Below are 144,179 nucleotides of genomic sequence, written 5' to 3' on the forward strand. Positions count from 1 at the left end.
GGATGCCCAATATCAAATTACGATTAGAAAAGCGGAAACCTCGCCCTCCGCCTCTTAATCGGTCGGTTACTTGGCTGGTTTAAAATTATTTCAGTGAAACCAGCATATTTTTGTGTATGTTTTATTTGTAGACAAATTATACTAAACCTGCAACGTGTGATTTTTTTATAACTGACGCAGACTTAGTATAAAGACGTGGTTCTTGTCCAAGAAAATATTTTCCACGATATTTCTGCTACTAGGAGAGATACGTTTTTCGCTTCTTTCGGCAGCGGCCGTTAATACAGACCTAGAAGAAACATAAAAGTCGTCGTGTTATTTCGACCCGATTGCCACATTCAGCTATAACGTTTTAAATATATACCAATATAATGTTTTTTTGTTTCACATCAGCACAGACGTTACAAAACAAACAATATTTGTCGGCACCTATACGAACCAATAAACGCACCATTCCGATTCTCCTCTTAGTATACCATTGTAGAGTGTATGTTTTATGGGTATAGTTTAATACTATTTACTAGACACCAACGTGGCACGTTATCAAAATGTGCTCCCAAAGGGTGCGATAATTGAATAAAATAAATATTTATTAACTTTTTTTTTTATAGTTCACTCGTATGTTTTTTAGTTTTCCAGCCCTCCCCGACCCCAAAAATACTTTCTTTTATTAGTGCAGTGTAGTAAATGTAAATTTATTAACGAAATATAAGTTTCCAAGATCTCGGTACTGCTGGTTCTAAAAAAAAGTACGGTTTTAAGTATGAACCATCCACCGCAACAAAGGTGGCTGGGCCCTTTCTTTTATGGCAATACGATTTCCCGTTCAGTTTATAGAGGGTGCAAGGATATAATGGTTGGCAGCTTCTGAAATTTTGAGATTCGTGAGTTACTCCGGAAAGCAAATTTGACGAGTTCTGTCATTCGGTTAAAAAAATATTAAGTTTCAATATTTTAATTTGTAGTTCTAACGTCCCAACAAAGCCTTTCAACTGCATCTTTGCGCGTTGCAGAACACACGCGTCAGCGCCATGGGCCTTCAGGCCTGATGTCTTAGGTTTCTATTGTCTTACGCCTGCCAATTTTCAGGTTTAGAAGAGTCCATTACGTACTGCGTTTAAAAAACTACGAAGGTTGTTTCACATATTTGCGTTTGGGCTTGACTGACTGCGATTCAGCCGCACGTAGCCCCGTATGACGAGAGAACACACTCTGGCGACATCTATTGAGTAGCTTTGAAACACATAGTACATCCGTAGATACTTCGCATCATTCTACCGCCGTGCCTGAAACACGTTTATCGATAGTATGACACCGTTTCTCATTGAGAGTGAATACAATTGACCTCACAAAGCCAGAAAAACAATACGTCTATAGGTACACGCAGATCAGATGTGTTCCAGGTCCACGTGATAGATGGCGCCATTGTGCCAGTGTGTCCTTTCGTCGTAAACGGCTACAAGCGACTGCAACACAGTGAATCTCACGTGAAAATGAAAATGTATGGAGCAGCCTTGATGCTGCAAGAGAGTCACATTTGAACCCACGTATCTCTTTCTGTTGCATATTGTGCCATCCATCAGTGCAAGCCCTACGTGTGTGTTATACCCGGCTACTCGTTTTGGCACAAAACACTGCATTTCGCAATGTACGATCTTCTCATTCTGAAAAAAGAAGAAACGAGAAAGTTTAACAGAAGCCTGGCTAACTTTGTACGGTTTCAATAAAAAGAAAACAAAATATACCTGCATCCAGTAGGTCTCAGGCATATCAGGAAACGCCAACTTGCATTGAGTTGTCTTTTTAATACCCTTTCCGGGCAAGTTATTTTCCCTTCTTTTTAGTTTAAATTTGGCATTCTTTTTGTGGAGGCATGCCCCTAGGGGCGACCTAAAACCGACGGATGGATTTTATTTGAAATGAATCGGAGAGTGAACTGTAAGAAGATTACATGAAAGACAAAAGTCGAACACGGAAAGCTGACTGCAACAAAATTGCCGATGTTAATACTCTTTCTTTTGTGTTCGCTTATTCCTTGCACCTTTTTTTAAACGACGAAATTCATTGAAAATATACTTGCGGAGAATTAAGGTATGTTTTATTTAGTTTGATTACTTTAACGCGCTAAATCCTAATATAAAAAGCATAATTTTGGCTGTTATATTGCACAGATTTGATGACTTAACCAACCTTTGGTGCATGTTTTCCATGGCCATTGGCGTAAGTTCGTATTATGGTGATATACATCGATGGGGGAAGGTGGAGAGGAATGAGACAGTTTTCACACTAGAATATTTGTGTGTTCAATGGGCGCAAAGAAACATGTTTAGGGGTCCTAAATGTAGCGTTGAAGACCTTGAAATATTTCTCTTTCTCCGCTAAATTTTAGCGGAAAAATTTAGGTCACGTGACGTATGGACCAATCCTGTTTCCCTGCTAAATTTAGTCGGAACAGTAAAGTCACGTCTTCTAATGCAACACGACTAATACAATAATCCATTTACTCCCCCAGATTTAGCGAGAAAAAAATTTAGTGTGTATGGTTTGTGCGGGCCATATTTTGTGACCCCCGAGTCGTTGTCAGTATGATAAAGCTTGCGTAAGTTTATAACAATTTGACAAAATCTACAAACTGATATTTTAAAATGAAGTCAGTAAGAGCTTCAGAAACGCAGCTTGTAAATATATTCTACTTTCTTGCCTTATGATTAGTTATTTAGCGTTCTTACATGCTAATACCGCATTCTTCTTTGCAGCGGGGTGATGTTAAGAATTGAAGATTAGAAACGCGACAAATTTCTTAACGGAATGATGAATCGAAAATTAACTTATGCCTGAACCCACGTTCAGACATAAGTTAAACGTGATCAGCTTTGTATGCTAATGACATTGGCACGCTTGTATTCCAAAAAGATCGATATATTTTTCGTTCTAAAGGACCGATTCCAATGAGCGCTCGAAGATCAGCCATAAGAGAGCGGGATGCATCACGAGAGACGTGACGTCACTTGGCCCAGCACGGGCAAAGCTGCTTGGTGACAGGCGTGGTTACGAGCTCCGCTACTGGGTGTCGTCAACGCGTTACAAACGGACCGTTTATTTAATATTTTTGTTGCTGTTCTTTCGCTTTCAGCAAGAATTAAATAGGCCGGGAGAGAAGGCAAATCCGGTTCGACAGGGCTCGCGCGCACGCTGCTTGCCGCCGTACTTCGGCGGATCAGCGCTGCTTTTAACTCCAGAGTGACGTAACGGCATTCGGTTCATTCGTTTTAAGTGATGTTTTCGTGTCTTTTCGAGCCAAATATTGGTGTCTTCATGGTGCGGCCAGAACGTGGTTGAAATTCAGAAAATAAAATCAGACCTAGAATTTTTTTGCAGCATCTCACTAAGCTCTTAATCACTATCGATAAACTCGCCGAATCTTGGCATGCATGCCAAGATTCGGCGAGTTTATGCATGCCACCGGATCAGGTGTGTGGCGCCATTTTTCATACTTGAGTTTACCGACTCTTGAATGAATTTGTTTAATGATTATTGTACGAGTGGGATTCCAACTCTTCCATGTAAACTCAAAGCCAAACATTCGAGAATCTGGGCCTTCCTAGCACTTCTCTTTCGGAAAAGTGTCACCTCTGGAACTGCGATTTGCTTTGAAATGAAGGCATCTTATTTTCAGCGGCGACATAGTTGCATCCTAAAAATATGATGCGGCTTACTTGATCCGCTATAATAAATATTGGAAGGTTCCCACCGGCAGGTCAAATTATGGGCAGCAAATGCTTTGGTACTTAATTCCAAAGCTTGTAAACCACTTTGAAGAAAACATAGAAATCAATAAACAACATCTCCTAAAAAGTGGCGTAATATCTTTTTACATATTTGAACGTTCTGTGTCTTGTTTCTGTTATTTCATTTGCTAATGTATATTTTTTTTGTATCTGATTCTTTGTGTTGGTTTTTCATCGCACAAAAGCTATTGGCCTTATGGCTGCCGATGGGGCTGACGGCCAATCAAGCTTCCTGTTGAAGTTTTTTACCTTTTGCTCCACCATTTTTCTTAATGGAAATAAAGACTAATGTTATTGTTAATATTATTATTATTATAAAAATACGAGGCGTGGCTTATTCTCTTGGCGTTTCCTGTCTCGTGATTATTCTTTGGTAGTTTTTAATCGGCTGATACCACAATTCAATTAACTTCGAAGCGAAAATGGCATCCTGGAGACTCCCCACGCCTGGAATTTTTTGTACTCTCAATGAACACGAGTGGCCTTTGAGTGTCTCCTGAACAATTAGAGGTCACAGTTAGGACGAGGTTTTACTCAGGAACTTATATAACTCTGGAATGCCTAAGTAACAACAACGAGAAACTGCTTAGATATTTACTTCTGCGTCGATTCGCCGATGGTAAATGTAATGCAACCCTTCGAGCACACTTGGTAGAAAGCATAACGCTAAAACCAGGGTATCGTTCACAAATGAATGTTATTATCTACATGTATATCCCAATATTGAATTTACGGCAACATACCGTGTTTTTGAGATAGTACAAAGAGGTGTGAAATGGGCATACTCGTCATACCAGCTCATAAGGCTCATCATGTAGTTACAACACGAGGAGAATTTGTATTGGTTCGCATTGATGGCGGCGTAGCTCATGACGTATCCGTCGTTAAAAGGACAACTAGTAGATCCAGGACCTCCAAGTTGGTGGGGTGCGCGATCGCCGTCATGAGGACATCCCATTCTGTGATATGCGAATGATGAAAATGATTATCATCATCATGTTTCTGTGGTGTGAAGTATATTTTAAATCTACTTGACTGGATGTAATATTTTATATTGTGAATGACACTGTTCCGAAAAGATTCAAACAGACGTCAGGTATTTCCACCAAAAAACGAGTTGCTATATACATTATTTGGTATAGAAGGCTTCATTTTTCCCCACAACGTACATTTAATTAATTTACCATGCCTGTTGTGTAGTATTTAATAATGTGATCTTTGTTACCACCCTAAAAAGAATATATATATTTTTTTTTTAATATATTAACACAGATTACATTGCCCTTTGCCAAACAATACTACATTGACAAATTGCAATTAGTAGGAATCGTTTGGTGTTCGACGGAAGTAAAATATTTACACACAATCAGTTTCTAAAGTACAGTGCTAATCACACTTGTCTATAACGCTCGAGCGAGCGGCTTTCTCCGGGGAGCGCTAGACTGGTGGCATTCGCGGAAACTAAGTTAGTCACGTGGCGCAACATGGAACGGCCCGTTCGAGGGGTGTTCTGCCCACTCTATGAGCTTGATGAGCGATAAAAGTAAAGTGCTTTATGTTGCATGTCGTGTTGCAAGTTGCGCCAGGGAACGGTGACACGATAGAAAGGCAGAACAAGAGGTTTAATATGGCGATCGGCTCAGAGCCGGGTACGTTCTAGCCACGGGCGCAAGGCACGAGTTCATGCGCACGAGCCGCGGAGCTCTATCTGCTCGGCTGCTCAGTGTAGAGCTATCCAACATCTCCCCCATACAGAAGAGTCAAAGTCTTTGGGGAGCCTTGACGCATCGGCCACTTCTCGTGTGTAAATGAAGATTGCCTTCACATTCTGTTCGTGGCTCTTGAGCATCTTCGCTGTCAACGACTTCCGCCTCCCGGACATTTGCAGGAAAAGGAACAAGATGAGTTCGGTTACGTCGCACAACCCCGTTGTCAGTGTCTACGAAGTAAGACCTGGGTTCCTCTGCTGGTCTCTGCACTGTACTTTTCTGCTTGATGTCAGTGATCCAAACTTCATCTCCATTTAGGACTTCAGGCAGTGTGCGTACGCCATGCCGTCGATTGAAGTCTTTCTTCTGGTTTTCTCGGTATAGTTCTTCAAAGTCGCGAAGTTTTCTCGTGTCTGGCATGTGAGGCATGAGCATCTCGGGAACAATAGGGAGCTTGGTTCGTAAACGTCGACCCATAAGTAGTTCAGCGGGGCTGTAGCCATTCTTCAGCGGAGTCGACCTGTAAGAGAGAAGGGTCAAGTATGGGTCTTTCGTTTTTTCCATTGATTTCTTGATGCATTTCACGGCTGCTTCCGCAAGTCCATTACTTTGGGGAAAATATGGGCTTGAGGTGGTATGCTTGAACCCGTATTCTCGAGCAAATGTAGCGAAATCTGATGACGAGAACTGAGGCCCATTGTCGGACACTACCACCTCTGGAATGCCGTGGCGAGCGAAGATTGATTTGCAGTGGTTAATGACGGTAAGCGATGTGAGTTTCTCAAGTCGTGCTATCTCGGGGTACCTTGAGAAATAATCTGTCATGATCAACCACCAGTGGCTGTTGAAGTAGAAAAGATCCATTGCAACGCGCTGCCATGGCCGGTCAGGAAATTCCGTGTTTAGAAGCGGCATCTTGCGATTGCACGTGGTTTTGATGCATTCGTTGCATTGCTTTACTGTGGCAGTTATCTCTGCTGCTATTGTTGGCCACCAGACACAGTCCCTTGCTCTTGCTTGTGTTTTAGTGATGCCGAAGTGGCCTTCGTGAATTAGGTGCATGATCTCTTTTCTGCACAAGACAGGAACGACGACACGGGCTGCATAGAGGAGCAAGTCGTCTTCTACGGTGAGCTGGTGTCGCTGCTCAAAGAAAGGTTTCAGGTCTTGTGGCAAGTCTCTTCTGGATGGCCACTCCTTTGAGCTTAGTTTTCGTAGCTGGTTACAGACTGTGTCCGATTTTTGGCTTTCTTTTAGCCATTGTAGGCAATGGTCCTTGACTGGGATAGCTTTGTTTAAGGAACAGACAAAAGCTTCGACGTCTTTTTCAAGGTCTGTGTCCCCTGTCTGTTGTAGAGGTGCTCGGGAAAGTGTGTCAGCAGCTAGTAGGTCCTTTCCTGGTACATATTCTACGCTGTTCTGGTAGCGCATCATCCTCATCTTCAGCCGCTGGAGTCTGAGTGTCAAGTCGTCAAGAGTTTTCGACATAAGGATGGGGACGAGCGGCTTGTGGTCTGTCTCCAGCTTGAACGTTTTTCCAACCAGGTAATCCTCGAACTTCCCGCATGCCCAGACTAAGGCAAGAGCCTCTTTCTCAATCTGCGCGTAGCGCTTTTCGGAGTCTGAGAGCAATCTTGAGGCATATGCAATGACAGCGAACTTGCCATCCGTTTGTCGCTGCCGGATCAGTGCTCCAAGTCCGAAGGAGGAAGCGTCTGCGCTGACGACTGTGTCGTTTCCGGGGTTGTATACGCCCAGTACGGGACGAGAAGATAGTACTGTCTTCCATTTGTCAAATGCTTGTTGCTGTGGAGAGTCCCAAAGAAACTCCTGCTTCTTCGACAACAAGGATGAAAGTGGCTGAAGAACCTCTGAAAGGTTTGGCACGAAGCGGGCAAGGTACGTGGCCATACCCAGTACTCTTTGCAGCTCACTTTTCTTTGTCGGGCGTTTCATTTTCAAAATAGCTTCTACCTTCCTTTCATCGGGTCTGATGCCGTTGTGGTCTAGTTGATGGCCTAAGAACGTGAGCTTTTGGACGTTATATAGGCACTTGTTTTCGTTCAGCGTCAATCCAGCTTTGGTTAATCGCTGCAGTACGGTGCGTAGCGTCTCGTTGTGTTCTTCTTCGGTTGAACCCCAGATGAGGATGTCATCCATGTGACAGACCACTCTGTTAATGCCATGCGAAAGATTAGACATCTGTTTTTGGAAGTGCTCTGGGGCAGACGATATGCCGAAAGGTAGTCTGTTGAAGGAAAACCTCCCGAAGGGTGTAATGAAGGTGGTGAGCTTCCTGCTGCCTTCGTCCAGTGGAATTTGCCAAAATCCCGAATTAGCATCTAATTTTGAAAATATCTTCGCGCCGTGCAGCAGTCCGAGTGTGTGCTCGACGGAAGGAATGGGATGCCATTCTCTCAGGACGTGATGGTTTAGACCAGTAAAGTCGACGCAGATTCTTACCGATCCGTTTGGCTTGAGGACGACTACCATGGGCGCACACCATTCGGTTGGTTCGTCGACAGGAGAAATGACACCGATTGTCTGCATTCGCTGTAGCTCCAACCTTGTTTTCTCGTACAAGGGTATCGGGATGCGACGTGGAGAGTTGATACAAAATGGTTCCTCTCCATCGCGCAAGCGAATGCGGTGTTCTTTCTGCAGCTTGCCGAGACCTTGGAATAGTGAAGGAAATTCGACTTTTGGGATTACCTTCTGGGTGACGGCATTGACGAATGTAAGTATCTGCAGATCATTGATGGCGGGCTCTCCGAGCAAGGACGTGTGGACGTCCTGAAGCACGTAGACGTCTTGAATTCGTGTCCTGTCGCGGTAAGCGAGTTCGAGTCTTGCAACGCCCTCAGTTGCGAGAAGCTTTGCGTCGGGCCCGTAAAGTTGACGAGGTGCTTCTGAAAGCAGAGGCTGACGTTTGAGCATGTCGAATGTTGCTTGTGAAAGGACGGTTTCGTCGGCCCCCGTGTCGATATTGAATTTTACGGGTTGGCCTTGAACCAGGATTGTAGTCTCCCATTCCGAAGTTTCGGAGGACTTGACTGCTCCTAAAAATCCTTGTTCGCTGTTGGTTTCAGGCGCTTCAACGAAGTCGACTCGTCGAGGCCTGCAAACAGACGAATAATGTCCTTTCTTGTGGCAATTACGGCACACTTCCGACCGCGCTGAGCATTGGGCGCGTCCGTGCTGCTCTTTTCCGCACCAGCGACACGGTCTCTGAACGCCGCTCTTGCTTGAGCTTGGAGATGGCTTCACTTCTGTGTGAGGTCTTTCGTCGTTCGCGTGAGCAAATTTCGCCGAAGTCTTGACGAAACGTCTTTGGTTTGCTCCATGTTGACGCGCCGCGGCGACTTTGTTGACAGTCGACTTGTCGGGATTGAGCTCAGCTTGCTGCTGACGTACGCTTTCGACCTGTCGGACCGTCTCAAGTGCCTTCTGAAGCGTGAGGTCGGCGTCGAGTTGAAGTCTTGCTGAGAGCTTCTGATCTTTGATTCCAACTACTAGACGGTCTCTGACGAGCTGTTCTTGAAGCTCGCCGTAGTCGCAGTGCTTCCAAAGTGCGTGGAGCGCCGTGACAAAATCTTCCGCAGACTCGCCTTCTTGTTGAACTCTCGTGTTGAAACGGGCTCGTTCGAAGGTGACGTTTCGCCGCGGGATGAAATACTTGTCGAACTGCTCCATGACGACTGTAAACTTCCTGGCCTCTTCGGCGGACAGCTGGAACGTGCCATATATATCTTCCGCTTGGTCTCCCATGATGTAGAGCAACGCATCTATTTGGTGTGGCTCGGGCTTGGCGATAAGTCCGGAGGATGTGCGGAAACGTTCGAAACGTTTTTTCCACTTGGGCCACTCGGTCGGTGATGAGAAACAAAATGCTTCCGGTGGTTGTATGACAAAGGACGCCATCCTTTATCGCGTGGCTGCAGCCGAAGATCCCCGAGAGCAAAGTCGCCTACCTTCGTGTGGGTCCCTGGTTGGCGCGGCGGTGCCCGCTGGAGAGCTCTTGAAATCGGCTCATCGTTGGCGGCATCCCACTTCTGACACCATGTTGCATGTCGTGTTGCAAGTTGCGCCAGGGAACGGTGACACGATAGAAAGGCAGAACAAGAGGTTTAATATGGCGATCGGCTCAGAGCCGGGTACGTTCTAGCCACGGGCGCAAAGCACGAGTTCATGCGCACGAGCCGCGGAGCTCTATCTGCTCGGCTGCTCAGTGTAGCGCTATCAAACACTTTATGATATATTTTTGTTTTTTGCTGACGAAATCGTTGATACGCCTTCATGCTTTAGTTTGTTTATTGTTTGAGCAATGATGTATATAAAAAGCGCGCGAGCAGCCTTGCACGTTCGCCGCCAGCTGATAGAGAGGGCATGACACCCCTCGAGCGTGCCGTTTCATTGTAAAAGCTTGGTCTGCTGGGCAAGTTGGTAGTGGACATTCATATTAAAAATAGCGCAAAAGAGACGGGACAAAAAGACGAAGAAGCACACAGGAGAAAGCGTTTGTCCTGCGTGCTTCTTCGTCTTTTTGTCCCGTCTCTTTTGCGCTATTTTTAATATGAATGCCGTTTCATGTTGCGCCACGTGACTAGCTTAGTTTCCGCGAATGCCACCAGTCTAGCGCTCCCCGGAGAAAGCCGCACCAGGCGAATGCAGCTCCCGGAGTTCCTGTGATGGCCAAACCGCGGCGCCACTACGCAGGCTTCTCTGTCGTACGTCCATCCATACAAGAGAACTACTGTTCTCTCTCTATGCAACAGGCCCCAGACTTCTATGCGTGTATTTACCGCTAGAATTTCGAGCGCTCGAGTTGGATGTGTGCTATTGGTTACCATACTAGTAGTGACCTATTCTTTGTGTACCCTCGTACCTAGCCACGCTGTCCCCATATCCGGTGTGTGGGCCAAAAAAGTAAGAGATTACAAGGTATGACACGTAAAAAAATGTAAAATAGGCACAAAAATGAATTATTATTAGAATGTTAACACTTTCCACTGGAGTGGCAAGAGCAAAACGACGTTTCCGCGCGTACCGGAAGTTCCGCATTTCAAAATGGCGACGCTCTTACAGAAAACCGTGCATCAAAAACAAACACGTGAAAAGGGTTCGGGCATTCACGTTTGTACTTTTTTTTCGTAGCTCTTTAACGGTCGCGCCGCTCGCTCGAGCGGTGCGCGCGGCGCGTTTCGCGAGGTAAAGTTTTCAGCGCTTTTTAGCGGGAAAGTTTGTTTTTCTTTTGCACCGAGTTTGTCGCTATGGCAGTGCCTCACTCTTACGGAAGGTACTGCTCTGCGAGATGGTGCAATAACTCGGCGAAAAACTCGGAATGCAGACAGTTCCGGTTTCCGACAGATGACAGGTAAGCCTCTAAGGTTTTGTAATTTCGGAGTCGAAAATGAAAGCATAGAAATGGATACTTTGTAATCTTCCCGATAGAGCGGTCAAATGGATCAGGTACGCGAATCGGCCGGAGTTCAAAGCTTTGCCCATGAGCAAGCTGCACGAGCGCCGGCTGTGCAGCGCCCACTTCAAGGACACAGCATTTGCGAGCCACAGAAGGATATACGTTTGCGGCCGAATGCATGTCCTTCGGTTCCAATAACCGACCCAAGATTGAAAGAGCTTGTTCCTCCAGGTGAGCTTGTCTTAGCACAATGCTCAGCTAGTTTTCTATTTGGTTCGGAGAAGCTGATCTGTTACGGTTATATTATTCAGAATTCTTCATGGGGAGCTGGGACTCGCCTGCCAGCCACAGTTCCGGTAACTAATGTTTCATATTAGTTTCTGAACTATAGTTCACAAGTTGGGAACGGCCTTCTTTTTTATACTAATGTGGTCAAATCTATTGGCATAAATTTAGTATAAATTCATTGACTTTTTTTCAGCTCGCCCGTCCTCACCGCCGCCAACTGCAGCCTCTTTGCCGGAGGAGGCGCAGGTGGAGCCCCACCTTGGTGAGGAACTAAGCTTGTACTTGACGGGTTTTTCTAGACATGAAAGCATTATAGAACGCGCAGCGTTCGTTTACTGGCTTTATAAGGCAACTTTTGAAATCAGTGGCACCATGTTTATCTTGAGTTGAAGCTTAATGTGAGTTCAATTTCTGAGTAATTTCCTCTCTCAAACAGATATCACTCTAGAGACACCAATGGGAGCTGCAGCCTCATCGAGGTCCACGGCTGGGACGGTGGCAACCCCAAAGAGACAAGGTGGCAGGCCGAAGAAAGTGTAGTCACCCCGCACGAAACATACCTTAGATAACCTAAGAAAATCCCCAAACCGATTGCGCAGGAACCTCTTCAAGGCATCACGAAAGCTTGATATTTTGAATTTGACACGACCTCAAGTCATCCAGGGCACATCAAAATTTTTATCCAAAGGGGCACTGGACCTTTTAAAGGTGCAGCTGTACTTGCAGCCAATGAACAAGTTCGGACGAAAGATGGCCTGACGAATTTAAACCATTTGCCCTTAACCTTTACTTTCAGAGCCCCAGGGTTTTCAAGTACCTCGCCAAGTACCTGAGCTTGCCATCGGTTCGATCTCTCAAGAACTGGCTGTCCCACATTGCTATACACCCTGGGGTTCCACCCAACATCAAGACTGTTGTCGACAAAATTCACGATTGGCCTCTTAAAGATCGCGCATGTATTCTAATGTTCGACGAAATAGTTCTAAAAGAAAATCTCTTCTATGACACTAAGTCGGATATGGTGTATGGCTTTGCAGACAGCGGCAAGGAAAGAACCCGTGATGTGGCAAATTCAGGCTTAGTTATGATGTTGGCGGGTATTTCTAAACCCTGGGTGCAACCATTGGCTTTCATTCTTTCAAATTCAAAAGCATCCCCAGAATGCCTCCAGGATATGTTGACAGAGGTTATTCAAAGTCTGAGTTCCGGCGGGGTCTTTGTGAAAGCTGTCGTGTGCGACCAGGGGGCCAGCAACTGCGCTCTTGCACGCCGGCTGGGTGTCACACCAGATCATCCCTTCTTCCTTGTCGGTGACACCCAGGTCTACTTTCTCTTTGACACCCCTCATCTGCTCAAGTGTACACGTAACAACCTGCGCAAGCATGACCTCCAAATTGGCAGCAAATTGATCAGATGGAAATACATTGTGGACTTCTACAAAAACAAGCACCCTCTTCGATTACGATTGGCAAGAAAACTTACCGACAGGCACATTTATCAGACTCCATTCGGAAATATGAAAGTACAATTTGCTGCGCAGGTTTTTAGTGACACTCTTTCTGTTTCCCTTGCAACCCTCCTTTCTCTGAATGAGCTGCCCCCTGAGGCTCAGGCCACTTGCGATTTCCTTGAGCACATGGACCAAATTTTTGATTCACTGAATAGCTCATCTCTGGAATGCGGTGAACAAAAAATGAGATTCGCACTAAGCTCTTCATCGGGACATATTAATTTCTTAAGAGAGAAAAGTTCATGGATTTCGAAGTGGCAGTTCCTGTCACCACGACGGCCCCACACAGTAAAGGAATGGCAAATTACCATCAATGCCGTCCTCTTACTCTGGGAAGACCTCAGCCTGAACTTTGACTTTGATCACTTACTAACAAGACGGCTCAATCAGGACGCACTGGAAAACTTGTTCGGGATGGTGCGGCAGCTGCATGGGTGTAACGAGACACCCAATTCCTACCAGTTTGTGGCAGGCCTGAAACAGATTTTTCTTGGAAAGATGTTTCATCTTTCCAGTAGAGAAAACTGTGAGGCAGGCGCTGCCACATTGCTGGTGGAATTGAGGCCCCTTCCGGTGTCGACTGCAGCCAGCCACCAGCCCGAACCACTGCCAGCAATTGAAACCGATGAGCTTGAACTTCCCGACGAGTCATATGACGACCTCATCCAAGAAAATGTTGAATACCACTTCGCCGGGTTTCTGGTGGACTCGTTTCTTAAAAAAAGGTTTGTGCCATCTTTGCCAAGACTTGTTGAGTGCTGCGAGTGGGGTGCTCACCTCTGAGGTGCAGTTTCATGCTCTCCTCCAAGCCAGCGCTCCTGGGTCGATTTTCGGCTCTTTCTGTCCTTCATCAGAAGCATTCTTTCAGTGTTTCAGAATTCTTGAACGAACGTTTCTCCAGAAGATCAACGAGCACATTCACTTGCCGAAGGTTGCTGAACGCATGGTACATTCTCTGGTTTCTCATTCCAAAGAACAATTTTGCACCAAGGAACGCGCTAAGCAGTTCCTCAATATTTACGTTAATGTGCGGCTACGTTGGCATATTCGCCTGTTGAACAGGGAACTCCTAACAAAGCGTGTTCTCAAAACACCAGCGCAAAGAAAGAGAAAACAGTTGGCGCCTTAACCGGGTCAATAATACAGTTTATTATGATTTCTCCACACTGTACTGCAGGTAGGGAATGTGTTTGCGTGAGATACTCGTTACAGACCGGAGGTTCGCTGTCGTAATGTGTTGACAAACTTCCTTTCTAGATCAAAAATAGTCATCTCATTTCACGGCAGATTGACATTACTCTGTCTAAACATTTATATGAACAATTCAGCTTTGCTTTGCGATAGAACCTAAGAAACATTTTTTTGTCATTGCTGAATTGATCAATCCATAATAGCCCTCGTGAAATTTTATTGTTGAGGCGGAGCCAACTGACAGGCATTAATATATAAAAAAAGTATGAGGCACCGTATTTGAGAGGTTCAATATCGAGGAGGTGTGCAGAAGCCATTATGAAGTCAATGCACTTCATAATCTGACATGCGGTCTGGAGACTCGACGTCGTGTTTCAATTCGTGATATCATTGTATATAGCTTGTAAACCCTTGTAAATATAATAATAATAATAATAATAATAATAATAATCTTTATTGCACAAATATAAATACAATACATACATATGCGGGTCCGTCAAAAGCCAATAGCGGCTTGTGTGACTGAACCCGGCAGCGGTATAATAAAACATCAAACCAGTCATTGAAAGATATCACGCAAAACAACAATGTAAAATAAAGGAGAACAAAAAAAACACACACACAGCAGTCAGGATACAGATACAAACTCCCGCAAAATACTCATTTAAATATAAAGCACATACACAACTAAACCAAATAACCACCAGACCGCAGACAAAAAATCCTGTCAATAAAGAGACAGGCACGTGTTACGATTATTGCTCTTTCATATTGGAGGCAAAGGCCAAAAGGGAAACCAAGCTTAAAGTCAGCATCGGGGACTATCTGCAGATTATTCAAGGTTAGGGTCAAATTAATGATATAAAGCCGAAGGGGACTAACAGTGCATGTAAACTGGAAAACGAGAACGTAAGTATAACTTTAGCATATTGCTCTTATAGTATTTTTTAATTGGCGCTTTGTGGAATTATCCCAAAAAACGTGTCCGGTAAGCCGTTAAAGAGTTCGGGTGCATAAAATGAGCGCAGTCGTTTTCCATATTTTGTATAAACACGTGGGATTATGAAACGTTCACGTCTCTCAAAACACATTCCACTACACGAGGCGTTTTAAAAGAACTTTGCCAGATATGCTTACTAATTACACATCTTTTAAGTAGAGCTAGGAAACGTGGCAGGCACAGGGATGCAAATAATTCATTACTCGGCATAGAATTAGACCCGTACGCTACACCCCTCAAAATACTTTTTAGGATCGTGTCGGTTTTATTTTGCCACAGCACTGAACAGTTTGCATAAATAGTAATACCGTACCGTAGCAACCCGTAGGCTAAAGCATTGACTATCATCTTGCAAAAAGAAAATGGAAAAAAGGCCTTTGTAGAATACAACATACAGAACACACTTCGCAGTCGCTTGGCAACATAGCTTAGATGAGAATTCCACGACAGATCACTGTCGAAGAAGATTCCTAAATACTTGTTGGAAGGAACAAATTGAATAGGTGCACTTATGCAGCGCGTACATTTCGACGAGTGCAACACAAATGGAATTTCTGGACATTTGCGTTTCAGGGGACTCCTGAAACACATTAGTTTTGTTTTATCAATTTTAATTTTAATACAATTTGCCTAAAACCAGTCTATTACCCGGGTAGCATTGGTTTGCAGTAAAGAAATCGCACTGCACAAATTAATATGCCGAGAAACTAACAAAGTATCATCGGCATACTGATAAATATCGCAACCGGAAACAGCTTTGGCTAAGTCATTTACGTAAAGATGAAACGAGAGTGGCGATAAAACAGACCCCTGAGGCACTCCAGCTTTCAGATTTATACTGACACTGCTGGTTTTGCCATCTGAAACGTGCTGTGTCCGATTCGCAAAAAAATCTTCAAGAATACAAAAAAGGGCCCCCGGAAACCGTAATCGTAAATTTTTTTCTTAAGTACTTTATGACTAATAGAATCAAATCCCTTTGAAACGTCCATAAAGAGTGCGCATGCATATTTGTTGTTGTCAAAGGTTTCATTTAAAGTGTCAACGAATTCCTCAAGAAGCGATTCGGTACTACGCCCAGAGATAAAGCCGTGCTGGGACGGTGGATGCTATCTGCCCCGGGTGCTTTGCCGGGCTTAAAACTAAATAACAGCGTATGTAAATCTTCTGCCGTAATGTTTGGTAGAAAGGCGGATGCTGAGCAGGAGCGTTGAAGATTAGAGGGCATGACATCGTCATCATGCAGCACACCCGAAACCGACGCGAAAAAGCGATTAAATCTTTCCGCAACATGTGACATGTCATTGCCAAAATGTTTCTCAATTGTATCGTCAATAGACGATCCAGTTGAGCATCTCTTGACTTCATTTATAAGAGCCCACGTCTTCAAAACATCAAATCGTGATTGAACAAACTTATCATGAAATTTGTGACGCTTTTTTTGAGCGAATGAGTGCACGGTTCCTCTGTGCCTGAAATTGCAGTTTTAATTCCTTGTTCTGTGGAGAGCGACGACATCGTGCCCATAAAATATCCTTTTCTTTTATAACAGAAAGAACGTCTGAAGTTAACCACGGTCTATTTGGCTTGCGTTTTTTAACTGTAAGAGTTTTCGTGCTCATGGCTCTGAAGCTTGAAAATATTTCAACCAGCTTTAAGTAGGCATCGTGATAGTTATAATTTTCAATGACCCGATTCCAGTCATATCTAGAAATTAATCTACCAAGATTACTTGTATTCATTATGGATATTTGGTTTTGTCGTTCTAATGGTTCACAAATAAACTCGGCGTATATTCGACATGCCACAAAGTAGTGGTCTGCCAATTTATGTTTGATAACGGCTGATAATATAGGAACCCCTGAGTTCCTCATATTTATATGGTCGATACAAGAACTAATCATTTGATTGGACAAGTACTCTTCTCTAGTAGGCGTCTGAATTACGCTGTCAATACCATAGTTTGCCAGAATATTTAAATAATCACAGACGGCACTTTTGAAAGGCTTTAGTAAATCAATGTTTATGTCACCCACAATACAAAGCTTGTTGGTAGGCACCATAGTTTGTAAACTCGCGCTTAGCTCATCTAAAAAGTTACGCACATCTTCCGACGGTGGTCTATAAACTGCCAGAAGAGATACTACGAAATTGCTTTTACATAACTTTAAAGTCAGACATTCTGCATGTTCGAGTGTAATGTCTAAGGTACTTGCTGACCAGGATTTTTTAGCATAAACTGCTATTCCTCCTCCTTTAGATGAGTTGCGAGTCAGAAAAAAAAGCCTCAAAACCAGAGAAAACTGACCTTGAGAAACGCCCACATCCCGAACATTTACTTCGGTTAGGACAAAAACGTCAACAACGGTGTCAGTTGCGCCAACAATGAGTTGAAATTCGTCCCAGTATTTCCTAATGCTTCTGATATTTACATGCAAAACCGTGAGCGAGCTAGCACTAGGCGGAAAGGAGTCAATAAACGTTGAGAAATCAGAGTTTAGTGTAGTGTTATCCATTTCTATTCTATTTTTCCCAAGTCCCTAGTGCTAGAGATAGGCACTGGCGATGAGCTCTCGTCCTTTTTCGCAAAAATGGCGGAGCTCTTAACCCACACAAACTTATACGATTTTTCCCTTCCCTTGTTCCGAGCTTGCCAGAAGAGGTCCTTATTTGTCCGAGTCAAATTTTCATTAAAGTATATCCTCTGCTGGTTTTCAGACCGAGAAAGGGTGGCTAACTTTTTGCGAGTATTCATCCAGTGTTCCTTTACCGACACTGAGGCGAACTGCACCAAAATGGGGGCAGCCCCCTCACGCCTAGAGAATATGCGGTGGCAAGCTACTACTCTATCGGGGGTATGGGTCGCGAGCCCCAGTTTCACCGCAAGGTCGGCCATAGTCACACTCAGGTCTTCGCCGTTCGCGCAAGGAATACCGTGTATTTCTATGTTACACCTTCTGCTATATTTCTCGGATGAGTTTACGTTCGCCTGTAACTGCTCTATCATTGCCGTTTGATCTGCCACCCTTGCTTGGAGTACTTCAACCTCGGAACGGAGCAACTTCACCTTTTTATCGTTTGCAGTAACCAGCTGCATCATTGATTCACATTTTCCGACTGATTCTTGTAGTACCTTAATTGTTTCCTTCATTGCATCAACTGATGGTCTCAAAGAAAGCAGGTCATCACCTTTGGCTGGAAGCTCACACAGCCGGTCAACGTTAGCCTTCAGGGAGTGGAGCAACTCAAGTTTTACGTTTATTTGTGCCAGTTGTGCGGAAACAGCATCGTCTTCTGCTGGTAGCACCGCTTCCCCTGTTGTGCCTATGGCTGATCTGCTTTCGCAGTTTCTGCATGTACGGCAGATCCATTTCTCGCGCTTCGCACCTCCCATCGACCTGAAGGTTCCGTCAGCTATGCCGGAGCACGCATCGAGGTGATATCATGTTTACAGGAGAAACATTTGATAAAAGTTCCGTCCGTGGGCACAGGCGCGAAGCATGCAATGCAATCCGTTTCGTTTAAATTAGCCATAACTAAGTAAACAATAATTATTTTCTTTTTTTCAAAGGCACATGGAAAAAACACTCAGAGGAACAAAAAAAATCAAATTTTCACAAATGCACTTGTCGCAGTCGGTGGCAGAATAGAAACAGAAGCTATTCAAACATTATTACAAAAATGGACGCTCACCTGCCGAAAGTGGCGAAAGTTAGTTGCGTGAACATGACAGGCCGCCGACTGCGCCGAGGTGAGCCGTGGTATCCGATGTTATGGGCGTCGGCTCCGGTTGCCCGGATAACGGCCGGGGATGAAAACGTGGCTTGGCGTTTGTCGACGGTTGCTGCGTCAGTTCCCATTCATCTGTCGGCGGCCGGCAGCGATGATGACCTGCCCAGCACCAGGACTGCCGGAGCGACTGAGCTGCCTGTCCTGCCGAAAGTGGCGAAAGTTAGTTGCGTGAAGATGACCGGCCGCCGACTGCGCCGAGGTGAGCCGTGGTATCCGATGTTATGGGCGTCGACTCCGGTTGCCCGGATGACGGCCGGGGTCGAACACGTGGCTTGGCGTTACTTATGCGCAGTCTACACACTTATACGTTCCTAGAATAGTGATCATATAGACTTTTGAATAACCCTCTAGGTATGAGCTACTTCCATGAACTTCGCTAGTTGCGCAGTCAGTATTTTGAATTGTTACCGCATTCCTGCTATTCAGAACACGTGTAGAGTTAATGCACGTTGAAAGTTCCATTTATCGACTTATGCTGTAGTTCATAATGCGTGCGCATGCTCGCATAGTTACCAGAAGTTTGGACATATTGATATGTATATATATGTATATTATGCTATTCTAGAACTAATTTCTTTTTGTGTGTTCACCACTTTTGTGTTTTTATTGTGGAACGTTTCCAATAATTAAAGAAATGAGCAGATTTGAGTAGAAAACTTGTGAGATAATACTCATACATTCTGTGTTACTTACAGTTTTCATATTTTCACGTCTTTCTGTTTCTGACCACTTCCTACGTTTAATGTTCGCTCACTTGGGATGTTGCATACATTTACGTACATAACATTATGTAAAGAATTTATTTTGAGAGTGTAGTTTAACCCAAGAGTATCAAATAAAAATGCATATAATCCCATCACCTGGATTTCTTTCTTTGCCTCGGTGAGATCGTTCTAAATGTTTATGCGTTCAAAGAGTGCATGTGCAGACTACACTCGATCGCCCCGGCGCAGCGTAGTCTGCGCCGAGGCGTTTTCGGTTTTTTGTGCCGCCGCGCTGTTCCGCGCAGTACCAAAAACGGAAAATACCCAACGTCGGCCGCGCGTGCAAATAAAAAAAAAAAAAAAAAAACTTTGGAGAGAAGCCAGAGAGAGAGAAAGAGGAGGGTACGCGAGGGTGTTACTAAGGTGGCGCCATCTCATGAGAGTGGTGTGCGAATTTGTCTAGCCCCAGACCTCCTTTCTCCATTTTGCCGCGAAGAGCTGTGTCTCTAGTTTCGCTTTACCACGGTGGAGGGTACAGCTGCACTCCCCCGGCCGCACGCTCGCGCGTTGTAGACAAGTGTGATGAGCACTGTACATGAACTACTTCAATGAAATCAGCACCAGGGTGATTTCTACGTTCATGAGTTAGCTTAAGACTACGAGTTAACCCTTCAGCAATGTATCTTGTATGAGTATAATGTAGCCATGATCTTATTTATTATAACACGCGTAAAAACAATAAAGAACGATATTTTAAATACTCACAAATGACCAAGTTCATGGCTCATAACACTTACTCCAGCGTAGGTATTGGCCTTGTCTTCTCCTAAACCTACTCTTCGTTCTCCACATACCGCGGCAATGAACGCGTACCCTGGAAGAGCAAAGTTTAACACCCCTGACCGGGCACGCAAAGTATGAATCAATATAATGGATCCCAATGTCAGTCTAGAATGCTGATTCAATATTTAATATTTTTACTGTATTGAAAAATTACTTGGTCACAAGTTTTCCATGAAATTACGTTATATGACGCCAGTCTCTTACCCCTATTGCCGTGGTCAATGTATGGACCCTGTACTGCAACCATGTCTCTCCTTGATGTTGCGTGTTGCCATGAAAAAACACACGCACACACACACACATGTAGTTTAGATGTGTATGAGCCAAGCATACTTAAAACTTTTTGTCTAATAGTTGCACTCAAACCTTAAGAGCCATCTATTTCAATCGGTAAAATTAGATTTACTTAATGCCGGGTTCGCTTTTTTTTTATTTATTCTGATTATTTTATTACACATCCTACAAAATTTTTAAGCGCCACTTTAATACTTTCAAATGCATGGTGATCATCTAGTTAGAACAAAAAAGAATATTCAAGATAGGTCATGTTTTTGGGGATTACATCAGTTATATTTTTCTGATTTCTCGTATACGAAGGCCACTCAGATGACGTGATCAATCTTAATCTTGTTTTAATAACATGTTCCTGCTGAGTATTACAGTAAATTTAAGTGGCGTTCAACGTTTGTTAAAGATAAATACAACAAAATGTTAGGGTATCCCGCCTTTTTGGTGACATGGTTGTTGCCTCGAACCCTACAAGTACCCTTGTGAACCTTTCCGGGTTTCGCATGGGCCCTAGCACTTCTAATAGTTGGAAACATACTATTTTTTTTTCATGGTATAGCTGATTATTTCAATGTCAACGTACAATGGTAAAATATGCACAGTACTATCTCAAACACTGCATGTATATTGAACATAGAGGCAATTTGTCGAACGCTCTAAATGTATCGAAGTATTTACCAGGGCCCGATTCCGGCGGCGCATAGACTGCGGTGACGTTGTTCCTTCTCCCCGTCACTTTTTCTTTTGCAACGTTAGCTCGTGTCATGTAAAGTTATTTTTTTTTCTTTGAAACATTCAAGAGCATTCGGGAACATCCAAAATTCTTGTATCCTGCCTTAGTAAGATGTCAGCTTATGTGGCTTAATGCCTTCGATATCCAAGGGAGGATCAGGCTGTTCGTCATTTTTTTGTTCACGCTTAAATACGCATTCAAGAAAAATTAAGTTTCTTCATTATCCACTAAAGGTCTTTGATATTTTCCTCGCCACTGTAAGATGCCAGAGTGTCAATATGGCAGAAAACCATATAAAATTGACGCGTCTTATGGCTGATCTTTTAGCGCAGGATGACGTGACACATTTGTGTAGAGTTCGTGGCCAGTATCACCAAAGAGCTGAACAATTAGTTGGTGATTTTGGAGCGACACCGCTAGATTACATACTGGAGAAACGTAGACAACGTCAGAAATTATTCGCACGAATCATCTGTTTTCTGCGCTTTGGGGAGCCCCTTTGAAAAAGTTGTTTCATTAGATATTAAACTCGCTCGTAACTGCGCTGCCGTGGTTTCGGGGTTTACATTTCTTGAAATATTAGGTTGTTTTTCTCCTCTTTTTGAGGGGGAATTTATTTTTTCATGCAGAGTCGTTTTTTTTTTCGGTGTCAATTATCAGTGTTGAGAGAAATGTCGGATTTTATGGGGACTTCGGTTGACGAGAGTAGGACTCCGGCTTGCGATTTCCCAACCTCGAGGAAACAGGAGTGTGACTCGAATCATTAGAAGCCGTCCCGGCAACGATGGGAAAAGTAAAAAATACTGGGGATCTGGTTTTGAAGAAGGAAGCAGTCTCAGAGAAAGTTCAGTGAGGCTTGTGCTCCCGATGAACACAAAATAAAGCTGTGGATAAAACTTTCTTCGTAAGAAGCTTTTGTTTCAGTTATTCAGGGTCAGGTCGAAATGGGGGTTTTCAGGTTTTCTCCTATTTTTATAGAACCAGCTCGGGGTTTCATTATCGTGGTCTATCAGAGTCACATAAAGAGCCTCGATTGTAGAGAGGGTACATCTCAAACTATCGGGAGCATTTTCAATTTAATGGCGGGCCCTTCAAACAGTAATTGGTCTCAAGTGAGCATGCGCCGCGTTTTCGCCTGGCAAGAAAGAAAGCAGGCGAAAACGCGGAGACTTTCGCAGACGACAACCGCGTTCGTCACCTCCTGGCTGCTTGTGCTACGAACGCGGTACATAAACCACGTGATCCCCGAGGCATCAGTTGAACACTCTCTGTAATATAGGATATCTATAGTCCATTGCAACTCAAGAAGGCAGGGCTGGGGAAAGAAAGGCCGGGCAGGAGGAAGCAGACCAAACGCTAAAGAGAGGAGGAGGTTTCCTCCTCTCTTCCCCAGCCTTCCGTCTGCTTCCTCCCCCCGACCTTTTTTTTCCCTCGCCCTATCTTCTTGACTTGCAACGGACTATAGTGCGACGAACAGCCTATTCCGATATAAAAATGGTCGGGTTTACTACGGTTGAGCGAATGCCATTTCATCGAAGCACGTTTTAGAGAATGGGCACGTTTTATCGAAGCACGGTTTAGAGAAAGCAAAGCCTCAGTTTAGAGAAACGCCGTTTATCGAAAAGGGGACGCTTTTTTTAAAAAAAAAAGGCTTCCCTACTTCTCGCGTGTATCACTGGTGCGCGTGTTAAGCCATGCCCCGCACTGCGCTCTCGCCGCTTCGCTGGCGGCAGTCTGCGGCGGCTTATTACAAAAATGTTAACTCACCTGACTTACCCATACACGCCGCTTTGCGGCGGCCGAGTTCGCTAAAAGGAGGCTCGTCGCCATTTTCTCTAAACTGGGTTCTCTATAAACGCGTTCGATAAACGGGGGTCGGTAAAACGGCGTTCGCTAAAACGAGCTTCTCTAAACTGCATGATCCAAAAAGGGTCTATGTTCGGCTATAGAAACTCCTTTGAATGGCTGGCTATAGAAAATTGGTTGAATGAGATATAGCCGATTTTATGGCTGTCTATAGCTTTTTCTGTGGTCTCCGTAATGGTTGTCTATAACTTTTTGAATGGACACCTGTATCATTTTTTGCCGTTTGCTCTCTGGGTCTCATTAGAAAGCCTGCTATAGCCGCCTATGGCTCTTCTTTTGGTTTCTTTAACCGTCTATAGCTTCTTTGATGGTCCCCTCTAAAGATCTCTACAGATCTTTCTAGACAGCGTGTTATAGCAGTCTATGGCTTTTCCTTTGGTTTCTTTAGCTGCGTGTTCTTCTCTGTATGGTCCGCTATACCCCATTCTGTAGTTCGGCCTATGGTTTTCTTTACCCATTGTGCTATAGCTGCCTATTGCTTTTTCTTTAGTTTCTTTATTAACCTGTAGCCCTCTGCATGGTCTCCTATAGCTCATTCTATAGCTCGTTTTATGATTCCCTTTACAATCATGCTTAGCAGCGTTTAGTTCTTCTTTTCACCGGAATCTTATGAAATGAGAAACAAATTATTTGTCACTGTAGATCTTAAACAAAAACGCCGACCTTGTATCTAGATATAAAATATAAAAGAAGATTGGCAATCTCAATCTTTTTAAGCCGTTTCGCACTTGATAAACCTATGTAAAGAATCAAGCAAACCCTTCAACAAAATAACGTACTCGCCCAGGTATTTGCAAAAAGGCAGGTAAACATACACAAGAGATTATTTCCAAATCTTCTAGAAGTTTATTACACACAGCCAATACCGTAGACAAGTAGAAACTAAGGAATTTGTAATATGTAAAGAGGTAATACTAAGCTGTTATGCAAGTGAGAAGATACAAACCAAACAGGCACAGGGGAAATTCTTGGGTAATGTTTAATCTCCTAGCAGTCGGCAGAAATATTTCATAATGGAACAGCGCGAAATTTACAGGGACAGGCAGAGGAAGGAACTGGACAGGACGAGCGCTGACTAACAACTGAAAGGTTTATTATCAGGAAACCACGAAGAAAACATACAACAACACGACTCTCTAATCACGATTTAAATGCGCATGCGCCTCACGAAATTGGGTTCTATCGGTTCCACAATTCTATATGCTTCATCCACGATCTAAAACTTCGACCTGATTGTCCAGCAAATTCAAGGAAGCCTGACTCAGGCAGGCTGGCCCATCCTTCTTTATTTTTTGAGCTTCGACAATCTCTCGAGCTTTTTGGTCCCTGTGTTTATACAAAACAATGGCCTTGTCAGGTAACGTTGTACAGGCGCAGTCCCTGCAGTGTAACGCCAAGTGGGAGCTTTCTGTTCCTGTTAAAGAACTACGGTGTTCCCGCAGGCGAATGTTGAGGCACAGCCCCGTCTGTCCGATGCATACCTTCCTGCACGTGAAGGGTATCTGGTACACTACACCCAAGGTGCATGGCGCGAACTCAATGCGGTGTTTTATGCCGTACGGCCTCTCCCCCTGTTTTTCTTCCTTGTTAAGGCGCTTTTCTACTGCAGAGCAAATACCGCTTAACTTGCTACGTGCCGAGAAAACCACATCTACCGCGAACTTCGAGGCGGCTCTTTTAAAGCCGTGTAATAGGGGGTGCACATAAGGGATGACTGTGACCTGCTCTAGAAGACGCAGGTTTCCCGGATTCGGTAATCACCTCGGCCGCGGAAGCAATAGTGAAACGCATTAAGAGTGAGGCGCGGGTAAAAATAACAAAAAAGTAAAAAAGCAGGTCGCAGTCATCCCTTATGTGCACCAGATGTCACACGGCTTTAAAAGAGCCGCCTCGAAGTACGCGGTAGATGTGGTTTTCTCGGCACGTAACAAGCGGTATTTGCTCTGCAGTAGAAAAGCGCGTTAACAAGGAAGAAAAACAAGGGGAGAGGCCGTGCGGCATAAAACACTACATTGAGTTTGTGTCATGCACCTTGGGTGTAGTGTACCAGATACCCTTCACGTGCGGGAAGGTATGCATCGGACAGACGGGGCGGTGCCTCAACATTCGCCTGCGGGAACACCGTAGTTCTTTAACAGGAACAGCAAGCTCCCACTTGGCGTTACACTGCAGGGACTGCGCCTGTACAACGTTACTTCACAAGGCCATTGTTTTGCATAAACACAGGGACCAAAAAGCTCGAGAGATTGTGAATGGGGCCAGCTGAACATGGAAAACACACAGAGAAAAAATATACAGAGAAAAAATATAACATTCGCACCGCTGGACTAGCAACATTTAATGATGCCTCTTTTTCCTTTTCTGCTAATCCTTGATTCCGGTTTCCTTTTTCTTTACACTTAGATTTTTTTAATTCTTTACACTTGATTTACGTTCTCTTTTTCCTTAACTTAATTCGGAATTTCTCTTCCTTAAACGCATTGCCCTTTCTGCCTTCGGAATGTTCTCATCCCTTTTCTTCTGTCTCCCTTAAACGGTCTTCCTCTTCTTCTCCCTTTGCCTGGACCTCATGTCACTCCGCAGGAAAATCTTCTCGGAGTTGTGTAGTGCGACGGCAGGGGCACTAACACAGTCCTCGCCTTTTTCTTCGATGGCTAGGGCTTCCAGTAGTTCACGGGCGAGTTGATTTTTATGTCGCCCCACGATGCTTACGTTGCACAAGGTTGCCCCGCATTGGCATGCGCGACAATGGGCTGCAAGGTGTCCTGCTGCTGTCACGTTTCGTAGAGATGTGGCATGTTCTCTGGTTCTATCATTGATATAGCGCCCTGTCTGCCTAATATAACACCTTCCACATGTTAATGGAATGTTATAAATGACCTCTTTTTGACATTGGGCTTACCTTGTTTTGTGAGCGATGTTACATTCCTCTTGGTGCCTACGTTGGTTTTCGTTTACCCTGCCGCACATTGAATACCCTTTGTTTGGCGCGGAGCTTATCACTTGGACCCCTTGCCGGCCTGCGATATTTTTTAGCCGGTGAGTGATGCCATGGAGATATGGTGCTACCACTATGGGACTTGCATTCTTTTTCTTTGTTGTTCGCTCGATGCCTTCCTGTCCGCGCTTCAACTTCTGGGAGATCTTTTCACATATTGATACCAGTAACGTTTCCGGATACCCAGCATCAAGTAGCCTGGATACCTGAGTGTAAAAACTCTTCTGGATCTGGTGTTCGCAAGACTTCTTTAAGGCAGATGTTAGTGCCGTGGTGGCGACCCCACGTTTCACGTTCTATGAGTGTCCGAATTGAGGAACTCGACTCTGGAGAGCAAGCTTACTGCATATAAGTCACTTGTGAGACGGATAGTCGAATATGCCAGCATTGTGTGGAGCGCCCACCATGCGTACCTCACTGCCTGGGTGGATAGGGCTCAGACGTTTGCGGCTAGGTTAATATTTCCTAATTACTCCCAAAGATGTAGCGTTAACTCTATTCTTATTGATGCAGCATTACAATGTCTTGAATCCAGAAGATCAGTAACCGCGCTCCGGTTTTTTTTACTCTCTTTATTATGGTAAAATAAATATGACTCATGAGGACTACCTACAATCTTCCTTTGATCGGTTAGCAAAAACAAATCACGACAGAGGAGTTAAACCTTATCAAAGTCATAATAAAGTATTTAAGTACTCTTTGTTTCCGCGTGCAATGGAGGAGTGGAACCAGCTACAGGAGTCTGTAGTTAATAGCGCATCTGCCAAGTCGTTTGTAGACTACCTCACTTCACCATATTAAATGCGCACTGTTACCACCATGCGCGCCTGACGAGCTTGTTGATCCTCTGCATTTACTGTGCCCTTTTGAACGGTCATTGTGGTGCAACTTTTAACCTGATGAAAAAAATCTGTGAAATGTATGCGTTTGTGCGTCGTTTTTGCGTATCCCCACATCTATTTTGATCATGAAAAATTTACAGTATTACTAAATAAATAAACGTCCTGCGTTATCTTTTCGCTACATGTGGAATGCCGAACTGAGTAGTCTCGCAGGGTTCAATTCACGTTTGAAAAGTTACATATGTTTATAAAGGCCGGTCTTATTTGGCACATCACGACAGCAACATTCCACCTCTCAACAAACAGATATGTAGAGTGCATTATTAGCACGACAAAAGACGCACTATACGGCGTATCGCAAAGGGAGACTGGGGGCAGCGTCTAGCCTTTTTTTTTTCTGCAGCAGCACCTAACACCATGCTCGACGATCAACAGGAGCCCAGCAGAATTGCTGATCAGAGGCTGGTTGACGACGCTACTGGTTGACATAAATCATCAGGAATAAAGCTTATGAGAACGCCAGAAAAGAAACCGAACGAATGCCACGAGTATATCGACTAGGATACCTTGTGTTCGTACGAAACTACAGTAGTGACCCTGCATGGATCATAGCAACAGTGATTGAAGTTACATGACCTGTCTCCTACAAAGCCCGCACCATAAAAAACACGATGGTGCGACGTCTCGTCAATCAATTGCGACGGATTGGTGCACCAAGCACAGCACTCGGCGGCACCAAACACAGAGTACCAGGCGTCTGGTCAAGAACCACTGAACCAGCTGCTTAACCGCAGTACAGAATAGACATCAGCGAGCGTGCCAGTGGAACCAGCGAGCGTGCCAGTGCTACCAGGCAGAAGAAACCGGGTAGGGCTAGAACACCCCCGCAGCGCTGGAAGTACTTCACTTAGAAAAAAGGGGTGTCATACATATTTCCCTTTGGCCTCATCTGCCGAGCAGACGGCAAGCAGTAAGAACAGCGCCGCTACGCGGGACGCCAGCGAGCTGCCTCTCCTTAGCCACCCACGCCAACTTCGGACGAAAGTCATGTGCGCCGTTATCTACCTGTAACCAACTTCTAACCGATCGTGTAAACTATTTAATAATACGAATTTATTCTATAATAAGGGTCTAACAATTGGTATTTGCCAGAAACATGGAACATTACTCATAACCAAAACAACGAACATTTCGATACAGTACTTCGCTTACATTGTGCACGAAGCACCAACTGACTGTATATGAGAATTACTCGGTCTAGCGAATAGCACAAGTATGGTGTGATTACCCAGTCATCAGGTAGATCAGGTCATAGGTTTCATAATCCTCCGGGTATGTATGGAAGAATTCCATCATGTTGTATACTGACTTGAGTCCTTCTATGCAGTTTGGTGGGCGAGGCACGAATTCCAAGAACGACTCCCTAGACTTCTGCAGTACAGAGAAAATTTAATGCAAAATATACCTTCTTTATGGACACATTTTCAAGGCTTGATCACTTAAGCAACGTGCAAAAAATTAAATCACGTACTAGCTTTTGTTTTCTCCACTCGCATCATCTTTAAAAAGGCTGCAAAAGTGTCCCCATTTATTGTGGGTCTTTACCAAGCTTTTATTTTCTTAAACTGAGTTCTGAAGACTTGTTTGATTTGTTTGTTGCACCTTGAAATTACTTAACCAGAACAGTAGTTTTTTTTTACTTTTATCTGTACATTTCTCTATCACGTTTTGTATGTATTTTCTTAAGTACACTACTAGTAAGAGTTCAATTCCCCTATTTCTTATACTTTTTGTTTCTTTGTGAGTTCATATAAAAATTATTCTCTCATTCTAGATTTTCTCTCACTCTGTGTGAAACATGAATAGGTGACTTTAATGTAAATAATTAAATCAAATGAAACGTAGAAGGGTAACTTATGCCAATTTATGTGTTTTTCACAGTAGCTCTAAGGAAGCTGATTCTACTCAAAATAAAATTCAGAGATAAATAAATATAACTCAAATAATTTGCACTTTACTTATTGGGCTGGATACCTTTCCCCAAAAAACTGTAGATAGCAATTTTCTGCTTTAAGTTATTAAAACTAGAGGTTTTTAGGAGAATTTAGACGTTGTAAGACAGATACAGTTTTGTAACATCCCTTGGGATTACTGAAGAGATTTATGTGAACGGATTGCTTGAGGCTTGTCTTCCTGTAAGGTAAGGATAAGTACTTACCGAAAGTATCTCTATTCCCATAAGTTGAAACTGCACTTTTGGATTGTTAACGCTCAAGTATCTTAAATTCACCTGAAAAAATGAAATGTTCTGCTTATGCTAAAATATTATTTTCAAAATGAAATACCCCAATCTTAACTTGCTTTTAACAGTTGAGTGAAATTCATATAACATTCTTTTTTCATTATCGTAGGAACACATCTCTATTTGTTTTGGCGTTTGTAACATACTACAACAAATTTCGTTGCACCATGGGTATGCATTTAATACATGATGCACAGTCCACACAATGCTGTTACTTAAATTCAGCTTTCGTTTGGGCACGTACTCTAGATACAAGAACAGGTGAGGCGTGATCTTGGCAGCAAAGCTGATCTGAACTTCAAAGTAATTCAAGCAATGTTGATTGCATCCGCAGTGTGCTATAAATAGCGGAACTGGGGTTAGCTGGGCTCGTTTGTATGCTGCCATGGTGAACAGAACACTGCACAAAACCACAAGGACAGAGAAGAGGAACATGCAAGACACAGAAGCACGGTGTGTCGTGCATGTTCCTTTTCGCCGTCCGTGTGTTTTTGTACACTGTATTTTTCACCGTGCTACATTAGTACATATTATGTTTTCCTCGTTGAAGTATTATGTAAATTTTATATTATCTACTTGATTCAACACGCAACCTCTTTTAAGGCTGCGGTCCCACGGGCGCCATCTTGAACATTGCAATAGTTCAAGCCCCAGGGTGTCGATGCACGTCCGTTCGCGAGCGTAAATGTTTGCGCACGACAGCGGCGTTCCTCCTGGACGTGTGTACTTCTCGGCGGCCGCCTGACGTGACTCACCTCCTCCGAGTTTGGCGCTGTCATTCTCCTCAGGGTCACCGCGGCCGTGTCTTTCGCCCAATCTTAGATAAACAGCCTTTGTTTGGAATAAAGGACGCATTTTTTTTTTATTTATTTTTTGAATTTTTACTGCCAACAGAACCGTTATTTTTCTTGTTTCTGGAATCGAATGTTGACGTCTTTCCTTTTTTTTAAACACAAATATGGAGCCGAGATGCCTGGAGGACTGCTACTAAAGCCAAAAGAGCTGGCATGCATGTTTGTATTCATGTAAAACCTTTATTAGCATAGCGATACGAAGATTTAATAAAATGTTTTATAAAGAATGTAACCTATAACTTGCTCTAAACAGTTAACAAATTTCAATGTGCTCCTTTATATATAGGGTGGCTCAAGTCACCAGGCTCGACCTAAAATGTTCGTAAAAATTGACGCCTGCACGAAGCATTTTAAATTTTTCGTCAAAGGCGTAATTCACAGGTCGGTTTTTTTCTTTTAAAATTACAAAGCGCAGCTCTCTTTCTGTAAGGAATAAGGCCAAGGAACTTTCCAGGGTCTATGGCAGGCAGCAACGCAGACGACAGGGGTCCAGTAGCGGGGTGTGTTTGGCGTTCGTTTTGATAGATGGCGCTACCTCCTTATCGCGACGGCTCGCGACCACCGTAGGTTATTAAAATAAATATAATATTTTTGAAATGTAACTTAGGCTAAAAAATAAATGCGAACAATAAAAGTAAAACTTAAAGTAAAAAAAGAACGCGTCTGCATAACGGCGGCGCTTTTGCTGCCAACGGATTTCGTCTGCTAACTTTTGCTGGTCGGCTGCACCTTCAGACGCTGCTCCCAACGCCATCTATGAATACGAACGCCAAACACACCCCGCTACTGGACTTGGTCGTCTGGGTCACTGCCCGCCGTAGACCCTGGCAAGTTTCTTGGCCCTATTTTTTACTAAAAGGGAACTACGCTTTGTAATTTCACAAAGAAAAAAAAGAAAACCGACCTGTGAAATACACCTTTGACGAAAGGTTTTGATGGCTACGTGCAGGCGTCGATTTTTATGGTCCATTTTAGATCGAGCCTGGTGACTTGGGTCACCCAATACTAGACATTTCAATTGTTTTCATTCGTTTCTTTAATCATTTCCTATTGAGATTTTTGAGTCTGTTGTTGCGCACAAGAAATCCCGCCAGGAAGATGCCTTATAGCATATGTGATCGTGCTCGTGCCACTCACACAGTCGTACAGAGGTCTGGAGTGCCTGATATTTCTAGCAATATTTTAATCATAGCGATGCCAGGAACTCCAGTCTTCTGATATTGTTATGATCAGGTAGCAGGTTTTCTTTTAGCATATTATAGCATGATGTGCTACAAGGACCTCTGCCGGCATAGTCAAGAAAAAATGATCGAAGTGGACAACCTTTTTCTTCCTACCCGGAATGGGACACCACTGGACGTGTGCTTCTATAGAAATATTCGGTTGCTTAGGAATTTTTGGTATTAACATTTATAAATTGTTAAATCGAGAGTGTTTAGGAAGTGCTACTTTGCAGTAGCTTACCAGAAGGGAGCCACTGGCACACAAGGCTTCTTTTGTCTGAGCGTATACGATCGAACCGGACTAATCAAATGAAAAGAAAGAGTTCAAAGTAATTGAAAAGCAATACTGTGGTAGCCATCATTCGAGTTCCGGATTTTCTCATTACCGAAAATGTGTGCTAACCACTGCAACACTCCAACAGTTTTTTTTTTTTTTTTGTTTCACACTGCACCGCACCACTTTTTTAACATGTGGCAGTTTCTATCTGTCTCAGAAACGCTCCAAATACTGGATGTAGGCAATCAGAGGTGTCCCGGAGCAGCGGCTTTTAATCTTTTAGCCTTTGCGGACCCCCTAATTAACTCAGAGGACGTTCAGAGGCCTACACCGAGTACAATATTGAGAGAATGCACATATGAAACGGCACGCTAAGCAAGGACCAGGAAAAGGCACGATACTTGCAGCTGCCCGGAATACGTTATACCCTTATAAGTTATTGGTATGAAGAGGCACTCGCAGTATAGACCATTCCATTTAGCGGTCTCTGGGCGGCACCATTTTGTTCGAAAGCAGCGCCCTCTCCACACATCCGGGAAGTTCAGCGGGTTCGGCGGGGTAAAACGAGAGAGCGGGCACGCCCCCCTCCGCTAGCAGACGACAAACCGGGAAGTTGTCATTCTCTATATTTGGGCTGTACCGGCGGGCTGTACGGAATATCAAACTCTCGCTTGTGGCTGCCGTTGTGAAGTGGTTCGCGTTCTTAGAATAGTTGTGGCTACTCCAAAATCAGCCTAGAGCTCTCTGTTGTTCTATTTCGGTAAATGATCAACTAGCGTATCTCTTTTCTACTACTTAAATAGCGGTTGAGTCAGCCGGCAGTACTACCCTCAACTACTGCGTGTATTGCGGCAGAAGAGCACGTTTTTATTTATTATTTCAGACTTTCACTCATGGTCGCTAAAGGCCTACACCAGTACGACGTTTGTATAGTAAAAAAGGTACAGCAAACGGAATTACTTTTCGCCGGCGCAACCGGCCAATCTGACACAGTTTTCCCCATTTGTTTTTTATTTGCGCGCTGGTAACAACGCAATTGGACCCTGTTAGTCTTTTTCTATCTAGCATAGTATTACACGATAACTGGCACACCAAAATCTGCGCATCTGCGCTTGAAATTGCCAAAATGACACGACTTTAAACAAAGTTCGCACGCCAGCCGGATGCTAGGTACAGCCCATTCGGCGGAGCAGACGACATGAGGGGTGAGAGGGAAAGGACATTTTTTTCTCTCTATTACCCTCTCTGCTATGACCCTAATAGAACGGTCTATACGACCAGTGTGGAGAGTAGTTTTGCACGCAGTAAACGAGGCTGCTGACTTCGGGCTCACTGGAAGAAAATCGAAGTCGTAAATCGGACTCAACACCGTCCTGTTTTGTGACTTTGGGTTGATCCGAACCAGAGCAGAAAGTGTGGCTTCACAAAGGAAGGTTATCAAAAATGGCCAAGGGTCTCACCCCCGAATTCATATATACGACTTCAACCGAAGCCGAACTTCGACGTGCTCAAGTTCGCCTCAACGCCAAGTTTTACTGGAAAACCCCCAAGCTGGTTTTTACGTTTCATAGACGCTCCCCCGAACTTCCTTCGTCAAGTCCCGTTCAAGTCGTAAGCGCTCGTGGTACTTTCCGCCTGGGAGCGCGATTAAGCTGCTTTTCTTTTAGAGCGCAGCTTGAGGGGCCCGTTCCCGGCTTGAGCGGCGTCGGCGTAACCGCGAGGTCACGTGACCCCCCCCCCCCCGGAGGTCACGTTACTCACCTCCCCTAAGGTCACGTGACCCCCTGACGTCACACGACCCCCCCTCCCCCCCCCCCCCCCCCCTGTGGTAATGTGACCTCAAGGAGTCACCTATCCCTCAGTACGCTTCCATCCTCCTTCTCAAGAGCTGCGCTCTAACCGGCGTTACAGGGCCTGTTAGAGCGCAGGGTTACAGTAAACGGCTTTCATTTTTTTTCTTAAAAAGTGCTTTACACTTAAAAGAGAAAAGTTTTTTTTTTTAATTTTCTTTTGTAGCATGTCTATACAAAACGCAAATTGTCCAATTTGTATCATGTCTATACGAAACCTGCGCAAAAATGCGCAGGTTTCGAAACAAACGGTGTAGACTCTCAGAAATAGGGGGTGTAGGGCTTACACCCCTGTAGTGAAGTTGTAATTTGAGCTAGTAGGTACTTCGACACGATAAAGCAACATAGTGATCACGCAGGTAAAGAGCACTTTCTCTCTACCTGTCCTTTCTCTTTCTTCGTCTTCTTACACCCCTTGACCCGCTTAAGAACACCCCGAAACATCTGTTCAACGTACAGCGCACTCCCGTCAAACCGAAGGTACCGAATTTCACGAGCAGCTTGATAACCGAGTGGTACAACATGCGTGTTACTATCTGCAAAACATTATTCGCGCTTTTCTTTGGCCTACTGCGAAAGCTCAGGGTTTTTTCGTTTATTTTGTAGTTGTTGAGACGTACTTTAGCTGTTTAATACGTTATATCGCACACGTTATCAAGCCCCTCGTAAACGTTGGGGCTGTCAGTTCGACGGTAGTGCGCTCTAAGTCGAACTTGAGGTTTAGGGTGTATTATGTGGGACAAACGGGTGTAACACTACACCTTGTTTTAGGGTGTACACGTTTTCAAGACACGTGCGCCTTTTCGTCTGGCAAGTTTGGCTCATTTGAGCGATTGCTCGAGGCTCTTATTCATTTTTGTGTCGCTTTGTCGGCGTCCCTCGCTTCCGGCCACCGTTTGGCGTCACATCCCTACTGAAAAAAACAAAAAACATGTTCGAGATTCAAACAGGCGGCAAACTGGTCGACCCGTTTGAACTAAACGGGTGGCAAACGTGTCGATCTGTTTAGATCAAACGTGATTATGGGATACGGGTACCCGTTTGAAACGGCACCCGTTTGATACGGGTGCCCGTTTGACCAGCCACGTGACCACACATATGAACGCGCCCTTCGGATAGGCAAATTATTTGCTAGCCCTTAATGAGTATCGTCCGGAAGGTTGGTTATCTTAAACTTATTTAAGACATCCCGAAACTCATCAGCGTATTTATAACAGCGAGGAAACACGTAGAAAAAATGTGGTCGCGCAGGTGCTTGCAAATGGGCAGGAAAACAGACACAAAGCATTGTTTTCAATTCTCATAAAAGTTTATTACAGCCTATTCCGTAGACAAGTACAAACGTGCAAGCGATCTGTGACATGTGAAGAGGCACTCTAAGCTTTTATACAACTGAGAGGAATGCAAATCAAACAAGAACCGAAGAAATTCTAGTCTATAATGGCAGACTTTCGGAAAAATATTCTCCCGGCTGCCGCGAGAACCAGACGCTGCGTAATTCTATAGATAATCTCGACGTGTACCCGTAGAAGAACGTCAATCGTTGCCAACAAGTAGGTAGGAATGCACTTACCATAATAACAGCGGACTTAAAAGATGTAATCCAAGATAAATAGCAGGACAACCACACAAACACAAAAACGAGAAGGAAGGCTCCTTGAAGTTTCGACACGATGCGGCGCACAAGTTGTCATTTGCGGGTTCCGGAAAAAACGTCCCCGGAAAAAACGTCCCCGGAAAAAATGTCCCCGGAAAAAAAGTCCCCGGAAAAAATGTCCCCGGAAAAAAAGGCCCCAGGTGGAAAGTAGGAAAAAATGTCCCCAAAGGGACATTTTTTCCACTTCAAGTACAATCCGTTTTTGACTTTTGTGTATGAATCAAGAGTTTGTCATTTTATTCCTGATTTTGCAACATTGCATCTCAACTGTTTGTGTTTGTTTTTCATTGTGAATAAAACATTCATAACACTTCTAGCTAAAACCAAATTATTGTGTCGGGAAATTTGAGAGGTACTTGTGTACCCTTTTCCAAATAGGTAAAAAACACGACACTTAACACGAACAAGCGATCGCTAGTTTCTTTTTTTTTCTTTTTTTTTTAAGGGGCGAAGCTCCTTAGGGTTTAGCCTTGTCCGTCCGGCGTCCGTGCTCACATCGGTTGCCATCCCATCTGTCTTCTTAAAAAAAGAAAAAATGTTTGCGCAGTCGACAGGATTGAAACCTGTGCGGGAGACCCCAATGGATTTCTAGTCCATCGCCTTAACTGCGGGACGAGTAGGGGGCTCTGAGATGTGGTAGTAACTCAAGAGCTGGGGATGTCCTGGATGAAACGTTGCATGTAGCCGCTCAACGTCTATACAGGAGAGGGCGCTGCGGTCAAATGCTCAAATGCGTATATTACCACGTTCTACACCACACATTCTCTTTCTGACATGGATGTGGAGATGCTTTCCCACGGCATCCAGCGGATCCAAGCTGATCCGCTAGAAGAACCACTGGCTCTGCATTTCACCGACCATAAAGCAGTAATAATTAATGAAGTCAAAACGCAACCCGGAACTCAGCAATACCTATGAGCAATAAAAAAAAAAATCAGCACCATCAGCACTACCTATGAACAATAAAATTAGTATCATCAGCACCACCAGAGCTTCGCCCCAATCAACACAATTTACCACGTGGAGATGCGGTCATTTTTTTATACAAACGAGAGGTTAATTGTCATCAAAGTTATTATAGGTATTGAAGGTGCTTATTTGGGGATATAATGCAAACGGTAAAATTTCGTTCTCACTAATCCTCTTTCGGAGCCGTTTTCCCCTACCTGCCACACGGTGCCTTTTTTCCCAGGACATATGACCGGACCGCCCGAAGCACATGAGGATCAGGAAAACCCAGAGATAGAAAATACTTTGGGGACATTTTTTCCTACTTTCCATCTGGGGCCTTTTTTTCCGGGGCCTTTTTTTCCGGGGCCTTTTTTTCCGGGGACATTTTTTCCGGGGACATTTATTCCGGGGACATTTTTTCCTACACCCGTCATTTGCCGAACCCAACCATACCGCAAGAATTACTGACTTCTTTGAATAATTGCTTGTTGCCGATATACGCGTAGGACTTTTCGAACATTTGGTGCAAATCCCATACTTTGTTGAAAGACATCCTAATAAAACCGCAGGGAAAGGCGGTAGATCAAAGCAGGCAGGACAAACGAAGCTGCAACAGTCAACGCGCAAAGAAAACATTGACTGCCAACGCGCCTGCTGCCGGATCTGGCTACGCTTATCAGCGTGTAGCGTGCCCTCCCCTCTCTCTGGTCACGTGACAGTGCTGATCAGAGCGGAGGGAATGGGGCGACGGCGACGTCAAGGTGCAGGACACCAACCCTCTCCCCTCATGCATTCTATAAATAAAAACAAAAAAAAAATTGCGGTTGGCTTTTGGTGGCAATGCAGTCGATGCTAGGGAAATACTGGGTTGTGTGGTATGTTTATACAGCCTAGAACTTGGTCTGCCTCACAGGGGCGACGAGTCTCCCAGCTGTAGATGAGCAATGTAGCCAGTGCGGTACAACCGCTAGCCTGGGGTCTTTAACGTGCACCACGCAGTAGTGATACACGACCGCACGCCGGTACGATGCTCATCCAGATCGAAACGGGCAGGGGTGGGGATTGAACCCAGGATCCCTGGGTTCTGCAGCGCGAGCTTTCGCTCCACGTGCGATGCTAGGGAAGAAGGCGCATAGACCGCGCTTTCCTCCTCTCCTCGAATTGCCATTGCACGCCGCGTTTACAGCCTGGGAAAGCAGGCGAAACGCGCGCATTTCAGCCCACTGGAACGCTGGAAATGGCGCCGGCCAGAAGCTCGGCTTGCGCCCGAGCCAAAAAAGCCCCCAGCGCGAGCTCGTAATCCGACTGCTGCAACGGCGGGCCTGCTCTCGCAATTCTCGATGTTCTTGCAGCCACGTGTTTGCGCGTTACCTTCGTTGAGTCCTGAATATAAGTGAAATGGAGTCTAGAAATATATTCTTTCACGCGGTCGCGTCCTCTGTGAGAGACATTCGAGCTGAATAAGTAAATCGAGGCAACAAAGAACGACAAAGCGGTAAAGTTCTATCAAAAATATCGGCTCGCCAACGTCGCACGTTTACGTATAAAAAAAAAAAAACGCTTATTGCAGTTGCAGTATAAGCGAACATCAGCGCAATCAAAATATAAATATCATTACTTGCATTACGCGGACGATTGTAAATCGATGAACCGGCGCTCCCGGCTTTCCGGAAACAGGCTGGCACGGCTGAAATAGGCGTGCCCATGCCGCCGATCGGTACGTTCAGTATCAAACGGGCTCCGGAGAGCTGTTTGATTAAACCGGTACGGTTTGCCGGTCACCGCTCATCCGTCTGTGCAACATGGTCGCCGGTTTGAGGAAACGTGCGACAACTTTGCCCAAACGAGTGGCCCATTTGATCAGACGAGTGACCCATTTGCAAAAGGAGTGGCCTGTTTGCCCAAATAGGCGACCGTTATGGCTCATACGGGGGACCCCCTTGAGCCATACGGGCGATCCCTTTGACAAACTGGTGACGGGTATAGCTAAACGTTTACAGGTATGGACCCGTTTACTTTCATATAGGCCCCAAATGGTTTTTTTCAGTAGGGTTGAGCTTCGACGTCTCCTTCATTATGAAAACTCGGAAGAAGCTTGAACTTGGATTGAACTTGGATTCACAGAAAACCTAAAATAAATGCTTATCTGGATTCAGTAAACATAAAAAGATATTCGAGTGAGTGCCCGAGTCCGGTGCCGCGTCCACAAGCCTCAACGGGAAAGTTTAATATCCTCATAGGAACTTCGCATGGGAGGACTCTAATAACAAAAAAAGCGCCTGCAACTCCCGATGCGGAAGGAAAGAGATTACAAATTGAAGCGATGCTCAAAGCCGGTAAGTGTTATGTAACATTTCCTTATGGCCAACTATGCGACGTTGTCTAAGTGGTCCCTCGGATATGTAAACTGTAGACTATGCGTCCTGGCCGCTCTTCCGGCGGTTTGAAACGTTATTCTGTGTGGCTTACGTGTTTTTACAAAGGCTCGTTTTAATGGGAACCACTACGTAAAGCGTTAGCCGCGATCGCTGTGCTTTCGGTGTTCGAAACCAGGAAGTAGCTACCGGGCATCATAGTTTTCGCATCTATGTTTACCACCTCAAGTTTTCGCGGGCAAAAACACGAGTCAGAACATGATGTGCATGAGGCACTGTATCTGTAACCTATCTCGGGCCCGCTGAGACAAGGTTGATACCCTTCTGTTATCAAGAAACCTCTCTTTGAAAGTTCAATTTTTTTTATTTTGTATTTGATTATCTCAGCTGTTGTTAAGAACCTCGACACTGTTCCTCTCTCATTTGTGACATGCATGGATTGAAGCCAGATGATTTTATGTTTTTTCAGAAGTTTCTTTCCTAACGATGCACTACAGGAGCAGGAGAACGGAAGACATTCAAGAAGGAGAACCTTAGAGAATAGTAAATTTGTGTTAACATATATTACTTCATATAAGTGCCTTAAATAAGAGTTTTTAATTTTTTTTTTTTTTTTTTTTTTTTAGGATGGGAACTATTTTACCAGCCGGCGAATGCGGTCTGACCTGGACATGATTTCCAGGCAAGTAAATGAGCGTGGTTATGTTGCGGCAGAGAATCCTATGTGCCGCCTGTCCCCAGCGAGTCAGTACTCTGCTGCTGCAGCCAATGGTGAACTAGTAGGAAGGGGAAGCATCTCTTGAGCAGGAGTAAGACGAAGCGACGAGGACATGAGTAAAGCGCTCAAGCTGTTCAGAACAGCTGCCTACTATGGTGTCGTTAAAGATGATAAAACATCGCACAACAAAACTCGGAGATTCTCTGCGTTGTTTTCGGGGCATTTAAGGCATAGGCGACTTCCTGTTAAACGTCTATCGAGAACTGCAGGTCGGTGCCTGACGTCTTCGGGCACCGCATCAATGTCTGCAAAGCGGCAAACGAGTGGACTAGCAGCAGAACGCATATCCTCCCTCTGACGTGGCTGCAGAAAATTGCTTTTCTGACCTACCGGCGTCTGGATGCGGAAGGCCGCTCATCGCTGTTCTGCCACAGCGATTATGTCAAGGAGCTGCAGTTTCCCCACTCATTAAAAAGGTGTCGCTGGCCAATTCAGCATGCGACACACTGTTCGAGAGAACGGTATGAGGCATGGCATGTTTCAGTACGACCGGGCGCACCTGTTCATAAGGACCGATGCTAGACTCTTTGAAAACAACGGTGACACCCTGGCCGTTTGTCGAGTACAACGACGACCGTGGGTTCGTCGCCCTACGCTTCAGTGACACGTTCATATGTTTGCTCGAACATCTTAAGTTACGGCAGTAAATGTGACCATGGCGCCCCCCTCGCGTGTCCTTGTCACATACTCTTTCTTCTGCGCTACACATTCATGAAGCTTGTGACACGTTAGTTCACATTCACAAGCTTACGGCTCGCACGACGTCTATGCTTGGGAATACATAAGCACAATGAGAAACTATTTAGCGACTATGAAACTTTGCATAAACTTCGAAGCCTCATCACTGAAATGTACTTCAACTGGGAGATAATTTGTTTACCAGCACAGTTGTTTTCTATATGTAAGCAGAAGCTTGCACTCCTCCCATTTTCTTCAACCGCCAGATATATGTGCAGCATTTGCTGTAGGCTATACGAGGTGGGTTAGAATTATCTTCTAAATGTTTGCATCTTTAGTATCAGTAAACGGCGCTTTGAGTCTTTGAAGGCCTCTAGGCGTGCAGTGCCACCTCCAGAAATTTATTTTGCGTTGGCCCGTCAGAGCCACACGTTAATAAACCTATCCAAATAAGCAGCGCTTGTTTCTATGTTTGTTTGTAAACAAGTTTGGCCATTCTCTTTTTGCAAGGGCAGGACAAAGAAGGAGTCTAACGCGCATGTTTTAGTCATTAAATTTCATTTATTTGTGAACTGCGACTGAGCAATATTGAAACTCATGCATTTGCGAGGGTGCAGTGATTAAAGAAACAGAAACAAAGCAAGCAAAAGTTCCACCATACTTTTAGACCAGGGTTCACATTCGTTTGAAACATGATCCAGAAAACAGGTATTTTCACTTGGGAAAGAAACACACAGGACACAGCATTCACAAAACATGCTACTTATAAATGCGAGAATCAAGAAGAAAATAACTCGTGAAATAATGAAACAAACATAATCCCATAATTATTTACAATATCACGAAAATGCAAACAAGACAAGGATGAAGGAAGGTGCACACATGACATGGACGGGCTCTGTACATCCCTTCCTTCGTCTTTATCTTATTTTAACTTTCTTGCGTAAGTCATTATGACGTAATAGCCCAAGCAAAGCATAAATCATATATTTATTTTTAATTTTGCCACACACATCAATCAGACAAAGCATTCAGTTAGAGATTTTATAAATGATTGTGGCTAATAAACTGTGGGTCACTATGTGCTCCAAAGTTTGAAAATGTGTACAGCGTGCACCATACGTATTATCTCAATTTCACTGGTGCAACGAAGAAGGAGGTGCCTAAACAGCGGCACTCTGCTTTCAGTCTGCTTTTATTTTTCTACCCCCCTTCAGGTCGCAGTCGCAGTGACCCTCTCGGCCTTGCCCCTCAGTTGACGTGACTGGCAGAGCAGCAACGGTGGATCGCTCTCCCTACGTCACGTGATGCTGTGCACCTAGTGATGATTTCGACTGCCCGACGAGTCATGGGAATCATCTCTTTCCTTCAGCCGTGTTGCGAGTCTTTATCTGAGCGATGTTGTGCCTGAATGAGTCGATAAATGGTATGAGTCAGAGAGATAATAACGAATGTTGTCAAGAATTTGACCAATTATCCTTCCGACATTTTTATTGTGCAGGTTGCATGCAGATTATATAAGAATGGGTGTGAAGTTTAGTACGAGTGAACAATCATGAAAAAGGTCTGATCAATTTGTCTCTTGATGTTGATGCCTTTATTGCAGCGGAAGAATTGTGATGTATGTTGATCTTTACGAGGCAATAATATTTGGATATTGTAGTGGACACAAAATGTTGTGTAATCGATTCGAGCCCGGTGCAAACATTTTATGGAATAGTGTGGAGTGGTAAGTCCATTAGAGTAAAAAAAAATAAAACCGCTAACTATTGTTTCATCAGATATTGTCTTGGGGGGGGGGGGGGGGGGGATGGGGGCGGGACCTTGGTAAACACTCTCCTCAGCAATGTGGTAAACAATGCTTGCTGGACATCAATTTGTGAAATGTCGCAGAAATCTTAAAAACAAGACATGCTTTCTTTCAGCAAATGCCTTCGACAAATTTAACAGTGACATGTCATTCGAAAAGTGTTATGTTTTGCGGTGAACAGCTATGCTCTGTGCACTCTTCAGTTGAGACTAGAAGCTCCGCCTTTAGCGCGAGCTTTCTCTCCTTAATGACACAAGTGTGAACGCGCTGGCACGCGCAACCAACGCATTGCGGAAGCCAGGGAGCTCTCGCTGAAGGCAGAGCTTCTAGTCTCAGCTTCAAGGGACCATGAAATAATTTTAAAATCGAGTTTCATCCACCGCACGTCGTAAAAGGTATGAAAAGAAACACCAAAACACAAAAATAGGGAGCCAAAAAAAATTATTTGCTATAGAACTTTTAAAAGAAAACTGGACTCTTTTGCGCCTTCTTTCCTTCGCCTTTTCACTACGATGCATCCGCGGAAACGGAGCACGTCAGCCAAATCCACGTCGCCTATTGGGTAAGAGCCTACCTCACCAGCACCGCGATCGTAAACAATAAATAGCCGGCGAATGTTTCCTAAAAGTTTTGTTAAATAATATTCAGATCCACATTTTGTAGCATAATTAGAGATGTGTGGCGAAAATTGCCAAATTTGATAATGCTGAGATCCAAGCGCCATCTCTCGTGTCGCAAACGAAGCAACCACTGCGCGTGCGCAGTAGGGCAGGGCCAACAGTTACTTGGGTGGCGGGCCGTGGCGACCGACGAACGTTTATTTTCCTTCCTCTCAAAACTCTGACTGAACGTTTATTTTTCTACGTGTTCTTCTCGCGCGTGCCGACTTCAAGCAGCAAGAAAACAGTACTTAAAACAGACCACGAATACAGTTTGATCGCTGACCGCAATTTTATGATTAAGAGGTGAGGTCAATCTCTTCCCCTTGTTTTCCGAGGCAGTGTTGACGAACACTCGTCGAAAAGGGACTCTCGTCGATTCTATCTTCTTGTCTTGTGTGATATAGAGCTGAAATAAACGCCGTATGGATTACCTTCGTAACACGGTATGTACACTTTGTTATTAGTATGCCATTTTTATTCTGACAGACTGCACGTCACTGTCGAGCTATAACAGTTCGTGGGAGGTATACGTGCAACCCCGGTCCAACCTTTCTTTGCCGAGTGTCGCGTCAGTATCGAGTTGCACTCGTAAAAGAACGGTCCCGAAGCGCTTACCAACAGCGCGAATACAGCACTTCCATCAAGCGCGCGCGTCCGCTCCGAGTGTGAACAGGTATTTACGTGGCTCTTGCTGACCCTCGTAGTTCAAACGTATCTTTTTTAACGTCGGCTCGCTCCTGCATCTCCGAGGCCACGAAAAACGCCACGGCAATTTGTTTCCATCTACGTCGCTTTGCAAACGACTGACACGGGCCGGCCTTTTGCCAACAATGACAGTTGGGTTGACTTCTGGAGTCTTCACCGGAAGACTCGCTGCACTTCCCAACAGGCATACCGGCGTATGGGACTAGTCCCATGCTGTCGCTGTAGCGCAACATATCTCATTAAATTTCGCTCAGCTGCGATGCGGCGATGAGAGGCGCCGATTCAGAAAATACGTCGGTGACATCAGCGCAGTAAAACCTACCGGCGCACCCCAACTCGAGAGAACTTCCGGTTCCGGAAACAGCCTACGTCACGGCTTGTTTTGCAGTCAGTTGGAGAGAATGAAAAAGTCGATATTTCAATAATTTTTTTGTGTAGAAGTTAATAAATTGAGACGAAAACAGATGCCTGTTCGGCATTCAGTAAACATGGACGGTTTAATGTGAAAGTTATCTGGAAAAAGTAAAAAGATCATTTCATGGTCCCTTTAAAGGGCAACTCCGCTCAATTCCAAAAAATTTAGGCTTCCACGTGATTCCATTTCACAAAGCACTACTAAACAACTCTACGTCTTCGGATTCGCAAAATGTGGAATATTATTTGTGTAATCCTAGTTTAAACATCAGCAGATACCGAAACCAAAACTTCGGTTGCGTCAGGCAACATTGGTCTCGGGTCGTCAGAGTCATGGCACGTCACGCCGAACCACGTGGTCCTGTGACGTTCGGGAGGGAGCGAAAAACAAAACACGCGACGCGGGCAGGTTTTTTTTTTTTTAATTGGATGAGGGCAGGTCGCTTCACATGGCGTGGACGGTGATGGCCCGGGGGAGAGGGGGAAGGGGAGAAGACGGAAGAGGAAAAGGGGAGCGGAGAAACAGACCGATGAACGCGCAGGGCAGCGCAAACTAGCGCATCCGTGTTACGGTGATCACGTGAACGCCCGGTCAGCCAACACCGGGAGGAGAAACTCATGACGTCATCGTTCAATTTCGCTCTGAGAAGTAAAAACAAGCAAAACGTGAGAATGACGTATCATGCCTCTGACGTAGTGGCTCAACGTTGGCCGCTCCAACTCCGTCGCATTGACTGCGCTGATGATTGCGCCTCGCGCCGCACGCTAGAGTTGGCAGACTTCGGCGACTTGGCTCGCTTGAAGGTTTGCTGGCCAGTTTATTAAATATATAAACGGAATTAAATCGTAATATTAGAGCGCAGCTCTTAGGGGCCCGTTCCCGGCTTGAGCGGCGTCGCCGTCGGCGTCGGCGTCGCCGTCGCCGTCGCCGTCGCCGTCGGCGTAACCGCAACCCTCGTAACCCTCGTGAGGGTTACGAGGGTTACGAGGGTTAATCTCATGAGGGTTACCCTCATGAGGATCACGAGGGCCACGAGGGTAACTAACCCTCGTAACCCTCGTGAGGGTTACGAGGGTAACCCTCGTAACCCTCGTAACCCTCACGAGGGTTACGAGGGTTACAAGGGTTACTAACCCTTGTAACCCTCGTGAGGGTTACAAGGGTAACTAACCCTCGCGAGGGTTACTTACCCTTGTAACCCTCACGAGGGTTACGAGGGTTAGTAACCCTCGTGAGGGTAACCCTCGTGAAGGTAACCCTTTTGAGGGTTACGAGGGTTAGTAACCCTCGTGAGGGTAACCTTCACGAGGGTTACCCTCACGAGGGTCACGAGGGTTATGAGAGTTACCCTCACGAGGGTTACTCACCCTCGTAACCCTCACGAGGGTTACGAGGGTTAGTTACCCTCACGAGGGTCACGAGGGTTATGAGAGTTACCCTTACGAGGGTCACGAGAGTTACCCTCACGAGGGTCACGAGAGTTGCCCTCACAAGGGTTACTAGGGTTACCCTCACGAGGGTCACGATGGTTACCCAGGTCGTGACCCCCCCTGGGGTCACGTGACCTGGAGATACCCCCCGAGGTCACGTGACCCCCCGTTGACGTCATAGGCACTGATGACGTCGTCAGTGACGTCACTGATGACGTCACCGGCATCCGCATCGTCATCGTCATCATCACTGATGACGTCATTTGTGACGTCACTGATGACGTCACCGGCATCCGCATCGTCATCATCATCACTGATGGCGTCATCAGTGACGCTACTGATGACGTCATCGGTATCGTCACGTGGCCCCAGGTCACGTGACCCCCCGACGTCACGTGACGCCCCAAGGTCACGTGACTCCCACAAGGTCACGTGACCCACAAGGTCACGTGACCCCCAAGGTCACGTGACCCCCCCGCCCCCCGAGGTCACTTGACCCACCCCCCAGTACCCTTCCCTCCTCCTCCTCAAGAGCTGCGCTCTAATTCGGCGTTACAGGGAGTTGTAAACGGCTTTCATTTTTTTTTGCATGGGGTCTTCGTAGATGATACTGAAGAGGGCTACATAGTTTTCTAAATATCAAAAATGAAGCGGAGTTGCCCTTTAAAGGTGAACGGAGTATAATGAACATTCACATCAAAACTTGCCGAAATCTGTGAATGTAGAATGCGTCTACATTGATAAGGGTGAGTTTTCAACAGCTCTATGACCAATTTTGTTCTAAACAGCCATTTGACAAAGCAGAGGTCACTACAGAAGTTGAAATGCATGGCAGAATCAAAGTGTAGAACACATTCCTGATTTTTCATATTTATTTTGCTGACACAAGAAACAGCTCCGTGCTACCTACCATACTTTCAATATAAGCGAGTAGTTAAGCACAGACCAGACACAACTGGGAATAACTTCTAGTATGCATACTGGGAGCTCTCTTTACCCATTAGGGGTCAAGAGCTCGCATTAGTAAACCTGCCTGCACACCACATGCACATGCTTGCTCAGGTTTTTCACACCAGAAGCTCAGGAGGCTCCTTTATTTTGGTAAACAGGGGGACCCACCTGATTGTTTATGCAGGGATCTGCTTTGAAGTTCTTATGGACCAATCAGGATTTTCCCGTCACGTCACCGAAGCCGGCTTTTCTGCGACACCAGCTCCATAACGCTGTCACGTTAATACGCGGTATATGTGAACCGATGAATAAGCATTGACTTCCTCGTATAATAGTTTAAGGTCCCGCGCCACTTTTTAGACCATTATATAACAAACACGATAAGGTGCACGTAAAAAGTTAGCTTATCATGACTTCGTCAGAAAGGTTTGCTCATGACGCCATAAGCAGTAAATATTGACACCTGAAACACATAACTGCAGAACTGCTCTTTATCTGCAAAAAATAGATCTGATAAAACACAGCCTTCGACTCCTATTAAGGGAAGATCCATGCCGATTTCACTTTTTTTTTTTAAATTTCATGAGCACGTATTGAAAGTATAATGGTGTAACTAGGTTCAGCAAATTCTCTAGAGTAAAGTTCGGCTGTAAAGTTCGGCTGTATTTTATAGACCGTCACGCTGTTTACAAACAAGCCCACATATGCCCACACCCGGGCAAACGTGGCCTTGTGCTGGCACTACGCACGCGCAGAAACCGAATATGCGTGAATGGAAACGTCTGCGCATGCGCCATGCCATCGACAGTGCCACCGCAGCTGCGTGACGTCAGGGCCGCGTGTTGGTCTATAAAAGACGCCTTCTGATCTACTCAAACTCAAAGGCAACATATCTCGCCTACCTCCAAGTATGTCTGTTTGTTTGTGCGTACATGTGCTCGTGCAACATTGCACTACCAGTTTTCCTCGTTCTTTTTTTTTTCTGATTTCCTTTTTTGTTTATTTGTTCGCTCTTTTTAATTATTTTTTTAACGTGCTCGCAGAACATCAATTTCTCGCTGGGAGGGACTACCAGGTACTGGTTGAAGAACCACGAGGCTTCTTTTACTTCGTGGGAGGTGTGTAAGCGAGAACTAAATAAGACGTTTATCAGTCAACACCGCTTTTGCAAGCAGCGTCTATGTGCAGTTTAACTGGGCTAACTAAGTAGCGTTGACTCAACCGCGAATAGAAGGGATCGACGTCAAGGTCGCTCTTCGTGACTCAGTTTCTTTCGAAGCCGTTAACATAATGACATTTTTCGCCCGGTGGCACCTTCTGCGAATTTTTCATCGAAACACTCACGTCTACGGCCAGACTATAATTAGACACCCAAAAATCTAAGTTAATCGAAAGATTCTAGTTAATAAGCAAATTAATTGACAAATTTCTCCTTTTTTTTCTGGCCGCCCCAGGACCAACCCCTTACCACCAAGTCTAAAATGACCTAACGCAAGTTCCCTTTTTTGAAAATAATTGTGGTCCCTCTACTAAAACCCAACAGCATCCGAGAGCCCCGGCTGCGTGGCGCGAACAACACCACCGAAGAGCGAGAGAGGCGACATGGGAACAGTGCCTGGAGCGGACGCCAAATGCATCTGCAGCTAAATTCCAGACGTAATGAATCAGTTTAGTGACAGATATTCGTTGAGACAACGTTAAAATTTCGACAACACCGGGTGTACCTACCGCGCTCTCATCTTCATACTATCGGTAACTGCCTTTTTAAGACCGACGAGCAGTTCGCGCTTTTCCCTTTCTCCTCTCTTCCTCCTCTCCCCCTTCAACCCTGTCCACCGTTGCCCTCTTTTCTCCTTCCCCGTGGAGTGCAGGATCTTCTGCCTCGCAGTATCTTGAGTCTGGTCGTCGGCCTTTAAGCACATGGGCCTACAAACTGTCGTTGCTGGACGCACGACGCTCTTGTCATCATCATGTAGTTATCAAGAGCCTAAGAGTCTAACAGTTTCTCTTCATAACAGCAAACTCAGTAAATCAGGCAACCTAGTCATTAACAGCTCAAGACACGCAGGGCGTGGTAAGCCCCGCGCATCTTATTATAACTCAGCAGCCAATCAGGTTGCCGCGTTAGCCGGTAAGAACACCCGTCAACGATTCACGCCTATGCAAGAAGTGTTAACGCAACAATCAACGTTTTCTGTTTCTTAAGCGCGAAACACATGTACGACGAAACCTTCCGATCCGACGTGCGGACTGCCGGAATGACCTTGGGGGGCGAGGGTTTTCGTAGCATCGGAGAGCGTTGAAAACCCTCGCCTCCGACCGTCGTATTGCGTGGTCGGACGTCGGATCGGACGGTTTCGTCGTACATGTGTTTCGCGCTTTATTCTTTCACTGCACCTTATATTTTGCCTTTCTTGTTCTAGAAACGTTTATGAAGTAGTGTGTAAATTATGGTTCGTTCGAATGCAATTAGGAGTTGTCAGGGCTTGCGGATTTACCCAGAATTTCGAGTAAAGATATTGCCACGCTCGTCAGCGAGCGACCGCGCGCGTGGCCGAGTGGTTACCGTGCTTGACTGTCGTGCAGGAAGTCTGGGTTCGATTCCAGTCAGTGGAATGCTCTTTTATTTGTTCTTTCATTGCGTTCTCGTGAGGTCGAGAACATTCTCGTCAGTTCGAGTTCTGAATGTTCCAGTCGCCGAACAATCTAGGCCGATTGTTCCAGAACCCAACGCGCGTACATGAGGGGCTCCGCGTGGCGAGCCACAGTCAGTTTTCGCCCAGCGTTCGACTCTGCTGCTACGCCGACTTCGACGCCCGCGACGCTCCGTTATTATCTTTTGTACCCTTTTATTTTTGGCACAAGTTCGCCACATTAAACGTTTATTTCTTTCTGTCTATTTATTGTTTATTGGTCACCACCCGTGACATTTTGGTGGAGGTGCGGGGTACCGCATGCCCGTGCAGCGTTCCCCTCCCAGGACCCGCAGTACAAGCCCGACTCCAAGCTCGCTGAGAAGACCACTCAGCGCGGAACCTGAAACTCGGACCAGCCGCCGCACCAAGGGAGAGGATCCGGAGTACGGTTTGCTCCTGGACAAACCCAAGCCGAGGAAGACGACGATGGACAACCAGTCGCAGGCCCCCGCCGCTCCTGCCGTCGTCTACCTACCCGTCGCTCCTCGGACACCGGCTCCCTTCCACGGCGAAAGCCACGAAGACATCGACGACTGGGTCCAACAGTACGAACGAGTGGCCCGTCATAACGGGTGGACACCGGAACAGCGTCTGCAAAACGCTTACTTCGCCTTGGAAGCCACCGCCCGGAACTGGCTCGAGAACCACGAAGCTTCCATCATTCCTGGGAGCAACTCAAGGCTGAGTTGCGAAGAACGTTCACGAACCAACAACGAAGAGAACGCGCGGAAGAGCTTCTTCAAGCGAGGATTCAAGGCCCTAACGAGAGCGTCGTTAGCTTCGCGGAAGATGTCCTGCGACTGAGCAACCGCGCCGATCCCGAAGCATCCGAAGCAAAGAAGCTCAGAGTCTTGATGCGTGGCGTCAAGGAAAACATTTTCGGTGGTCTTGTGCGGAGCCCGCCTACCACCGTCGAAGGCTTCATGACGGAGGCCACCAACATAGAACGTGCCCTTCAAGCACGAGCCACCCACTATCACCGAGTTCCCGGCGTCGGTTCCTTTTCGCCTTCCGGCTGCAACACCACGGACATCCGCGAGATGATCCGAGACGTCGTCCGGGAAGAGATCAAGAAACTTCTACCTGCCGCCGCAAGCCCAGCTTCGCCCTCAATCGCCGAGATTGTCAGGGAAGAAGTCCAGCAAGCGCTGCAGCCTGAGGTTCTCGTCAGCACCGCTCCGGAACCACCGACGTTGAGTTACGCCGCAGTGGCCCGACGCCCACCGCCTCCTCGTCGCACCTATGTCACGCCGCCCCGACGTCAGTCTCCTCCGCCGCAGCACGACCGACGCCACGACGACCAGGTCCAGTACGCCTGCCCGGAGCTTCGCGCACCCCGCAAGACCGACGTGTGGCGAACGCCCGACCGACGCCCTTTGTGCTTCCATTGCGGGGAAGCGGACCACACCTACCGCCGATGCCTATACCGACGACTCGGGCTACGCGGGTTTCACCCGAACGACCCGCGCCCCCGTCATGGTGAACGCCCTATCGAGATCGACGAGTACCTGCGACGACCTCAGTCCCCCGAGCCTGCGTCCCGCCGAGAGTTCCGGTCGCCGTCACCGCGACGTCCAGCTTCGCCGATGCACCGACCACGACGTGAAAGCCTGTCCCCCCTCACTCCTCGCCGGGGAAACTAGGCGCGGCAACCCCTGGAGGTGGAGTTGCCGAAGACGACCGACGCCAAGATCCTCCACGAACGTCGGGGGGCCCCCACTCGAACGCTACCAGAGACCAAAACGACGCCGCTGCAGTGGTGTCCAATAACCTAAACGTCGTCATCGACGGCCACGACGCATCTGCACTCGTGGACACCGGAGCAGACTACTCAGTCTTGAGTGGGAGGCTCTCCCGCCGCCTTCGAAAAGTCACGACGCCGTGGGATGGACCTCAAATACGAACCGCCGGAGGGCACCTCATCAAACCCATCGGGAGATGCACTGCTCGCGTCGAGATCCGCGGTGAAACGTGCCCTGTGAAGTTCATCGTTCTACAAGACTGTTCCAGAGACGTTATTCTCGGCATGGACTTTCTGTGTGAATACGGCGCCGTCATCGACCTTGGTGAGAACAGATTGACGCTGCGCAAGCCCGTTCCGTCTTCAGAGAAACCTCAAACAGCGTCAGCCGCCGTCCGAGTCGCTGCCGACCACGTGAACCTGCCGCCGCAATCAAGTGTTGTCGTACCCGTAGTGGCCGATGTAGCTACCTGCGGCGAAGTTGTTCTTGAAGGCAACCTTCAATTACTCTTAGAAAGGGGACTAGGCGTCGCAAGAGGAGTGGCTGAACTTCAGGATGGGCGCACCGTGGTCTTCGTGACAAACTTTCGACAAGAAGCGCAACACCTCACGAAAGGTGCCGCTGTAGGCCACGTCGAGGAAATTCGGAACTCCGCCGAAATCGCCGCGATTGCTGAAGAATCATTCCCACCTAAGCAACACATTACGGCGCCAGCACAGCTCGACATTGACCGCAAGCTTCCAGGCCCGAAACGACGGCAGCTAAGTGACCTTCTCGCCGAATACAGTGACTGCTTCGCGACGTCGTCGAGGGTGCGCCAAACCACCATTGCGAAACACCGCATCGTTACCGAGGACGACGTGCGCCCTGTGCATCGATCGCCGTACAGAGTCTCCGTTAAAGAAAGGGAGGTGATCGAGGAGCAAGTGCAAGAGATGCTGAATGACGACATAATCCAACCCTCAAGCAGTCCGTGGGCCTCTCCAGTTGTACTGGTTAAGAAGGACGGAACGCTTAGGTTCTGCGTGGACTACCGGCAGCTGAACGCAGTGACGAAGAAAGACGTCTATCCACTCCCCCGCATCGACGACACGTTAGAACGGCTGCGCCACTCCCGATACTTTTCATCCATGGACCTGAAGAGCGGCTACTGGCAGATCGAAGTCGACGAACGGGACCGAGAGAAAACAGCTTTCGTCACGCCAGATGGGCTGTACGAGTTCAAGGTGATGCCCTTCGGACTGTGTACGGCTCCAGCAACTTTCCAGCGTGTCATGGACACCGTACTGGCAGGATTGAAGTGGCAGAGCTGTCTCGTCTACCTCGATGACGTCGTAGTGTTTTCCAGCGACTTCGACGAGCACTTGCGACGACTCCGAGCAGTTCTCCAAGCCATACGGACCGCCGGACTCACCCTGAAGCCGTCAAAGTGTCGGTTTGCCTATGACGAACTGAAGTTTCTAGGTCACGTGGTTAGTAACGAAGGCGTTCGCCCCGACCCAGAGAAGACTCGCGCCGTCGCAGCATTTCCAGTACCGACAGACAAGAAGGCCGTGCGAAGGTTTCTTGGACTATGTGCCTACTATCGGCGCTTCATCCGGGAGTTTGCTAGGATTTCCGCACCACTCACAAACGTTACAAAGGACGCCGAGAAGTTCGAATGGGCCGAGAAGCAGCAGCAGGCATTCGACGAGCTGAAGCGACGACTGCAGACTCCTCCTGTTCTAGGACATTTCGATCAAGATGCGGAAACCGAAATTCACACGGACGCAACTAACGCTGGACTTGGCGCTCGGTACTGGTTCAAGTGCAAGACGGCACCGAGCGAGTTATCGCCTACGCAAGTCGGACACTGTCCAAGGCGGAGAAAAATTACTCCACGACTGAGAAAGAATGCCTTGCTGTCGTCTGGGTAATCACGAAGTTTCGTCCGTATTTGTACGGGAGCCCGTTCCGTGTAGTCACGGACCACCACTCGCTCTGCTGGCTTGCGAACCTCAAGGACCCGTCAGGACGCCTCGCTCGATGGAGTCTACGACTACAAGAGTTCAACATGACTGTGGTCTACAAGTCAGGCCGCAAGCACAGCGACGCCGACTGCCTGTCCAGAGCCCCCATCGAAACACCTTCCGGCAGCAGCAACGACGAAGACGACGAGTGCTTCCTAGGTGCAGTGAACACCGACGACATGTCACGACGTCAAAGAGACGATCCTGAGTTGCGCGCGCTAATCGAGCACCTCGAAGGACGAGGGGGTACTGTCCCCCGTGTCTTCTCGAGAGCCCTGCCGACTTTCGTCCTCCGACAAGGTGTACTTTACAAGTAGAACTTCTTCAGAGACAACAGCACACCATGGCTGCTGGTAATCCCCACCGACCTTAGAGCGGAGATCTTCCAAGCCTGTCACGACGACCCGACGTCCGGACACCTTGGTTACAGCCGTACGCTGGCCCGAATTCGTGGAAGGTATTACTGGCCCAAGCTGCCGAAGACCGTTCACTTCTACACACGGTCCTGCCACGAGTGCCAGCGACGCAAGAAACCGCCGACGAAGCCGGCAGGTCTCCTGCATCCGATCGCTCCCCCGACCGTACCGTTCCAGCAGATCGGAATGGATCTACTTGGTCCTTTTCCACCATCGACGCAAGGAAACAGATGGATTATTGTCGCCACAGATTATCTCACACGGTATGCCGAAACGAAAGCCCTTCCTGTAGGGACTGCTGTGGAAGTCGCCAAGTTCTTTATCGAATCCATCGTCCTCCGGCACGGCGCTCCCGAAGTTTTGATTTCTGACCGTGGATCATCGTTCATGGCCCAGCTGACGCAAGAAATCCTTCGTCTCAGCCACACCAGCCATCGGCGCACAACGGCGTACCACCCGCAGACCAACGGGCTGACGGAGAGACTCAACAAGACCATCGCCGACATGATCTCCATGTACGTCGACGTGGAGCACAAGACATGGGACGAGGTGTTGCCGTACGTCACATTTGCCTACAACACGGCCGTGCAAGAGACCACCGGGGTGACACCCTTCCAACTGGTTCATGGTCGTAAAGTAACGACAATGCTGGACGCGATGTTACCCCACGAACCGGCTCTCGACGGAAGCGACGACGCCCAGGCGGTTGCCCAACGGGCAGAAGAAGTCCGCCAGCTCGCCAGACACCGTATTCAAGCCCAACAACGTGTCGACACTGGCCGCTACAACCTTCGTCATCGGGACGTCCACTTCCAGCCCGGAGACAGGGTGTGGGTGTGGACACCGATCCGCCGCCGTGGTCTCAGTGAGAAACTCCTAAAGCGCTACTTCGGACCCTACAAAGTACTTCGTCGACTCGGGGATCTGAACTACGAGGTGATGCCCGACGGAACACGGACTTCATCACGCCGCGCTCCACGACCGGAAGTCGTCCACGTCGTGCGCCTCAAGCCGTACTACGCGCGATAAGACTGCGAACTGTGATCTTGTGCACCGCTTGATAGGATTGTGTTTTGCGAGCCTCCGTATGTTCCCAATTTTTTGTTTGTTTCGCTCTGTTTTGTTGCCTTTTACGTGGCATCGAGACGATGTCTTTTTAAAGGGGGGAGTAATGCCACGCTCGTCAGCGAGCGACCGCGCGCGTGGCCGAGTGGTTACCGTGCTTGACTGTCGTGCAGAAAGACTGGGTTCGATTCCAGTCAGTGGAATGCTCTTTTATTTGTTCTTTCATTGCGTTCTCGTGAGGTCGAGAACATTCTCGTCAGATCGAGTTCTGAATGTTCCAGTCGCCGAACAATCTAGGCCGATTGTTCCAGAACCCAACGCGCGTACATAAGGGGCTCCGCGTGGCGAGCCACAGTCAGTTTTCGCCCAGCGTTCGACTCTGCTGCTACGCCGACTTCGACGCCCGCGACGCTCCGTTATTATCTTTTGTACCCTTTTATTTTTGGCACAAGTTCGCCACATTAAACGTTTATTTCTTTCTGTCTATTTATTGTTTATTGGTCACCACCCGTGACAATATACTCAGCTGAAAACAAAACGCGAGCAATATCAAATCTTACTCACCGCGTTGAATGTACGACATACATATTTTATCAATTTCTTATGACTCTTGAATGCCTTGGCAATTACTGTGTCAACCATTAAAAATAATTCCGGGTGTATTATATCTGCTTTCGTAAAATCTGGCGGAAAAAGAAAAGGTGAACAAAAACAAAGCTATTTTATTCATTCTTGCCCACACATATATAAATGTCGGACTTAGGAATACAAATATAAGCTTCATACACGGGGCAACAGACCGCCGATTAAATATTGCAACCCTCGTTTTTTGTGCTCCGTTTACCGCCAAGCTCACAGAGCGGCAGCAACTATGTGTTTATCCGACCAATCAACCGTCGTACTTGCGCCACGGGATCATTCCCTTTGCTCATGGTCACAAGCAGAGAAAAGGGTCTTGTGATAAACAAGGTCCGATTGCTCGGTCCGGAGAGTACACGTGGCTCTCGCTGCCGTGTGAGTTAAGCGGAGAAAAGATAAATAAATAATTCTTCGCTGGTTGGTTTGGTCTGCCGTTATTTTCAGAGAGAAACACGCCAACAACAAATATTTTACTGAAGAAAAAACATACACGAATTGTTAGATAAGGAAGTAAAACTACGTATTTTCGCCCAGGGCCGAGGTCATATTGAACACTCTTAGGGGCGGTTCACCGAGACTTCTGCCTTAATATTCGATGCGAAGATATTTTGTTTTCCTTTACACTATTACCCAACTGACAACCCAATATTTCGCGATTCATTTTTGACGTAGGAGATAAAAAAATGTGTTACCCTTCTTTTTTGCTCTTTCTGTAATGTTTTTGTGGCGTCTTTCGGACATCACTGAAACAATCAGATTAAAATTATCTTAATAACTCATTCGTCAATCACAACCCCTCGATGAAATCATTTGCTCTCGATCAAACAGCTTATTAAAAACGGAATCACAAAGGTCACTATTTCAATCGCAAATATAGACCTCCGCATTTTTGATCAAAACAAATCATTACTTTTTTTTTTAAAACATTGATGGATAGTTAAGGTATTTATTTTATTTAAAAAAGTAAACACATGAAGTTATTTTTGTTTCTGAACCCAATCTACAATTTTTCACAAAAAATAACAAATGCTAGCTTTTTAATTTTGTGTTTTTATTTTAATAAAAGCAAACTTGAATATTGATTCACGAGCACAAATAGTTCGACTACTACTTCTAGCCAATGCTCAAAAAGTCAAACATTGTGAAGGTGAGACTCTTTACGCACGTTATTTTCTGGAACTGCAGGAGACCCCACGAAGTGAATTTTGATTTCCATTGTCAGGTGAAAGCTTTGCGATACGCATTAACGAAAGGAGCCAGGAACAAGTGGCTTCGTCTGTCTGCTTCCACATCAGCTCAGGCTGAGCCGCCCCGTCCTGAGCACACTCTTATCACCATGAGGCCCACCAGATTGCGGCATTTGGTGATGAGAACAGATAAACTCGAATGACGAGGCCAATTTCCCTTATGAAAATGACAATTTGAAGAAACGCAGGCACTGCGTTTCTTCAAATTTCTGGTGTAATGCGCCAAAACAACAAAGACGAAAACGAAGGGAGAACTGGACACGACGCTGCGTAACTTTCAACTGAATGGTTTATTTCGATGACACAATTTTAAAAACTCAAAAGCAGGCACACTTGGCAGGGCACAAAGATACGATCTAAAAACAAACCCCCCCCCCCCCCCTTCATATGCCAGCGTCATTGGTTCTTCAAATAGTAGAATTCTTTATCAGACAAGGACAAAGAGGGTGCGCTTACACAATCATTGTCGTGGTAGGACTTAATTAAAAGGGCTTCGTGAATTTCTCTGGCCGTTTCTGTCTTGTAACGGCTGCACTTCCCGAGTTGGGACCACTGACTGTAGATTGCGCCTGTTAGTGACTGTCTGTGACGAAACCTAGCGTCAAGCGAAACCCCGTGTCTCTGATGTTCGTCATCAGCCATTTAAAGCACCACCTTTCTTGCACGCAGTGGCCGACATCTATATTAGAGTTGCAGGGACGCGCCGCAGGCGTCTTCGCCGATTACGTGGCGACGGGTTGGTGATGACTGCCTAGAGTTTTGAGGAGTGCGGGTACACCCGTGTCGTTTTGAATGTTTGCGATTGAAGTTGATCTTGTCATCTTGGATGTTGACACGAACGCGTAAGTTTCACAAAAGATTCCTCAAGTGTTTCGCTACAGCTTAGGTCAACATCATAATGTTCGTACACTTGTAGGTAATACCGCCCTAGAGTCGTTTTGGTAGAGGGAGGTGCTAAGATACAGACCATAGTCATTGCGAAGTCCTTCGTATGAGTCGGGGATCTCGTGTAGCCAATGTGCAAGGCGGCCATCAGATGACCGTTCCTCCTCAAGCGCCGGCATTATTCTTAACTTATTTCCGATCATTCCTTCCTGGAAAACAAATGTGAGTGCGACGATCAATTTTATTTAAGTTTTTCCACATGAGAAAATGGAGAACCAAGGCTCAGCGTATATCACTTGATCGTGCTAAATAATATGTGAAAGTGTATGAGCAGGCTGTCTTCGGAAAGATATTTGAAGGAATAAATTGCGTTTTTATTAACAAACAATACGTTTTAGAAGCACATGCACGGGGACATAGACCTCGATGTCACACAGATGGTACTTATGAATTCAGCACTATCTTGTAGGTTACACATGGGGAGAAACGAGACGATATGTCCAGCAGAATACAGGCTGTCTCAAATAGCGGCCAGGCTCTTTAAATCGACCGCAAAAATCGCTTTCTTAAACTATCGCGCTATACTTTTGTGAAGCGTCGCCCAGAGGTAGTGCATTTTTTATATAATTTCGAAGGAGCGAACTTACCTGAGAAAAAAATTAAAAAAAGAAAGAGGCTTAACTCTCGTAGGAACGAAGCGAAGCCACCGCTCTTGAAACAATACGACGCCGTTTCGCACGGGAGACAAGAGATGACGCAAGCGGTCGCGACGCCAACTGCCGCCAACGAACGAGCATACGGCGCCAAGAGACAGCGTCATTAGCAGACGATATTTTCGACTCAAAAGCGGCGCGCTTTGAGCAGGCGGCGACTGTCGCAGAACCAAAAACAGGCGCGGTAACAAGGAACTGCAATGCAATTGACATCCCTATTGAAAAATCCGGCAAAACCTTTTAGTGACATTCGGTGGAAACGTCTTATTTTCTACTCATTTTCACCATAAACCAGCGTCGTTTACCAGTCTGGTATTACCGGCCGCCACTTCCAGTAGCCAGACTTCGCTGGACCTTTTACCGGAGCCACTTACGGTTAAAATCCGGCAAAAGCTTTCTGTGACATTCTGCGGAAACGGGTTAATTTACACTCATTTTCACCAGAAACCAGCGTACTCTTTCGCTGGTTTACTTGAACCTATTACTTGAAGACCGGTGGCTTCGGTGCGTTTCCATAGGAGTTACGCATTTTGTTTTTTACTTTTTTTACAGGTAAGTTTCCTCTTTGCAAATATTTTTTGGACAAATGCACCACCTATTGGAAAAGCTCCGCAGAAGCGTAGCGCGATAGGTAAAAAAAAAAATTTTGCGGTCGATTTAAAGAATCCGCCCGCTATTGAGACAACTTGTGGTATAAGGCTATGTGGTTCCCCCTTTAATAGTAAACTGAACATGATTGAAGAATATGATCTTATAAGTTTGCGTGTAGTAATTAAGTCCATATTTTAAGTCAATATTATTCATAAATAGCGATAAAAATGGGGTTAAACATATATTTGTGGGAAAGGACGTCGAACAGTAAGATTACTGCTTTATGCTCCAAACACTTAAAACGCGCGTGTGCATGACCTTTAATACGTTTAAATATATAACTCTTTTTTTACTTTTCAGCAACGTTTTACTTTAGAGCGATTTTTACGTTATGTGTATACGTTCCTCCTGACCTTTCTGTCGCAATTGCGGAGGAATTTTTGAGCAAAATCTCTTTGTAGCACACGGGGAGTGCTAAGAATCTACCGTTTGGCTAATAATAAAAAAATCACCTTACCACCTGTAGCCCTTCCTCATCTGATATGGTGACTGACGCCATTGCATCTTCATCGTGAAAGAGGTCCTCTTCTAGATAAGATCCATCCAGCTAAATATTCAATAAATTGTTGTCAAATAGAATCATAACGCCCTAGCTCCAAGTTTTATGGTACTAAAAACAAGTGAACTTCAACGCGATTTTGTAGCCCTCTTATTCAACTCAAGTTTCGTGATTATAGACCTTTCGATCGCTCATCATCCGGGAGAAAATTGACGAGTCATTGAGCTGTGGAAACATGCGCACTATCTTATATAGCGCACAGCAGAGCAACAGCGCATGCTCAATAGGCGTGCCACAGCCCAGCAGACAAACATGGGTGTGCGCAGAAGGCGATTTTTGCAATGGTCTCTACTCGGCGTGAACTATTTCTCGCTGTGTACATCGCCAAGGCTAGCCTAGCGTCCACAGTGCGCCAACTCTCTCGAAGCATATTACGCCAAAGGCTGCGTTATTTCTCTCGACACCACCTCGGCGATAAAAGAGGCCGCCTTATCAACGCGTCCGCCAATAGCGAACGTTTGAACTTATTTTTTCTCCATAGCTATCCTCGGCGTTAAGTATTTTGTGCTGACCCGTACAAAAATGTCAGATATGACCCTGATATATTTTATATACGGCCGTAATGATAATATAAGGAGTCAAATATGAGCATATTCCGCCGTATATGGGAGCAAATACGGCCATATTCCGCCATATAAGTGGGCAAATACTGCCAGATGCGGCCCTATAAGTGCGTAAGTACGGCCTTGTATTGCCATATACGCGTGCAAATATAGCCCCTGATGATGATATATGCATGGACCCGTTTCGGTCGCGCAAGCATTAACTCATATGTACTCGCCAAGACACTAGTTGATTGATCTATATTGCACGAGTCTCATGTAATTGGTTAACTATTGTTAACATCCTTAAAGTGAAGTTATTCCAGGTATTTGGACCAATTAATCAATCGCCCATTTTGAAGACTGAAAGACAAATGAAATTTGGTTGTATGTTTGACGTGTGACAATATGGCGAAGTGCATAAGTTCGGAAAGCGAGTTCATCAAATACTGGATCTTCGATCGCAGCTCTTCAGCTCCCGTTTCCGAGTTAAGTGGTGTCGGCGTCGCCATCGGTGTAACCGCCCCGCTAAATTTAGCGAGAAATTGAATTGGTACGTATGTCATGTGACGTCAATGTTACCGCTAAATCTAGCAGTGAAACTAATTTTGTTAATGTTTCCCCGCTAAATGTAGCGGGGAAACACGAACTGTTGCGTTACTGAAGATGCAAGACGCTACTTCGTCGTCCCGAACCCTTTTTCCTTAGAACGGCTGCGAAGCCGTTGCGCCCGGAATGCGTCCTATGCAGCATCTTTCAACCACCGTTCGTGCAGCATCGCAACATTCCGTTTGCGAACGCGGCGATTTATCGTGTATTGGAAGTCGGAAGATGTGCTGTCCGTGGTGTCTTTTGTCTGTAACTCTTTTGTAAACAAATTGGAAATTTAAAAACGCGAACCTAACAGTGTACACATAATTTTAGATTTATTGGTAAAAATATATATACATATTTATTTATCTATGTATTTGTGCACATCGTCCGCAAAAAATAGTGGCGCTTATTTTTTCATTTAAAGTTATAATGTGGGTTATACATCGTAAAACATAGTATCTTCAAACTCGTATCGTTTTGGGTCGCTTTCGAGCTGGACAGCTTCTTTAGAAGTTCAAAAGCTGGATTTCATAGAGTTGTATGTTCACTCGGTATTGCAGCAGGGTAGACGCCATGCGTGTTTTAGGCCAATCGTGTCTCCGGTTAGGGTCACGTGACTACAGTGTAGAAGCTGGTGATAAAGCAGAACACGGCACCTGCCTGGAGCCCAAGGACACAAGTAGCATTCACTTCACTATCAACCTTGTGTACAAGTGACAAATCCCCTCGTTGTGGTCGTTGATGCCCCACAAGATGAGCCTTTTGTTTGTGCACTCCCGTTTTGGCCTTTCCTTCTCTCCTTTTCTCTCTCTCTCTAAGCTGAAATCGTCGCAGAAGGTGCGTGGTCACGTGGTTTGACGAATGACGCATTAGCCCTTGGCTATCTCGGAATGAGTTTTGCCGGGTCTAGTTTGGCGTGTGTTCGCCCTGCGTGGCTACTGCGGATTTCTGCTTCTGCGAGCAATTTCTTCGAAGAAGCCCAAGATTTTTTTGCGATGCGTTTAGTGTTCGGTTCTCCAAATTACAGCTTGTGCTACATCGTGTTGAATATCTTCACGGACACCTTCCTTCTCGTTTTTGAGTTTGAGTTTATCTGCCGTGCCCGTGTCGACATGTATCTTGGATTACAACCTTCAAGCCCCGTCTCGTCAACGTAAGTGCGCTGCAACCTACTTCGCGACAATTGATCGTTTTCCTAAAGGTACTCTTCCAGATTACCTCTAGAATTAGGCCGTGTCTATCTCCTGGCAGCGGGGAGAATAATTTCTCCGAAATTCTAAAATCATGTCACAACCGCAGGTAGAATACCGATTTTTTTATTCTCCCTGCGTTTCGTGATAACACCTTCCACGGCCACCTTCTCGTGGATACAGATTTCATGGACACACGTTTCGTCGACATTAACGTTTCGTCGATATTCGTTAAGCGCATGTCAATAATCCTGCGTCCCCTGGGAATTAATTTGAGCGACATCAGGAGTGGCGTAAAGCGCAGCTCACGCAAAATTGATAAAATTTGGTACATGCTCAATTTCCAATTGGTATTTTTCTTATACAGATAAGAATTCACTTTTGGTACTTATTTGTAGAAAACAGCAATATACCGGATGTTTTCCTTTATTCTTGCAGATTTGTTTTAAAAGGAGCCGTGAAAGCTACACTTACGCAGTTTGTGCGAGTGAGTTATACGCCCAGGGGGACATTATGTGGTTTGCTTATCTGAAGGCGGAGCATGAACCGACGGACACGCGCTCCGCTGTTCGCATTTCATTTGAGGCCGATAGTGCCTGCTCCACGAGGGGTAACCTTAGTGCACTACTACGCTTCTCACGCGCTCAAAGTCTTTCTGAAAATGACTGATTTAGGGGTTTGGGACGACGCTCAACAAGTTTCTAATAGGAATCATATATCTATTTTCTCTAATTAAAAAGTTAAGTAGTGAATTTCAAATAATTAGCCGACTTATAGCAAAGATTAGCCACCCACATAATGTCCCTATGGCCGTATAACTCATTCGCACAAACCGCATAAGTGTAGCTTTCGTGGCTTTCTTTAAAAACAAATCTGCAAGAATAAAGAAAGAGCACCCGGTATATACAGGTTGCCTTACTTGATTGGGACATATCTGGCCTGATATGGGAGGCAAATATACCCCTATTTGGTAAACCCAGATATGGATATTAAAAAATTGGGCAGATCTGGCTAGATAAGCCTTATATAAACTGATCTGCTTAATATGGCCAGATATGCCCAATTTTTTATATAACCTTATTTTTATATAAGTTCAGATATGTCATTTTCATAAGGGAAATTACGCAGGCATAAAGGCCGTTTACAAATTTACGGCGCCTTAGAACCGAGTGCTTTCTGACCCCTTGAGATCTCTTTCTACGAGAGAACACACCGGTGCCACCTATCGGATAGCAGTGGAATATTTGGCGGTCCCGTATATTTCCTGTTTTAATTCGCTCAGCATTCATTGTTTTTTGGCTTGAGAAACTTTTCTCTCTGTTTCATACGAACGTTTCTTATAAGAACATTTGACCCCGCGATACCGCAAATTCGTCTGTCTAGTGAAATTCAGTTTTATGGCTACCGCATAGATGGCGCCAGCTTGCCAGTGTGTTCTCTTATCGAAAGAGATTTTAAGAAGTTTTAAGGCACTCGTTTCTAAGGAGTCACAATTACGTGAACGGGCCTTAACGTCGCTTCCATACTACTCCAAATCTGTCAAAACTAGTTGCGCAAGGGCGTGCGAGTGAGACGCATGGAAAGGTAAAGTCAAGTACTATCACAGCTGCGCGGGGTTTCAGCGCAGTGAAAGTTACGATGGTTCTGTCAATGTAGAACATAATAGTTGACGCGTTTTCATGCGAATATTTTATTCGGGGGATGATGGAGCCACATGAGCAGAGAACTTGGTCATAAATTGGTAAGCATAGGGCGAAAAGAAGGGCACATCATTGGCCGCGATTATTTCAATGAGCTTGAGCGCGTTCATTGGCAGCACTTCTTACCAACTACAAGCCACAAATGTTCCTCTAGCAGAGGCAAAAAAAAAAAAAACTGAACTAGTATCTTCCAATTACAGTTTCTGGGTAAGGATGTACTCAAGCATTCCATTTCCCTACACAAGAGATGAAATTTGCGACGCACGTGACGTTGTAGTCACGGCGACGTCCAGTCACAGCCGCGGCCACGACGGAGTGGACGGTAAAAACAGCGAACTCAATTCCGTGGGAGTTTTACCCTAACCCCGAATGCGCACCCCATGTTCGCAGTTTCGCCTCATGTTTCAGAAACCTTCTTCTCGTGAATGTCGCTTTTTCTAGCTCAGTAAAGGCACTCAGCATCCGGAAACTTCCTATTTCTTACGACGTCTTATAATGAATCATTCACGTACTTTCAGCCTCATCCAGAAACCAAAAATACCTGCGCCGCGGTATGCGCACTCCTTCAAGGTCATCTTAGATATTTTTACTTCCCAGGATCATCGCTGGGGGAATACCTGGCGCTGGCGGCGCAGAATCTTTCGCCGCTCCACCCCTCTCCCGCCGGCTCCTCCCATTGACCATGCTCTCCTTATACACGGCTCTGGGTGATAACCCCTAAAAGTCCTATTTCAAGCGCTTTACTTTTCTTGTTTTTTTATTTGTTCTGGAGCGCATGGCGTTGACAATTCTGCGACAACATCTTGTTTCCCTCTTTTTTTTTTCTAGCGCCCGTAGTTGGCATTGGCTACTATCGTCCCTGACGTGGTAAGAACTGCACGGACAATCTTGGCTTGTCCCGCTTCCAGCGCGAACTTCCTTCATTCGACAAGGCCTCGGCATCTCGAAGCCCACGAGCGCGCTCGCGCAGGCAAGGCACGGCAGAAAGCTTGTAGAGCATGCTCAAGGCCATGTGCTTGAAAGACACGCCCTGTCGCTCTGATTTTATCGGTGGCCGTACAAGGAATCTCATCGCCCTAAACGGAACCACATTGAAGCACCCTAGACATGACACGGTGTTGCCTATGATCTTCAAGCGAACTGAGTGTGTGGCCTATTTAAGTTCAGGCTTATTGCTTTGTGATTGGTTCTTCGGCGTTCTTATCGGCTCTAGCCTCAGTCTTATTGGCTGCCGAACAATAATTAGACGCCAGGGACTCAGCACGCATTGAGTTCCTTATTCAGCTCTCAGGGACTGTGCACTCTAAGAAAAAATGAAGGAAAAAGATAGCAACGGTTCATCTTCCTCCCTTCTACTGACGCGCCCCCAAGCGGACACAAGAAGGGAGGAACGAGACGTTTTTCTCCTCTTCCAGGCAGGCGGGAGAAAGCTTTCGCCCTCCCGACTCATCTTCATTCGGTTTCGTTTTTCGAGCGGGTCGCGCACGTTGTTTAATATATGTCGTTGAGTTGATTGAGCTTCAGCGGCAGCGAAGGCCGCCTGTAATTCCGTCTTTTAGTCCAAACGTGCAGAACATTTCGGTTGCATTGACGTTTTTATCACTAATTTTATCAAACGAGCAAACGAAGCCGCTAGAAACTGCGAAGTTCCGGAGCAGTGCCAGCAGCACTACGTACACTGGGTAAGATGGCAGTCTCCGGATTGCGGGACCCACGCGGAACTACAGTAGCGGAACCATGCGGAGCTGTGTCGACGTTTTCGACGTTATGGAAATCGCAGGAACTGCGTCCAAGACAGGCAGGTTTTGCTGCCGGCTGCCTGGGTGCCTTCCGTGCTGATTTCGGTTCTGTTTTCCGATGCCGAGTGCCAACCGGCGTTCAACGTGGTTCTGTATTTCTGCGTGTCAGCAACACCGTGATGGCAGTGTTGTGCGTAGTGAGCAGAAGACTGGAATTATCGCCAATGTGACCGTATGTTCGCGTATCAGTGGTGTAACAACAAGATGAGATGACGTAAACTGTCGGGCATTGATGCCGCTGGTCGGACCGTGATCGAAGGGGGCCGGGTGTCGCAGGTTGACATTCCGCTTTACATTAAAGAGTTTAAGACCACTTGAGGGATGAGGTGCAATCGATCTACGTGCGGATAGCCATGTTGGAACGCTGGTCTGAATAGTTAGCTCCTATCGTACAGTAGCCAGTGTGACTGTCGGTTGTCTCCTCCCCGAGATTCGATTGCGCTCTAAGCAAAGGACTGAACAGTACGAAATTATAACGGAAAGTACGTGTCTTTACAGTGCGTAATTTTAGCATTAAAAAAAAAGTAGTATAAACTAAAAAAAAATGCTACCCTTTATTTCGCTGTTTAAATATACTACGGTTCCTGGAGAAACTGCCCTCCAAGTGGCGCGCTGGGATGAAAGTTTTCCAGCTCGCCACGGCGTAGCTCCGTACACTTAACACCTACCGCAAGTCGCGGCTTTGACTGCATTCAGGTTGATCGAAAAGCGATATCTTTGCCCGTGAAGCATCACTTCCAGCTGAGTGAATATCCGCCCTACAAGACGGCAATTGCAGCCGTGCGCGAACAGCACAAATAGAAAAACAAACACTACAATAGAAATGCAGGCTACGACGTGCCGTGCGGAGAAACAAACTCATGGCTTCGAACTGCATCGGAGCGGCTTGCTTTATTGTGCTTTCAAATAATTACGGCATGATCGAGCGTTTACTTTTTAATAATAGATTGATCCTTGAGCCATTCAAAATACTTTCAGAGGTATGACATTGCTGGAAAAGAAATCAACAAGCTGTGAATATTTTTTATTGCTTACGCAGTCACCGAGAGATTCCGTACGTTCAAAACGACCAGTATAAAAGACGGAAACGCAGATCTCGGGTGAAGTGTTCGGGTCAGTCTGCCGTTGTATTGATGTCTGTAAGTACCATACATGTGTATGCGCTTAATGTATGTTCACCTGATCCTTGTAGTATGCGTATGCGTGTGTACATGTGTGTACAGTACAGGTTCCCAGAGATAGCGAAGCGCGAGATGGCCCTGCGGAAGTACATATATATATATATATTTTTTTTTTGCAGAACATGAATGGAACGGTACCTAGCGCCATTTAGCCTAGCTACTTGCAATTACTCTGCTTGACCCCGCCATCTGGTGGCAAGCGATTTAACCTTCTTTCACGCTACGCGATAAACAGCGGCCTCGAGTTTGTTCTTTTGAAAGCGGCTTTTGGTTTCGCGGATGTGTTTGCCATTCCTCCGTGATGTGCGGTTGACGAAGGAATTGTAACTCAAGGAACAGCAAAGGTAAGACGTAAAGTGCGTGAAGTAACCGGGTATCGGTTGTCTCCGTTTAACATCGCAGTGCTGACGACGAGAAGACTAACTGCTTTCGAAACGCAAGTTTCTGTACCTGCGGTGGAAATCTGGCTTCGGAAATAAACAGTTCGCGGAAAGGTCACGTTACGCTTTTATTTGCTGCTCCTCTCGGCGTCCTCGTTAAGCCTTATTGGGCTCGATTTGCTCGATTCAGGGCCGCCATAATGAGATGCAGGCGATGGAGGAACTATTTGCTCCCCTGCTTCAGGAACGAAGGTTTCTCCCTTCCTAAAGGAACACAGGTTACAACACCGATCCTCCCCTTAGGGAGGACTATCGATACCCTCTTTTCTAAGAGTGTGGACAATACTTACATACGTGTGCTTGCGAATACCGTTGCCGTAGCTCCTCACTAGAAGCTCCTCGGCTAGGCCGGAACTTTTCCTCAGGTTTAGCGTAATGTCTTCATTGATCTTCAGGATGCGACTTTCGGACAGCCCTCGGCCTTGGAGAAACGCGGGATATACCAGCGATGGTTCGGGGTGGTGCACTGAAATTATAAACGAATCAAACCACCGGGGAAATTGGCATTAGTGGGATGAAGTATATTGTCGTGCACAGTTTAGGCAACCCAGGCCCAGATCACTTTGTGATCATATACTTCTTCTACCTTTGTAATCCTGTTTTCGCAATTTTATCGGCTAATGCCGACCTCACACTAGCTGCGGAGCGCTCAAAAGATGCAGGGAGTTCGCCACGCCTTGTGCTTCTTAGGATGCGACCGTGAAGCAGCGATTTCACGCTACCGCGCGCCAACGCCCGGCTTTAAAAAACAACAGGTTGCCCCCCCCCCCCCCCCCCCATTTAGAAAGTGACAGAAAGGGCTCTGCCGATACGTGTCGTGGGGCAGTAGTTATGGGACCACTTCTGCTTGTTGGACGAGTTGGTGCAGAAACTTCGACAACATGGGAGCGCTTTTAGACACGGACGAGAGAAGAGAACAGGATTACACAATGCGCTATCTTCTACTGTTCACTATGCAGAAAAATATCCTCTGCGCCATCGCGTCACTCAACCAATGCGCTGACCTGCCGTTGCTCGCAAGACCTGGGTCTCCTTGTCTCCCACATCAATCGAAGCCACGTTGACGCATCGATCCCGTTAACTTTTCTTACCGGGTCTACCTCTATTATTTTCCGCACCGTTTCATCCTTGTGTCTACTGGCGATCGTGAAGAACTTGAACTAAGGTTTGCATCCACAGTCATGACTTTGCATCGACAAAGGGCCTCTCCGTTGCCCACTCACTTTTTGTTTCTGTTCGCGTAATCTTGTGTTGACACAGATACTCAGTTCTTGCGAACAGCGGCTAGCCAGGCTATTGGTTAAGTGATGTGATGGCGCAGATAATTTATATCCGTGTTTTTCTGCATAATAAACAGTTGAAGTTAGCCCATTGTGTTGTCCTGTTCTCACCTCTCGTCTAGCTGTGTCTAAAAGCGCCACCATGTTCTCGAAGTTATGGGACCGCAATAGAAATAAATCGCTTCCTTTGAATTCGTGGCTGGTCTTGTTGATGCATCGAGACAGGCGGCGGAAGTCGAAAGCCACTTCCGGTACCCGTCGTGGATTCAGTCGTCCGTCGTCCGTGATCGACCCGGCCAGTTGGTTCGTATCGTCTCGATTACTCGAGTCACGTGTTACCTGCCTTTTTTTTTATTGTGCCTGTGTTGCCCGTACGCCTTTTGTATTTTATTATTATTCCTCGCCCGTACGCCTATTTGTCTCGTCGTTCTTTTTTTTAGTTTTCCGAATAGCGCGACGCGCTGCCACTTGATTTCTCTGGTGGCGTTTCGCGATTAGCTTGCCCGTATGCTCAAATTTTATTTTGAACTGTCTTTCTCTTTATCAAATTCACATGTCTGCTTTTTTTTTTTGTCTATGTTAGGTGCCCAATCTTAGCCTGGTCTCTCGGGTAGCATGGCCATCTCGCTGGCGTCCAACCTTATTCACGAACGACGTCCGAGCCAGTCAGTCAGGGAAACAGATCGGGAAAACTTAACAGGTTTATTCCACAGCGAAATATCTGATCGAAGACGACCGTCCCTCGAACAGTCGGGGTTTTTGTAGACACCAGAGGGAGAGAAGCATTCCGTGGGTGGTGTCTTCCCCTGAAGCAACAGACAGCAGTCGGACCATAGAATCTCTCCCCCAGAAAGAGCTTTACGTTTGGGATTGGCAAGACGACCATTATCCCACACCCCACACTCCCAATCCTATAACGGGGTGGAGAACAGTTCCAAGGTCTACAAATTGGCCGCTGGAAAATTCCTGGATTGCTTCCCAGCAGACAGCCGCGCCGATTAATTAACCTCCTTTCACCGTGACAGATAAGCACACGGAAGGCCAGAAACACATATTGTCGCATTCCGTCGCCTCAACGCCATCCGCAGGTAGAGGTCAGAAGGGTTGGCACGTGAAAGAGAGGAGTCCTTGGGCGGCGCTACCGCTTAAGCGACCAACGCCAGCCAGGCAGGGCAGGCCCCGAGCGTTCTGCTAAGACTGGGGTAATCCATCCCCCAAAGTGGCCCTAACAATTGGAAAAGTTGGTTCGACGTGCTTGCCACGCGCATACATACACAGGGAGATGGGGACGGGACATAACACCCATGTCTTTCAAGCTGCGAGCCAAGGTCAAAAAAGACTCCAGCGCCGCGGAGCGGGGCCGGTCCGTCGTCGGCTGACGTGCTGGCCCTCATGAACTACGTGTCCGTAGCCTTCAATCTGGTGAAAGAGCGTATGGCAGCCGGCACGGGTGGGACCGGCGGCCAGCGCCAGCGTGCGGCCCCAACTTCATTCTTGGATCGCGGTTCCCGTCTACACCAGGTTCGACGACCGCAAGTCCGCCGACGACTTTTTGGCAATGCCGGGTATCTACGCCCGAGCCTCCAGTGCCTCGGAGGACTATGGGCTGAAACAAATCTTCTCCCTTGCAGTGCAAGCCTGCACAAGACGATGAGCGTTGCAAGCTCCCTTCCTGTCTCTTGGGGAATTCTGCCGCAACTTTAGAAAAGACTTCCTGCCACCGGGGTGCAAGCCCCGAGTCTAGTGCTACCTCGAGCATCGCAGACAGCATGCAAAACAAGGTCTTGTAAAGTACATCCGGGCCGTGCAGTAACTCTTCAACCGAGCGGTGCAAGCTGCTCCCGAGTCGGTGAGGGTTGCTCGCATCGTTCGTCAGGGTCACCTCTGTTACCACGTGTATCTTCATGGGCGCCCCTACAATACGGTTGGAGACATCGTCCGTGCGGCATGAGCCGTGCAGGAAGTCATCCAGGTACATGTGAACTGCAGGCCGCCGCCCTCAGCTGCGGCCATCGAGCTTTCAATTGCGTGGGTGTCCCCGCACGTGTTGATATAGAGCGAGCAACTCTGATTTGGCGTCTCCCTGAAAGGAACGGCACCCCGTTTAGCAGTGCCGCGCACTGGACGCCCTTGACTACAGTTGGAGCGGTATCGGGAGGGTCGATCTTGTCAAGACAGGCTTGGTTTGCGATGAGCCCAAGTCCCGCGGATTCTGGGAAGCCCATCGAGGTAACCGGAGAAAAACCACGGGGTCAGCCAAGAGCGCGCACATTGGCAGGAGCCTGCATGTTCATGGTTGGAAGCCTGTCACAGTTCTCTCATGGCGAAAGCCGGCTGCACAACAAACAACATGGAACGCTTCATTAAGCCTTGTCAAATGAAGTTTGGCAGCTTGACAATAGACGAGAATGGTGCAACGCGGAAAACCGAGTAGCAGAAGGCCGACGGCAATCCGATTCCTTCTAAAACTGTGGACAACGTAAACACTCCCGCAGCCACTGCCCCCTTCTGGCAGCCCCGTCATCAGCGTGACCATAGCTCGAACCAGGGAAAAAAACCTGCATCGCTGAACTCTGAGATCTTGTCGCCGTCGGTCACTGCCAGCCCCGACGATGAGTGAGTCGCCGGACATTCACCCTTATGCATGTAGCGTATACGACCTACGCACCAGTGTGCCTAGCCTCGAATGACCAGTTAATAACTTATCGTTCCTTTCGCCGCACTTCAAGTTTGCTTCAGGTTTAGCCTCAAAAGTAGCAAGAGCTGTAAGGCTCGGCATTTCTTTAAGAAAAAAGTGACGTCAGCTTTATCTTATTATATGCCAAAGTAGAACGTGCCTATTATTTTAGGCCGAGATTTTGTCGTAGGCGAAAACCTTTCGCTCTAGTTTGGTGGTGACAGATACCGGCTGGAAAACCAATCTGAAGTGACCCTGTTTATCAGGCGAGACGACCGCATTACCGGCGCGCCGAATACACGACGCTAGCTGCTTCAGCCCTTTCCGCCGGCGTCCGAGACGCCCTGCAGGCCTGCCCAGTCTATAGCGTACAGATGCAACAATTGGGGAACATCTTGCAGCCGTTCACAGCGTTGTTCACGGAAATCCCAGGCAAGACCGACATGCTTCTGCGTCGTATCGAGACTGGTGCCCGCGTAGCAACCCATGCAAGGCCCCTCGGCGTCCCCAAGCGAGCCCTCCTGTGCGCATCGCTGCAGGAGATGCTCACCACAGCAGGTGTGCGCGAGTCCTATAGAGTCTCTGGGCCTATCCCGTCGTCATGGTTCCAAAGACGATTGGTACGTCTCTGCGTGGACAGTCGCTGCCTGAACGCTGTCGCAGTGAAAAATTCATACCCATTCCGCTCGACTGATTCGATCATGTACTGTCTGGAGCAAAAGTTTGGATAACACCGAAACAATAACCGAATTGCATTACTTTTACATTTGCATAACGATTACTTCTCCGAACACATTCGCGTGCCGTCCCTTCTCATGCACTTTCCTTTCCGCGCTTCCCTGTTTTCCTTCTTTTCTTTTCCACCTTAATCGGGACTCAATCATGACAACAGTAAATCCCGGAAAGATTCAACTCGTTTAATCGCAAATTAGCCTTCTTGTTGTTTTTTTTATTTCATAGGGGAGTTCTTTGCCCAATAAGGCAGCTGCGCGCGGTATCCTATTACCCGAAGCTGCACGACGTCAAGAGCTTGAGACACTTTTTATGGTTGATTAAATTTGACCGACATTTTGCCCCACAATTTGCTGAGATCCCTAACCCCTTGAATGTGTTTTTACGCAAAAAATGGAGTGGAAATGTGTACTAGAGCAACGGTACGCTTTCCTCCAGCTCTCGAAGGCAATAACCGATGATATTTTGGTAATTGTCCCGCTTAAAAGCGCTAAAAATACGAGGACCAGTAAAAGAACACACCCACACCAAATGCACTCTTGGTGTGTGTGTGTGTGTGTTTTTTTACTGCTCCTAGTTTTTTTAACGCTTATTATTCGTCACAATGTATCACCAACTAGACCAAGTGAATCCCGTTATGGTGTTTTGTTAAAGTTGCCGGATCTCAACAACCCATTCGAACTCAAACAGATGCCATTAACTTCAGCCCTGGCACAGTCCCGCGTCAGGAATACGGTGCTCTTTGGCCGCTTGCATTCGCTAGCCGCACGCGGTTAGCGTGCGGCTAGGGAACACAACTATTCAGCGTCGGATAAAAGGTGCCTCGACGTTATCTTCGCTTTAAAAAAAAATCAACATGTACCTTGACGAAGTTTTTTTTACAAATCCAGACGAATCACCGACCACTGTTTTGGTTGAAGAATCCAACCGGATTCCTTACTTGATTAGCTCTGACATTACGACCGTTCGACCACACCATCACGTGCAATAAAGAATTCACTATCGCCGTGGCAGACTCACTGTCACGTACTTCTTTCCACGTCCCTCCAACTCAGGGGGAACCAACATTGGTGGGATTATCAGGCACCATGGTCGGAAAATCAAAGTCACGGTGGGGAACGCTGGTGGGCTGAGCAGAACTTGGCAAGCCACAACAAGATGATGGATTTTTTTTTACGCGTCTGCGAGACGCTTGCAGCACAGAGAGCAAGCCACACCGAAAACATCGACGAGTACGGCTCCTACGTTTTGAGCGAGGACGGACGTTTTTGCTACATCCCCCAATTGGACGATGACGCTGTTGAATCATCTTCTGGACAGTGATACCTCGGAAACTGCACCAGGCGTTCATCAGGCACTTCCATTTAGCCTTAGCGGGTCACAGCAGCGGCAGTAAGACTTATGACAAAGTGACGCCGTGTTGCCACTTGGTCAGAAATCAAACAGGATGTACTGAAGTATGCTCACAGTTGTCCAGTTTGTCTGGAGGCAAAGCCAAGCGGTGGTCAGCCACCAGGATCAATGCATCCAACCGCAAGCAACTCTCCTTGGCAGATTGTTGCCAGTGAAGTAGCGAGACCGTTTCTGTGAAGTCTGCGCAGTAACCATTTTCTACTTGTCGTGACTGACCTTTTCACGAAACGGGATCAAATATTGCAGAAACTTCTTTCTAAAAAAATCTGGGACTGCCTTTGTAGCGCCAAAGGGCAAGACTTCGAGCGGCGGCTCACGCAACGTCAGGGGGCTAATGACGTATTGAGCGCGCGGCACGAGCAGCATCGACGGGACCGAGCTCTGAGCTCGGACAGAGAACAGCTGGAGCCTAGCAGCGATCGACGGTGCAGCAGGGCGGTTCCAGCGGAGCCACATTTTTATGTCGTTTTAAGTTTTACCGGTATAAAGATGAGTTTATTGCTTTGCATCGACGCATGTCTTTCATGACCGCCACATTTTCTCGCGGTCTTCACCAGATTCGGTCTCCGTGAAGAGCACATCATGGATGGCGCTTTGTACTTTCTGAGAAAAGTCTTCGTCGACACCCGCAGATCTCAGAATACGGCTCAAGCTGATTTCACCGTATGACCCACAAGCCAACATCACGCAGAAAGTCAAGCGGAACCTCAAAAGGGCGTTGAGTTCCCTCAGGCTTTGACAAAGAAAGGGTCGCCAAACTCGACGAGATAGCTTTTGCAACCATCGCACACCAGGGTCAGCCGTTTTACGGGATTTACCCTTGCGGGTCGGGTCTCAACTTTGCTGAGGTACTCACTTTTCCAATAGAAAATTTGCTCTCCTACACAGATACTGCGCCGAATGGACGTCCTTACGCGCAGTTCGCCCAGGACGTCCACAACCGGATTTCTACAACCGTTGGAGAGGCACGAAAGAATTTCGACGTCTCAAGTCCTTAACATGCCGGTCAGCACTACAGGCGCCGGCGCGACGTTCCGTTTCAGGCCGTAGACCTATACTTCCACGCACGCATTCCCCTCAGCGACATGTCGAGAGGCTTCACTGCATGCCTTACTAACCACCATCGGATGGGGACTTCCGAATCACGGGAGAAGATTTCTACACTGAGCTGTTGCATCGCACACCCGCATGGTACGTACAGAGCAGTATGGACAAATTCATGTGTCTGAGCTGAAACGATACTCCGAGCCTGAGGTTGCTTCGCAGGTCCCAAACGATGCAGCCTGCACTAAGTGCCCGAAGGAACCCCATCTAGGCAGTATAGCCAGCGCCGACGATGACTACCGCCGGAGGTAGGGAGAGGCGACCCCATCTTCCGGAAGGTTTGCGCTTTGTTTTCGTTAAGGAAATGAAACGTTCGTGCGCGCCCGCCAACTCTTCGCATTCACCTTCCTTTTGGACCCTTACTTTTACCTACTTTCTCGTGCCGGAAGAGTAAGCGCCGGTCGAAGCCTTCCAACGACGCAGGTGTATCGCTGCCCGTTTCCCGGACTACCAGCCGGTATACCGCAGGTGCTTCGGGGATGCCGCTGCGGAGAACAGTATATCTGGCTACTTGGATGGTCGTCACTCCCAACGCGAGACCAGTAGCGTAGGCCTCCCACCACCGTTGGTGGGAGCAGCCGAGTCCAAAACGCGACACCCGTGTCGAAGCCGTCCCAGGGCCTTTCCGGGGCCTTACGCTGGAGGACCGGCACCCGGTGGAGCTGCCGGCCGCCTACAATGAGGAGGAGCGGCGCCTTCTCTGCCTGTTATCCGGGGAGACCGAACCCGACACACACTATTATGAAAAAAACCAGCTGAACTAAGGAAAAGGTAGAGATAGAAAGAAAGACACCCGATCGCTGGACTACCAACTGTTTTTATATATAAACCTCCTCTTCATCCTCTTCCTCTCCTTCTGCATAATTCACTTCGTTCCCCCCTTTTCCCCTTTGTTTTACGTTTTATTTTACAAGATGTTGACCCCCTCGGAGAAATAGTTTTCTCCTCTCTCCGCCATAACCATGGTTGTGTGTGAAGACACAAAAAAGTCGTCGCCACGTGTGTCTAACTGCTGGTGGGCGCGCATTCGTGACGTCCTTGTAAAATACGAATCAGGGGGATTTGTCCAATTGTTTTACTCCACGAGGAAACAATACATGTCGGAGGACCCCTGGCTCCTCATTGTTGCTGAGGCCCTATGGTTGCTGCGCTTTGAGTGCCCTAACTTCCTCCGCGACCCCGACCTAGAAGAGGCCCTCCTAGACAGGGACATCAAAATAGGATGAGATGTGTGCGCGCCCATGACTCAGCGATTTCTCCCTACCACGCGACCTCGCGTAGTGTTAACGCGCGCCCGCGCGCAGGCTTGCGGCAGTTTCCTTATTAGGGGAGTGACAAGAGGGCCCCGCCGGCCCATCACGGGGCAGCGGATTGAACCGCCATGGTAATAAAACCCTTCCGCTAGATTCCGGTCCGGCCTGGTTGTGCATTTAGGCTGAAGGAGGAAGCCAAACACTACTAACCTCTTGGACACCCGAAAGTGGCGGCCAATCCACCGTTAGTGAGTTCTTGTAATCATAATAATGGTATTAATTGAAGCCATTGGTGACATTATGATTATGAAAATATAAGTTTATTTCAGCGTGTCATGGGTTCAAAATAAAATATAATTATATCCTAAGTTTATGTCCCCTAGCCTTTCAATGTAGGGTGTTACTAAAAAGAACCTAGCAAGCTTATTGGAACAAGGTCCACTTTACACTCTAAGAAAAAAGATGGCCTCAGGGTACTAACGGCAGCATTTGGTCCTCTGAACTCTCAGTTGCTCCCCGAAAGGACCATCTGGTTCAAGCTAGGTACCGTGCGCAAAAGCTGGGGACGAACTGCGCTCGACTGGGACTAACCGATAGCGTGCGCGAGCTAAGGCAGCCATTAGTCCCCCTCAGACCGGGTGCATCTGTATCGTTTTGTCCCCGAAGGCAAACGGAAGGTTCGCCAGGAGGACGGGTGCTATTTCGCTTGTCTTGGGGATCGGCGAGACTCACCCCAGCACGGCTGAAAGTGTTGAAAAAACTCGGACGAAACTTGCGAATTTGTTTAATGTGCCACGAACGTTAAAGGGGCACTGACACCCCAAAGGTCGTATTTATTTTTATTGTCTAAAACGATGCAAGTTGCAGCCATAGACACGCAAAAAAAACCGCATCGCGAAAAAAAATTTTCCCGCGCGCACGCGCGCCTTTTTATTTTTGGCGTTTGATTTTCCCGCCTCTCGCCTCCTCGCTTCTTTTGATCGGTGACGTCAAAAATCAGGAAATTTAGAAGCTTTGTAGGCGGCATCTTTATAACATTTAATGACGGCAATCCTAAAACATGTTTTTTAACGCAATTGCGAACGCACTACGGCCCTTCTTTTTGAAATACCAAAAATCGGGAGTTCGTTGTGGTGCCGTCTCCTGGATTTGTATCCTCCAACGGAAAACAGGCGACACCGCTCAAAACCGGTCCGCCGCAACGCCGGCGCTAGCCGGCGCTCGCTCCTTTCCTCCTCGCTTTGGGTCGCCATGGCAACAGCAGGGAGTGGTGACAGGAAAGGGGACTCTCAGGTCTCCGCAATTTTTGACGTCAAGGCACCGGCGCCGATCGCGCGGGAACTTCGAATTCTGCATTTGGAAATTGTTTTTTTACTTCACGAATACTGAATTCCCAAATTTCAAATTTGGAGGGTAATGTCCCGGCATCGTTTTCAACCGTTTCGGATAATAAAAAAAAATATGATTTTGATGTGTCAGTGCCCCTTTAAGACATTACATGGTGGAGCTTCGCGCGTTGTGTAAATGCGAGTTAACAAATGTGTAGACTCGACTTCAACCAGCTGTCTTGTCAAAAATGACCTGTTGATATTTCACAAGTCCCATTCACGTAATTAGCCTTCGCAGAAAAGATTAGCATTTATCCAAACGGAACGCCTCCAAATACTAACACTTTTTTTCTCTCTTATATGAAACTTAACAGTTTGTAGAAGCCGCGCTTTCAACACCGGAGTCTCGCAGTCAGAATAAACGGTCACTTCAATCGCTAAAACTGAGTTACTGAGACCAAGTCGAGCCTCGTCTCTGCGTCTCCCCGTGACCAACCTTTCTGTGTAGTCCAATGTCGAACTCAATATCCGCAATGACACACTTGATGCACGGCACGTTCCACTCAAAAAGCAGATTCAGGGGCAGTATCCTGACGTCTTCATGACATCGTCGTCGCTGTTTCAGATAACATTCCAGATGAAAAACGAAGAACGAACCGCGCCCCGAAACGTCACTCATGGCAACACCCTACGAATACAAAACAAATGCAAACTAAAAAACAAAAAGCCGCCCGAGAGAACTGAAAATACTTGATGGAGAAAAAAAAAAAAAACAAAGAAAGAAAAAAAAACGTGTTTGCTTGTACGTCACTCGACCGGCGGGTTGAAAATGGCGACCTTCCCCCGTCCTTCGGGCTGTGCTTTGTCCGTGTGTTGTGTGTAGTGGGAGGAGGAAAAGAGATTTTCGTGGGCGCCCTTCCCCCTCCCACCAACCCCCTACCCGGCATTCTTTCTTGTAATCCTCGCTCACGCTGGGTGTTGTGTAGATGGGGCAGATAGGGTCCGTCGGGAAAATGGGAAGGGGTCTTTGTTTGAAAAGAACCTGTTTTGAGTAAGTTGGAAGTTGAAATACAGCCTTCGTCGGAAGCTAGTCGCCGTTAGTTCTCCTTGTGTCATCTTCGATCATTGCGGGATCCGGTTTGCATTCGCGGTGCTGCAGCACTGCATGCACTTGATCTGTTCTGAAGTCACAAGTCAAGGAACCTCGATTAAAGTATGCCAAAGTACTTCTGTTTATGGTGTATTAATTAACTGCGGCTTCAGAAAGTGTTTTATTTTGAGCGCGTTCTCTAGCTTGCAAAGCACGCGCCATGCCCTATTCTTTTTCGCACCATGGTTGTTGATTTTGTTATGCAGCACAGAGACCTCATATTCAATCGTATCGAACGAAACGCCAGTTCTACTGATGACGTTTTTGTGTATGTGTGTTTTGCAGACCCTGGCATGGGATCACTTGACCATAAATGCCTGCCCACACATGCAGCGGAGCGCTACAAGCATAGCGCTGACCTTGCGCTAAGCGCGTGCAGACGGGAGCTGTGACCGCTTTGTATCGGGCCGTGAAAACTGTTTCTCATGGCAGACGAAAAGTAGCTCACGACACGTGAGCAGCGCAACAACAGTGCTTCGCTGCGTGTAAGAACCGGCTTTATGGAGACATTTATTCGATGGCACACTAGACTTTCGCGTTGATGGCGGGAGCTCTTGCTGTCACTTCGAAGCATAGTTTGAGCACGCACACGGTGGGTTTGTAGTTTGCAGCGAACGGTCTACTAAAAATCGAATCTTGCGCTGGTCTGCTGTCAACAGATCGCATGTTGGATGTGAACCATTGTAGCACTTATACAGCCTATTTGTTATTTTATTATGCGTGTGTTATATCTCATACTTTTGTTGAGCTATCGGGTATTTCACGCTGCCTGTTACTAATAAACCAAATTCCTCGCAAACAGGTAAGAAGCTGTCGGTGCCACAATAAACGGTGCTTGGACCACGACCGGTTCGGACAGACGTCCCAGTATCCAAGCCATAGTCGACGCAAGTGCACTCTTTCTGAATTTGGCCTTATCGTGGATTCTACCGCCCAGGAACTTCGACTTCAGTCATCCTTGAATGCGATCCCTGCTGAAAAAAACCGTATACTTTTAGTACGGGTCCTACCCGTTTGGGTCATATGGTGTTATGGACATACAGGTCCCGTATTCAGTCGGGTCGGGTCGACCCGACTGAACCATGCTGTTTGTGGTTGGGTTGACCCGACCGTAGACACGGGTCGACCCGACCGTAGACACGGGTCGACCCGACCGTAGACACGGGTCGACCCGACCGTAGACGCGGGTCGACCCGACCGTAGACACGGGTCGACCCGACCGTAGACACGGGTTGACCTGACCGTAGACACTGGTCGACCTGACTGTAGACATGGGTTGACCCGACTGTAGACACGGGTCAACCCGACCTACGACACGGGTCGACCTGACTGTAGACACAGGTCAACCCGACTATAGACACAGGTCGACCTACGTAAACCAGCAGATACGGGTGCCATGCAATTCCTGTTCACAAAAGGTTAGCATCCCGAGACAGTACCACCTAGATAGGCAAGGCCCCCAGATCACTTTCATACCATCCTCACAGCGAGATTGGGTATGAGTGCTGTGACAGTGTTTGGGTTACACTTGTTTGGGTTACACAGCCCTAAACATATGGCCCCAACTTGTCTCCGAGCATCGAGCTAATGACGAACACAACGCCGTTTCTCCCGCAGCGGCCACTCGAGAAACTGCGCGTGACTTCTATTTTTGGCTTAGACAGGGGTCACCCCCGACCCCCCGGCGGACGCGCCGCGTCGAACTACTGAAGTTAAAATGCACCTAGGTCGGGACGCGCTACCTGAAAGGCCGGCTGAGGCATGGTTTTATAAAAACAATATTAATTGTTCCGCAAAACCTTGCGAACTAAAGATGATAAAAACATCACGCGCCCATCATTTGGTACTAAACTCCAATAAATTTCATACAAAAAGAGTCTTTTTCGTTTGTTTTTACGCGGTATCACGAACTGATAAACGGCCACAGCTTTCCCGCTTATCAGTAGAGTTACCGGGTGACCGCCATGACTATCCGGTTCACCGGCTTAGCGCACCGGGCGACCGCTTTGCTTTCCTGGAGTTCCGGTAATGCCCGGTATGACCGGAGCCACAGTCCAATACACCAGTTAGGGCAACCGCTATGAAGCTACCGGGCTCCAGACTAAGTAAACCGGTCCCGGTAAAACACTCCGGGCCGTCGCTATGGCGTCACCGGGACTCTGGACAACGTACACCGGTCCCGGTAAAGCTACTCCGGGCCGCCGCTATGACCGGAGCCACAGTCCGGTACACCAGTTAAGGCAACCGCTATGAGGCTACCGGGGCTCCGGGCTAAGTAAACCGGTCCCGGTAAAGCGCTCCGGGCCGCCGCTATGGCGTCACCGGGACTCCGGAGAACGGACACCGGTCCCGGTAAAGCTACTCCGGGCCGCCGCTATGACCGGAGCCACAGTCCGGTACACCAGTTAAGGCAACCGCTATGAGGCTACCGGGGCTCCGGGCTAAGTAAACCGGTCCCGGTAAAGCGCTCCGGGCCGCCGCTATGGCGTCACCGGGACTCCGGAGAACGGACACCGGTCCCGGTAAAGCTACTCCGGGCCGCCGCTATAATGCTATCGGGCCTCCGGTCTAAATATACCGGACCGGTATGATCCGGTATAACTTCATATGGGTTTTTTCAGTAGGGATGTGTATCTATGAGGCAATAAAGCTACATTTAACCTGAACTGCACAATTTGTTTTCGGAGATTTGTGGTTCGGAATCAAATGTAAAGGATAAACCTGTAGTCCCAGGGGTATACATCCACGGGCGCAACGTTTACACCCAGGGGTTCAAGTGCTAGGGCCTAACAGTTGGTCCTCGTGGTTCAATTGAAACGGTGTAACAGTTGGTCACAGGGGACCAAGTGCAAAGGCTTAACAGCTAGTCTCCAGGGGTCAACTGCAACGGCGCAACATTTGATCCCATCGGAGGAACTGCGAGAGACTAATGGAGGGGTGAAACTGTTACTCTCCTTCCCGTTAGCACCCGAGGGGACTAATAGTTGTGGCAACGCACTTGCTCCCCTCGGGGACTAAGGCGCGCTTCCCTTTTTCTAAGTGTATGGTGTACAGTATATTACGAACCCCAAACTTGCGGACATAATTTCAGTCAATAATTTCCTAATGCATGTCCAGGAGAAACCTGAATTGGTATTATATAATGTAAGTATTGAAATTATAATATATAAACGAATTCAGAGAACCGAGAAGGCTCTTGAATATAAAAAACATTTTGTTCGTCAGGTGTCAGCTGTAACCTCAATATTTTAATGACACAGGGCTTTCGTTACAGCAATTTCCTCACATTTACTACCACCTTAAAACATGGAGTTTTATATGCAGATGAGATTTCGAAACTTTTGTGTAGCAGCGTCAAGCCGTTTTCGAAGTTACCACTAGCATGAAAAGGCTGAACATAGTTTAGAAGTTAAAAGAGCTAAAAAAATTTAAAACTAGGCACTTTAAAATTCTGTAGGATAAGTAAGCGTCGTACTCACGTTGCTTGCAGTGTATAACATGGCCGATAGTCGTAAAGACAAGAAGGAAGAAAACGGTACGCATCGTTTGTGGTCTTGATTCGTTATAGGACGAACTTGCGTGCGTACATATTTAGTGAAGCCTTAGCTCCCTTTTTGATGATATTTCACATTACAAGTCGAACTTTATTCTTCCGTCATCAACACATTTGGCATTAACTCGTCCGTGTTTCTTGCGAGCGCTTGGATGACCGTTAAAGGTCACATTTCCAACATGTTTTTGTACTCACGCATTGTTCAAGTCACAGGACAATGCAGACGCAGAAGTCATCTGACATTTTTACACACACTACAGCGCACTATTGCAAACAACACTCACTCCTGACAGACGAAAAATAAAGCAAAATTCAAACAAACCGCGCTGACTGACAACTCGTTTTTATATATACTTTGTCTCCTTGTACCTCTTGCACTACCGAATTTCCCGAATCACGCGCACTGTTCTCCTAGACGCCTAATTTTTTTTCTCTTTCTCTCTCAGGTTTAAAGATGGTGCACTGATACAGTTTTCATAATTAACTAGAAAAATTATAGAAGGTGAACACATCGCCAGGAAATGTAAAAACTGTATCAGTACAGCATCTGTAAACCTGACAGAAAAAGAGAAAAAATGTTTAGGCGTCTAGGAGAGCGGTGCGCGTAATTCGGGGAATTCGGTAGTGCAAGAGGTACAAGGAGACAAAGTATATATGAAAACGAGTTGTCAGTCAGCGCGGTTTGTTTGAATTTTGCTTTATTTTTCGTCTGTCAGGAGTGAGTGTTGTTTGCAATAGTGCGCTGTAGTGTGTGTAAAAAGGAGCAACCAACTCGCCCAAGCTGCTACGTTATCATCTGACATATTTCGCACTTGACGCTTCGCACTTTAAACAATATTTCTATCTTAAATGACATGTGTTCCGCTCGCTCGTTTCGCTTCCTGGAGTTTGCATGGACATTTATAAAGGTATTTTTGGTAAAAGTCAAGTCCATTTGGAATCAAAAATGGGTCGAAATAATCTTCCGTGCGAGCCATCTGTTTGCGACTCAGCAAACTATAGAAGGCGCGTTTGTCAAGCAAAATGGCGCACGAAAGGAGGTCCTTTTCGTCGTTCAGCACGCGAACCACCATAAATCTTTTGCGCTTCAGCGTAAAATCGGTGTTATATATGAAAGCGAACGCCAATTTTCGACGCTAAAAACCTTCTTCTAGCCAGTGCGTAAAAATGACACGGCGGTAGCATAAAATCAATTACTGGGACCGATGTTTGTTTCTATGTCGCCTACGAGAACCAAGCAGCGATAGCAGACGACAGAGTCGAAACGACCTCTTCTCCTGAGCTTCTCGGCGTTCCCGTTACGCGGCGTCCATTTCTCTGGAGTCGCCAATACCTCCATTTTTCCGCTTCGTCCCTGAAGCAATATCGAGGGATATGATAAGAGATAAAAACGAATTGAGCAAACTGCACATCGCTTAGGTGTTTTATTCGGGCTGCATTACTGAATTTGTTTATATTTATTTTTTTATTTTTATTTCTATTTGTTTTATTTTCGGCCAAAAGAGGTTACGTTAGGAGTTTGTGCAATGCTTTCATGCAGGCTTGAAATAAAAAACGCAATAGTTTCAGTCGTGATTATCGGCACAATGTAAATCATAAATAAGATCGCTCGGATTCTTATTAGATAATCAAAATTAGAACGTTACCAAAATATAACTCTAGAGAGCGTTTTTACTGATATTTGATGGCTCCATCAATTGATACCTTTCATAAAAACACGTATATGAGGGAATCACTAAAAACTATCGGGGGAAACAAAAAACAAAGTGGTATGATTTCTCGCGCTAAAATAATCCGCAGCGCCACGTGACCAATACAGCAATTTGTTTCCTCTGCTAAATTTGACGGGGAAATTGATGTCAAATGTCCCCTGACGTCAGTTGACCTATACACCAGTTCAGTTTCCACGCTAAGTTCGGCGAAAAGGTTAGTGTCGCGTGACCCGCTAAATTTAGCGGGGAAATTAAATTGGTATATATGTATATCCCGTGACGTCGGGTCACATGGCATTACGTTTCCAGCCAAATTAAGCGGAGAAACATAACTGGTGTCTGGGTCACGTGACATAAATTTTTCTGCTACATTTAGCAAGGAAATTAAACGTGTGTGTAGTTCTCGGGACGTCGGGTCACGTGAACTATCGACTAACGAACGATAAATATCCTAGCCAAATTTAGCGAGAAAACATAATTAGCGTATATATCACGTGACGTGAGGTCCCGTGACATCGAATGACGTCACCTGACTTACAGTCGAGAGAGACGACACTTTCGTGACGCAAGCCTTCGTGATATCGATTCGTAACTTTGCACCCCCTTCCAAGCGCCGAGAAAGGCATAGCTTTACGTCAAAAACTATGTGAACGCGTTTTTTTTATTATTGCACTCCTTCACGCAGCCATGAACGGGTCGCGCACTTCGGGGAGCTGCCTCAGTTGTGTCATTGGTTGATTTTCTCGCTGCGGTCTAAGATGCGGCGTTCGCATAAGTTTGGCGATCATAGTTTTGTTTGACTGGCATTGAGCATTGGTATTTCTTTTTATCCATTAGTCAAGAGCATTTCAGGGTAAAAGTGCACTTACGTAATGTAACGCTTCTATGGCATTGTTTATTCTCATGCTTGGAAAGGTAATATATGTACACATCGCGACACTGTTAGCGCGAACACGACATCGGCGCATTTTCGCATTTTACTTCTAAATAGTAGTAGCGAGCACGAAATGTTTTCGCTTATAATATAGAACTAAATGAGTTCTTTCCGTGGCAATAATAACTTGGATGATGTCTCTTGGTTTTAAAGAGAACTACTGCCAAAACCGGCAATCGCTTGTTCGCGCTAACAGTGTCGCCCTCTGTACGCGTATTGTTTGAGCAACACACGCTCGAACTTGCTTCGCAGGAAACTAAGCTGATTGCAGACAAGATGTTAGTGCGCCCAATATCAGAATACTCCGCAGGTCTCGGATTCAAGAGTAAAAAATTAGCAGCGACCTTTACCTCTGAAGTACTTCAAATACATGAAATGCGTATTTTTGGTGCGATCGTTTCAACATATTTAAGAGACATTTTAACCGTTGTTTCGAGGAATGAAAAAAATAAATAAAAGCCTGCTTTTTTTTTTCTGGTACATTGACCGTCGATGCTGGGTGCATAGGTCACGCTAAATTTAGTCTGGAAAGTGCCTGGTGAGGCTAGTGTTATATTCGGTTTTACGTGCACTTGGTTTGGGCGCTCACTTTACAACTCTGCTTTATCAGTCGTGCGCTCCAACATTTCATTAGGCTGCCCTATGCAGTCGCGTGACTACTTGGCGAACATCGCATTTCACTAACAATCTGAACGCTCAGTTGTTTAGCATGGTGTGCATGCAGGTGACGTCATCGCAGTCTATGCTAGTGGTCCATGCGATTTGTTCTTGCTGAGAAAATGGAATCCGGGGATGAAAAATGCACGCTGCAGAAGGTGCGCGTTCAGTGCAAGCCATGCATTTCAGAGGCACAAATTCCTCTTCCAAGCGCAGCGTCGTCAGGAAAGGCGCGAGCGTCTGACACCGCGAAAACGTGCTTTCTGGGAAGGGTGATTTTTTTGCAAACAGTTTCCGCGGCTACGTTTTCTTGACTATGCCGAGGATCCGGGGCAGGGAAACCTTTACAACACAGTACGTTTCTAAGGCTACACCTCCCACCCCTCTTTTTTTCAGTTTTTTTTGCGTTCTTTTTTTTTTTTGCTTCTTCGGAGATTACGTTGTATTCCTGAGGGAATGTTGTATTTTAATGCGGCTGCCTAAGTAGGGCAGCGCAGGACTGAACAGCCAGTCCTTCCATCTCGTGTTCCTCGTCCACTTCTTTTTTTTACCAGCGGCCAGGGTCCGCTCGCGAACACAAAACAATCCCCCCTCAAAGCAGAATTCAAGAAGGGGAGAATTTTTTCCGGAGGTTTTCTATATCTCGTGGACTTTCGCGGAGCAGTAAGAGGTAATTATGTAGTCGCTCAAGTTTCTCAATTTGTGTCGCTCCTCTTTACTCTGTGTCTTGCTGGAACGTGGGCTCGAGACACTCGATAAATTCCCGCATCCTCCTCCAGACGCGAAGAAGGTACTTGGTCTCAACACTTCTTGAATTCTTCCAGGGGGACCAAACGATGGCGTTCCCTTCGGTTGGTGTGTAGGAAAGTTTACTTGAACATAGTCTCCTACACCCGCTGTAAATGGTTTGGCTCTCCGCCTGTCGTCTGTGTATTGCTTGGTGCGTGTCTGATAGTCAGCGATGCGATGGCGGAGTTCTTGCATCTCGAAGTGAGTGGGCTTGTCAAAACTTTGGAAGCCCACGATGTCCATACTAGTCCGCATCTTACGTCCATGTAGTAGTTCGGCGGGAGAGTGCTTCATAGATGTATGAGGTGTGCTTCTATAGACACATAGAAACTCTCCAAGGTAAGTACGAATTTTGCTTTGTCCTTGTATGATAGTTTGGACGTACCCTTGATAACCCGGTTGAATCTTTCAACCTGACCGTTGGCCTGTGGATGGTAGAGCGCAGACCGGCGATGGGGAAATCCCTGTAGACTTCAGGAACTCCCGGAGATGCGTGATTGTAACTGTGAACCATGGTCGGATACGATCACCTCTGGCTATCCCTCCCGGCTAACGATTGTTGCAAGGAAGTCACATATAGCTTCAGTCGTCGCTTGGCTGCGGAAAGCTACCTCCGGTCACTTACTGAAATAGTCGACCAATTTGATTGCAAAACTAAATTGCGAAGAAAATTTGTAAAATGGTGCGACAATATCTATTCTTAGTTGTTTCCATGCGCCTGATGCAAATGGGACCGGTTGTATTGGTGGTGCGGATGTTACCGCCGTCTCCTCATGTGTCTGGAATATGTGGCAGTCCTTGACGTAAGTGTCGATCTCGATGTCCCTCTTAGGCTACCAGAAACGCTGACGCAGGCGTTGTTTGCTTCGCACAATTCCCGCATGAGATTCGTGCGCGACGTCGACAAGTCGGCATCGTAGCGAAGCTGGTGGAATCAGTACTTCGCGTAGCACTAAACCTTCCATGAATGAAAGTTCCTCTCGTAACTTGTAGAATGGAGATAATGCTGAGTGCCTTCGTTGTTCGAGGCCCTATTTTGTATGGATTCATTGTATTATCCGAGGCAAATCAGGGTCCCTCTCGGTTTCTTCGTTGTCCTCTTTTAGGTCAATTATGCAAAGACCACGTACGAGTCAAGTAAACTCTTCCTTGTTACCATGTATTTCTATCTGGTCCAATGAGTCCGTCACAGGCAAACGAGAGAGTTCATCCGCTATTACATTCTCGCTGTCTTTTGGGTAATTTATCTCGTAGTCGTATTTAAGAAGTCGCATAGCCCACCTGGCTATTCTCATTGGTTTTTGACCACTTCCTTGTGTAGAAAGGAGTGTGACGAGAGCCTGGTGGTCTGTTATGAGTGTGAAGTGGCGACCGAAAAGAAATACGTGCCATTTCTTGCAGCCCCGAGACACGCAAACGCCTCTCTCTCTCCTTCATAGTAGTTACGTTCGGCGCTAGAACGTGTTAGTGATGCGAATGCGATGGTGCGAATCCCCTCTGGGTGTACTTGTTGTAAAACGGCACCTAATCCCTAACTTGATGCGTCTGTTGTGACGATAGTAGGCAACGTCACATCAAAAACTGTGAGTGGCACGCAATTCTGGATTAGATCTTTGACAGTAGCGAAGGCGTCTTCTTGTTTACTTTGCCACTGGAGGAGGACATCCTTTTGCAGGAGCTCATGTAGTGGTTCCATGATCGTTGCGAAGATGTCAACAAATTTGAGGTAGTAGGTTAACAGGCTAAGAAACGACCTTAATTTCGCAACGGCAGTAGGAGTAGAAGCTTGCGTGATTGCTTTTATGTTATCTTGACATGGCCGGATCCCCTGAGTTGTTAGTTCATGTCCAAGAAATTGCAGTTGTGGTGATGAGAAAGTGAATTTTTTTCTGTTTAACTTCAAACCTGCGTCTTGGCGAGTAAGAGCTTGTGTCAACGGCCCTCATGTCCTCTAGTTGTGCGCCCGAAAATGAGCACATCATCGAGGTAGACGATAGTCCCTCGAGTGCCTCGGAGGATACTGTCCATCAACTTTTGAAACGCTCGAAGACAGCCCGAAGCATACCCTGGTGAATTTGTAGAGTCCGTCTATCACGAATGCAATAAGGTCCCTACTATCCTCTGCCAGGTCCAACTGGTGGTACGCTGACGAGAGGTTGAGCTTGGTGAAGACCTGAGCACCGGAAGGCTCTTGAAGAAGCTTATCGGGACACGGAAGATATGAGAATATAGCACAACCGAGATGTTTGGCTTACGCAAGTCAGCACAAAGGCGGATATCTATATTCTTATTCCCAGCACTCACTATGGGGGAGACCCACATCGAAGCCTCGATGCATTCGATCACACCGGAGTGTTCCAGCTTTGTTAGTTAGTTTGAAACATTGTCACGCACCGCGAAAGGTGGTCTTCGTAGTTTTTGTTGTACGGGACTGGCCGAAGTTTTCGTCTTCACTTTGTAAACGAATCCTCTGGCGTGGCCTAGACCTTCGGAAAAGATGGCGTGGAAGCTTTTTTCGATCTCTGGAAGATCGTTCGCTGAAACAGCAGCCACTTGTCCACCGGTCGGAGAAGGAAAGTGCAAGGCACTTTTGCATTTAATTGAATTATAATCATAACCTTAAAATGCAAGCCGTTCACCTTTGTTGTGTTACGTTGGTGGTAGATGATAAAACCTGTTTGTTTTATTGACGTCCAATCCCAGGTTAGCTCAGTTGGTAGAGCGCTTCACTGGAAATGAAGACGTCCCGCGTTCGAGACCCGGACCTGGCGGATTTTTTCGGTCGCGCACCAGTCACCTAGGTGTGTTTGGAGATTTGTGTTTGTTCTTTGACCCTTTTGTTCTCCTTCTCCAAAAAATATTTTTCTCATTCTTGTCCAGCTCGCTTGCCCCTTTGCATTTAATTGCATGATAATCATAACTTTAACATGCAAGCCTAACATGCAAGCCTTCCATCCTTGTTGGTGTTACACTGGTGGCAGCTGATAAGACCTGTTCTCTCTACTGACGTCTAACCCCTGCTTAGCTCAGTTGGTAGAGCGCTCCACTGGAAATTGAGAGGTGTCGGGTTGGCGGTACCCGGACTAGGCGGCATTTTTCGGTCGCGCACCAGTCACCTAGCTGCGTCTCGAGATTTATGTTTGTCTTTTGTCCCTCTTGTTCCCCTTCTCTAGGGTTTGTCTTTGTCATTATTCTTCCACTGCTTTTTTTCGGCCCCAAACTGTGAAGTTTAAACAAAATACGGAGATGGTCGAAATTTGGAAAACTTCAGAACGGCAATTCTGTGAGCGGCTGCCAAAGTTCGACTGTCTCTCTAAGGCCATTAGAATCGTTCTTTTCAGGTATATCTCCCGCCCAGATTTGTCATTTTTGTAAGTTACATTTAGTTCTTTCAATACTTCTATGCTCGGGGACAACTTTCTGAGGTAGTTCAGCAACTACGACAACATGACTCAATGATATGCGTACATGTACAATGGGCTGTGCAACAATTTTTATACTTTCAGTAAATACCACTAAGGAGTAATACCTAGCGTTGATAACTTGCAAAAACATCCATCAGTTTTCTCCTCTGCGCAATGACAGACGGCGAAAAATGAAGGATATAAAAAACTTTCCCCTTCTCTACTCGCAATTAGAGCAAGAAGCCACGTGACACGACGCTAATCATATACTGTCAGTGTTTATCATAGTCATGCGCGGGGGTCGGCAAAGCATAGAGCGTTGGAAGAACTTTAGATATTGTTAGAACTGGGCTATTAACATATTTAGTTGAACACGAGCCGTTACCCAAATGTTTGGCGAAGCTGGTTGTCTTAAACCCGAGCGTTCAACTCGGGGTCATAAATATCGCTTACGTCATGGTGTCACGGAACTCTCAGTGCGAAGTCGTGACGTCAACTTACGCCACGGTGTCAACTACGTTAATAAATCTGGTGACATTTTTAATTTAAATCGACTTGATGCAGTGATCAGTCACATGACGCCACATCGTCACGCGACGTGACATTAGTTGCAAATTACTTAACAGCATGAATTGACCCCATGACCTCACGTGACCACGTGACACATGACTAATCAAAGCTTCAATACAAACGCGCCACGAAAACCCACATTGCAATTATGTAAATGCAGATTTGATCAATACCTAGAAATACAGCTGCCAACTTTTTGTTCCCAAATATTCATTTGGTGCTTCTATTAGAAAACAAAAATATTCACGACGGACAATTTTGAACCGGTCACCGTCATATTTTTTTCAGGTTCAGTTCCTTTTCAGTTCCAAGGTGCCGGCGAAGATTTTGGTTCGGTTCAGTTCCGAATTGGCTAAAAATAACGGTTCGGTTCCGGTTTTCGGCCTGTTTCTGGTTGGACACCCTGGGCACGGTTTGGGCACGAGTACTGCGTCAGTGTTAAGCAGAAACTCGCGTTTAATCGGTAAGCAATCACCACCGATTGAGCGCCATATTTTGTCGAACGTTGATGCGGCAATCGTGCCCAATCCGTGCCCAGTTTTGGCGTTTTTAGCTGAAGAATAACATTCAGCACTACAGCCTTGTTATGTAAGAGTCGAAGATATACAGGTGCAGAACTAGAGTCTGGCTCTGCACCTGCTATTGTGAAAGGCTACGACACACCCGTACCACGTTTACGAGAGAAAAGCACGCTCTCGCACCGACCGGAGGCTCGTGCGGGAGCTTTGGAGAACTGGGCTCTCGAGGCAACCTTTGTACAAGCTGGGTGTCCGTGTCTGCGTGTGCGTGTGGGTGACTCTTCAGCGACCGAGCCACCAGGCCGAGAGACCCGCCACGAACTTCTTCGGCATTGGCTGGCCGTTGGCACACGAACTTCTTCGGCATTGGCTGGCCGCTGGCACACGAACTTCTTCCGCATTGGCTGCCGAGGACCACGTAGGCCCCTGCGATTGGACAAGCCAGTGGACGACGAGATGGCGAGGCGGATATATAAAGGAAGGACACCCGTGAAGTTGGGGTACGAACACTGAAACGATATTGTAATTAATGTAAATATAGAGTGTTCTGTTTTGCTGAGCTCGTCGCCTCCCGGCTCCTCGATCCTGTCTCCTACCCGGCACAAGGTAGCGTCGCCGGGCTGGGAGCCTTCGTCGGAACCCTCAATCACGACACTGCATACCTGGGAGGCTATGTTGCGCTTTCTGCACTCCCAGGAGACTTGGAAGGGGGAAGTGACGTCAACAACGCAGCAAATGCAGATTGGATGTTGATTTTGTTTTGTCTGTCAACATCCAATCTGCGTTTGCTGTATCGTTGACGTCACTTCCCTCTTCCAAGTCTCCTGGGAGTGCAAAAAGCGCAACATAGCCCTCCTGGACGCCATACATATCTCTTGAATAGTGCTTGTTGTCACCGTGCCTGAGAGGCATCTTCGTCTGGTGTGTTCGGCGTCTCATTTCACCCATGCATCCGGAAGTGGTTCCGAAGTAAAAACAAATGACGTCACAAAGGCCAGAGCGTCATGCCGTACAATGCCGTAACCTTGGTGGTTACGCGCATAGGTTCCAGAAAACAGATCGCGAGAGAACGCAAGCATACCGCTGTTGTCGGGGCTTCCCGACTCTCGGCTATCGGAGCTTTCGCGTAATGTCAGGCTGGAGAGAGACCTGTCGCAAACCAGGCGTCTTCCGCATCAGCCACCGCTGCTCTGACATGACCTGGATCGCGGCAGGTGAGAGCAATGCATTTTTGACACCATCAGGTGGAAATTTATAGACCACAGTTTTGGACACGGCAAAACATACCAGTCGAAGACACGTTCCACACACGGTGCTGGTGCACACTGGTGTCATGGGTCGTTTGTTCCGTTCGGTTGGCGTCACGCCACTTTTCTTAAAATCTGATCACTGTTATCGTGCAGGGAATCAGTATATCAATATGTTTTTAAATGACTCGGTTTTGCGCGTTTTAACTGCATAGAAATTCAAATTTGTGTCCAGTGTATTTTGTATTTGATCGAGATTATTATCTGAGTGACTCAATGAGCCCGTTGGCCAAAACAGGACCTGTTATACTCGGTTTCACAAGGCTCCATGAGCTATTGACTTCTCAGTTGATTATTACTTCCCCTCCTCCTCTCTTGTTCCCCTCCTCCTCTCCTCCTCCTCCTTTTCTCCTCCTCCCCTCTTCCTCCTCCCCCTCCCCTCCTCCCCCTCTTTTCCTCTTCCTCCTCCTTTCCTCTTCCTCCTCCTCTCCTTCTCCCGTTAAATTTCCCCGCTAAAGTTTCCGCTGAATTTAGCGAAAGTTTCCCCGCTCAATGTAGCGGGAAAATTTTCCCGGTACATTTCGCGGGGAAATTTCGGCGCTAATTTTAGCAGGTTAAGTTTACCCGCTCAATTTAGTGGGGAAAGTGACGTCGAATGTGGCTTCGTGTCACGTCACCCATGAACAAATTTAGTTACTCCACTAGATTTAGCGGGAAAATTCACGTCACGTGACCTCAACACCACTTCAATTTCCCGCTAAATTTAGCGGGGCGGTTACGCCCACGCCAACGCCGACGGCGGCGCCGCTATTCGCGACTCCAGCTAGCTATAGGTGGCGCCACTCATTTTCCTAAATGGCGGTTATAGTGAAGGTGGGAGATGCGTGCCGCTGTTGAGCCTGTCTAGTGTGCTGGCTTCACTGAGCAACACAAATTATTTCTGTCAATACAAGAAAGCCAGGCTGTTATTAGCGCAGGTCACCTCTTTACCCTGAAAACAAGAACGGTGTTTAGCGTAATATTTAAGCAAGGATGCGCGTTTTATTTCTGGAGCGAAACCGAAACTAACCTCTATTTTAGATTTAATTTCTCGATATAGGTTTTAACTTCGGATTCTTTCATAACTCAAGATGTATCTCACATCGTAATTATTTAGTTAGAGAAGTTGTTCGCGGAAACTTTATTTTGTGACATGCATGCTCGATCCAGGCTGATTTTTGTAGTTGTTGTAGTTGTTGAAAAAATCAGTGCTAATATTTGTGCGTTCTCGCTGCCTTTTCTCGCTCGGATAATTGTGATGGGAAATAATGAACTGCGGGCTTTTTGATGGGTTTTTTTGTATTTAGATGATTAATTGATTTAACATTATTCCCACCACAATAATAAGAGAATAATTGCAGATTTTAGAATATGTTCACAAAACGTATAAATTAATAAACGCTGTTCTCACTGCAGCAACCCAAAGACGATATCCGAGTCAGACAACTGAAGTGTCTGTGTGTGTTTTATAGCAACACGTGACGCATAGGACTTTATGTTACATCCAGTGTTTGACTGTGTGTCTATCTTGATAACGATGTCAGAGTTTTTCATAAGCTTAAAAGAAAACAAAATTATACCTTTCTTTAAATATCATTATGGTTAAATGTCATATTTTCGTGATATTGGTGTTAATTGGGGGCATACATTGCCGCGATTTGTATTAATAATAAAAATATTAAAATTCTGATATTTTAATACGTAATTTTTTAAGGTCTAATATAATTTGTTGCTTATGATTTAATCTTAAACGCGTGAACAAATATGACAATCCAAAAAGTGCTAATTAGCATCACTGGTGCCAATTGCAGCATTTTGAATAGACCGATCTCACCACGCGTTTGGCGCATGCGTGAAGCCACCATGACTTTAGTTCGCAGGAGGCAGACTGCCATGCATGCGAGGGCTCGTGCCGTCTCGAGCTCCACACGCGCAGAGCTCCAGCAAAGTTATTGCACGTGCAGAAAGACTAAAGTTCCCTCGATGCATTGCGGCAGCGGTGGCGTAGTCAAACTGACTGGTGAGATCGGCCTATTACCAAGTAATAATATAAAGATAGTCTCGAAATCAATGAAAACATTCTAGCTAATGTCAGAAATCCACGCAAAATCACATTAATTGTGGGTAAAGTATATTTTGCTATCAAAGTCGCAACTTTTGACCATCGGCAAAACGACCGAAATCGCCGCCAATATCCTTCCAGACCAAATGCCCAAAAGTAAAAAAAAAAATGAATAAAAATAAAAATAAAACCTGTTTTGTTCTATTACCAATCTTTTTATAACATTTAGTTAGTTTCATTTTTACGCTCCGTCGTTTTGCCAATTTTAGCCTTTCCAGTTCGAGGGAACGCCTACCTGCTTACACGCCTGCTTACTGGAGCACGTTTCGTTGGCGTTGGAAGCCGGAGAAACAGTAGCGAGTTTTAGTATTGCCTATACGAGCGAACGCAAGCGCTGTGTGTTTGCTTTAGCTTTGCGTATTCCACACTACGCGTGCGCGGAGCCCAAAATCGCGGTCTTGGATGGCGCATGGCGATGAGGCGCACGCACTACGTGGGTCACGCAACTCTAACCCTTTGTGAGACAGCGGTACACATGTGTGCCACTTGCGAATCTGTCTTCAGGCGCAAGTGTCGCGGCAATGGTACAATATTGTGCCACTTTGAAATGTGGTGCCATCTCGTGAAATTTGTGGCAAGCTTTCAGAATATTTTTATATGCTTTCGACAGGTGGCAGATTTATCGCAGGTGTTTCTTTTCGTTGCTTCTTCTGTCGGCTAGCGCAAAAATTTCTGCTTGACTGGACACTTTATTGTGCTGCTCCGCAATGACAGGTAAGCTTCTGTGTTTACACGATCTTGCATTCAACATTGCTCTTTTCATTCACTACAAATTTGAAGTTGCGAACAGCTTAGTATTCGCTGAAGCTTCGGAAATGCAGCGTACAGCTGTACGAGGCTTCCGAAATGCTAAGTTTAACGTGTCTCCTGTGCAGTGTAGGTGGTCGTGGTGGTCGACGGAGCAATGTGTAACTTTATACGAAGGCGTGTTTTGGCGAACATTTATTGTGAAGCTTTAGCGGATTGTTTTTGCCTCAAGATAACGATACACCAAGTTTCGTCGTTGCCTTGTAGGTTCCGAAACTATGCACTGGGCGACGGATCCTTTCCGCAAAGCTCCCGCAGCGCAGCCGAGTATTGTGGAGAAAATGCAGCGCTAGCTAGATTTTCGCTTTTACGTTATAATGCCTCCGGGTAGTGAAGTTTAATTTCAAGTTCTCTGCTCGGGCGTGCTGTATTCCTTTCGTTGGTTTGGCATGTAAACAACCGATGCATTTTTCTGGGGTGTCATTATCACAGTGCAATAATGGTCTCCTAAAACCCCCTGTTGTGCTAAAATTAGAAAATAGAAGTCATTATAGGTTATACAAATTTATTTCCCTTTCAAGTAGGGATGTATATTTACGCACAACTCTAACTCGTATGATTTGTATTTATGCACACCACGATCTTGTGCACAGCCAGTATATGACTGTATTACATTTGTGTAGGTAGGGGCCTGACACAAGATGAAGCTGTCGATCTCCTCTTCAGCCTGCCAGATGACACGTGTGCTAGTGAAGCAGAAGCGGGCACCTCGAGCGATGACGACTTTGATCCTGACTTAGCACCAGTCGAAGCTGAGGAGCTTGAATATTTAGAGATTTCCACGGAGCCTTCTACCAGCACAAAAAAGAAACGTAAGAAATCCTCGTATCAGCGAAAGACACCAAAAAACCAGCGTTCCAAGCACCTGGAAAACGACGATAATCTCCCCATGGAAGAGGAGAGCGAGGACCCTGGTCTAGAGTGGAGCCGAAATCTTCCAACAGACTTCGTAGAAAATCCAAAGACGGTGGGCCCGGAGTATTCCAAAGAGCTGACGACCGCCAGACAGGCGTTTCAACTGTACTTCACGGACGACATTCTGGAGATAATCGTCGCAGAAACAAACCGCTATGCGAGTCAAAAAATGAGAAGAGAGTGGTATGAAGTCACGAAAGAAGAGCTCAAAGCTTTCTTGGGGATGCTCTTCTTGATGAGCGTCAACCTAGCTCATCACGTCTACCTCTACTGGAGTAGTGACCCTTTCTTCAATGTCACTGAGATATCTCGCGTAATGACGTTCAAGCGGTTCCAGGCCATACTGAACTGTCTGCACATCAATGACCGAAACAAAGAAAAAAATAAGAGAGACGAGGGTCATGACAAGCTTGCCAAAGTTCGTCCTCTTGTGTCGGCTCTAAACAAGCAATTCGCTGAGCACTACCGGCCCTCAACACACCAATCTGTGGCTGAGAGCATGATTGCATTCAAGAGAAGATCTGCTTTTAAACAGTGCATGCCCATCAAGCCAATCAAGAGAGGGTACAAGGTGTGGTGTCGTGCAGACTCTGAAACTGGATATCTTGTTCAGTTTCAAATCTATGAAGGGAAGGATTCAAGACGACCCCCTGACCTAGGACTTGGTGAACATGTGGTGCTTGTACTGTCCGAGGGAGTTCAAGAGGGTACGCAGCTGTACTTCGATAACTTCTTTACTGCCACAACCCTCATGCAGAAGCTCTCGGAGCAAGGCGTGCTCGCAGCTGGGACACATCGTACCAACCGTAAAGATCTTCCGAGTAAGGTGAAGACGGACAAAAAGCTGCAAAAGGGAGATTTCATCTGGAGCGCAAAGGGCAGAGTGTCTGCTTACCAGTGGAAGGACAACCGCAATGTCAACATGATGTCCAATTTCCACAACCCACAGGAGACCTGCGAAGTCAACAGAAGGCTGTCCAGTGGTGCGAAGGTTGGAGCTAGCTGTCCGAAAGTGATCGCGGACTACAACCAATGAATGGGTGGCGTTGACAGATTTGATAAGAAACGTAAAACCTTCGTTGCTGACCGCCGCTCCGAAAAATGGTGGCGTAGGATTTTTTATTACTTACTCGATGCAGCGGTGGTCAACGCCTTTCTGCAGTACTGCTTCGCCTTTCCCTTGGCCGCCAATTGATCGACGGAACAACTTTCAGATCAAACCAGTCAGGAAACAGCCACAAAGGCAAGAAGAACGGGAAGCCGAGTGGTCGTAAGATGACGGGTGTCCCCGAAGAGGCTTGCCGGCCAGCAACACCACCCCCAACGCAGTGCGAGCAGGAGGCGGTGCGGATGGTGCTCCAGCGAGACGCGACAGGCCCGCACATACTGCTTGTGTCAAGAATGCCGTGTGCCATTGTGCGTAACTTGTTTCGGACCTTTCCACAAGGGAAAATAAGGTTATTAGCGCCCTTTCATTCACTTGACCTTGAGCGAAAAATATGGTGGTACGGATATGTGCCACTTTCATGAACTATATGAGAAGTCAGTGGTACAAAAATGTACAGTCAAAGGCAGTTTGACCTGCGACAACGGAGCGAGCGGCCACGGGGAACAATTGCCGTATGCAGCGCTGCGTTCGCTTTTTGCGCTGGGGAAGAGGCTACGGGAGCAGTCCACATTTCGCTGCCGGGGGAGGTCGAGTCAAAACAAATGCCCCTCGCGCTAGAATCGCCTTCTATCATAATAGATAAGCTCTTTTTTCAACAATATTTTTTCTGCGCTTTATTTTTCGCCTTCTCTTTGTAACTTTTTCTGTAGTTCCTCAAGGGGCCAAAACGCTCTGCTGTTTCATTTTGATCATAGAAAGTAAGTAAGTTAGGAATGACTAATAGTTCATTTATAGGTATGCACTCAATATATGGTAGCATGGAAGTTTTCCTAATGAGACGGCCGACCTTCTTGCCGCTGCAGCACACCAGCTTGGTACTCCCATTATTGTGGTGCCGAAGATTCATGAAGCCAAGCTGCTAATTCACCAAGCGATAATCCAGAATCATCCGGACCCACGGGTCGCTGACGGGAGACCACCCCCACGCGTCCCTACAAAGCTACCACGTGCAAGCGCCTCCGTACTACACCGGCTTCGCACAGGCTGTGCGTATACTGCATCTGCCATCCACCGAATTGACGCAACGATGAGCCCAAACTGCTCTACTTGTGACACTCTTGAGGATGTGGACCATCTTTTTTGGGCCTGTCCCAATTACGCAGACGAGAGAAAAATCTTCTTCGAGAAACTGCAGATCGCGGGAGTTGCCCGCTCTACTACGGAATACATTCTTTCCCCCCCCGGCTCCGTTCGTGATGCCGGAAGAACATTCTCTTCTCTTCTTGTATTCCTGGAAGATACCTGCCTACTGGACCGCTTGTAAAAGTGCTGACAGTGCTGTGAATAAATATAGAGTAGTGGACAAACCTAATCAAGTAACTGTGACTTCATCCAAGATGCCTTCTCTCTCCTCTCTTCACCTTTCTAATCTTTCCTTTTGATCCCCTCTTTCCCCATCCCCAACCTGGAATTGGCTTGCCCCCAATCGACGGTGTGGTTAATAAGTTCCAGGCTTCCTTTCCTTTCAACACTTCTCTCTCTCTCTCTCTGGAAGTTTTCCTAATAATACTTTGAACGGCCAAGGTAAAAAAAATTACTGCATCAGGATAGTTTTTTCTCTTTATAATTTTGTGTGCGTGTGCTCGGGAATTTTGCGGCTGCAAGAACAGAAACATTGTCTTCAGCGTAGTCTTTATTTCCTCATACCAAGAAAAGTAATTGATTCGTCTTAGAATCTATTTAAAGAATAATGCGATTCCTAATCACATATAGCCTGGAGTTATTTCCAGTAAGCTAAAAGAAAAAAGAAAAAAAAAACGTGGGCATTTGACACTACTAACCGCGCACTCCCGCTCCCTCAGTAATTATCACCTCTCGAAGGCGCCTGGGTATGGACTCATAGAGGTTGCTGGTGAGGCTCGGGATGGACTGGAGGTTGGTCCATTCTTCTTCGACTGCTTCCCAAAGAACTTCTGAAGAAGCCTGATGAAGGTCCCGCGTCGAGAGATTCCGTTTCATTAGTCCCCATATGTTCTCGATGACATTTAGATCCGGCGACCTTGCTGGCCATGTCAATTGCCTTACACCTAAGCGGTCGAGCAGGCTCTGCACCCGGCCAGCCGTGTGAATTGGACTGTTATCTTGTTGCAAGATAAAGCAGCCGTCGGAGAACTGACCATCCAAGGCGAAAGGAAGCAAGCTATAACAGAGTATGTCACAGTATTTCTCCGACGTCAGCCTTCCGTCGATTCGCATGAGTGGACCCAGTCCTTGCGCAGTTATGGCCCCCCATACGCTGACCGAACAACGACCGCTCGTTGCCACTTCTTGCACGTAGTGAGGGTCATACCTGTATAAACATAAAACAAGACCTATTCACTCAACTAGAAGAGAGAAGGCCAAGAAAAGTTGGGTATGTGGTTTTTGGTCTCACCGCTTGCAAGTATAGGACGCCACACACGTTTCTGCTGGTCCCATTCAGACGTAAACGTAGACTAGTCTGTGAAGATGACTGAGGCCCAGTCGCTGGCATCCCAGTCCCGGTGGGCCTCTGCGAATGCAACTCTTTGCTCCTTGTGGCGTGAAGTCAGGAGCGGTTTTCGACATGCAATACGACTCCGAAGCCCTGCGTCGTGAAGCCGCCGCCTGATGGTTCGGAGCGAAACTTGAAGGCCCAACTGCCCTCGTATTTTTGCTGCTGTTATACTTGGCTGGTCAAAAGCTGCACTAGCGATCCGCTCGTCCTCTCGCCGAGTCGTTGAACGGGGTCTTCGCCTGTGCGCCGCATCAGCTATACGCCCTTCATTCCTATACGCTCGCACGATGCGATTTACAGTGTTCAGTGCATATCCAAATCTAGAAGCTATACTTCTTTGACTTTGTCCGTCCCGAGACAGGGCACATATACTAATTCTATCTTCTAGTGGCACCCGTGCCATCGCGGCAACGTCTGTGAGTCGCCTCAAGATCAGAGTATCTTATAGGTCGGGCCATAGAGTAATGTACACAAGGTAAAGAGCGGACACTGCCATAGGCCCCAGCGGCCCAGATAGACCAGGGACAAGTAGCGCTCCTAGCGGGCGGTATTAAGTATAATCTGATTCCGTTTCCGGTCAAGGTAGTTTCGGTTTTGGTTTGGGCGTTTCTGCTCCGGTTCTCCGGTACCCTTCTCTCTCTCTTTCCTCCCCGCCTCGCTCGGCTCTCGGAAGCTTCTTGACTCCCGAAGCCGCTGTTTCTTTTAGTTCTTTTTTTAATACTGACGCAGTTTTGCTTTATTTTTTACGATAGAGTCCGTGCAAAATGTGTCAAACAATATTTCAACTTACTTCACAAAGCGGAAGTATATATATTTCTTGTTCTTTTTATATTGTAAAGCATTGAAGTTACACAATCGCCGCATTGACTCCTGGCTGGTGGAGCATTTTGGGGTCAACGACAGTAAGTGGTTCGAACACATTTTATTGGACCACAATCATGTATACATGATTTACTTCAGAAGCTCTGTATGTTTTATACAAAAGAGATCGATACTCACAAAAATAAATGAGTATGAAGGACTTCGGCATATCGTACACTTCGTAAGATATTCTTAGCGGAACCAAGTTAACAAAACCTTTCCACGCAGAACATGCTGTATGATACATTCACTTTCACGCCGACTCGGGCACGGGAAGTAAGTGCAAAAATAAATAAGTCATCGCTATAATTACCAGTCATAATAGCATAATAACAGTGCGAAGCACACGCCGGATAGTACAAATTCCCGATTTCCGGCAAACATAAAAAAAAAACACCAATTTGCATAGCCTCGAACTCACTGCGGGCGAGCCATTACCAAACAATGAGAACTCTATTCGAAATCTGACAAGATTCAACGTCCCTAAACATTCCCCGAAATTGTTCAGAAAAGAAATATGGCTTTAGAAAAAAGCGGCTAAAAAACTATGGACAGTGGATACAAAAGTGGATACATTTTCTTTCAAATATTTTTTAGCCTCTATACACTATTTTCTATCGAAATATTGTAGAAAGTGGACAGATATTCTTGTTAGGGAGCCGTGATACATTCGCTGGAAAAAGGGGAAACAAATATTTGGAGAGCAAGCTGCACCGCCCACTTAATAAGCACTTTTTGTTTTTGGTTTGGCAACCACCTCTGTTAATACACTATTAACAGTTAAACCTGTCTCGTTCTTACTAGCCACTGAAGAGTGCAACCGAACTTTGTCCAAATTCCGGTTATGAAATCAAACATGTCAACGCAAGCGTATTCTGCAAAACAATTTTAAAAACCCTTTGTGGTACTCCTCTGGGCAAAGGCTAAAACCATCCAGACCTCAAAGTGTGCTATACAAGGCGGCACACACTCCTCGAACATGTGTCACACTCTCTATTATAGGAAGAAAGTGATTTTCTAGTTGCTAAATGAAATGAAAGGCAACCTGTGATGGTAGTACTAAGTTCCCGAAGAATTTTCCAGGCACGTGGTATGCCTTAGGAACAAGACAGTACTGGTGAGGCCTGGTCAAGTTATTAGACTCATCAGATAGCAGCTGAGAACAGCCACAGCTGTAAGTTGTCTGTTCAAGCAAAAGCTTAATCAAATAGCCCCAAACGTAATAAAAAAGTGGACGAGTCATCAATTATGTTAGACCTGATGTGTGATGCCAGCTTAGAAATATCCTCTAGTGGCGGGAAGTTATCAATTGGAAGACATTCCACAATGTCTGAAATTAAACCTTCATGGTGCGAAGATATTTCCAACTCCTTCAGGAGGTCAGCCTTGTCATCCTCTACGTTTTCATTGTCCGACAGTTTGAACAGTTTCTTTATCCAGAGGTGTTTTGGTCCTGAGGTGAACTGATGCACATTTTGGTTTGTGTTGCAGCCCAGCATTTGTCGTATATAGCTTCAAAAACGTTCTCAAGTGTGTCTTGCTGCAGGCGTCGTATAAGTAAGAACTTAAAGTCATGGCTGCTTGAAAGCTCATACCAGAGCATGAGGACACTCTTTATAGACCGACACGCGGAGCGGCTCTGTTTACCAACACGGCCGGAAGGCCGCGCATGCGCGGTAGCTAAGTGGGCAAAAGCAACCCGGCTCTCCGTGTTTTCGCCATTGCGTTGTGTGGCGTGCGCTCGTTGTTGACGTTGTAGGGGCGCTTCTAGCTTTATTTGTGAGTCGTGTTTCCTGGCAACGCATGTCGAATGCTATGGCCGACAATTTGAGCTCGCTACCCGAGCCTGAACGGCGGCGGTATCGAGACAAACTGTGCGTGGACGGCGTTGCCTACGAGGATCCGTACGCCGTAAACAAGGCCTGCTGGGCTTCCGACGTGAAGTTGCTGCCACCGAAGTCGACGGCTCACATCGTCGTTTATTTAGTTCTTTCTCCCAGCCGGTTCACGGCCGACACGGAGCAGGCGTACAAGTCTCTCGAGGCCTACGATTACTTCGATTCGGTTTCCGCACTGCCGGCGAAATCATCAGACTGTGCGTCCGCGGAAGTGTATTTATTAATTAAATAAATGCACACAGCGTCTTCAAGTCAAGGTATGCTATTCTTCCTACTCTCATGACCACAAGGCATGACAAGCAGTAACGCTTTGTCCGTTCTGCTGCCTTGGCGGTAACACGTTACAAGTAACGGCGTTACCAGGAACGCGTTAGTTTTTTCAGTAACGTATAGTAACCTACTCGTTACTTTTTTGACACGGTAACTGGTAACGTACTTACGTTACTATTTCAAGTAACGTAGTTTCGTTACTCGTTACTACAAGTACACTTCAATTTTTTCCGTGTTTTTAGGCGTCAAGCTATGTTTTTCTTTGCGTTTTTTTCTCGTGAGTATTTTGGGTGAAACCGTAAGAAGAGATAGAGTAATTATGTTCAGTTTCTGCATGAACAGAATGTTTCTTGATATATGAGCTTATGCATACCTGTATCGTCAAAACCGTAAAACGTCTTAAATCTTAATTTAAAAAATAACGCAGAAGTAACGTGCGTTACTTTTTATCGGTAGCGGTAACACGTTAATTTTATTTTTAGGCAACGTAGCTCAGTAACGCGTACCTTTAATTTGCAAGTAACGATTAACGTATTTCGTTACTTTTTTTCGGTAACGCCTACAACATTGCCGTTCTGCCGCCGATCCCCTCCTGCTTGGTAGCACGGGCGTAGCGAGCCTCCGACGAGCGCTTGGCCGGTGCTTTGTGCGCGAACACCGTGGCAACAAAATCCGGGTGGTCTCGATCAGACGACGGTTTCCCTGCACATAAGCAAGCCTCGGGACGGAGATTGAAATGGAAGCCGCATTTGCCTCTAAGAAAGTGTTTGCCGCACAAACGGTCGTTCGCGCGCAAGGCGGCCATAATTTTCGATCCACGGATATTATCCACCTTCTATGCCTTTCAGAGTTTGCCGGGAACTTGTAGAAGCTCACTCCGCTACTTTTCTTGTACATTTCGGTGAGATTAAGGGCAACACAGCTTCGCGGCATGCTGAAATGTTATGACGCCCATGAGAAACGTGCGCGCTTTTGCCCACACCCCCCGGCTCCGGCGCGATCGCAGCGCCGCCGCAGCGCCGTGACGTCAAGCCCGCGTGTCGGTGTATAGTAACTTGCCGCCCAATGATGGCTTATGGCTGCCTCCTACTTTGGAACTGCCATGCTGAAATCCATCCGAGTTACTGGTGGAGAAAATCAAGTATTTCGAATTCTCCCTTCAGAATGGCATGAAGCGACTTCTGCCCGGTCTTCTTGAATTTTTTAGCTATTTAGACAATCAAAAATTATGCACATCCTATCACAGAAATAGGCTGTAGCCATGGCTGCCTCAGGAAGTTCCTTGGCATAAACAAGGGATATGATTGCAAGAAAGAGTGAGGCACTCAGTACCTGTGGGGCACAATTTTCTTCCATGTTACAGAAAGGTTCTTGAAAAAATGTGTCTCTCAGTAAGTTTCGGAACCAATTGCAAGCTCATCTCATGGATAGAGCAATAAAGCTCAACAATAGAAGACCACTCAATGACCTCATTTCCAATGCAAAGTTTGTGGGCCTGGAGATTGCTCTTGGTTGTTTTGGGAAGATGCGGAACATCAAAGACAAAGTAAACGTGTTTGTTGTCAACTTAAAAAAATGGCATATCACCACACACACCAAGCTTACGTTTGAAGCCCCCTAACCACAGACCACAGCCTTTACTGTGAAGCCAACAGTCTTAAAGGGGCGATGCACTGATATTTGTATTTTGTGCAAATACCGCTTAAAACGAATCCCTGACGTTAATGATCTGTGAAATACCCGTTCGTTTTCACCACACGCAAATGAACTCGCAGAAAAAAATAAAGAAAAACAAGCAGAGTTCACCCCTTCAACTCGCAGCCAGAACAAGTGGCCCCGTGATCTGGAGCCGATTATATGCCGCCAATGTTGATCATAGCCATGCGCTGGGGTTGGCAAGGCACAGGACACGCGCTGAGTTCCAGACATTGTTATGGTTCGGCTGTTGTCGTCATTGCAGCGATTGGACACAGGACACTACCCGAATGTTTCTCGAGCTATCGATTATCACAAGCCCAAATCGAGTGTCCACGCCATGCTCGGGTCCAATCTATGAGCCGTATTCAAATATTGTCACTGGGCGGTACTGCTACCGCCCAGCTACGTCATCGGGTTTTTCGAAGGAGAGATTGAATGAAAACACTCGGTTTTGTCCTCGAAAATTACAGCGCAACAAAGGAATTTCTTGGTCAGTGGCGTTGCGTGCGAGTATCCTTGAGTCCCACTAGTGCCATTAAGCTCGTGTAAAGTGAAAAACATTCCAATTGAATATCGTTGCACCGCCCCTTTAAGCTCCCGAATGCGAGAAATAAGGAGACTGCCTTAAACAGAAGACGTTGGAGTATGCACAGCAGTGTCTGCAAGGGGCTAAATGCACCTCCCGGAAATTTCAGACAGCATAACAACCAAGGCTCTATCTGCAATGTTAGAGGTTCGTTCAACACCGTCATCTGTAAATCCATTGACAATGTCGTGTGCAGGGTCATAAGTTAAATTCGTTTTTTAAAACAATCTCATCGAAAATCAACTTCCACACACGTTCAAGTGCAGCCAGACAGCCCGGCAGAAACCACAACGCGAGAAGCTCGAACCAATCGGCTGCACGAATTCACGCCGAGCATGCGAGCACGCGGGCGGTCGTGCGTCACCTTGATTGATGCAAAGTCGACCGAACATGATGCAGCAGAAAGCACAGATGGACGGCAAGAACGACACAGACGAACGACGCAGGGACGAGCAGAGGCCATGCAGAATGATGCAGAGGCGACGGCGTGCAGGCAGGCAGGCCATGGCATTCATCACGTGGTTTTTGTGACGTATTTGACTTTAAACTATTTGGTGGTTTTAAGTACTTTAAACAATTTTAAAGCATTGCCATTTAAAAAAATAAATACTTTTCACACAAAGCGTTTTAATTATTTTTAACCAAATTGCAGAAAAGCGCCACGTAGCGGAGGGTATGAAACGCACTATCTGGGCCGCGAATCGGCTCCTGTGTCCTCTCTTTACGTTTACTATATTACTCTATGGTCGGGCTAAAACAAAGATAAAAGTATATCCCATGCTTCCAACACCCGAATAAAAACTAACAAACTTAAGCAGTCTTCGCGGCTTCGCGATAACTTGTGATAAACCCATTGGCCAGCACTTGACAGAAATTTGACGCTTACTTTGCATGCGTTTGCAATTTTTTTTTATATTTCTGAAACAAGACAATGAAGATGTGGGCTGTAAATGTGACATAACATTTTTACAGATATGTGAGGAAAAGGTATACGTTTACTTTTAGTTATATATTTTTTAGACTGAACCGCGAATTGTGAACTGAGATCATGTTGGAATCATTACGTGCGAAAGAGCTGAAAGTAATGCTCGACGGCTTTACAAACTCATGCTAAAATATGAGCGCCAGAACGGAAGCAGACCGAGATAGTCTTGCCAAGGGAACAATAAAATTACTTAAAAAATATAAGTCGGCGTATTTTGCTAACCGCTTCGAAACGCCGCGCCCTTCGTCATGTCTCCCTTCCGCCTTAATCACACACCCCCCCGCTTTTACAGAGTGGACCAGTCCGCCAAGTCTCGTTCCCAGAACGCCGCGGCGACCGCTGCGCCCCATGCGGCATTTTGCCTGCTCCGCCAGCGTTCACGTTGTCGCAGGTCAAATTGCCTCTGACTGTACTACCTTTTTTTCAAAAATATGTAACATTCAAATGTGAAAGAAAATGTCACTCGGTTTCTTTTTCACACTAGATAAAAAGTAGCAATTAACTTTGGCAGATATTTTTGAAAAACTGGTAGCGCCTCACAAAGGGCTAACGCAAACGCACACCTTTTGCGTTTGCTTCTATGCGTATTCTATGCGCAATACTAAACCTCTCCAGTAAGGTACAATCCCATATCTACTGCACCACTACGTTGGGACAGTGAAAGTGTGTTGTTTGCATTCGAAAATGACATTTCGCGAGTAATGATAGCGAGCAGTTCCGCCGTGCCCGCTGAGCATGCATGGAGAATCGGGGCACCCTGACTAGAGCGCTTCCCGTTTCCGCCGCGGGAGGGCGAGCGTCGAGCTGGAGACGCGAATTCGAGGGAAGCGGGCTCCTGAGAGCTGCGCCCTAAAAGAACATTGTGAAAGGAACGCTCGGTAATAATTCGATCGGTTACACAGACCCTGGACGATGGAATGGGGTTCCACAAAATTGTCGTTCTAAGAAGAAAATAATTATAGAATGTTGTAGTTTTAACGACAGGTAGACCCATTTTGTTTTGCTGATCGAGACGCGACGAGATGTAGGACGGAGGGGCTAGTAACCGCTTGTAAGGATCGACGAGGGTTCCGCGGGTGGATCGTTGGCACCAGAGGGTCTTGGCTGGTGGGAAAGCGTTGGCGTAAACACTTCCCCTGGTGTGCGACCTCGAGAGACAGGCGTACTTTACGACAAAAGGTTCAGAACCAACGCTTTTGACCGAGAGAATTGGAGCGTGCGTCTCGGGCCGAATGAATGCAACGGTTCTGGCTGGCACCATTTACATCGGGGTAGTCTTTCTCGCCCGCGTTTTAGGGGGCACTGTAGATCGGCTACGTCACACTGCTTCTGGCAGAATGAAGGACGGGATGGCTCAGTCGGTGCTTTTCACACCGTGGTCGGCTGTCTGACTCGCCTTGCGAGTTCAAGCTATAGTTTGCTTGCATCCGAACCCGCCTGACCTTTGGCCGTGAAGTCTCACGTGTGAATGTAGGCAAATGCCTCATGGTGACAAAGTGGGCCGATTGGTTGTGGCCTTTCTGCTAGTGGGAAACACCGGTCTGACGACGCGTCGAGGACTCGCCGGTCCACTAAAAGGGGATGGACGAACGAGTGATTTTGAGTAGAAACGCATCAAAGGAGTTTAGTTCGTGCCGAAGCTCGAGAGCTAACGTTCCGTAATCGAGTCAGGTCGTCAGATTCCCAGAAACTTTTGTCCCCGTAATCGAGACGTAATCCCACGAGTCAGTCAACTTGGATAAGCTAACACCCGAGCACCTCTTTCCCAGCACCGTACAGGGGAAGTTACCTTTTTGCAGTATTGTTTCGTTTATGTATTTTCATTTGCCACAAAATTATGAAATTGTTTAACGAAAAGTAACTACCAAGTTCAACTGAATTAGGAGTCGACAGCCAAGGGAAGCTAATTCGCCTCCGACCAAACCCACCCAGCTTCCCACAGCCGAGTTCGTTACCACATCAGTGACCTGATAACCCGGACGGCGCAGTGACCCAGCAAAGAACCCGTACTCCGCTCATGGAGCGCTCGATTATGGTGGTATACTTTATAGAACAAACAAAGGCGGAAGAAGTCACGGGGCAGTGCAAGGTTATGCAGGTCTAAAGTTAATTTCATGGATGTTACACTGTCAGTGCGATGATAGTAAGGATGTAGCGAGCAGATCTATTTTGAATAGCTTAAACTGCAGAAGTTAATACGTCAGGGCCGGATCCCAAGTTGAAGACGCATATTCTAATTTAGCACGAACGAGGGTTGTGTTCAGAAGTAGTTCAAGAGATACGGGAACGGACGGAAATTTACGTCTGGGGAAACCTAGCATGCGATTAGCATTACATGTTATATACTGGCTCTGCGCTTATTTGGATAGATTAGATGAACGACCAGATGTTCACCGAATATCTGGTCGTCCCTGGGCTGCATCAAGAAAGATTAGTCTTTAAGAGAAATGAAGCTGGTTCAAGCAAAGGGCGGCACTTTTTCGAAAGTGTCGAAGAAGCGCGCCAACTGCAATCGGCGTCTTCATGTAATTGCCAGCCGGTACGGTAGTCACAATCGTCTTGAAACCTTGAAGGCGACAGCTCGAAATATCGATTTTTAATTTGTTTTTATTTCGCTCAATAAACCCGTTGTTCTCTAAGAAGAACGATGGCTTGTTTGGATGTTTCCTTCCTTCAGTATAAACAGTTAAAGCGTAATATAGTGTACTCATATTTATTGCATGCAAAGTCAAAGGATTGAGATGGGCTAATTCGAGTATCCAATTCACCCAGTGGCAAACTTTCCTAATGACAAATGCCCTTATGACAAATGTTCCGCAGTGAGGAACGGGCCTATTACCCTTCGGCCTATGTCGAATCCGCGCATAACAGACAGGCCTACACCCAAAAGAAAGCTCAACCGAGCTTGAAAACACGGCCTCCGTGCCTAGGAGGATGCACGGCGACCGAGAGTTTGTCGAGCGGGCGATTGAGCCGCAAATACGTCAAGTGAAATCGCCCCATAGAAAGAGAGAAGATCCGGGCTCATTCCCACAGTGAGCGACAAACCATACAAAGACATCCGTGTTTTTTTTATGCAGTAAGCATTATGGGAGACATTTATTGATATTCATGGTTAGTCTACACTGAGGGCCGATCATTCCCTGTACGTTCTCTCCGGCATGCTCTTAAGAAGGGTGCATTTCCCGTTTATGCAGGCCTGTGGAGAAAAAAGAAAAAGAAAAAAACTTTTTGTAAGAAAAGGGCAGCGGCCTTTATCTTCAAAGTTATATAATTCATCAAATGCTGTCTCTAAGGAGCGATTCTCTACATTTCTTGGAAAGTCGTTAAACTGTTGCTTCGACTAGTGTAGACGAAACTATTGCGTATTACTTTCCTCGCTGAATTCAGGTGGAACATTTACGTTACTTGCAGTCGGGTCACGCTACATAATGTTCGTTGCTTTACTTGGCGAAAAAAAAAAACTGTGCTGTCGTGTAGGGCAAGGGCCGTCAATTACCCCACTAAAGGGGGAGAAGAATTCAGGTACAATACAAGCGATTTTTATATCCGTGCTAAATTTAGAAAGGAAAAGTACGGACGTACAGACAAACTTCCAGGATACGGGGGTCACATTAAAAAGTACTGCATGTTTTAATTTGAAATATAATCCGCTTTTTCATAATTTAAAAAAAGAAAAAAAAAACGAAAATGATGATAATTATAAATATTGCGCAACATGTGAATGCCATACCTTGATTTCTTTTAATCGAGGCTATAGTGTAAGCAGTGTACTTTTTTAATATGTCTAGTAGGCACGGAAGCCCCGATCGAAGTAATTTGCCAATTAGCCGGAGAAGCTCCGTAATGATGCGGTAGAGAGAGATTGGTAAAACAAATTTGATAAGTGAAGCTCTCGCCCGTACCATAATGAAATGTAAGTGGCAGCCTTATAGTCATCGCGCGAACATTGTTCACGCGAGCCTGGCACATCTCTGCAGAATATGTAGCAACCTTGACGCTCTCACTGTCCATCGCGTGTGTCTGTTCACCTTGTATTGTGTTGTATTTTTGTATTGTATCGTATTGGATTGGATTGCATTCCATATTATTCTTTCATGTTGCGCGATGTTGTTTTGTGCGTTGTATATTTATTTTCCTCACTCCTGCAACAACTGCAGCAGAGCTGCGGCAATTTAAAATAAAAAATATATATATATAAGATTTATATATATGTGCGAGTGCCTTTATGTTCAACAGTCAAATAATTTTCAGAAATGATATGTACACGGCAACTTAGCTTTGAAATAGGGGTAACTGAGCTTATAAAATATAAATGGTGCAAATACTTTAATAACAAATTTTTCCTTGAGTTCAGCACGTGTTGCTTGAAAAGTCGGTCCAAACCTACGACAAAACTATTCATAACACGAGCGTTAAATATCATAGCGAGTCTCGAAGCACCCGTTATTATGTCATTTCAAGTTGACATCAAGGCTTAAGTTTGTTAGCATCGAGAAAGACGTTTAAGGGAGGAAGCTTCTGAAATGCATTTTAGCCCAGCGCGAGAGTCTAGAAACTATCGGTTCCTCATCATACTATTTGGTTTTAATTACCTTCTTGGGGTCTCTCTTGTCGCAAGGAACCCCGTCAAGCGCCGCGTGAGTCCATGAATGATAGCCTCCTCGTCGATTTTTGGCCGTTCTACACGTCTGTACGCAATCGGACAGACCTGCTTTCTGTAAATGAGAAAACAATACAAACAGTTAGAAATGTTTCACGAAAATAATTATAAAATATGTAAATCGTGAAAAGAATATTCACATAACAATGCGCCCAGATCCACTTTCCCACTTTGAAACGGGAAGGCAAATAACTTAAATCTAAGGATGGAGCTGGTAGAATTACACTTTCGAAAATATTACTTGATTTATTTTATTTCACAAATAAACGCATAACAAGTTATAAAAATTAAGACATTCGTAAAGATGGGTATGCAAGTTTAGATAATCCTATAAGGTCTTGCAGGTTGTGTATTTGTAACATTAATTTGTAACACGAGGCCAAAAATATGTTAGACCTAAAACTAAAAATGTACGATGGTACAATCAGCCTGACGTTGACATGTGAAGTAAAACAACATGTTCACAGTCACATCGTACACGTAATTTTTGGTCCTTACGATTCGCCGGCATCAAAGCAATTGACCTACCCAGAGCTGTGTGGGAAAGTAAACTTAATAAACATTTCAGAGATTTTTTTTTTTTTTTGGGGGGGGGGGGGGGGGAAGTAGTGCAACGTTTATAATAATAATAATAATAATAATCTTTATTTTTCGGGTGCCCTAAAACGGCCGAGCGGCCTTCTCTTAGGTACACCAACTTTATATAATCACCGGGCTTCATAAACCGTTTTCGCTTTGTTTTGTTACTTGCGATACCCTCATACATTTATCAAACGTGGAAAACGTGAGAAACAACCACGGACACCGCGTCGTTATGGAATGGGTGGGGAATGGACTTGCCACACAGCTCCAAGATTTGGTTCCTCCCGGCCAGGATCACGTCACCATATTTACCACGCTTTAAATGGCACGTAAAACTTGTCTTTTCTTACCAGTTCTAAACTAAAACGCATGAAAGTAAACAAGTACTACTTCTTGAGTCATGCCGCCTTTTCGCTAAATGTCAGAAATTGCTGTTGGCTCTCGTAACGACTTCTTTCCGATGTAGCCCATACGCTTGTTTTCCCACAGAACACTTAGAGAGCCAATCACTGCAATCCGCAAATGGGGAGGTCGAAAATAAGATTAAACTAAAAGCTCAATCCACGATGTGACAATCCACACATCGTTTCACACACAACCTTGACATTCAGTGTCACATTACAGCCTTCGTTTACAACTCGTAACATAGTTTTGGCCTTGTCATTCATCGTGCTTCCTCCTTACATTCTAGAGATTTTCTGTCTGAGTGCGCTGCGGTGAAGTAGACGCCTGTAAATTAATCAAATGTATCTGCAAGCCTCCAACAAAATTAAAATACGGCCCCCGACAATAGAAAGTGAAAGCTTAACTACTAATGTTTACTTAACAAGATAATTATGATAGTTTGTCTGCAACGAAATGTGTATATAAATCACATTTAGCAACCTTTAATTGCTGGCAAATCATGATGGTTGTCCCACACCTCAGTTTACGCCGGTAGCGAAAGTTGTTCTCTCAAATGTGGTATTAATTCAAAGTTTGCCGTTATTATTGTAAAGACATTTTTATCTTTAAAAAAATAGCCATTTAATGGGTTTTTAATAGAGTTTGCTGACCTAACATGCTGCAGACTATTGTCATACCTTATCGCTATGGACACCGCGGTAAAGCGGATGCATGAATTGACAGAAACTTGTTGGCGATATCCTAAATCCGGGTAGAGATATTAGGTTTTTTACAGGATTCTTGGCATTGAGTTTGTAGAGGCAGTCCCGCTCTCTGAAATGCAATTTTAAAACGAGGGTTAATAAATTATATTATTAGTATAAAGTCAAGATTTTTTGCTTCACGCTCAGCTTGACTGCAGTCGACGATACGGACGAATGAAGCCAATTTCTCAGTGCCCAAAGCGCATTGTCAAGGCTCTCATTTTCTTAGTGGGTTCGATAAATCAATCACCCGCAGTAAAAAAAACAGGATTACGGCGCAATCACTCTGCGTGATTGGTTTACACGAACGACAGCACCAGCCGAAAAACAATGAGCGCCATGACAATTTATTTTTTTCGCGGCTTCATTGGCTGCATTAAATCGTAGCGAGGGCTGGGGTGGCATTTTGTGCGATAGTTTGATAGCTCACGTATATTCCGTTGATAATGGAGGCAAAATCGCTTCAATAAATAATTGCTAAACTTAATCTGCCGTAGCGCGCCTCCATTATAAAGCGCAGTATTTTGGTTCCTCAGTATTCTTAATTCTGTCCATATTCTAATGTCAGCCGAGCTTGAGCGCAGGAGTACGCCAAAGTGCATCTTGTTTTTTTCCGCGACAAAACCCGAGTCCTTAGCGCATGGCAAACTCTAATCTAAGATTTGCATGAAAGTGTCAGAGTGATATGACTACTCGTGTTTTTTTTTTTTTTTAATAATAGTGTTGTGTATTTTAGTTTTTCTTCTTCAATTTTGATGGTTTTTTTGCGGGCGATGAGGGCGGGGGGGCGGATATTTCCTCCACATATTTGGTGTTTTTATACGTCACTTTCGTTTTCGGTGAGAGCACGATATTTATGAGTGCAGGTTTTAGTTGATCTTGTTCTTATATATTGGTCATGGGTCCGTTCTTAACTTACAGACGTGGAAAGGACGGGACAATACATAAGAGCTTATGTAGAGTAAGAGAGGACAAGGAACCTGGGTCTTCCCAGCCTCCAAGAAACAGATGCGTGACCCAATATTTTAAAAATAAACGTCGCACCATAGTTTCCGACGGAAAAAACTGCGGTCTTGAGGGAAATTCATTAAAAGGTCATCTTTTGCATGAACAACCCAAAATAAAACGGCGCATAAAAATTCGTCCCAGCGGAGCTTGGGTCTCTTTTTTATTTAGATTCGAAAAGCGCCGAAACTACAAGCACAACAGGAAGAGCTGGACGAAACGAACCGCATCGTTTCCCCCACTTAATCCTGTGTCCTTGTTTTGATCTTTGTCGTTTTTTGAACCTAAGGTGTACAAACTTGCCCAACTACAAATTATTTTACTCTTTTATACTTGGTTCACCTCTAAGTTGAAAGTGGGGAGCGAGTTTAGCGCCCGTATAAGTATAAAGTATAAAGGCGCTTTCCGTTCATCACCTCATTCCTTTTCCTTAGCGTGGGCATGGGCGGGAGCCTGATCACGTGGCAAAAGGGAGACGTCTGATTAGTTCAACGCGAGAACAGTTTCCATCGCACTGGCAGCCTAGGGGTAAAATGAGTATGGTCAAGAAAAAACTTCTGTTTTTAGCTTTCCTGATTTTCCCAATTTAAAAACAAAAACGGTGATGGGTTACTTTTCGCTGTTAATCTGTGTACACACCGAAAACATAGAACACTATGGGAAATACACAAAACAAACTCACATTAATAGCATAATTAGTAGGGTTTCGTGTTTTCGGGTTTATTTTTCTTCGAACTTGGGGGAGGTTTTTTCGGGTTTACTTTTTGCTGTGGACGGTTTTTCTTTTTAAGATAACTTTTGTTGTCTGACAAAAACACAATAGCATACATGGGGGCTTAAGTTGAAAAAAAAGACAAAATTAACGATATTTCTTAGCATGTTGGAAATGTGCGGGTGTCCCAAATGCATTGGAAACTGACCATAAGATTATTTGTATACTTATTTTTATTCATTTATTAGTTTTTTTGTGTTCGTTTGTTTATTGTGCCCACCAGCAGCCATTAGCCTCAAACGGTAGTGCACAAAAATATTCAGAACACAACGCTGAAAAACAGATTATAGCGAGAGTGGTATTCTACCTTTGATCGAGAAAAGGTAATAATTAAAAATGTCAACGAACGATTCGTCAGGATGATTAAATAAGTCGTGAATTCGAACTAGTGGGGAGAAACAATATATCAAAGATGTTGAATTAATCTGAGACTGGGTTAGAAAAAAACATCAAAACGTAGAAGAGACGGAAAATAGAGAGGACGACGTCTCAAACTGAGCTTCCTCGTTCATTTAGTCTTCCTCCTTATATAGTCTCAATGTCAAGGTTATCACCACCAACACTCTAGAACAAAGTCTATACAGTTCAGGCGACACAGTCTCTATCACAGATTGTAAGAATGTGGAGAACCTTACAGGATGACGCGATAAGGCAACATCCATCATCCTTCAAACTTGAACAAAAGAGTCTCTCTTCCCTTCTATTTTAAGCACAGTTGCAACTTATGGTTAAAAAGACGCCCTCTCCGCCTACTGCCCCCATAAAGACGCCGAAACGGCCTTCGGGCCGTCACACGTCAGGCAGCAAAAAAGAGCAATAAAAGTGTGCTTTAAAGTCATTTTGGATAATCACAATCACATTGTTCCCAGTTCAGACTTCGAAACACACATACAGACAAATTGACATTACATTTCTAGGAATATTTTGAAATCCTTCCGAACTGTAGCTAAGCCTGACTTAATCAATTGCCTAGAAATTTCGTCCGCACAGTCTCTCTTACTACTCTCTTTTTATCGTTTCTCACTTTGTGTATGATTTCGGGCGGCGGAAAAGAGCTCACCGGAGAAACGCTCACCGGAGACTAGCTTACCGGAGAAAGGCTCACCAGCCCCTGTGTGGTTGCCAAGAAAAGCTCACCGAATATTTTTTCCCCTTCGCTTAGCGGATTGGGCGTCATATGTGCAATTTAACACACTTAGAATTCGTCACTTCATAAAAAATAATTGTCCTCATTTTTGTAATATTTCGAGGTTTATTTAGCGTATTCACTAATTCCTCTGAAACTACTATTCACCCGTTCTGTGTATTAATGACGCTGGAAATATAAACCCGTAAAAATGGCACCCGTAAAAAAGAAAATAAATGATTGACAGCTTGATAGAGCGCCGTCGGTAGTTCTGTCGGATAAAGACGTTTTTTTTTTTTTGCCAGATATTATGAATAGCGTTCTGTAAACCGTTTCAGCTCGGAAGATTGTGTGGTGCCTCAAACACGAACTCGTCTCTGAAACGTCACGGCGCGGTGGCGGCGCGTCGGGCGCACTTCCGGTCTGGGGCTGTGGGAAGAAGCCACCATGGGGCACGTGCATTCCTGTGTTACGTTGAAAGAAACCGGACAAAAACGTGCTTTTTTGTCAACCACAAGTCACGACTAGGGCTGTACTAAAAGAGTCAGGAAAGGTTTGAAGGTCAGTTTTCATGCCTTTTGCGCCCATGGAATCGTGGTTCGACAGCGTCAAAAGGCCGTCGGACCACGATTGCTTGTGCGGGAAGCACTTTGTCTTGAATTCACCGGTTCCGGAAGAAAAGTCCCCGGAAAACACGTCCCCGGAAACAATGACCCCAGAAAAGAGTCCCCGGAAACTATGTCCCCGGAAAAAAAGACCCCAGGTGGAAAGTAGGAAAAAATGTCCCCAAAGGGACATTTTTTACACTGTCGTATGATCCGCTTTTGACTTTTGTGTATGAGTCTAGAGTCTGTCATTTCAATCCTGATTTTGTAAGATTGCATCTTAACTGTTTTTGTTTGTTTTTTTAATCAGAAATACAGATTTATAACGCTTCTAGCCAAAACCAAACTACTGTGTTTGGGGAAATTTGAGAGGTACTTGTGTACCATTTCCAAATAGGTAAAAAGCGTGACACTTAGCACGAACAAGCGATTGCTAGTTTTTTTTTTATCGTTTTTTCATAGAAACGAAAGGTTAGTTGTCATCAAAGCTATTATAGGTACTGAAAGTGCTTATTGGTGTACATAATTCACACGGTAAAATTTCGTTCCCACTAATACTCTTTCTAAGTAAAATGCGAAAATATGCTGATGTCGTGTTCGCGCTAACAGTGTCGCGATGTGTACATCGCGGAATCGTATATTTCCTTATTTTTTGGGGCCGTTTTTCCTTACTTGACACACGGTGGCTTTTTCCCAAGGACGCATGACCGGACCGTCCGAAGGCCATAAGGATCAGGGAAACCCAGAGATAGAAAATCCTTTGGGGACATTTTTTCCTACTTTCCACCTGGGGCCTTTTTTCCGGGGACATTTAGTCCGGGGACCTTTTTTTCCGGGGACATTTTTTCCGGGTACATTCTTTTTTTCTACACCCGAATTCACGGATACTTGTGGTCGTCACATTTATTTGTTTCGTTCCAACATGAACGCCGGAAAACCGTCAAGTTGCACGGGCGATCTTCGGAGTACGTTCAGTGCGTCATCGCGTTCAAACGGCCGCCTCATCGTTCGAGCTGTCGTCTGCTCTCTCAAACGTTTCTGCTTGTCGTCTGCTCGTTCAAACGACAGCGGCTTGTAGACCAAACGTTGACCCGGTAATTGTGGTAAGAAGTACAGACCTCAAAGGACGCTTAAGTTTGAAGCTTGCTTCTGGCAAGTAGGCTTACTGTAAACAGTAGATACAATGAGATGTTGATCTTTGTTACCTGTGGCCATCAACGACTTGCTATACCTGGTTCACTCGGTCCGATTCTGCTTGCGAATTTCAGTATCGGCGTCGACATCTCAGCTACGGTTCAGGCTTTTGCAGTCCGAACGACGTCATGACTGAAAATAGCGAGCAGAACCTCACCATATGAATCAGGCTTTAGCGTCCATTCTGCGATGTCCACTCGGAATGAATCGCCGCATACAACATTATTCACGCCAAGTTTTGCGGTGTAACGAGCATCGTTAATTTCGTTGATGCCGCTCAAGTAGTCAGACATTACCTGGAAGACGTAAAATCAACAATTCCAGCGCGAAAAAGAGCGCGGGGACTCACACCGACGCCGACAATATCCCGTTTCAATGGTTTGTTTATGGGCGACGGCGAGCTTCTCGCCCACACCCCCATCTCGCATGCGCGGCGTCGGTGTCGTCCGCTAGGGGCGCTCCGGTTTGTTTGTAAACATGAGTTGGTGTATAGATAATTAGGTGTTTGTTGATGTAATCAGTGTCGACTACGCTGTTTGCTCTTTTTATTTCTCATTAATAATACTTCAGTTGCGAGAACAGCTCCGTCCTGCCGTGTTTGTTGTCTTCACTCCGTCTTCGTCGTTTGAGCGGTTTTTAACGTGTATAACGCTTACCAACTCCTCCAATTCGCTACCTTACAGAAGCATACTTCTTATATAGGTCTTGACTAACAACGGTGACAGTGTGCCACACTGAAGGTTATGGGGGGTTCGTCGTAGAAGGGCACTATCACGCTAAGAGAACGTGTGGAAAAATCAGCACGAACGGCCAGAAAACGTGCATGTTCGTGGAAGAAAGAAATTTCGATATCCTACTGACCGTTCTATTCTGTTTTTAAAGGTTCACAAATTCTTAAAAAAATAATTTCAGGCACCAAGGTGTAGCGTTCGCACTTTCGAATTTTTGCAATAGTTTGAATTTCCAGGTTTTAGGCAGACATTACTAAGTTTATGAACTTTTTCCTCTTCTTTTTCAGTTAGGCTTTCGTTGCATGGAGAGTAAACCACAAAAAAATAAAAAAAATACTTGCCCGCCATTATTAATTTGGGAGAAATATACCCAATAAGCTTAAGAAATATTACAGAAAAAGGACATTTTCTTTTTTTTACAAAAGTGACTAAAGAAAAGAAAATCGGTGAGCTTTTCTCCGCATACGCTCAATGGCCAGTGGGCTTTTCTCCGCATTCGCGGGTTTCGTGGTGACCTTTTCTCCGGTGAGGCTTTCTCCCGGATTCATGATTTCAGTGTCCGACCAGAGCGCCATGCGGTTGTTACATTCATGAAGATGTTTGCGATTTCTGAGTTTTCAGCATTGTTCTTCACATTTCTTTTCTGTGCGTTTGATCTGTCATTAATGCAGCGTGACGTTTGTCCTACGTACTTAAAACCACATTCCAATGGTATATCATACACAACACCATTCTTGCAACATATATTTTTTCTGATGAGCCTTTTCTCAATGTTTCTAGGTCTCAATCTCAAGGTCATTACCACCACCACAAAAATACTTCATCCTTTTGTGTTGGTAGTGATGAACTTGAGATTGAGTCTACATAAGGAGGCGGATTAAAATAAAAAGGTTTCCTGAGTTTGAGACTTCATCCTGTCTATTTTCTGACTCTTCTACGTTTTGATGTTTCTTCTCTACCCCCGACTCAGGTTAAATCAACATGGTTAGTATTTACCAGCTCACCTGCACCCTTACAGTATTTCCTCTAAATAATACATATATCAGATTAATAACGAACCTGCGATTGCGGCGAAAATATCTCACAGGAACGTTAATCTGTATGCGAGATTTGACAATTGATCAGTCGTAATACGCATGCAGGCACTTCAACAAAGTGTTATTGTACGAATATTAAAGTACATTCTAAATGTAATTGTAAATTAAATATTAAGTTGCAATTAATCATTATTTCAGATCAATATTAATTTATGTAACAGGGACACCGGATGGCGTTCCCAAAGAGAGCCGCACGGTTTCGGAAGGGTAGTTGGGGGCCGAATATTCCGCGTCAGCAAAAAATGAAGCGATATATAAAGTTATCTTTTTGCGAAGGTTGGCTGTTGTCTAAACACAGCTCCAATTCTGAGCTTTTTTAGGTTTTCTATGATTTCGATAAATCCTGTTCGGGGGCTTTTTCTCGACGTTTATCGGTGAACACCGAAAATTCGGATCCCTAATATTTCGAAATATGTCGAACGATTGGCTTTCACTCACTTTGCGACGAATCGAATTGATTCTACGCAGCAGGGAGAAAATTTGAAGTGGTTTTTGAAGTTTATGACGTAGCTCATGATGTAACCGTCGTCCCAGGGGCACTTCTGGGATCCCGGATGTCCTGGCATTGTGCCATCCGGGGGGTCCTCGTCGTGAGCGCACCCTAGCCTGGTTAACAGAAACAAAGACAAATGAAGGTGGTCATATACACCGCGGGAAGTGGAACGTCTGTTCGTGAACACGAAATGTACCGGGTATTTTACCCAAGCTCTTCACAAACTCTTTAACATCGTCTGGTTGAGCGAAATAAAACACAGGCGCATACTTTCGACTCCGGTCGACGTCAGAGATTAAGAAAAACATACTTGTTAGCTAACTAGTTAGATAAGGTTTACTCATTTACTTGTAGTTGGCTAAAAGTAACAGATAGATCTTATTATACACTAGGTGGGCATAGACGAAAACCACTATCTGTATATTAAATACTTAGAGCGGTTGGTTCTTTTCTCCGGGTCCCAAAAAACGCACTCAAATCCGACGCGCCTGCACGTTTCTTTTTTTTTTTTTATCATCTGCGTTGTTGCACCGTCCGTTAGACTGGCGCCTGGAGCATAAGTAGCAAATTTAACTTACCACTGCCCTTCCCAAACACTACATGCCTTTCTAGGCGTTCGCTTTAGAAGTTTTTTTCACGATGCTTACCTCTTTTTTGACTGAAGTCATATGTTAATTTTCACTCTATATACTAAGTCCATAATTTTATTCTTTTTAATTACTAATTAGTATGTTCTCAGATCACGACGTCGGCCGCGCCTAAATTATTTTCCCGGAATCATTAGAAGAGCAATAAAAGCGGGAAGCGTGTTGGGTAGCTAATACCAAAAGCAAAGTCATAAAGTACTTAATGGAAGCTGCGAGAGTCCGTCTCTTAACCACCCTTAAGTGGCCTTTATGTTTTATTTTATGAGTTTTAGTGGGTGCTTTAGTTAGGTGAAAGGGGGCCGCTAATGATTGTTTAGAGTCGAAAATCAATCATCGTTCTTCTCTTTCTAAAAAGCCAAAATCATCAAAACCTTCATCCGTACTCTTATGTTTCAGAGGGAGATATCACTTTAATTCACGAGAGGACGAAGGGACATGTAAAGTATTTGATTAGCGAACTGATATAAGAAAAGTTATCGCAAGTATGTTACATACGTGACACGTTGTAGCATCACAAACGTTAAACGATACTTTGAGTTCTTAGACGCCAGACGCCTACGTTCAAGGCGCTCTTCATTAGATGGTATAACGCATACCACATGTACACTTGATAGTTGTTCCTGGAATGAAGCGATACTACCGCTACTCGGGCTCATAAACCTGGCGATCATCAGAGCCTTCCATTCTCGCGCGCTTTTCTTCCTCTGTGCGCCCATGGTGGTCGAGCTCCTCCTCGCCTACCCCTCTGGTCACATGACCTCCCCTTTAACCAAGCACCGTCAAGCGCCTCACTCTTCCTCTCCCACCCGTCGACTAGTCAGTGTGGAACTTCGCGGCAACGCTTTTAAATGGGCTGCAGGAAATTCCAAATAGCTAGCCAAAGAACGTTGAAGCTAAAATATTACGATGTTAGCGACATCGTTTTTGGATCTCTGCAGTGATAGTCACAAATACCGCAATCCATTCTGTGCACCAATAGGTTCTTCGATGATGGTTCAACGTGTCCATTACGAGGTTACGTATCGAATATTTAGTCGTTTGAGATTATTTAATGAAACTTGTGTTTTATCTTCTTAAGTTTCCGCAAGCACATATGCGCGTTAGCGCGTTAGCACCATATGTCGTTTTATGAATTGCTTCCACGTACAAAGAGATATGTTAATATGCCAGGCCGCCTTGATATCAAATAACTAGGTTTAATTTGTTATATAGACTTTCGGCACGTGAACAATATATATATATATATATATTTTTTTTTTCAGCAAACATCAAAACGCACTAAAGGAAGTTAGAGAAAACTGCTGATTCAGATTGAAGAAAAAAACTTGATTCAACTAGCACCGAATAAAACTAATTTCGAACAACTTAGATGAAATTGTTGGACACCCTATCCTGGAACTACTTCACTTCTATAATTTTGTGTTGTAGTCATTAGTGCTGTCCAAATTCAATGTGGTATATCTTCATTTTTGACCTTCCAGTTGAGGCCTCTGCTTAATGAACTTTGCAAATGCAGAACTATATATTGTCTGACGTTAATTTGTTAGGAAAATTTAGAATTAGTGTTATTATCAACTATGTGGAAACGAGTGCGTATTAAGATATTTTATTAAGCTAGGTCACACCTTATTATGGAAGCTGCATAGAGTTGTGACCCCGCTTGATCTTATACGTAGAAAGATACAGGTGAATTCACCAATTTTCTATATATATTAATGTTCGATAATTTTAATTCTCCTAATTGCTTGTTGCATGTCCACGAGGCGGCTAGTAGTTTCTCACTTTATGTCCTTGACTCTTTTTCTTTCATATTTGATCGTTAGGTAAATTGGCTCACGACACTTAAACAAACAAAGGTTATGCATAACATTATCAAGCGCACGTTCTGATTTGATTGCGTAAATAATTTGGACGTCAGTTTCCAAGAAACCAAAAATATTATGCATATTTGTGACACTAAAGTGCCAATGTTCTTGATAAGCTTGCGTAATTCCGGAAAATATTTGGAAGTTTATATGTTTCACTCCCACTTGACGTCCAGCCTAATATGCATATTCCACTCTAATTAACATTGCTGACTAATTTATTATACCTAATAGGGATCGGCGTTTCTAAACCGGCGCAAAACATTAGCAAACTTTTGTTATTCACCAATACCATAAAAATGGCGAGACTTGCGCTTCCTTATTTTTGAAAAAAAAAAAATATTTTCTTTCGAGTTTTTGACCTCCACTTACAAATGGGCAATTTCGTGGCTGAAGAGGTGCACACCGTCGTAGGACCTGGGTTCATCTTCGGACATTCCCACTTTAAATACGGTGCAGACTTTGCTTAAATAGGCATACCCTGTGTGAGGCACAATTCATGGGATCATTGCAATAAAAAAAGCAACCGCTGAAATCATGAATATATGCTGGTGTCACTTACCGCTGAATTGTCTCATTAAGGTTCCGTCCGTCGCTACCCCAACAATATCAAGCCTAAGGGCACGAAAGAAAAGAATTAGAATCAATTCCAAGGACTTTTAATGTAGACGGATAAAAGTCAAAGTAAACAATGCTGCATTAAATGGAAATACAAGAATGGCGGAAACCAAATTTGATCCGCAATAAACTATATGGTTCCTCGCAGCTTCAGAAACGCAAGATGTTGCGAATCCCCTGCATCTCATAATCGTTTTGCATCCAGTGAGAAAGAAATATTGCTCGTTAAGAACGACAAACAAAAAAATCACGATGAGCACGACCATAATATGTCACGCCATGCGATCTTATGCTCTCTGTGTAGTACAACATATTATGAGGTCTGTTCTAATGAGTCATTTTTTTCTAAAGGCTGTGATAAATCATGCAGATTAGGTTCCTCTTATGAACACTTGCCTCGTCACCATGCAGTCATGTCTCGTTGATATGGACCCCGTTAATAAGAATACCAGTTTATATGCGCACCATTCTCGGGGACAAACTGGGAAAATCCATGCATATTTGTTTCGTTGTTGTAAACAACTCACATTCTGGACGTTTTCTTTCGAAAAAGGCGGTGTCCATATTAACAAGACATATTATTTTTGTCAATTTATTTTTATTTCTGTATACTTTTTGAAAGTACTCAGCTCTGTTATCAAGTATCTCAACAGTTTTGAGCGCCCTGGCGTTAAGGAGCTCGTGTCGCAGAAAAGCCGGCCTCGGCGGCGTGGCAAAAAAACCGGCGTCGGCGGGGTGACGCGAAAATTTTGATTGGTCGATACGGTCATGACGTCACAGCCACATGACCTTGCACGGGAATTTCAAGAAACCCACAACGCTCACGTGAAGCGTGACATCACGCGTGGAATGAAAATGATTAAAACAGGACATGTAATCCGAATTATAGAGGTCGACCATCTCTCTAATGATTTTGTTTTATAAAGTAATTAATTTGCCTAAAGAATAATCTGAATACTTTTCGGTGGGGTTCGAACTCACGACCACTTGGTTGCGGGCCAGACACGCTACTGACTAGGCCAGGCAAGGCACACTTGCACGGCTTGGGAAAGAGCGGAAGTTTCTATGAATACATGTTTCGCTACCGCGTTCCACCCTTAATGACGAACCTTAAGCGCCGTGCAAGTTTTAATGTGAAAGCATTAACTGTTTCATGGAACGAACCGACGTCATTAGCAACGCCAAACTGCAGATAAATTCCCGATTCCCGAAGCCGCGATCTGAGGCATCCCAGCTTTGAAACCACGCAGATAGCCACCAAAAAACGGCAATGATATGAAGCCGACGCTCGTCAGTTTCAATTAGCGCCACGCCATGGCACTGCGTGCCCTCGCCGGAGCAGAAGCGGCCGCGGCGCGAAGAACGACGTTCATGCTTTCGCATTCACAACTCATAAGAAGTGCTCGGGTGTACCTCGAGCCTTTTTGGTTTCTTATTCCGTCGCTTCATCTGCTATCTAAACAGTTAATACGAGGTAGAATGAAGGGCATTTTAATTATGTTTATTCTCACCATAATTGTTGTAAACAAAACTGTTAATAACAAGCCTACTATGTGTCCACTGAACATTTAAACCTTAAGTTATCTCGTATGTCTCAAAAAAGGTTATAACATTATTTAACCGTGTAAAAGGCGAACGTCACACACTCGAGAAGTATACCGTCACTACGTTATTCAAAAACACGCATCTAAATGCAAGGCACATTGTGCGCAGTTCGGTAAGTTCCCTTATTGAAAAAGAAAACGAAAGGCGATTGCGGTAGGTTTATTTTATTTAAAATATACATTTCTATTTCTTGCGCCAAGTTCTTGAAGTGTGTTTTTAAACAAATTCATCTCGCAGGCATTGTTCACGATCACGTGGAGTGCCAATAAAGCTTCTACTTAAGAAGGGTATTATTCTCACCCTTTGTCAAGGTTCATTCATTAATGGTTTCTCGAGCAAGCTGTATGAACCGGCAAGGTAACACGACAACATAACCACTACATACCCTGTGAGCAGAAAATAAATATCGGCATTATTGAACTCTGGATCCTTTTGGTAATAGGTGTAAAATTCCGTTAATGTATCCTGAAATGTGACCATATCTCTGCTTTGCTTGTAAAATTTCAAAAATGGCTGCGCGTTTTCCTGAAAATATATATAACAAACGATAATATTAACACCAAGTTCTCCGCACGGTACTATGGGATTGTCATGTGGGTAAACGCTTCTAGGTGGTCAGAATATCAACATTTACACGACACTCGAATGAATCGTAATTCTAGTGCGTAATAGAACCCCATCAATTTTGCCGCTTGCGTGGCGGATTCGACATCGCACGTGGCTATCGCGCAGAAAAACGAAGATCAAATAATCCGGTGCCGTTCCTTTTTCTACGAATGATTGCTTTTTGTAATGTTGCGGCTCATTCTTGGCTGTTATCTTACGTTCTGGTTCAGTACCTTTTTGCACGCACCGCGTGTATGAAAGCAGCGGTAATTGAACGGGTCGGTTGTCGCTCCGTCACCGTCGCGGTATGTATACGCCCCTTTTTTCCTTTTAGTTTCAGGCAGAAGTTCGGCTTATTAAACAATTTCAATTTCAAGGCTTGTCTTATTGTTTTGTTTGGTGACACTACGCAGTAAAAACTCTTTTTGTTACGTATATTTTTATCAAACCTATCACTTAAGAAAATAAGTCGACGCAGTCTATGAGAGAGTTCGACAAATGACAGGGCTGAAACTATGTTTTGACATAAATGATCGGTTAGCGCTGTGACACTGAGAACAAAGTCTCCTCATAAAACGTCATGATCTGTACCACAACACAGACTGCTTTTTTCGGTATAAACATCATTTGAACCTCGTCACTCGCCGACTTCCCACCCTAGGCTGCAGCAATTTGCTCTCTCAACTGCTTTGCGGGGAAAACGCGCCGTATTTTTTACACTACGCGCAAGATAAATGCAGCCGAACTGGACCATTGAGCATGGAGCTCGCGCTGGTAGCCCGCGGTGCATATCATAAGGTGCAACGGATTAAGGACTGCATATACAGGTTTTTTTTTATGGAAACGCTGTCAAGGACGTGTCTTCACCCTAGCACCGTCGTTGAAAAGTTAAAGCTCATGCGGCAGCTGCCAGTCTTTCTTATATCCCCTTCTACGTGTGGTGCTTGGCGGCGCACGTACAGTCCCCCGCAATATGAAAGACCCACTGGGAGCGCCTGGCTGAGGCGGTGGTTGGCGGGGGCGCTGCAAGCGCTCCGGGCGATTCTATTCTGCTTCGAGGGGAGGACGCTCACTCAGGGCTGAGCACAAACCGATAAGCGCGCGCTTTAGCTGAGCCCCGAGTGAGCGTCCTCGTCTCGAAGCAGAATGGAACTGCCCGGAGCGCTCGCAGCGCCCCCGAAAGTTTCCGCCTCGGCCACGCACTCCCAGTGGGCCTTTCATATTGCAGCGCACTGTACGTTGCGCGTTTTGACCACATGCAGCGGCACTGCTGGCACGGAGATGCACTCCGATAAAAAAAAAAAACAAGTCCTAGAAAGGCGTCGTAAAAATAGCATATTTTTTGTAAGGCCATAAAGTTGCTCCGTATGCCTTTTATCATTGTAATTAGGGTGGAGCTCGTAGTTATCGATGATTCAAATCAGGTTTTAAATTGAAGCTATACCTTTATATTTAATAGCTAACATTTGTATCACTAATAAAGTAAATTATCATCCGATTATACTGAACGTTAATAATTGTTTTTAATCTGTCCGATTGGACAAAAAACTACGGCGTAAACTTTTTTCTTTGTGTGCGATGTGCAGTTTTCTCAGCTGCCATTTTACCTGTGTTTCCAAAAATAGCCTGTATATTTGAAACGTTATAGGTAATGTTCGATAGTTAAATTTCTTCTGTGTTATTTCTGCCAAAACATACTTTCTAGAATGAAGCCTGCAGGCAACAGCAAATTGATTTAACTGATATACCAGCTCTTACATCGTGCTGAGTGCTTTTGTCCCATTCTTTGCATTTAGTAGCTGAAAACAGCGTGTTAGCAGTGCCCAAATTCGAAGTGCAAGATTACTCAGACAATCATTCCAATACTGACCAGAAGAAATAAAGCTCTTATATGTATCTGCGTTCCCCCTCAATAGACTATTACAAGCTCTTGGGGACAAAATAAAAGGCACGATTGATTGATTTGTTGATTTGTATAATTAAGCGTTGACTTACCCGAAGAAGTGTAACGGCCACAATAGTTAATTTTACAGATGGATTAGTGACACTTTTATATCTTAGGTTTGCCTAGAAATAAACAAGGGCGCATGTAAGAAACCGTGAGTTATAGCCGCGGTATTAATTACTTTAGAATATAAAGGGAGTTTGGATGAACAACACTGTAGTTGCCTTTTCTCATACGACCTTATATCTTCTCATACGGAGCTACTCTGCTCCTCATGTGGGTAATAAATGACAATGCACTCCATGGACCCTCTCTATGCCTTCCAGTATAAAAAGAAGTTAAGTATAAAATATCATGAGCTATTCCACTCTGTGAAGGTCGATGACCAACGGAGCTGTTCAGGACACAGACCCGTCTCGAGGAGTGGGAGGAAACTAGACACGTGCGACCTGACCGCCACCCCGGGAGAGTGTAAGGAAAGGAAACTAGGCGCGCAAGTGCTTGGAACGACGACAAAGAAAATGCGGTGCGAGTTTAAAGATGGACGACGCGGGTCGCACAGCGGCAAATCTTTGAGAAAACAATATTAGGGCGAAAGCCTTATATGTCTCATCGTTCAGTCGACTTTCAAACTCCTTGAGCGAAAACACGTCGACGTCACGAAAAGTACGAGAAAACGTCGGCGACACAAAAGGCACCGAAACCCACGGTTCGCCACTGGACCACGAGATGGCGTCACTTGTGCCAGAATCGGCGGAGGCGTGCGTGCGGCGCAAACCCAGCGTGAGAGGACACTCTCGCTCGGGCAGCGGTGAAGAGCAGGCGTGCGACATGCCGTGAGATTAACGGCGCCAAAAGTGCGTCGTCAGAGAGCGCACCGTCTTCGGAGGTTCGCTATCACCGGGATCGGCACTTGGGCTTTCGCCTTCGAGTCGTCTTAGGGATAACATGAAAGCCCTGTGAAGTTTTTGGTTATTTGCTTCGAATATTTTATACGCGTAAGGGTCGCGCGTGCGACGCCGGTGTCTGCAGCAGTAACTGTATTAAAGCAAAAGCCTAAAACAAATGGCATCTTACACGAGTGTTAGTCAACCCTTTATTTCGGTTATTTACTTCGAATTTTTTACACGGGGAAGGCGTACGCGTGCGGCACGTGCGGCGGTGCCAGCGTAGAGTTTTTAGTCACTGCGCAAGAAAAATTCACGAAACTCTAGCCCCTAACAGCTTCGCTATAAAATATTAACTAAAATGGTGGGACGAGTGCAATGCATCTAACTCAAATTTAGAGCCGAAGAGCTTGCTCCTTCAATTTTCACTGGGTGCTTTTAAGGAGACGGTACTGCCAAGTTGTGCCAAAGATCATTAGAACCCAATCAGAGTCATTATGCCGCAACCGCTGGGTTTTGTGTTTCCTCATAACAAGCAAATAACAATAATAGCAGACGCTAGCTCATTATATTCCACAGAAGAACCGCACTGTAAATTTTACGTGCATTCATTTAACTTCCGGAATTTCGGCTAAACATATACACATATCCTCTGTTGTCAACACCCATTTAGGAATGTTATGACCTTCGAATATGCACTTCGTAGTTCTTATACGGAATACTGTTTTTATGTCACGTGTCTTATCAGATAAAAAGGACCACTCACCGCCGTTGCCATTACAGATAGATAGTTGATAATTTCTTTCTTGTCATAGTTGTAAGCTGCGCATGTTGTTGCATCAAGCACCACGTGCACTTCCGGAAATATAGTTCCACTGTCTCTTTGTTCTGCTACAAACGCAACAAAACAAATTTCAGCATGTGAAGCTCTTGGGTTCGACAAAGTGCAACCATTCACTAAATAAACAATTTATTTGTTTGTCTTGGATCTGTGGTGTACATAATTGATAGTGCTAACGAAGCAAAAACGAAGAAAGTCAAGATAAATGAACCTAGGAATAAATGAACGAGGCGTGCATGACTAAAGAGGGGTATAAGACTGCCTGTGGGGACCGTAAAAATGAATGATGAATGAATGGATGAACGAATGAATTAACAAAAGGTTTATATTAGGGCGGTATTATATATAACTCACTGCTATTATTTGCAATTTCCTCGGGCTCTCAGTCATGTCATAAAACATAAAATTTGAGCTTATTTTCGATTGATATTAAACACTTTCATTTACTTTTTTTTACCCGGCTAATGACTGTGAAGTTGGTTCCAAAAATCTACTAATAAATAGTATAATTGGCGCTTGCCCCGTCTTACCCATTAATGTAAACAAAGTAAACGAGGCTTCTGAATATATGTTCTAAAATCGCTCAGATAAGTTCAGTATCTACTACAGTCAATTTTATTTTTAGTCTGACAATATAACCAAATCCAGGTTGAGTTCTTCTAATGAAATAAGAGTCAAACCAAAGGCCAGCTGGTGAACAATCAAATTTAAGATGTCCCCTTTTGTTTCCATCTCTCAAGGTTTTCGTTCTGAAGTATGATCGCCGAATGAACAATATTTTCTTAAGGAATAGATCTAATTTGGGACATTCCCCTTTTGGCGCATACCCATGCCACGGTGTAAGATCTATACAGGTGTGGACACCGCGCGCGTCGAAGCAGACAGATAAAGTCCTCTCCTCGCCTTGGTTGCGGGCGGCGTCACCCGGGGGCTCTTCGGTAAGCGGCTAGGAGGAGCCTGTCGCGGGCCGTTTCCCTTGCTTCTCTATGGGAGACACGCTTGTTTTTTTAGTCTTTCTCTGGGTGCACCACCGAAAGTAGAACTCGGCATTTGCGCTACGCGTGTTGCTTAGACACTGATTCTTCATTTGCACTAGTTTTGTGTCTCAACGGTGGCAATAACAGATTCACGAACGCGCTGAAGCGTAGAGACCTCTGGCGTGGTGTTCGAACCAGCGTCCGTCAGGAACAGAGCAAACGGCCCGAGCGGGAAGACAGCTCGCCCCGGTGCCATGGCCACGAAACACTTTTTGTTGTTTCGTTTGCTTGCTTTATTTCCTTAGCTGCGCCGTTTGGACGGCGAGATTACTAGGGGGCGCGCCAATACGATGTTATCTGGTTGATCGCGTCGCAGCATTTGCCAATCAGTGTGTCCTCACCTATATATTACTCTAAAAAAGGGTACAGCCATTACATCCCTTGCCACATATAATACACCCCGACCTTTCAGCTCGGCGCACAGCCCACTGACGTCGAACTGACGGCCCCAACTTTTATGAGGGGCTTGATCACGGTGCGATATAACATAGTAAACATCTAAAGCACGTGTCAATTAGTACTGGAAAAAAATATTGAGGTTTTGCACTAGAGCCAAGGAGACCCCAATTACTTAGTTGCAGTCAGCCGCACGTACATTAGCTATTTTAATAAGTTGTGCAACTCGGCTATCAAGCTGCTCGTGAAAGTTGGTACCGTCGGTTCATATCCAACGCGCTGTACGTCGGAGTGAAGTTCTAAGGCGTATATGTCACAAGGGGTGTAAGAATACAAACGTTTTTGTGTGTGTATCATACAACGCGCTGTAGACCTTTCCAGTGGCAGTCTCAAACGAAGCGGTTTACAGCGCGCTTCCTCGTTTTGGAAGTGTACGTCGGTATGGCCAGACTGCTTTGGGCTGTGGCTTTTTTTATCAGTGGGCTGTGGCAGCCTGCATAGGAGCAATTCCGCACGCTGATAACGGCTGAACTGACGCGTTTTTTTCTGTGTGTGTTTTGTGGCGAATGGAATTTATCGAGATATTTAAAAAAGCACCGTACTATTTAAAAAAAAAAAAGAAGACGTTTACAAATTTCTGTAATTCAAAACTAGCGCGCAGCTCTTGAGGAGGACGAGGGGAGGGTACAAGGGAAAAGTATGCCCATCCAAACTGTTTTTTGTTTTTCTTGTACTAGAGTTGTTTGCAGTTTTCTTTTTTTTTTTACACCATTAAAACAAGTAAACGAACGCGTCTGACACTATCAGCTATTTTTCGCGAAGACCGGGAACATAGCCAGGAATGTTTTTCGGAGATTATCTCAATGGAAAGAAAAGAAAGCCGAACGGCCCACGCCACGGGCTGCTTGACGTTCGCTCTCTTCGTTTGTTTCCTGCGAATGGCGAGCAGGCTACGAGCCCTGGTATTCCCTAGGGTGCCTTCATGTGCGCTTCGCATAGTGTGATGCCAACTGCCTGTTTCCCTCTCCCACACCCTCTTCCAACGCCATTTTGTTCCTCTCATTGTTTCCCCGTGCGCCGGAAAGTGGCCTTTGTGTCCATCGGTCCTCCCATCCGAGGGGGAAAATGGTAATCCTCCCTCCGTGGGTTCCACAACGCTGCTCCGAACTTACGAGATAAGGTGCTTGTTTCCGGGAGGGTTATAAGCCCCACGGATTATCGCCGAGAACCAAAATGGCTGCTGGTTTGTCTGCGAGCGGTATTACAAAGGGTGGCATCACCCTAGCAAAGCGCACATGAAGGCTCCCTAGTATTCCCTCGTTCTCAAAGTGGAAGATAACACACAAAGGGTGAGCATCCTGAACAGGCAAAAAACACTTTAAGCCTTTCCACTCTTGTCAAGAAGGAAGACCAGCGGAGCTGTACTATGGTGGGAATGAAGTAATGACCGGCCGCAAGTCCGCAAGCCAGAGTGGAAAGGCGGGAGAGGTTGCCGCCACCTATGAGCGACGGCGGCAAACCCTGACAACCGGCAAGGCGGTTGTCTGGCTGCCGCCGTTGCTCATAGATGGCGGCACCTGTTCAGAGTCTAGTGTCATAATTTGTTTGCTGACGGACACGATACTGTCCCTCTTGATAGCTCCACTGTACTAGCCCTTAATAGCTCCTAGCCCTTAATAGCTCCATTGTAATAAAGTAAAAAGTTTCTACGAAAGCCGGTGAACTCCGAATGCAAAATCCTGGTGAGGAGTCGTGCTGACCGGGGTTCCACAGCTCATGCGGGTGGCAGAAATTTCTGGCTGATAGGGGTCGCTCGAGTTGCAAAATGACGGCGGTCAGGGAGCTCTTTGTCCAAAGATCTCCACACGTAGTTACGAAGTAATGCACTGTACTGATATAATTTCATGAGGCCTGCAACACTAGTGGCACTCACTTTGTTTCCCTTATTTCCGCATTTTAATTGCTGACAGCAAAAGTTTACAGATTCATAAAAAGCCGATAACTTTTTTTTGCCCTTAAGAAACTACGTAGAAATCGCTAGTTTGGAAGTACCTTGGCAATAAAAAATATATAAATTCATTACCACACCCATTCTTTAATTAGTGTTTTTCAAATATTCGAATAACTGTGGAAGGATCTTCTTTAAATAAAAATTTCATTGTGACTACATCGGTCTTGTTGCATATATATTATTTCAGCCCGGCTTTAGTCTTACCGAAAACCTTATATGTTGAATTGTCCTGAGGAACGTTATTTAGTTCATCTGGTGGGTGCCCTGTAATAAAAACATGTGAATGTAATATAAATACACGTAAAAATATTAAATGTTTGGTAATAAACAATACGCATTTATGTCGCATCAAAATATTTTCTTAGACACCCCTTACAAAAAACGTGAAAGTTAGATTACCGATGCACCATAACCTAGCATAAATAGTTAAATTAGAATTGTAAACAAATAACTTTAAAACAAAAACACAATTTGGGCAATATGTATCTTACACAGAAGAGCACCCTTCACTGTCAATGACAGTTTTAAAAAGTAGAAATTAGACGCTTTTTAAAGAATATTCATGGTAATACCTTAACACTAAATTTGACACGTATTCAAATGAAGCAAAGATAGAGTCACGTTGTATGATAAACATTTATTATTTACCAGTGATACATAGATATTCAGCTTAGCTCTATTTTTCTTGCAAATAAATAAAGCAGCTAAATGGGCAAGGCTCATATATGGTATCAAACACAGCTGAAACATTTGCCACTGGAATCTAAAAAAAAAAGTTTAATCTACCATTTGTATACAGAAATAATGGTAGACTACGAATGATTCCCTTTTTTCTATTTTCACAAAGATTATATGGAAGACAAATGTGAATAAAATAGTAGCCGAGGCGTTTGCTTCCTTTTCCGTACATGCACCATCAGCGTTTGTCAACTTTCTCCAACATTTCCAAATGTTACGCGTACAAAATTATAATACTTAAGATACTTTAAGTTTAGTTAGCTATCAGAGGGCGTCATAATTAACCGTGGTAATATTCTTGGTATTATAGTGTGGCAACTAAAATAAGGTAGCTAACATTTAACACTAATTTCCTTCCAGATGAACAAAAAATGGTCCATAATATTACCGTGATCTCCGCTGTAGGGCGTTCTTTGCTTTACAGGGAACAGCATATGGGCCACGTGACCTTCCAATGAACGCTCCAAATCTGGCATAGGTTGGATTCGCAAGTCGTGGCGTAGCAGGCCTTCCTGTTGTAGTCGTTAAGAACCATTAATTAATTTAAGACGTAATATACTGCTTCGAACTAATCACAATTATGCCAGGCTCTTGTCACATATTTATGGACATTTTATATCTCAGTTGTATTTGTTTGAGTCTGACTGAATCATGAAATCTTAGATCTTGGAAAGAACTATAAAAGATCAGAAGCGAAAATAAGACTCTTTTACAAATGGAAATTTTATCACGAGGAGTTTGTGAGCGGAAGTTGAATAGCCATAAATAAATGAAATCCTCGTTCATATGTGAATAGAGTAAACACATCTATTATTACCTGCTTAATTATTGACACAGTTTTTTATACATGCTGATTGTTAGACAGCCCGTTAAGCTCCGTCAAGAAAATATTATTAATATTCTTTGCCACTTCTGACATGATTCACTTGGTTTCATTATGCCAAGTTTTCACAGATTCCCAGAAGCCTGTTTCTTATTTTTAGCAAACGTTTTAAGGGCCCAAGCAAAAAGAGCAGTGCAAAAAATCTTTGGGTCCTCGTCGAATGTAAGCAACAAGCATACCTTATGATAGAAAATTAAAAAAAACTGTATTTTAAAATCCTGTATCGAACACGATGTTTTTATTTGAAGTACTGGGGAAGTAATCGACATGTATTACTTCACGTTCTAGCATGGTAGAAAACAAGGATGCATCAATATAATTTTGATACCCATAGTCATAACGAATATAGGAATACGCATATTATAAAAAAACAATATCTTCCTGTAACCGATATTTGCTGCCGTTTTAGGCACACATACCACATTCACTCCATCCTCGTCTTTTAGGATGACTGCCGCCATTTGTTTTGTATCGTGGTACAGGTGTTTATTATGCTCGGAGCCATCGACCTGAGTCAAATAAAAAACAAAAACTTGTGAGTTGTTTTTTTATTCATTCATTTTTTGAGTCGTGTTGTGTTAAATACAAAATTTAAACGAATATCTATATCACAAGGTTTAGCTTTGCTTACATAATTATTGACCAACGATCCATCTTCGTGTGTCCTTATCACCAGTTTTTCAGGAAACACAGACGTCCTTTCAAGGTTGAGGGTAATATCCTCATTTATTTTCAAAATTCTCTCTCCGTTTAATCCCCGGCTTTCTAGGAGTCGGGGGTATACAAGCGCCCCTTTCTCTGAAAATTAAAGGAGTGTTTATAACTCAGTATTTACGTCCCTTTCTGTTGTAAACTCGAAAAGTTATTTTTATTAGGATTAAAATATTAAAAAAATCTGTCTTTAAAGTGTGAGCCTATCAACGTTATGATTGAGCGATATTATTAGGTAGTTATTTTTGATTCTATTAGTTTATTTTATTTTTCACATATTTGCCAGCACAGAGACCAAAGCAAGTCGGTAGGAATGTTAACAACTCACTTTCAGCTATTAAAAATAATAAAAGAAACACTCACATTAGCCAGCACTAAGGGAAAAGCAAGTCGGGACGAATGATAGAAAATCACTTTCAGATATTGAAAATAATAAAAGAAACACTCACATCTGCACCACATCATTTGTGGATGGACATTTATATTCACGACACGTTTAACAAAAAACTGTTCCTAAGATAATTCGTGGTAAATCAATGAGGCAATATGAATGTTTCTTTCTTGCTTCCCTATCATAGTTTAATACGTAAAATATTTATTAATATCAAAGAAGTATCGACCATTTGCCGTGTTAAAATATAATTTCCTTCGAGAGAACATCATTAGACCGCCGTTCTATATGTGAGGGCAATTATTGGCGAACGTATGAGACGTCACGCTGTCAATGAACTCTAAAAATATACGCTGGTTTAGAAATGTTGTCTTTGTTATCGTAACTTTATGACAAATATTATTTTAAATTAATAGCCTCAAAAACTTACCGGCAAATGCAGAGCTCCACTGAGCCACTACGGCGAAGCCAAGGATCCGCAAAATGGTAGTCATTATGCGGTGTTTCTGGCAGATTTTCGCACTGAAGTTAAGTGTTTCCCTTCATTTTCACGCACCTTGTATTCTTTGTTTGGCTTTTCATGACGTAGATGTTTTCTCTTTGTGTTTTGCAGAATAATCAGTTCATAGAAATGTCGTCAAGCCTGCATGATGTCATTCTCGCGTAAGGTGAATTTCGCTCTCGGCAACACGTCATAAACAAAAAAAGAATTCTGACTTTTGTCAAACGTAGCCCATAACCTTATCTCGACATTTTCAAAAATTACGCAAAGCATCTGTCTCGCGGTGTTGACATTATCTCTTGTGACTCTTGTGCTAAGAAAGATGAACTGGTTGATATTAACACGACAAAGGGATGTACATTTACTCCATAACACGCAAAGGTACGAATTGCGGTTTTAAAATGCGAACAATCACTTCGAATAAAAAAGCAGTTCAAACTGCAAAGAAACTCAAGCAAAAGTTGAAGTTTGTCTTTTCTCTGGCATGGCAGAACTTGCTCATAACGCTTTTAACGTTTTTTTTTTAATGTTATAAGCGAACTTAGGAAGCTCCAATTTTATTATAAAAAAAAACAAAAAGAAACAAAAGCACCTGTTTCTATATTTCGCAACTTTATTACATGAAAAACAAAATCAATTGAAATAATTAAATTTTGTGTTTAATATTTTTTATATTGTTTATTACAACTGCACTTCCTGGTAAATATATTTTGGGACGTATGAGTCGAAGAGGGGGCAGGAAAGGTAACACAACTCTTGCAATGGTTGTAACTCTAGGTTTCGCTGCGTGAGCAGAGCCTGCGCATGCGCGGAACATTTCTCGAAAAAGGTTCATTCAGAGGGTTTGACATACATAAGGTAGAACCTAGAAACTTTTTGCTCTTACGTGGTCTGCTGATACATGTCAGGTCTACCACTGTTTTTGCTTTTTACTTTTTCACATGAATGAACCATGCGATTCTATAAAGTGTGTGCTTTACATGGTAGCGAAACCAAGAATCTCTATCTGCATTGGGGTTTTTATTTGTCGCACTGTTGAATGAGAACTTCTGATAGGTCGCTCGCAAGGCACAATATGGGCCTTGCGTGCGACTAGATCGGAGATATTGGCTTGCCCTATCAATCATTTATTTGTGTCATCCGACAATTCTGTGGCGCTGTAGTTATGGACTGGCCTTCTGAAGTGCATCATCAACCTGGTTGAGAAAAAATTAAGCTGTTACCTGTCTGGGTCGGATTGACGAAGGCCAGACAGGCCTGTGGCGGGAACTTCTCGGGACACTGGTTTCGGCATGCTTGGCTCACGCCCCAAGGGTCGAAAATGATCGGTTTCAAATGTAAGAATTTGGCCGGTCCCGGGAACTCATGGCATCCCTATGAACTTTTCGGGAGCCTCGGGAACTTGACGGGACACCGGTGTCGGCTTGCCAGGACATGGCACTGGCAGTACCATGCCCAGGATCCCTAGTTTTCCCATATTGATAGTAAAGAGATCAAATAATACTAAATCTTTCACATTACAAATTTTCAATCGGTTTCTTAAAGCGCATGCCGCTCTCCAACACGCTTTTATTTATTTTTTGCTATTTAAGTAAGAACAGGTCTTGAAATTGTTTTTGTTATGTCAATATACGAGCAGGTCTCGGGCATATCATTCCAGCTATTCCATACAGGACGTTACAGTTGATCTATTCGCACACACTGCACAAATAGAGCCTTCAGCGATATTTTTTCACGTAACTTTAATTTTTGTGTGTTCATAGTAACCTATTGGGTACCATGGCTGTTGACTTCTCCAAATGAAATTTCTCTTTCACTTCCACTGACGCAGTATTTCTTGTCTTCCTTTCTTTCTGAAATAAGAAAATGTTTGGTTTGACCTTTACAACACGGGTGATGTCTTAGAACGTTTGCCCAACGCGGATGGTGTTGTTCTCACACGCGGTGTGAGAACAATACGTCGTTAACAAAAATAGTGTCTGGTCTGACATTAGCTTAACATAACGCCGACGATTACCACGTACACACAAAGTGCACACGAAGCAAGTGTTTCTTCACGTCAGCACTGCCTTTCACAACATTTGCATATTTTCACTAATGTGGAAATGTATACTTTTTTCAGTAGCCAGCAAGGTTAATACATTTTTTTCAGTACGAATCACAACTTTCCAGAGAAACGAACGTTATGTGATAGAATATTAAAGGAGCTGTGCCACAATTTCAGTGCTTTGGGAGTTGGTGTCTCGACCTTTCTGAAGTAAAGACCGAAATACCGGTTTTACCTACATGTTCTAGTTTTTATTTTAAAAATTGACAAAGATTGAGGTTTTCGGCACCTCTCAACTCCTTTCCCATCTTCCGAGTCACCCGCGCTGTGACGTGAAAGGGGGACGCGCGGGGTTCCGATGAAGCTCCCTCTCTAGAGCCATCAGTGAGGAGCGAGAGCTCACCCACTCGCGACCACGTGACCACGAGCTTGCGCAGCGCGATCAACATGGCGAGAGGAGGAAAGTCAGGTCCGGCCATCCCCGTCCGGCTCTGCCCCCGTCCCCCTCCGGCTTCTGGCGGCTGTTCGCGGTAGCAGATAAAGCTGGCGGTTTTAGTGACCTCGGATAGATGGCGCCACTAAAACTTCGTACAATGAAAGTTTTGTCTATAATACCATGTTTTTTACGCATTTATAATTATATTTAAACGACAAGATTTGTAGAAAAATTGCCTTTATCGAGCAGGCATTTGCACAACTTGCTATATTTTTACGAGTCCCACATTTACGTCACGCCAAGTGGTTCCCATGGCCGCCGCTCAGGGCTTCAGGTCGCAAAATATTCTAATTTTCGCCTCGCGATTACGGGGCGGAATCGCAACATTTTGAAGGAAGGAGATGCGTTTTCTATTCTCTGTGACAAGATAAACAGTCTCAAAAGTAGAAGATTATAATTCTTTCAACGTTAAACTCGTTGCACAGCTCCCTTAAGGATATGGTAACAGCCGTTCTTTTCGTCGTTTGACAGAATCAACACCTTGGAACTTGGAACAATATTATACCCTTTCCCCAAGAGCTCCCAGATTTCTGAATCGAAGACACGAAAAAATAATTTCCGCCCGCTATATTTTAATATCAAGTGAAAAAATGTTTTACTGTGCTACGGCACTCAGAGCTAATCCAACGAAAACCTAGCCACCAGCTCGTCAAGCAGATTGATGTTTGAAGTCCAACAGGGATGCAGGATTTATCAATTCTACTAACACCCCCCCCCCCCCCACCCTCCTCTTCCGGTTCATTAATTAAAGGCGGTCCATTGCAGTCTCGGTCCCAAAGGCTTATTACGCTTAAAATGCCCTATCCTATCCGCGAATTTTTTAACTCCGGCTCACACTCCGTTGGTTGCTCCGTGTACACCCGTGAGCGATATGAAGGTGAACAGCCCTCTTCTTGTTTTTGACCTTCTACAAGTTTTGGAACAAGCTCTCTTCCAGAAGAGGGCTAGAACGCAAAGTTTAGAGTTTTTGGACCCTTGGCCGCGTACCATTTGAGACGTTAAGAGTTAATATAGCTTTTGGGGAGCCGTAAAACAGGCAAGAAACCAGGTAAGGTATTCACCTTCATATTGCCGGCAGGTGTAAAAAAAATGTATAACATTTGTACGGATAATAAAATACTATATAACTGAATAAAGTTTTCAGAAACTCTCTCCATGCAGACGCATTATTTATAACTTCAATTTTTGAATTTATAAAATGTTTTAGAATGAACTTGGCGCTTGTTTCTCTCTTGGTCATGATAGCTTTGGCGGGCATGCATCTAGATGTCCAAATCACACAGAAAAACATTAAGCGATATATGAGGACGTTCAATATTTTAAAACCGGTCTATATTTGTTTTTTACGAACAAATAAATATACGTTTTTTGACGCCTTATTCATAAACCTTTATGCAATGTCAATTTGCAAGCAGTATTACCTCCGTAGAAAGTTTGTCTTGTAAACTGTCTGCCTCGCTCGTAAACTGTAAAACTAAAAACAAATTTGTAGTCTAAAAGTAAGTATCTCGAAAATTTCGGTTAAAATAAGTAGAGGGTTTTATTAAATTAAAACACAGACAAGCTTACCGGTTAAAAAACAGGGCTTATGTTATTCGTCAAGAAAGCAAGTTTTAGGTAACTAAATAGTCTAAAGACACAAGCATTGCACTACAGTGCAATACATGCATAAGAGTTGTATTACACTAAAGTGCAATACATGTATAAGAGTTGTATTACACTAAAAGAACGTTCTTTTTTCTTCGAATAGACAGCCTACAAAACATTCCGTTATCTGTAAGAAAACATGACTTCTGTAATTGCCTAATTCCAAATATTTTTGGTGAATAAACAGGGTAAGCAAAGTCAGATTACTGTAAAAATACAACTTTCCTCATTCCTGCAAAACGGACAATGATTAAATCAGTGAAGAAATTCATAGCTGAAATAAATTATTTTATGACGCAATGTTTGTTCGCAATCGCAATGCATGGTATAGTACTAGCGTGTTCGAATGAAATGCGAACAGCAAAGCGCGTGGCCGTCCACACATGCTGCGCCTCCTGTAGTTCACTGTAAACTGATAAAACTGCTGGCTGGAGACTAGGGCTCTGTGAGGGCGTGCGTCTTGGACGTATACAGTGTTGCCAGATGGTCCCACCACACAACCACCAAACGGCTGGGTAGCCCTATGCGGGGTGTTGGGAGTTAATATCACCTCCAATCATGATGGGGGTGGGAACCCGCCCGTTGCTAGATGTCTTGTACCCACTAGAGGTCAGCCTGTCGTGCTTTCAAAGTGTTCGGCCTGTAATAGACTCAAACAGCAACGAATGGTTGCTGCCCAAGTGGTTGGAGTTCGGCGGCGATCACTTGCGGTAGTCGTTGCTGATTTTGGGAAGTGGGGGTTCAGTCGGAGAACTGTCCCGTCTGATCAGTAGGGCCGCTTGACCCTGAGCTCTCGGTTGATCTGGTGCAGGGTCTATGTGTAAGATCGTATTGGGTTGGATTGGGTTGGATTGTGTTGGATCCTTGAATATGGCATAGGCCTCTCGCAATCGGTTGTAGGTGGGCTACATGTCCTTTGAGTGTTGTTCCGGTCTGAATGTAACTTCTGCATTTCCATTCAAGGCAGGTACGCGACTTGCTCATTTCGCCTCAGTGGGTTGCTTGCGTCGTTTCATATCGTTCCTCCGTGTGATTTGACGGAGTTCTGTCATTACTGTTTCTAGTTGTCCCTGGAAAGTCCTGGTTAATGCCCCACTCAGCGAAGACTGGGTTGACAGCTGCGTCGCCAGTTGCTTTAGTTTGACGCGTAGCTGTTGGTTTTCACAGCGCTGTTCATCGATTTGGCTCTGATATTAATTTACTTTCGGTTTTGGCTGGTTCGATGCAGTTTTCGACTTAGCTGCTGCTGCCCGGGTAACGGTCTTAGAGTTCCCGTTACGTGTCGTAGATTTTGGGCCTCCTGAATAACTCTGCTCGGACAAGCCGAGTTCAGCGAAATATCGCCGGGCTTTTGAAAGGCGACGCAGAAGAGGTCCTCCATGCAATCCAAATCTGGGTGATGTTGGGGACGACCACTGTTTTGGCAAACCAAGTCCTGGGGCCAACGCTTGGCGATGTGGTTCAGCCCGTAACAGTTGAAGCACACTATATGTGCTTGGGACGGTAGTCGTACACCCTTATGACCATCAATGTTGAAGGTGATGAGTGGCATATCGGTTTTCCCGAGTCTTTTGGCGTCAAGGATGGTAGCGGTCTCACATCGGAGGTGGCCCATAATGTAGTCCAACGTCTGACCTGGAATAAACTTGATAACCCCCTTACTTCCCTTAGGTCGTCAATCAGGCATCTGTTCTATCTGTACCGCATAATTTCGTTCCGTGCTTTGCGTTTTGCCTGTGAGCGTCGTTAGCTTGGAAGGTTTATCAGCGTGTTGCTCGTCTCGTACTGTCAACTTACGCAGTTTGCAACGGGATCGTAACTGTAGAGAGCTTGATCTGCTATCAGTTCCGCGCCGTAAGTTCTAGGGCCTTCTTAATTGCCTGCTCCGGTATGTTATGTACATGCCTCTTATTCAGTGGCCTAATCGAGAGGATATAATGGGGCCGACTTACCCGTACGGTTCTGAGCTGCGAGAGGTCTATCTTCCTTTGTAGTTTTCGTCTGGTGTTTTCGTCCAACGTCTGGTGTAGGGCGTCCAGCCGTCTTCGTCGTTAACTGCTGTTTTTTCGTCACTCAACGTTCGGTCTGTGTCTATTCGGTTGCTCTCGGGTAGAGACGCGTCTTGTGGGGCCGTCCCGGCGTGGGAAGGCGTAGACTGCGCGTAAGGCAGAGTCCTGGTTCGGTTGCAAGGGGCGTAGGTATCGCTTGTCAGGAGGCGCAGTGCCTCCAGTGTTTCATCTTCTAACGTGGCCGAGTTCGTTGGGTCACAGCCCCTTGGGTACGGGGGTTGAAGGGGTGTCAAGAGACTAGGAGCAGGGCCCCGCTGAAGACATACTAGCTGGAACTCTGGCAGACTGGGACGCTGTCGTGCTACAACAGAAAAAAATGGAGTAGAAGAGGAAAACGTAGAGGGAGCAGGCCGGAGGAGAAGGGAGCAAAAGGGAGGAAGAAGAGGTGTTCTTGTTCGGCGGTAACCCGACCAGGTGGAAGCACACCCGGCAACGTCCCGAGGGTGCTACTGTCGGGTGAAACATCAGCTTGGCGGTGTGCAACCAAAGCGGCAACATCCGGCATGAACGAGGCATTCGGCAGTGATCCGAAGTAGCCGCTGGTGGGAAAGAGTATCGACTTCGGCGGTGTCCCGGAGCAGAACATCCCAGACCAGCCTCAAGGAACACCCAAGGAACATCACGGGAAACGACTTCGGCGGTGTCTCGGAGCAGAGCATCCTAGACCATCAACAAGGAACCACACGCACCAACAACCAAGCGCTGCTGAAAACAAGACAGCACCAAGACCTTCAGCCACACAAGGACGGACTGAAAGTGAGACAATTTCTGACCTGTAGATTTGTGTATAGCTAGAACGTTTCTTATTTTTTTTGTTAATTTTTTTTAATATATATATACCTTGATCAAACCTCACGGTGTAACTGAATTCCTCATTCGGCGGTTTGACCTGAACCTATAACATCACAATTTGGCGAGCCTGCCAGGATACAAACCGCAGAGTGAGGAAAACCAGTTGTACCGGTGAACGGTTCCCAACAAGTTTGAAATGGATTTTGAAAAGATAATGGCTTTGGGAAGCTCCCTCGGACTAACAAAAGAGGAAGCGTTGCATCTTCTGGAGGAGGAAAGAAAGCGTGAGAGAGAGGAGAGAGTGCACGCTAGAGAAGATTCCAAACTCGAACATGAGAGGGAACAGCAGAAGGCTGAGAGGGAGAGAGAGGACGCCAGACTGAAAGCGGCACATGAGATCGCTATGATAGAGCTTAAGATCAAGCTCGCGGAAACAGAACGCGCCAGTGGAGCGACAACAGACGGAGGGAGCGAAGGTCAGTCAAGAGGACGAGCGTGCTTGAAGAAATTGATGCCGCCCTTTGACGAGAAACGCGATGACTTAGATGCCTACCTGCATAGATTTGAGAGGATTGCGGTAGGACAAGGATGGGCGAAGGAGGAATGGGCGACGTCCCTTAGTCTTTGCCTGGTGGGTGAAGCTTTAACCGCATTCGGGAGGATGACAGCAGCTGACTCCCTAGACTATGAGAAGGTTAAGATCACCTTGCTCCAACGATTCAGACTAACTGCAGACGGTTTTAGAGAAAAGTTCAGACGAAGCAAGCCGGAGGAGGCAGAAACTGGACGACAATTTTGTACCAGATTGAGTAATTATTTTGATAGGTGGCTCGAAATGGCGCAGACAGAGAAGACGTTCGAGGCAGTGAGGGACAGGGTGATTGCCGAACAGTTCCTTAGTTGCTGTCACCCTAAGCTGGCCATTTTTCTAAAAGAACGTAACGTGAACGCAGCGCAAGAAATGGCAGAGCTAGCTGACCAGTACCTGGAAGCCCAGGGAAAATGTAATCTGGGTGCTATGAAAGATGGGGGTTGTACAACAGTGAGACCAGACGGCGAGAACAGTAAGGGTACTGGACAAACGGGAGGAGCCCGAAGACCATCGCCTAGATGCTTTCTGTGCAGTAAGGTTGGGCATAAGGCAACTGACTGCAGAAGCGGATATAGACAAAATCAGGCAGGAGTACGATGCTGGGAGTGCGGCAAAATGGGACACAAAGCTGGGCAGTGCGCCAATCACTCACAGAACAAAGCAGCGTGTGTCCTGGATAAAAGACAGAAGGCATTAAAGAGGGACAACAAAGAACAGCAGGGAGCGATGACAAATCCAAGATTTGAACATGTTACTGACGCTGACTTAGTACACAATATCGACATAATGATGCCGGTGGTTGAAGGGAGGTTACATGATATTAAGATATCAGTGCTGAGGGATAGTGGAACCAACACAGTACTAGTAAGAAAAAGGCTGGTACGAAGTGAGGAGTTCACAGGGACGTCCACTGGGGTTATCCTGGTTGACGGCACCATGAGGGATATGCCTGAAGCGATAATCAACATAGATACACCTTATTACACGGGGGAAGTACGTGCCAAATGCGTAGAAGAACCGCTGTATGACCTCATACTAGGTAACATCCCAGGGGCTAGAAAAGTGGACTGCCCGGATTCAGGGTGGGGCACAAGTACGAAGAAAATGCGTCACCAGGGAGATGAAGTGTTTGGCGAAACGCCGTCTAATTCATTGAACAGCGTTACATCACATGCTGAGAACGACCGACTACTGCAAGAAATCGGGGAAAAGGAGGCGTTCAATGCAGAGCAGATTCATAACGAGGTGTCATTTGCAGCAGGAGCAAAACGAACGGACAAAAGAGAAGAAAAACAATTGCCCCAGCTCAAGGCGCCGGTTATAGAGCTGCTAGAAGTCACAGCTCTTCAATTAACGGGGCAGCAAAAGTCGGATGAGAGTCTGCAGAGGTGTTTTAGAAGTCTGAATAAACGAGTGCGGAAATGGAGATGTGACGTAACAACGGAATACGTCGTGAAGGATGATTTGTTGTTCCGTCGAGTCGAATTCAGCGACGGGGACGTGAGACACCAACTCATTGTACCAACGGTATTTAGAAAGACTGTAATGGAATTGGCTCACGATGGAATAATGTCGGGCCATCAGGGGGTAAAGAGCACGGTCGCTAGGGTAGCGGAAGAATTCTTTTGGCCTGGTATGCAAGGCGACGTGAAACGTTACATACGGTCTTGTGATGTGTGCCAACGCACTATACCAAAAGGCACCGTGAAAAAAGCCCCAATGATGAGTATGCCCATAATTGAAGAACCCTTCCATCGGGTAGCGATAGATATCATTGGACCAATAACCCCGAAGTCCAGCAAGGGAAACCGATATATCTTGACAATGGTTGATGTAGCCACGAGGTACCCGGACGCTGTGGCATTGAAAACCATTGATACCCCGCAGGTGGCAGAAGCCCTAGTCGAGATGTTCTCCCGGTACGGAGTACCTAAGGAGATTCTGAGTGATCGAGGTACGAACTTCACTTCCAATCTTATGAAAGAGATAGGACGGCTATTATCCTTTCGGCAGTTGTTAACTACGCCATATCACCCAATGTGTAATGGGCTCGTAGAGAGATTTAATGGTACCATCAAGCAAATGATGAAGAGAATGAGCCAAGAACGACCCACGGACTGGGATAGGTATATCCCAGCACTCCTCTTTGCCTATAGAGGAGTACCACAAGCGTCGCTAGGATTCGCACCATTTGAGATGTTGTACGGGCGAAATGTGAGAGGTCCTTTGACCATCCTTAAGGAGCTGTGGTCCAATAAAAGCTTAAACCAGGAGTTAAAAACATCATACGGATACGTGATCGAACTCAAGGACAAACTGAAGAAAACATGTGAAGTGGCGCATGAGATCATGGCAGAGGCGCAAACAAAACAGAAAAGGTTCTACGACCGGAAGAGCCAGGCTCGAAGGTTCGAGCCAGGCGACAGAGTGCTCATACTGCTACCCAGTGACCACAACAAACTAACCATGCAGTGGAAGGGACCGTACGAGGTTGCGAGGCGAAAAGGCGATTTAAACTACGAACTGCTGGTTGGCGACAAAAGAAAAACGTTTCACATAAACATGTTACAAAAATATGTAGGTCGCGAAACTAAGAATGAAAGTTGTGGGGTGATGGTGGTCCAGGATGAGGTTGAAGACTTAGGGGAGATCACGACGCCCAGTCTAAAAAGGCAACAGGGTGCGCAGGATGTGGTCATCAATCCTAAATTAAGTCAAAAGCAAAAGAAAGATCTTGCTGACGCGATCGGGGAGTTTGAAGATATATTCTCTGACGTACCGGGCAGAACAAATGCATTACAATGCAAACTTCGATTGATGACAGAAGAGCCGGTGTTTGTAAGGCAGTATCCGTTGCCATTTGCCATCCAGGATGAGGTGGAAGAAGAAGTGGAAGAGATGCTAAGATTAGGCATCATCGAACGATCCACGTCCGCCTACAACGCACCCATAATAATGGTAAAAAAGCCTGATGGCTCTAATAGGCTTTGTGTTGACTTTCGGCGATTGAACACAGTCTTAGTAGCTGACGCTGAACCTATACCAAGGTCGGACGTAGTGTTTGCAAGAGTCGGGCAAAAAAAATATTTTTCTAAATTGGATCTAGCAAAGGGGTATTGGCAGATACCGATGGAAGAATCAGCCAAAGAAAAGACTGCCTTCTCTACAAGAACGGGCCTTTACCAATTCCGGTTTATGCCTTTCGGACTGAAGACGGCTGCTGCAGTGTTTACCAAGTTGATGAGGTCCGTCCTGGAGGGGGTGCCCGATGTACATCATTACATTGACGACATTTTGGTGGCCACTGACTCGTGGGAAGACCACTGCCAAACAT

The 144,179-nt window shown here is 45.5% G+C and overlaps 4 protein-coding genes across 4 annotated transcripts in view; 2 read left to right on the forward strand and 2 right to left on the reverse strand.

Moving 5' to 3' along the window:
* Nucleotides 1–238: 238 nt before the first annotated feature.
* LOC8035795 (venom metalloproteinase antarease-like TtrivMP_A) lies at nt 239–80,506 on the reverse strand. Its single transcript, XM_029979592.3, has 14 exons — nt 80,374–80,506; nt 66,248–66,423; nt 58,410–58,499; nt 56,671–56,797; nt 55,149–55,199; nt 54,382–54,500; nt 29,190–29,261; nt 28,260–28,402; nt 20,449–20,498; nt 20,167–20,275; nt 4,583–4,747; nt 1,746–1,890; nt 1,548–1,664; nt 239–289 (listed from the first exon to the last, which is right to left on the reverse strand). Exons 1-14 carry the CDS (start codon nt 80,435–80,437, stop codon nt 239–241), a joined length of 1,479 nt encoding a protein of 492 aa, XP_029835452.3. The 5' UTR covers nt 80,438–80,506.
* A 12,640-nt stretch (nt 80,507–93,146) lies between these two features.
* LOC121837882 (piggyBac transposable element-derived protein 4-like) lies at nt 93,147–95,197 on the forward strand. The gene is made up of 2 exons (XM_042293740.1): nt 93,147–93,153; nt 93,870–95,197. The coding sequence occupies exons 1-2, from the start codon at nt 93,147–93,149 to the stop codon at nt 95,195–95,197; spliced, it is 1,335 nt and encodes a 444-aa protein (XP_042149674.1).
* Nucleotides 95,198–107,167: 11,970 nt separating this feature from the next.
* On the reverse strand, nt 107,168–133,215 carry LOC120840488 (venom metalloproteinase antarease-like TtrivMP_A). The gene is made up of 14 exons (XM_042293493.1): nt 133,131–133,215; nt 132,230–132,396; nt 132,018–132,107; nt 131,104–131,227; nt 130,182–130,241; nt 126,459–126,583; nt 124,856–124,927; nt 122,640–122,779; nt 120,594–120,646; nt 120,404–120,512; nt 117,465–117,632; nt 110,431–110,566; nt 108,699–108,821; nt 107,168–107,302 (listed from the first exon to the last, which is right to left on the reverse strand). Exons 1-14 carry the CDS (start codon nt 133,192–133,194, stop codon nt 107,240–107,242), a joined length of 1,494 nt encoding a protein of 497 aa, XP_042149427.1. The 5' UTR covers nt 133,195–133,215; the 3' UTR covers nt 107,168–107,239.
* A 7,873-nt stretch (nt 133,216–141,088) lies between these two features.
* Nucleotides 141,089–144,179, forward strand: part of LOC121837883 — a 9,357-nt gene continuing 6,266 nt past the window's right edge. Inside the window, exon 1 of the mRNA XM_042293741.1 lies at nt 141,089–143,803. Coding sequence (XP_042149675.1) covers nt 141,089–143,803 — 2,715 coding nt within the window. The remainder of the gene's footprint in view (nt 143,804–144,179) is intronic.

This window comes from Ixodes scapularis, unplaced genomic scaffold (genome assembly GCF_016920785.2).
Source record: "Ixodes scapularis isolate PalLabHiFi unplaced genomic scaffold, ASM1692078v2 PGA_scaffold4__175_contigs__length_147842914, whole genome shotgun sequence".
NCBI lineage: Eukaryota > Metazoa > Arthropoda > Arachnida > Ixodida > Ixodidae > Ixodes > Ixodes scapularis.

What these genes read in the sequence shown, in the direction of transcription:
- LOC8035795 (XM_029979592.3), bottom strand. Translation starts at nt 80,437, where the DNA reads ATGCGTACCGTTTTCTTCCTTCTTGTCTTTACGACTATCGGCCATGTT. An exon ending in ATGAGGAAGGGCTACAGGTG is followed by an intron (nt 56,798 to 58,409) that starts GTAAGGTGATTT and finishes TTTGTTTTCCAG; the next exon opens with GAAGGAATGATCGGAAATAA. An exon ending in TATGCAACAGAAAGAGATAC is followed by an intron (nt 290 to 1,547) that starts GTGGGTTCAAAT and finishes TGTTTCTTCTAG; the next exon opens with GTCTGTATTAACGGCCGCTG.
- LOC120840488 (XM_042293493.1), bottom strand. Translation starts at nt 133,194, where the DNA reads ATGACTACCATTTTGCGGATCCTTGGCTTCGCCGTAGTGGCTCAGTGG. An exon ending in GCCCTACAGCGGAGATCACG is followed by an intron (nt 130,242 to 131,103) that starts GTAATATTATGG and finishes TTTTTATTACAG; the next exon opens with GGCACCCACCAGATGAACTA. An exon ending in GCGGTGTCCATAGCGATAAG is followed by an intron (nt 108,822 to 110,430) that starts GTATGACAATAG and finishes TCTCATTTACAG; the next exon opens with AAAGCAGGTCTGTCCGATTG.